Genomic DNA, 144,179 nt, shown 5'->3' on the forward strand with positions numbered 1-144,179 from the left:
TCACGAAGGGTAGGGGTCCCAGAACCGATCCCTGAGGCAGACCACTGGTCACCGACCTCCATGCAGAATATGACCAGTGTACAACCACTCTTTGTCTTCTGTGAGCAAGGCAGCTCTGGATGCACAAAGCAATGTGTCCTTGGATCCCATGCTTCCTTACTTTTTCAATCAGCCTTGCATGGGGTACCTTGTTGAAGATCATCTGAAAATCCAAGCAAACAACATACACTGCCTCTGCTTTATCTACCTTGCCTGTTATTTCCGCAAAGTATTCCAAGAGATTTGTCAGTCAAGATTTCCTTGAAGAAATCCGACTGACTTTGGCCTACTTCATCATGTTTCCCCAATTACAGTACCCAAAAAACACACTCTTAGTACACTCTAACATCTTCCTGACCACTAACTGTCCAATAATTTTCTTTCTTGTGCCCCCTCTCTTCTTAAAGAGTGGAGTGACATTTGCAAATTTCTGATCCACCAGAACCGTTCTAAAATCTAGTGATTTGTGATAGATCATTACTCATCACTTGAAGAGGAAACTACGAGGGAACTTCTTCATTCAGAGGCGGGGAGAGTGTGCCCCGAGCTGCCAGAGCAAGTGGCAGGGACGATTGTAATCTTTAAGAGAAGTTTGCTTAGGTCACTGGATGAGAAGCATATGGAGGGCGATAGTCCAGGTGGAATTTGTTGGAACTCGGAAGATTAATGCTTTAGCACGGACTAGACTGACCGAATGGCATTTTCCTGTATTGTAGTGTCTTATGACTCTAATGCCTTCACAATCTCTTCAGCTTCCTCTTTCTGAACTCTGCGTTGTCTTATCTACCTTCAGGCCTTTCAGCTTCAAAAACACCTTCTCTCCTTGGTAAAAGCATGTATCCTCACTTCTGCCCCAGGTGAATGTTTGGCATTTATGTAATAAATTTAATGACACAACTGTAGTGGGTGACTTCAATCTGCAGGAGGATTGGGAAAGTCAGATTGGCGTTAAATCGCAAAAGAAGGGATGTATTGAATGCAAACGAAATGGCTTTTTAGAGCAGCTGATGGTTGAGCCTACTCGGGGAACTGCGATCTTAGATTGGGTGTTGTGTAATAACCCAGATCTTATTAGGGAGTTTAATGTAAAGGAACCATTAGAAGGCAGTGATCATAATATGATTGAATTCCCACTGCAATTTGTGAGGGAGAAGCACAGGTCACATGTGTGGTATCTCAATGGAATGAAAGTGAATTACAGAGGCATGAGAAAGGTGATTCCCCAGGTGGATTGGAGGATGCTGGTGGAGATGACGTCAGAGCAGAAATGGCTGACGTTTCTGGGAATAGTTCATAATGTACAGGATAGATATGTCCCACAGACGTAGTTCTCAAACAGCGGGGCTAGGCTATCGTGGCTGACAAAGGAAGTTAAGGACTGTATAAAAGCATATAAGGTAGCAAAAATGAGTAGTAGGTTGGATAGCTGGGTAGCTTTTAATATCCAACAACAGGCAAATTTAAAATAAAAGCTATAAGGGGAAAGGTGAAATAAGACAGCAAACTATACAATAATATAAACCAGTTATAAAATATACGGAAGGGAGGTGAGAGTTGATATTGGACCACTGGAAAATGATGCTCATGGGGTACAAATGGGGAAGAGATGGCAGATGAACTTGATAGATACTTTGCATCCGTCTTGTCTGTGGAAGACACCACCAGTGTGCCAGAGATCCAGGAGTGTCAGGGAACAGGAGTGAGTGCCATTGCTTTTACAAAGGAAAACGTGCTCGGCAAACTCAGGTTCTGAAAGTGGATAAGTCACCTGGACCAGATGGACTACATCTCAGAGTCCTGAGAGAGGTTGCTGGAGAGATAACAGATGCATTGGTCATGACACGTCAAGAATCATTTGATTCTGGCATTGTCCCGGAGGACAGGAAGATCGCAAATGCCAATCCACTCTTTGAGAAGGGAGGAAGGCAAAGTAAAGCAAATTATAGTCGTTAGCCTAATCTCAGTGGCTGGGAAAGTGTGGAGTCATGATAACAGTTGAGGTTTTGGTGTACTAGGAGACTAATGATATAATGTCAAAGCCAGCTTGGTTCTATACAGGGAAATCTTGCCTGACAAGTCTGTTACAGATCTTCGAGGAAGTCATAAGCAGGATGGACAAACGAGAGACAGTGGATTTCATTTACTTGGATTTTCAGAAAGCTTCTGATAGGGTGTCACACATGAGACTGCTTAACAGGATAAATGTCAGAAGTAATACTGGCATGGATAGAGGAATGGCTGACAGCCAAGAGGCAGCGAGTGGGAATAAAAGGGGCCTTTTCTGGTTGGCCAGCAGTGATTAGTGGTCTTCAGGGGTCAGTATTCGGACCGCTACTTTTCACAGTTTGTCAATAATTTGGATAATGGAACTGATGGCTGTGACAAGGTTTGTGGATGATACAAAGGTAGGTGGAGGCGATGGTAGTGCTGACGAAGCAATGCGATTGCAGCAGGACACAGACAAATTTGAAGAACGATCAAGAAAGTGGCAGATGGAATACCCTATTGGGAAAAGTACGGTAGTGCATTTCGGCAAAAGGAACAATAGTGAACTGTTATGTGATTGGGGAGAATGTTCAAGCCACAGAAGTACAGAAGGAAACGTGATGATGATGATAATGTCCTCGACTCAGGACTGACTCAGGGCAGCGTCGGGCATTTTCATGCCTTACAAGGCGCGAATCGGAAGGTTGTGTAGGGCGCTTCTCCTCACATAGACATTTCACAGTATTTTTCTTTATTTTATGAGGTCGAATTGCGAGCTCAACACTCAACCCGGCACGGATGGAAAGCGTACTCGGGAGAGGCCCGACTGTATTCGAACCCGGGAACCTCCGTTACGGAGTCCGGCGCTGACGTCACTACGACACCAGGACCTTGGGCAAGACTCCCAGAAGATTAACTTCCGGGTTGAGTCTGTGGTAAAGAAGGCAAATACAATGCTGGCTTTATTTAAAGTGAAGTAGAATATATCAGCAAGGAGATAATGCTGATACTTTACAAGACACTCTTCAGGCCGCACGTCAGAACATAAGAAATGGGAGCAGGAGTCGGCCATTGGCCCATTGAGTATATCCCGCCATGCAATAAGATCATGGCTGATCCGTCAGGAAAATCAGCTCCATCTACCTGCCTTTTCCCTATAACCCTTCATTACCTTATTCTGCAAAAACCTATCTAACTATATCTTAAATATACTTCGTGAGGAAACCTCAACTGCTTCCCTGGACAGAGAAGTCCACAGATTCACCATTCTGTGGGAAAAGCAGTTTCCCCTCATCTCCGTCCTAACTCTTCTCTCCTGAATCTTGAGGCAATGTCCCCGAGTTTTACTCTCATCTACCAATGGAAACAACTTTCCTACTTCTATCTTATCTATCCCTTTCAAAATTCTGGGTATTTCTATAAGATTCCCTCTCATTCTTCTGAACCCCAGAGAGAAAAGTCCCAGGCGACTCAATCCCTCCTCATCCCTGGAATCAAACTGTTTCACCTTCTCTGCATTGCCTCCAAAGCCAGTACTACATATCCTTCCTCGAGTACGGAGACCAGAACTGGACACAGTACTCCAGGGGCGGCCTCACCTGTACCCTGTATAGTGGCAGCATTACCTCCCTGCTCTTGAATTCAATCCCTCTACCAATGAAGGCTAACATTCCGTTAGTTAGAGTATGCGGGACTTCTATCTTAGAAAATGTGTGTTATCATTGGAGAGAGTCCAGTGGATCTTCAAGAAGACGATTTCGGGAATGAAGGGGTTAAGCATGAGAAGCGTTTGCCAGCTTTGGGCCTGTACTCCTGCACTGACTTATGTTTAGTAAATGTGTGTGGGGGGTGTTCAGAAGCTGCAGAAGGCTGTAAATCTCGTCACCTCTTTGTAGTACGAGACTACAAAGTATCCAGGACATCTTCAGGAAGCGGTATCACAGAAGGGCAGAGTCCATTATAAAGGACCTCCAGCACCCAGGACAGGCCCTTTCCTCACTGTTACCATCAGGTAGGAGATACAGAAGCCTGAAGGCGCACACTCAGTGATTCAGGAAAAGCTTCTTCCCCTCTGCCATCTGATTCCTGAATGGACTTTGAAAGCTTTGGACACTCTTCAATATACAGTATTTCTGTTTTTACACATTTTAATAATCTATTCATCACACATAATTGATTTACTTGTTGATTATTGTTTTAATTAATTTATTATTATTATTATCTATGTCAGAATATGAATTGCATTGAACTGCTGTTTGATTATTGTTTTAATTCATTTATTATTATTATCTATGCCAGAATATGAATTGCATTGAACTGCTGCTGCTGTCAATAAATTTCACGCCAAATGCCGGTGGTAATAAACCTCATCCTGAATCTTGAATCTCACTGAAACCCACCGAATGTGGAAAGGTCCGGATAGGGTGGATGAGGAGAGGCCTTTTCCTATGGTGGGGGTAGCCATAACAGAGGGCACAGCCTGAAAGCGGAGGAGCAACCTTTTAGAGCAGTTGAGGAGGATTTTATTTAGTCAGAGAGCAGTGAATCTGTGGAATTCTCTGACACAGTTGGCGGTGGGGGCCAACTCTGTGTGTACATTTCAGGCAAAAGCTAATAGTTTATGGATCAGTCGAGGCATTACAGGATATGCCGAGGAGACAGGTGCATGGGGTTGAGTGAGAACCGGGATCAGCCATGATAGAACGGCGGAGCAGACTCAATAGGGCTGAATGGCCTAATTTTGCTCCTATGTCTTATAGTATTATTCTGCATGTGTCTTACACAGTGAAGATTGACACAAAATACTTGTTACATTCGGCAGCGATTTCTTTGCTCTATTACTAACACGCCAGCATCATCTTCCAGTGGTACAATATCAACTCTTCCCTCTCTTTTACTCTTTATATATCTGAACAACTTTTGATACCTGATATTATTGGATCACTTACCGTAATTTTTCATCATGTCTCTCCTGTGTGTGTGAGTGTGTGTGTGTGTTTTTTTTTGTTGTCTCCTGTTGGTTATGTAAAAGATTTCCAATCCTCTCACTTCCCACTGTTTTCTTGCTATATTACATGACCCTGCTTTTGCTTTTATCAAAAACAGGAGAAAATCTGTGGATGCTGGAAATCCAAGTAACACATACACAAAATGCTGGAGGAACCTGGGAGGCCAGGCAGCACATATGGGAAATAGCAAACAGTCGACGTTTCGGGCCGAGACCATTCATCAGGACTGGGAACAAAAAAGATGAGACGTCAGAGGAAGCAAGTGTGGGGGTTGGAGGGGTGGAAGATGTGGTAGGTGATGGGTGAAACTGGGAGAGGGGGAGCAGTGAAGGAAAAATCTTTGGATTTTATTTCCTTAACGATTCTCGAAAGATCAATGCTAATGCCTCCACATCACTTCAGCCACCTTTTTCAGATCTCAGGGGTGTACACCATCTGGTCCAGGTGACCTATTTACCTTCAGACCATCTCTGTATCCCAAAGAACCTTCTCCCGTGTAACGTAACTTTACACATTCTGACCACTGACATCTGGGACTTCCATATTCCTGCCAGTGTCTTCGAGAGATAAGAGTGACGTACAAGACTTATTCAGTTCATCTGCCATCATCTTGCAGCCCCACCCCATTTCTACCTCTACAGCATCATTTTTCAGTGGTCCGATATCCACTTCAGCCTCTCTTTTACAATATATGTACCTGAAGAAAAATTTCGTATCCTCTTTAATATTGCAGGCTAGCACATCTATGTATTCTATCTTTTCCTTCTTAATTATTTTAGTTGCATTCTGTTTGTTTTTAAAAGCTTCCCAATTCTCTAACTTCCTAATAATTTTTGCTCTGTGCCCTCTCCTTGGTTCTTACGTTGTCTTTGGTTTCTCTTTATCAGCCACGGTTTTGACACTTTACCTTTAGAATACTACTTGCTCTTTGTGATGTGCATATACCCTGTGCCTCCCGAATTGCTTCCAGAAATTCCAGCCATTGCTGTTCTGTTTTCATGCCTGCCCGTGTTCTTTTCAAATCAATTTTGACCAATTCTTCTCTCTTGTTCTCTTTTTAAATCTTGTTATTAATTTTAAACAAACATAAATGAAACGTGAATACAAATTGTTTGAGAGTACATAATTAACAGTTTAAATAGACATTCAGATATATAATAATAAAAATAGATAACCTCCCAAACTCATAACATTGATGAACAAAGAAATAAAAAGAAAAAAAAGACCCCAGAAAAAAAAACACTAACCAACATGGGCCATTCAATAATGTTAAGTACGTATACAGTAGTGCGAATAACTCTGAACCTCCATCCAAATAATTAAAGATAATATAAGTAAGGTTTAGGAAAAGACAATTCAACTCATATGAAAATGTTTCATCATTTCCATCGAAATACGTCTTTATGTCATCAGGGACGCACCTTCTGAATTCTTCAATTAAAACCAACACTATCAAGCTGTTAAAATCATCATTTACATGTTCAGATGTGCACCAGCAGTCAAAACACACAAATTTCTCATAAGCAAATTCCGTATGTCTGGTTCATAGATTTCTTCAAATTTCTAAACTTTTGCCTGTCTGCTTCTGGGACCAACTCGTAAGGTTTGAGCACAGCCTGTTTCACTATGTCATAATGTGTGGTCATAATACGTGGCCATGTGGTTAAGGTGTTGAACTTGCGATCTGAAGGTCATGAGTTCGAGCCTCAGCCGAAGCAGCGTGTGTGTCCTTGAGCAAAGCACTGAACCACACACAGCTCCTGCATATTTATAGCCCAGTGACGATGATTGGGGCAGCATAAATAAGTAAATAATCAGCTGCTTCAGCTACTGTCAAAGCAGAATAGGCTTCCCTTTAATTACACTTTGTAAGAGAATTTTCTGTCTGTTTTTCTGCCTTTCCAGCCTGAAACTGTCTCTGCCTTTCCGGAGCCTCCATCTTCAATTTTTCTAACTTCTACTGGAGCTCAAGCTCACGAGGTTTACTTTCAGGAAACTCCAACTCCTCCGCTTTAAACACACCCTCAGATACATAATGCTCAGCTGTTATCCTCTGCATCACTGCCCTCCTCATTGTCAATTTCACCTCAGCAAGTATTAACGTTCTAGCAATACTCAACAACTCAATCCTTCTGGTGTCCTCTAATGCCTGAGAGGTTCACACTTCCAGATATCTATCAACATCCATTGCTGCTGATTTTCCACACACAAATTAATCAAAAGGGATTTCCCCAATGAAATCCATATTAAATCAATCCTTAAATTTGTTCATATCCGAGGTGCAGGCCCCATTTTGTTACAAACCGTAATGCTTTAGAAATGAACCAGCAGCAACAGACTACTCCCAGTGGCCATACATTTTAATTCCATGTCCCATTCCCATTCTGATATGTCTATCCATGGCCTCCTTTACTGTCAAAATTAATCCAAACTCAGGTTGGAGGAACAACACTTTATATACCGGCTGGGTAGCCTCCAATCTGATGGCATGAACATTGACCTCTAACTTCGATTAATGTCCCTCTTCCCCTTCTTACCCCATCACTGACATATTTAATTGTTTGCCTGTTTTCCATGTCTCTCTGGTGCTTCCCCCGCACCTTTCTTTCTCCCGAGGCCTCCTGTCCGATGATCCTTTCCCACCTCTAGCTCTGTATCACTTTCGCCAATCACCTTTCCAGCTCTTAGCTTCATCCCACCCCCTCCGGTCTTCTCCTATCATTTCTCATTTCACCCTCCCCCCACCACTTTCAAATCTCTAAGTATCTTTCCTTTCAGTTAGTCCTGACGAAGGGTCTCAGCCTGAAACATTGAGAGTTCTTCTCCTTATAGATACTGCCTGGCCTGCTGTTTTCCACCAGCATTTTGTGTGTGTTGTTTGAATTTCCAGCATCTGCAATTTCCTCGTGAGTGTTATGTGTATAAATATAACTCGCAAACTATTGAGCTCGGGGGAGACAAGGGTTGGAGTCTTGAGATGGTAAAGTATGAAAGTTCAGTTCAACCGCAGAATAGGTGACGAGAGAGATATTTGTAATCCAGGGAAAATGTTGAGAGAAGGCAATTGTGTCGTATTCCACAGGTTCCATGGTGGTAAAATGAGACCAATAGTCGCTGTAGATTTTATCTGTCTTCCTTCTAAATCCACAAACTAATTATCACCCGAAGTGACTTATCATGAGGGGTATCATCTTCAAATGAATTACCAAACCACAGCCAGGCAAGGGTTAACACATAAGTGGTCTCTGCAGAATAAACCAAATCAGATCCACTCCTACGGATCAAATGAGGTGACAACCACACATTTGAGTACGGTGAATCGATAATTAGCCCACCCTTGTGGGCAAAGGAAAGTTCCAAACAGTGGCCCTTTGCCACTAGTTCCCTGGTTTCGATTCTTCCCTCTTTCCTCCTTCGTCTCCGCCTGACTCTGAGTGTCTGTGTCCTCAGTTAAAACTAAACAAGCTGCGAGCGATGTAAACAAGCTGCAAGTCAGACACATTTGCCTTCTTAATCTCTCTCTCTCTCTCCCTCTCTCTCTCTCTCTCCCTCTCTCTCTCTCTCACTTAAAATGACAGTCCACAGCAAACAAAACCTAGGGATTCATAACAATGGCCACTCCCCATTCTGAGCTGTCAGGTGTGCCAGTAGGTGGGATGACTGAGTGAATCCTTTCCCACATTCTCAGCAGGTGAATGGCCTCTCTCTCGTGTGAACTCGCTGGTGTGCCAGTAGGGTAGATGACTGAGTGAATCCCTTCCCACAGACTGATCAGGTGAACTGCTTCTCCGCAGTGTGAATTCGCTGATGACTCTTTAGGGTGAATGACCAAGTGAATCCCTTCCCACAGACTGAGCAGGTGAACGGCTTCTCCCCAGTGTGAACTCGCTGATGTACCAGTAGGGTAGATGACAGAGTGAATCCTTTCCCACAGACTGAGCAGGTGAACGGCTTCTCCCCAGTGTGAACTCGCTGATGTACCAGTAGGGTACATGACTGAGTGAATCCTTTCCCACAGAGTGAGCAGGTGAACGGCCTCTCCCCAGTATGAACTCGCTGATGTCTCTGTAGGTTGGATGACTGAGTGAATCCCTTTCCACAGACTGAGCAGGTGAAAGGCTTCTCCCCAGAGTGAACTCGCTGATGTACCAGTAGGGTAGATGACTGAGTGAATCCTTTCCCACAGACTGAGCAGGTGAATGGCTTCTCCCCAGTGTGAACCCGCTGGTGAGCCATTAGGTCAGATGACCGAGTGAATCCTTTCCTAGAAATTCAGCAGATGACCAGCCTCTGCCCGGTGTGGTATGAACTGATTGGTGTGTTCACAGGTGGGAAGACCGACTGAACCCCTTCTCACACACAGAACAGGTGAATGGCCTTGCCCAGTGTGTGAACCTGCTGACCTAACTTCAATTGTGATAACCGAGTGAATCCATTCCCACTGTCTGAGCAGGTGAAAGGCCTTTCTCCTGTGTAAATTACAGGTGTGACAGTTGGTCAAATGACCGAGTGAATCCCTTCCCACAGTCTGAGCAGGAAGGGTGGTCAATTGGATCCCTTGCTCCACTTTTTAAACATCTAGACAGAGACAACAAAACTGGCGTGCCGTGTTTGAGCTTCCTGGATACGAATTCCTTTTCAGTTTTAACCTGTAAAAAGATTTACAAAATCCATCAATGGGTGTAGGACAACATTTCAGATGAAATTACTTGAGTTGCCAAGGTTTCATCTGGTATCACACTGTTACAGTGAGGTTCTACCCAAGCTGGACAGAGAAATCAACTCCTGACTGGGCAGAGTGCTGGTATCTGGAATGACCATTAATTCTCTGATGCTCTTCCTGTCTCTATAAGAATGGGGCATTTCTGCCGTCTCCTGGCTCAGCTTGACTCTCTCCGTTGGTATTATTCCCTGTTCCTGCTGAGCAGCATGGGTTCTTCGCCCCACAGTAACTGAAACACTCTCACACAAATAGTCTTTCTTGACGTGTATTGGAGTGTTATATATTGGAGTATAAATTTTGCTGGACCAAAACTATGCAGGCAGCTTTGACTTGCTATTTGCTATGCATGTACCGAGAATGAAATCTTAGGAATGTTGAAGACAAAGGTGTGTTAATGAGAGGTAGCTAAGAGATGTAGATTAGTTTGGTCAAGTTTTGAAGCTTGCTATTTTGCTATGCATGTACCCAATTTAGTAGAATGAAATCTTAGGAATGTAGAAGACAAAGGTGTCATAATGAGGGGTAGCTGAGAGATGAAGATTAGAACATGATTAAATCAATTGGTAGAAACAATGGTGGCAAGATGTACATGTGGTACGTGTGATACACAACTATAGATCGATTACATATGCTAATACAACTGGACAAGTACTATAAAAAATGCTGTGTCCGAGGATGGGGGGGGGGGGGCAATCAGCGAATAGCTCAATGACTGTCTCAGCTTTGATTTGCAAATTAAAGTTTAACCCTTCTTGAAGAATCTTCTGCGTCTCCTGGTCATTTGTGAGGCACGAAAAACCACGACATAATTGGCGTCAGGAACAGGACCGGAAATAGACCCGCAGAAAGGAAACGGCAGATTGTGGATGCTTCCCAGCCCTCCGGGACCCCACAAGTCTAACAGAATTAAGAGTGCACCCAAACAAAAGGTAAGCGCTTTCTGCGACAATTTGGACTAAGAATTCGGTTGGCTTTGGGGAGGTCTTGGGGTCTCTGAAGTGTGGAACCACTGCCGAAGGGTCTCTCCGGTCCAAAGAATCTGGCAGAGTTGGGGGTTAACAGAGGAGACTCAGAGGATTGATCAAGAACACTGCAGTGAGGGATAAGTACAAATAATTTAATAAGACGTTAAGAAAAGGTCCATGTGGTGTTGGTAGATCACTGTAGGTACCGCTTCGTACGAAAAGAAGGGCTGAACGGGCAGGGAAAGGAAATTAGACTAGGCACAGAATTAGAGTAAATTTAGTTAAGGAAAAAGTCCACGTGGTGTTAGACTAGGAAGAAAAACTCCACATGGTGTTAGACTAGGCGTAGAATTAGAGTAAATTTAGTTAAGAAAAAGTGGTGTTAGACAAGGCGTAGAATTAAAGTAAATAATATTATCCAGTAAACAAACTGTGAATCTCTGAAATACCTTAAAAAGAGAGAATAACCTGACAGGTAAAGGAATGGCAGTAGAGATTCTGAGCAAAAAATTCCTGTTAATTAAATATGAGATCACAAAAACTTCAGAAAAATGGGGAAAAGAACCAAAAACCTGGCAACAAAGTGGCCAAGAGAAGGAAAGTTTGATGTAAGCTTGTGCAAAGATATGGAGGGACTAATTAAAAAATTACAAACCAAAAGATAAATCTAAGCAAAGAGGACAAAAAAGAGAACGAGAAATGGAAGTGCAAAAACTCTTCAGAATGGAGGGGGAAAGGCTGAGGGGGACAGGCAGAATATTGATTACAAGCGAGGAAGACACTAAGGTGCCGGAGAAACACCAGAGAGAGAGGAGGGTACGGTGAGAAGCTGGCTTCAGCTCCGTACCCGGATGCGAAAGAAACAGAAAAGCCCCCTCACTATAATGCGGAAGGAACCCCTAAGCAGTGCCCCCTGCTGATGAGAATGGTAAACATGCAGGGAGAAGTACAGTTTTTTGACAATGAGGAGGAAAAAAAAACAATACGAGAAGGAAAAAGCGGCGATATGGAAAGAGATACAGGCAGAAAGGATAAAGATAGAACAGGCAAAGAGAGAAATGGGAGAAGAGATTGAACGGATGAAATACTTGAGAGAGGAAAAGGAGAATGAGGAGTATCGGTTATACTATAGAAATAAACAGACTAGAAAAGAAAGTAGCTCATCAGAACAGGAAGAAAGAGAAGGTGACTCATTGGAGGAGCAAGAGTTAAGTAGAGAGAGAGAGGATGCGAGAATTTGGGGGAAGAGGGAGGAGGCATAAGCCTAGAAGGGCAGATGGAGGCGGTAGAGGAACAACTTGCAGAAGTAGAGACAGAGCTAGGTAAGTTAGAGGGGATTGTCAGGAGAGATGCGAAAAATACTCTAGGGGCCAACCAAGTATAGAATCAAGACAGAAAGGAAGGACTCCACAGGGAGACCGAAGAAGAGGAGCCCAGAGACATTTGTGTGGGAGGCAGTACAGACATACCCTGAGACAGATGGGGATTCAGGCGAGGAGGAGAGCCAGGTCAGGTGGGAAGAAGGAGGAAGAATGATGCCTTTGTTAGTTAAAGGATCTGGACAAGTGCAGTATATCCCTTTGGGATCCCAGGACCTAGAAGGGCTGAAAACCACTCTGCCCAATATACATGAAGGAGCAGGGAAATGGATTAGAGCCTTTGAAGAAGAAACAGCAGGACGATTATTGGCTATGGGAGATTTGAAGGCACTGTTGATAAGGTTGATGGGAACCTCCAAATTTAACGAACTAATGGAAATGGCTGGCATAGTAAACTCGAACGACCCAAGAACTGATGGAGATGGGTTTGAAAGAGTGAGGCAGAGGGTATGGCAGGCTTTACCCACCCAAACTGGACCCCAAATCCTTAAAAGGGGATCCACTGGGAGACACTGAAAACCCAGCAGCCTACGTCCAAAACCAGTTGAAAAGGTGAAGACTGGAGACTGAACAAGAGGTGGAGAATAGCTTATTTATGACCTCAATGTTCTGACATAACATTTTGGATGCAATGCCTTGACAAGTAAAATCCAAACTGGAGGAAGTGGTTGGGCTGACGTCAATGACCCCACAAGTATTTAGAGACCACATAGTCCATGCGGTTGAGAAATACCGGAAAGACAAACGAAGGTTGGCTGAGCAGCAGGAAGAGGTGCAAAGAATGTTAATACAAATGCAGCTTGAAGAACTCAAAAAGAAGGAAAAAAAGAAAAACAAAAAGTTGCTGCCAGCAACCACCGGTTCGAGGACAGCCATCGAACTGGACAAAGCACTGCTATATGGAGGGACCGATCATACTGTAAGACAAGGGCTGGAAAACCCCATGCCAATAATCATCTTCGGAGGAGCATTCCCACAAATGCCCTATCAGGAACAGACTAAATTCAAACAGCCCAGACAGGACTGGAAGTCCCAAGGAGGGGGGCAGAGGAGCTATGGGCAGAGGGGACCAGTGAAGAGACAGGGGGAAAGAGAGGTAGAGAGATTGTGCTGGGTATGCAATCAGCCAGGCCACATGAGAAGAGATTGCCTCTTTACACCATGGCCTGTCACACACCAGCAGGAACTGATAAGGGAACTAAAGTTTAGTCAAGGACAAGCCCCCACAGGCCCAAGTGGACCTGCGAACCCCTATGCGAGGTATTAGGGGTGCCCCGAGATCTTGAGTGGGAAGGGACATTACCCAATGATAAGGGAGGCAGATGAGGAACCCATTGTTCAGGTTATGTTAGAAGGACAACTGACACCAATGATGATAGATACCGGAGCCATGTACACTTGTGTACAGCCACAGTCTGCCCTTCACCTTCCCATGTCAGGAAAGTTTATTAAGATGGTAGGGTTCTCGGGGAAAACACAGTTGACACAGTGCACGGCTCCAGTGCGGTTGAGAATGGGAAATAAAGAAATTGTTTTGCCGGTGGCAGTATTTAAAGGAACTCCAATTAATTTGTTAGGCAGAGATGCCTTATTGAAATTGGAATTAAAATTAGATTGTACTAGAAATGGGCTGAGTGAGGAAAGAGCAGGGGCTCAATTGATAGTGCGAGAAGACAAGAAGGCTAATGTCTTTTGGATAGGAGACATCACAGATCAGATTCAGGAAACCTGGGAGAAATGGAAAAAGGGCGCCCAAATCTGAGCTACATTGTACAGTGATTTTTGACGAGACTCAGAACAGGGAGTTCGAGGAGAGATGGCAACTGGAGGCATCTACCCAACAGCACCTGGACGGGGAGGCTGTGATAATTGGAAAGCAAGGGGCAGCTTTACAAGTTAAGTGGAACACCTTATTAGAAAAATGGTACAGGATACCGGAGGCTGTGCCCCACATAACGTTGTTGGTAAACAAGGGTTATCAGTCTAAAGACTTAGGACCCTTAGTTAAGAGTGCTGAAACCGTAACAGTGTGGAGGAAAATCATGCCCGAGGTGTGGGTATCAGAAGATGACAATTGCATTAAAATAATGGTAAGTGTAGATATGGTAGGAACAGTGAGAGAGGTCGAAATAACTCCCCAACCAGACCTGCCCTTGCTGGGAAAGGATACAGGCCAGCAGAAAGATAAAAGGTTATATGAGTTGCGGTCTATTCTGTGGTCACAGCCTGACAAGGACGTAGGGAAAATAAAAACAGCTCGTCCGGTGGAAATAAGGCTGAAAAAAGGAGCAATTCCACCCAGGAGACCACAATACCCACTAAGACCAGAAGCAGAAGAAGGAATAGCATCGACAGTGCAGGGATTGCTTGAAATAGGGGTGCTTAAAAGAACAAACAGTCCATGTAATACCGCGTTGCTGCCGGTCTTAGAAGCAGATAAATCTAAGTGGAGATTGGTGCATGATTTGCGAGCGGTAAATGATGTGGTAGAGGACTGGCCAGCGGTAGTCCCCAACCCACACACGCTTTTGACTAATGTCCTACCAGAAGCAAGTTACTTTTCAGTGATTGATTTGTGTTCGGCTTTCTTCAGCATTCCTCTAGCCGACCAGTGTCAGTATCTGTTTGCATTTACTTACAGAGGTGCTCAGTATACCTATACCAGAATGCCGCAAGGATTTAAACATTCACCACACATTTTTAATCAGGTGTTGAAGGCAGACCTAGAGGGCATGCCATTGGAAAGTACATTGTTACGGTATGTGGATGACCTGTTGATTTGCTCCCACAGTAAGGAACAGTGTGAGCAGGACTGTTAGAGAAGCTGGCATACGGAGGACATAAAGTATCCAAAAAGAAACTGCAATTTTGCACGCAGCAAGTGGAGTACCTAGGCAGGGTAATATCCAAGGGAGTGAAGGCGAGAGCACCAGATCAGATTGAGGCAATAACTAAGGCCCCCAAACCCCAGACTTTAGGGCAGATGATGAAGTTTTTGGGAATGGCAGGTTACAGCTCAGATTGGATAGGAGAATATGCTGAGATTGTGGCACCTTTGGGAAAGATAATGAAAGAAGCAGGACATACAAATTTGAAGAATGGCTTACAGTGGAATGGAGAGGCGGAGATAGCTTTCAATACTATTCAGCAGGAATTGCAGTCAGCACCAGCATTAGCTTTGCCTGACTACGAGAAGGTTTTTCATTTGTATGTATCCAACCGACAGGAGGGTTATGTCACAGCGGTTTTAACACAAGAGACAGGCACAGGAAAAGCAAAACAGCCGATAGCAGACTACAGTACGAGACTAGATGAGGTGGCTAAGGGGTATCCACCCTGTTATCAGGGATTGGCGGCGCTGTACTATGCATATGAAAAGGCATCATCTGTAACCCTGGGCTATCCTGTGACTCTGTACACACACCACAAAGTAGCAGAATTGTTGGAAAGAGGGAAATTTGTGCTAACGCCAGCCAGGATAGCAGCGGATCAGATGCTATTGACATTTCCTGACATATCAATACAGAGATGCACTGCCAGTAATATAGCCGATTTTGTCCCTTTGGACTATGAAGGAGAACCCCATGATTGTGTAGGGAAGACGATGACATTTGCCAAATTGAGTGCAGATTTACGGTCAGAACCTCTAGAGGATGCAGATAAAAAGGTTCTGTTCGTAGATGGCTCTTGTTATAGGGATTATGATGGAAATCATGCAGGGTTCTCAGTAGTACAACAGGATCAGTCGAGGTATAAGATTATTAGGATGGAGTCCTGTCTCCAACCGTGTTCCGCCCAACTAGCGGAAATCAAAGCCCTGACAGCTGCGTGTGAAATGATGGAAGGTGAGAAAGTGGACATCTATACTGATTCAGCATATGCTCATGGAGTTTGCCATTTGTTCGAGGCAGTGCGGAAGTAGAGAGGTTTTAAAAAAAGTAGCGTAGATCCCATACAACATTGTCAGCAAATTCTAGACTTAATAAAAGCCATAATGAATCCTAAAGCATTGGCTATAGTAAAATGCCAGGCACATAAAAAGGGAAATGATGTAATTACAAAGGGAAATCAAGCTGCGGATGAGGCAGCCAGAAAAGTGTCTGGATGTACATCAGCTGTCATTGCTCCCCAGGTAAGCCTAACTCCAGAACCTGAGGTAGAGGACCTAATTGAAATACAAGGTAAGGCAACTTTGGCAGAACAGACAATGTGGAGACGGAAGGGGAGCCAAGCAGAACCCGGAAGGCTTGTGGAGCACAGAAGACGGTTTGTTGGCAGTGCCCACCCTCTACTGACGATTCTGATTTCAGAAGCGCATGGGATTGACCATTGTGCACGGGGGGATAAAGAAAATAAAGGATAGTTTTTGGTCACCTTATTTACAGGCTTCAGTGGACGTTGTCTTGTCACAGTGCGAGGTATGCGCACAGGATAATGTTCGGAAGGGAATTACAACCCCAATAGGTCACATTCCTGTACCTGAAGGACCATTTAAACATCTAGTGATTGATTACATAGATATGATAAAGACAGCGAGAGGGAAAAGATACATGCTGGTAGTAATCGATCGATTTAGCAGATGGGTGGATGCGGTACCTTCAAAAGATCAAGGGGCAAAGACAGTGGTAAAATTTCTGACAAATGAAGTGATCCCAAGGTTTGGAACACCTACAGAAGTTAGCTCAGACAGTGGTTCAGCTTTTATCCAGAAAGTGGTCAAATTGGTACTACAGGCGCTGAGGACAAAGCAAAGATTTGGATGTGTATTCCACCCTCAGTCACAGGGCATGGTAGAGAGAATTAATGGAACCCTGAAAGCCAAACTAAATAAAATTTGTGCAGACACTAAACTTAATTTGGTCGATGCTTTACCGTTAGCATTGATGGGTTACCACATGCAAACTAATTGAATGACATGCCTGACACCGCATGAGATTGCTGCAGGCTGGGAAGCTATCACACCTGTGAAAGGGGCAAGCAAAAATGTTGAATGGATAAACTATATATACTATAATCAACAGAGATTCATCAACTACACCGATGATGCACTGGAGGCCTTAGGGCAACAGCTAGATGCAACCAGCAGGATGGCGTGGCAAAACAGACAGGCACTGGATTGACTTTTGGCAGAAAAAGAGGGTGTGTGCGTAATGTTTGGAGAACAATGCTGCACTTTCATACCGAACAATACTAGCCCAGAAGGATCATTTACTAAAGCAATGAATAAATTAAAGAATCTGCGGACGGAGGTTAAACAGAATGCAGGATTTGAACATCATTTTTTTGATTGGTTAGAAAGTAGACTCGGAGGATGGGGAACATGGCTGTCTAAAATAGCAATAACTGTCAGTATTGTATTGTTGAGCTGTGCGTTTGTGCTGTGCTGTTTTCTTCCTTGTCTCAAATCTCTTGTAGTGCGTGCTGCAACCAAACAATTTCCGATGCTCGTGGCAATTACTGAAGCAAGCTTAGTGGAGAAAGAAACACCGAAGATGTATCGTTACAGCCTGCAATACCTGCAGGATGGACAAGAGCAAAAGGACAATGTGGGAGTAGATAGTAAGGGCTTCCGAGTCTTTTTCCCTGTCTCAGGTACAAGGGGATAGGTTTTTGGCTCAGCGGCCCAGGGTAACAGGAAAAGAATACTTTGAGGCCTTGGCACAGAAAGTTATAGTTTAACCCGAGATTTGGGAATAAATGCTTGAGTTTATTGAGCGTTTTTTGCGCAGACACTCTGTGTGAGACCCTCTGGGTCTCAAAGGGGGGATATGTTGGAGTATAAAAGAGTATAGAAGTATAAATTTTAACTATGAAGTCAGTTATTTGCTACTCATGTACTCAATTTAGTAGAATGAAATCTTAGGAATGTAGAAGACAATGGTTTGTAAATGAGAGAGCTAAAGAAATGTAGATTAGAACATTGCTCAGTTCCGAGTTTATTATTTGCTATGCATGTACCCAATTTGGTAGGAGACTGAAGTCTTAAAAATGTAGAAGACAATGGTATGTTAATGAGAGGTAGCTAAGAGATGTAGATTAGAACATGATTAAGCCAATTGATAGGAATAATAGGGACAGGATGTACGTGTAGTACGTGTAGTACGTGTAATACGCAACTATAGATAGATTACATATGCCAATACAACTGGACAAATACTGTAAAAAATGCTGTGTCCGGGGATCGGTGGGCAATCAGCGACTAGCTCAATGACTGTCTCAGGTTTGATTTGCAAATTAATGTTTAACCCTTCTTGAAGAATCCTCTGCGTCTCTTGGTCATTTGTGAGGCACGAAAAACCACAACATTACCCGTCTGGCTACCCGCGTAACCAGATCCAAGTTTGGACTTACAAGCCCGATTCATGGGCCTCCCAATTTGGTATCAGATCTCGAGACGAGAACCCCAAGTTGTTACGTAACCCGTAACTGGGTCACTTACCAGCAAAGTTAGAGAGGTCCGTTGAAATCTGATGGTAATATTTTTAACAGTATTTATTGATAAAAATATACAAAAATAATATCAATGCAATCATACAGATAATATACGTCGTCAATACTAAATCTAAAAACGCGGGTACAATAATAATCAATATGAAATAGCTCTATCGTTGTCAAGGGATGAATGTATTGACCGATGGAAATATAAAAGTCACTTTAGTTCATTCAGGCTGCAGCCTTTGGTTGGAGTCAAGAGAGAGGGATTTTTGGAATTTGCCAGAGTTTTTCCTTTTTATGATGTCGATCCTTCGAAATGTCGTCGGTGTTCTTTCCTTTTAGCTAAGCCGTTCTTCCTTTGTCTGTCCCGCCAATCCCAGGCAACGGGAAAGGACGCACGCAGACCCCAAGGCAAAAGTAGAAATAGAGGCGATGGAGGATATCAGAATCCTCATGAGGAGAATGAATGGATGTGGACCGTGTGTGTGCAGATGGGATTGGTTCAGCTAGGCATGAAATTACCGGTTCAATTGGTTCAGAACAGCACAATGCGCGAAAGGCTTGTTCCCGTTCTGACCCATTCGGGTTTGGTGAGATCTGTCATAGGGTGGCAAGACTCAGACTCTGAAATACCAGGCTAGGGTGTCAAGAAAGCAAGGGAAGTAGGAAATAAATGACGGTGGAGAAGGCACAGGCCCTGTACGAGACTAGGATACAGAGCCTGGTCTAGGACGAGACTACGAAAGCAGGACCTGGACGAGGAACTAGGAACTTGGAACCTAACAAGGACTCCGAGACAAAGACTGTACTGGGAATTGGAACCTGGGTCTTTCTTGGGGTCGGACTTCGGATCTAGGCGGGGACAAGGCAAGGCAACAGGATTGGACGTGGGACTCATGGGCTGGATGCGGACATGAAGCTCAGACTTGGACTTTGCAGACTGGAACACACAGCCTTTGTCTTGGGAGACAGGAACACAGAACACAGAGCCTTGGTCCTGGGAGACAGGAATGCAGAACACAGAGCTTTAGTCTTGGGAGACAGGAACACAGAACACAGAGCCAGGACCTCTCCTTGGGAACAGGACGTGGGACCGGTACTCATACACAGGCGGTGCATGACATAATGACGAAAGTGTAGAGTAACTGGTTTTGGTTTCTTTGGAATCAAAGTAAAGGTCTCCGACTTTTGTTATAAACTGAAAAGTCACGGACATGTTTTACTCGCAGAATCCTACGAGCCTGCGTTGACTGCGAACTCATCACATAATTCAGACCCACCACGACAACCACACAGTTCAGTATGCCCCGACTGCAAAACTACAAAAATGCTTGTGAATTGTCTCCAATCCCCATCTCCATCCCTGCATTGACGGTGGGTAGAACTTACAATCCAGGCAGGTCACTCATGAAGGAGAATAAGGACCCGGTCTTGTCAAACTCTATAACATAACTCCCCCACCCCACTTCCTGGTATCAGACTCGTAAATTGTTTCCGTCCACTTTCCACTTTGACCACATTTCGCTCCGTGTCCTACACACACACAAACGCTTCACCCTCCGTTTCTGGTCCACACCCCAGCTGCTCCTAATGTCTAGATACTGTCGGTCCATGGAACACTCCTCCCGGAAATTACACATGAGAGATCAGGCGGTAAATGTGTGTATCTGGAGCCCGGACTGGAGACACTACGGCCGCCTCCAGACTCCGCTCAGTGCGCGGCCTGAGTAATGAACTGAAGCACCGAGGTGACCGGATATTTCACCGCGCAGATCATCTGCTCCCTGAATTTCGACTGAGTGATCACGTAAATAAATGTGTTCGTGCAGCAGCTGAAATTCTTCAGCAAGGCTCCGACCTTGTGAAAGATCCATTCAGAATCATTGAAATTGAATCCTATTCCTGAGATCTCATAATACACGAAAATTACAACGTTCGTCATCCAAAGGAGGATGAAGCTGCCGGAGAGGGTGAAGAGTAAAACCACAGATCTCCTCCGGCTCTCCATCTCGGGGTCCCTGCTGTTCTCCCCCTTGCTCTGACCCCTCAGCCCCTTACGGACACGACTGGCCACAACAATGTGCCTGACCGTCAGAGCGTTGAGCAGCAGAATCACAGCGAAAGGGATGAACGGAGTTAAAACTATGTTGAGCCAATCGTATACTATCCACCCGGGGTCAGTGAAAGAATTGGCAAGTTTACAGAACCACGGTACATTGTTGACTATCGTTAACCTTTTTTCAAAAAGGACAGCGCGCCTGTTGTTGTGAGAACCACAGCCGCAGTTATCCCGGTGCAATATTTTGTTTTCAGATTCTGACAGCAGATGGCGACACACCGATCAAAAGTGAAGGTGACGGTGAACCAGACAGAACAGTAAGTGGCTGTGAGCCTCAGTACTTCGATAACCCTGCACACAGGGGTAGTTTTCAGAAAATGCCATCGAAAGTAATAATTTATAACTCGACGCACAAGGACCTCTATGACAATGGTCAGCAGATCCCCCGCTGCCATGGCCACCAGGTAGCGAGTGGTGCAGGTAGAGAGGCCGCACTTTCCCGGGATAGGAGCAGAGTTGTCGTTGAATTCACTGAGGGGAGAGAGAAGAGAACAGACACCGGGCATTATTAAAATCATTCTCAGGAAATGGACACAGATTCGGGCTTCCGCCAGAGGTCAGGAGTGCTAGATGCGGTGAACGGCTCCCCATCCAACACCAAACATGGGTTCCGCTCTCTCCGACCCTGCGTCTTCAATGTTGAGATAAGGCGATGTGTTGGTAATGGACTAAAGGTTCCCAATCACACCTTCCCGAAGGATTTCCGGATCCCAGCCCTGGGACAAGATGGGAAGGGTGTCATTAAAGGACCAATAATTCAATTGGGTCAATAACTCAAAGCATTCAGTGTCTCACATTCTCACAGGGCTGCCTGTCCCCAGCATTGGTACCACTCTGCACAAAATCCCATTGAATGCAAGATCAACGTCCGGGTCGATTTCATGAGTTAGAGGAGAGACAGGGATTTAGCTCCGTTTGTCATTAAACATTTTAGACCAGAATATTGAATGGACAGGATTGATATCTCTGAGGGATATTACTGCAACCAGCATCAAGCAGGAAGCTTGTAAAATGACCCCAAACAGGCTTAGTCCGGTTAACAGACCGAAGTGCCAAACACGAATATCTGTGCTCGCTCATCAGGAACTCCAATGGCGACGATGAACACGTTCAGTATGTTATCCACACGGAGGTACCTATCAAACAGTGCTGGCATTATCTCTGATCAGGGATCTGTCCCCGTGAACAACAGGCGATCTCCAGGAATGGAATGTCGATGCTGCACATACCTGGGGTTTTAATACCATTTACCGACTCAACAGGGACAGGTTTCAACAGATTTAAAAATAAACATTTTTAAAAATTTATTTTCCATCTGATTGCCTGAGCCAAGAGCATCCCCGGGTTGCGACATTGTGATTAACTTAGTGAATTAATTGCGAAACTGCAAACAATGGAAATTGTGATGTTACTAAGGGTTGCAAGCAGCGAATGGCATTGCTCCAGCAAAGGGGATCTTGTTTCAAACACTATCAGACCCAACTCTCCACCTCACCTTGTGTCAGTGCGACTCTTGTCCATCGGCTGAGCAGATAAACTGAGAGTTAAGCAGCGACTCCACTCTGATTCTGCACCAATTGTAATCACAGCTCATCTCACTGTAAACTTATCTCCCACTCCCGATACCAGAAACCATCCTCAGCTTTTTCTGGGTGAAATGTACCAAACTTTGACCTGGGACGAAAACATGTCTACGGTCATAACCACTGAGAGGAATGTTTGCTCTGAGAAATAAAACTTCTGTCTTTTGTTTGTTCTACATAGAACAGAGAAAGGTAAAGAACGGGAACAGACCACTCGGCCCACATTGACTGTGCCAACCAGTACGTCGTATTAAGGGGAACCTACCTACCAACACTCGATCAATCCTCCCTACGCTCCCTGACTGTCAACCCCCACAACAGTAATTGTGGAGTTCTGGGATCTCAGATCCCAGAAGCTTTTTGACCATCTGTGTGGATTAGTTGGAACCTACAAAAGTGACCGGACCTTCAAAGCTGTCTCATCAATAGGAAAATGCTTCCACTTTACTTCAGAGGAACAATTTGTCAGATACAAGTTCTTGAATGAATTCGGATATTGCAGCTTGTCTTATTGGATTCAGTCGCCTATTGTTTCCATTGTCCCCAGGAGTATAAATTCTTGACGCAGTTTGAGTTTGAGAGTCTCTGCCGAAAGTGCGTCCAATAAAATGTCTACTTGTGGTGATGAATAAACACTTCCATGTCCAAAAGACTTTTCAGTACCTTCAGTGACTTCCTCACAGTCACAACATTCAGGACGCTCACCTAATCCTAAGGCATGGTCATCCAATTTACCAGTCTAAGGGGAGGGGGTGAACTATGTGTCAAAGATCACGATTGAAGCGGCGGGGGGAACGGAGAACACGGTAAAGGGGGGCGATGGGTCAAAAAGCTGGAGAAATAGATAAGAAAGTCTCATTCTGTATGTGCGATCTCAACAGCCTGGTATCGGTCCCCAAAGTAGCCCACCCTTTCTCCACAACACTGTATCAGCCCCAAACTAGTCCTACTGACCCCGCTTTCTCCACAGCACGGTATCGGACCCGAAACCATTCCACACAGCCCCCTATTCCCCTGATCACTGTATCAGTCCCTAAACTACTCCTACTAACCCCTCTATCTCCACAGCACTATATCAGTCCCTGAAATAATCCAACTGCCCTGATCTCTGCCCGTCACTATATAAGTCCAGAAAATTATCTCTGTACCTCCTCGCGCTCCAGAGCACGGTATCGATCCACACACTGGGCTAACTGCACTGCGCTGTCTTCACGGCCCCGAGTCGATGGACAGAATAACAACACCGCTGCTCTCTCTACCGACAGCCCAGAGACAATCTCGAAAGTAATCCATCGCCACAGGTGGAGAGAGAAAGCGAAAGCTGCGGAGAGACTGGCAGAACTGCGACGAGCTTCGAGAAGAAACTGGATGCAGGAGGCGAGAGGAGGGGGCGAAGGGAGTACGGAGTGGGCAAGTTAGGAGGGAGAGGGAGAAAGAGAGAGAGAGAGAGAGTGAGAGAGAGAGAGAGAGAGAGAGAGAGAGAGAGAGAGAGAGAGAGAGAGAGAGAGAGAGAGAGAGAGAGAGAGAGAGAGAGAGAGAGAGAGAGGAGGCATAGAGACATAGACAGGCACAATAGAGCGATGTTGGAGGGAGCAGGGAACAGAGGAGTGGTGAGATAGCAGCGGGAGATAGAGGGAACCGGAGAGGGTGAATGGGACAGAAGGAGAGAGGCAGAGAGCGGCGCGAGAGAGAAAGAGGGAAAGATATGTGGGAGAGTGGGAGGAAAGGGATTGGGGAATGAGGAGCCAGAGAAATATTGATGCTGGGAAAGTGATGGCGGAGGGAGAGAAAGCGAAAGGGAGAGATGGTGGAGTGAGGGAGAGAGCAACGTTGACAGATGGAAAGAAGGGGAGTGGGACCAGCGGGATCGAGACAGGGGGAAGGAGATGGGAGATAGTGGCCGTAGGTGATATGGGAAGGAGGGCGAGGGCACGAAGAGTTGAAAGAGAATGGAAAAAGGATAGAATGGGAAGGAAGTGCCAGTGAACGAGTGTGGCATGGGTTAAAGAGTGGATGGAGGATGATGCGAGTAAGAGAGAGAGAAAGGGTGTGAAAACACAGCGAGAAGAGGAAGAAAGGAGAGCGGGAAATGGGGGAAGGAGGAGGGAGCGATATAGCGTGACATTTGCACACGTAGTATGGACTTGGGCTTGATTTGGACACGGAGCTTAGACTTAGACTTGAGTTGGACACATCCTTTTGAGCCGGGACTCGAACTTGCTCACGGAGCAGGAACTTGAACTTGGTCAGGGAGCCGGGACTTGCTCACGGAGCGTCCAAACCAAGCAACAACAGACAATTTGTATCGTGGCTCGGAGTAGCAGCAAACGGCCAGCACGACTCAGCTGAACACGAAAATGACAGACTTCCCAAAGCACCTTTAGCACGGAAGCCCCTCAGAGTCCGCTATTTTCGGCGGCCCGGAACGTGCATTGAAACGCTGGCCAAGCTGACGGTTCCACGCACTCCGACCCTGCTACTGTTCCACCGCGGATTAAAACAAGCCGGCAGTGGAGAGAAACTTCGATGCGAAACTGTCCTGCTGCCCCGCGGCAAATTTTCGTCAGTCGGAAGTGATTGGCTCCAGGTCGACTGATCAAGGCAATGTCTGAGCAAGCGCGCGTCACAAATTTGTGGGAGGTGCGGCCGAGGAAGGAATTGAAGGAGACGGTGAGTGATGTAGGTGAAGGACGTGTTGACGGATCACCGGAGGTGTGTTGGGGAGGTAGGAGTGACGATGACGTTGTGGGGTGCAGGAGAAGGAGGGGATGGGCAGAGAGGGAGTTACAACTTCGGGAAGAGACTGGGAGACGGCTGCGACATTGTGGAGGGAGGGGTAACAGGCTATAGACTGAAGGGGGAGTTAATGGTTACGTAGACGGAGGGGGCAGAGCGCTGTACGTAACTGAAGGAGTGATGAGCTGGAAAGCAGCAAAAGGAAACAGACCTCTGAAGTTCACGGGCTCCCAGAGTCACGAAGCAGTCCTCACCGAGAGTGTAACGGAGGCGAGATACGCTGTAGGGCGCGTTAAAGTTTTCAGAGAGGGGAGAGGAGATGGGAGGAGCGTATCTGGGACGGAGCGGTTGCCGGAGACGGTGTGAGGCACAGCGGAGCTGTGTAGGGGAGGGAGGGTGCGACCGACACGCGAAGGTGCGTAGCAGGTGGAGGGGCTGACGGAGGAGCGGATCTCTTTTCTGGAGAGAGGAGTACTCAGATTCGGAATGAGTCGTTGGAAAAGGAGGGGTATCGGAGATGGGGGTTTGGTGTAGAGGTGGATGGAGGACGTTGGTTGGGGCAATGAAATGACAACCTCTCAACGACTCTGCATCCCTCTCTCCTCCAGAGCTCGATTTTGGACAGGCTCTAAGCTATATCTACATTAAACCACATTCTCAGCGTTTGAAGGGTCACCCCTTTTCGAACTTCAGGGAAAATACGCGAGGAAAGACCTTCTGGTTCCCCTCCTCGGTGGGCGGCAGAGGGGTGAGAACTCACCATAATCTCACCAACCCTTCCGCCTCGCTCTGCTTCAGCCACCACATTCCAACCCCCACTCCCCGGATCTCCACCCAATAAAATCCTCAACGCCCCAGCACTATCGCCCAGTGCTCGCATACCCCAACCACACCACCCCGACAATCAGTCGGCTGTAACACGGGGGTGGGGGGAGGGAGACACGACGGGCTAATGAACAGACGCCCCACTCACACCGGTGATTCAATATCGTCATGATGTTTATCTTCTGGATCTTCCTGTGCATCCGCAAATACCCGCTTCCCAACCGGCTCCCCATCAGAGGTCTGAGAGAAGGGTTAGAATGCAGTAGCCTCTATGCCCACCTGCTCCCTCTCCCTCATTACCTGATGTGGAGAGTACGGTTTACTGCTGAGCGGTTTGGTGTCGTTAATCTGCAGAGTCTATCTGCTGTCCCGGGACCTGATCGGCTGATTCTCTTTCTCTTTTTCCTCTGTTCCGATCTCCTACGAAGCTCTCAGCCTCTCTTCCTATCTCTGTCCTCGCTCCCTGTCTATTACTCTGTTCCTCCCAGCCTCCCTCTTTCTCTCCCCTGATCGTGTGATGTCTCACTTTTCGTTGACGAAGGAAGATGTTTCCGTGTTTCCGCGTTACGTGTTGGACATAATGGCGTTTATGGAGTGTGGCGAGCTCACACTAATGATTTTTTTTGCGTGTTTTTCACCCATTTGCTTCCCTTTTGATTTGGGAGGAGTGTGCGTTTAAGTGTCCACATTTTTGCTCTGTTTCGCGCGGTACAGGGGGGTTTCTAAATTAACGACAACATTTATTATTCGCTTTCTGGAATCTTGCTTGTGGGTAGGGAGAACCCAACTGCATTGGTCAAATCGTAGTATGCCCATCTCCTCCCTCTCAATAATGTGCAGTAAATCCCGCCAGGCGCTAGAAACATATCGCACTTACTGCTCTTTAAGAGAGCCGATACGACCTCCTTAACGGCCACATGCTTATACAAACTTAAAAGATATTTTGTATCTCCTCATGGTTTTGTACGGTTGCAGGATAGTGAAGGTTTTGTCACACATACCGAAGGCGGGGAAAAAGACCCTTCAGCGCATGTGCAAAGCGACGGGAGTCTATTAGAGCCAATTCCTGTCCCAAGGGAGATGGGTCAAACGCAGGCACTTGCATTCGCACTATTTGTTTATTTATTTATTTATTTATTTATTTATTTTTAATTTACTGTCATTTTGTATCTTTTCCCGAGCCTGATGCGGGGGAAAAACAACAACCTGTATTACACAGTAATGTTAAACCTGACCCAGAATGTATTCAGGAGATTTGCGATGCAAGTCTTTATATATATATATATGTATATATATATACTCGTAGTGGTGAGTGTCTGGAATGAATTTCCGGGACAATGATAGAGGCAGAGCCGATGGAGGATATTAGAATCCACAGGAATATAAGGAAAATGGAGGGATGTGGACTTTGTGTGGGCAGACGGGATTGGTTCAGATCGGCATGAAATTACCAGGTCAATTGGTTCAGAAAACGCAGTGATCGGAAAGGCCTGTTCCCGTCCTGTCCCTTTCCGCTTTCGTGAGACCACAGCTGGAGAACCGAGTGAATCTCTGGTCGCCCGCCTCAGAAAGGACGTAATTAACCTAGACAGGCGCGGTAAGGATTCAGGTCTTCTGTTGCCGGGACGGGAGGACTCGAGTCAGAGGGAGACTGGATAGTGACTGTGCTCTGATCCCAACTAGGAGCGTGTTGTAACAATTATCGTCCCTTCCATCACAACAAGTCCCCCTGTCACGGAACATTTGTGGGGCAAAGTAAACTGAGGCAAATGACACAAGCTGTTCGTAACAGGAAATGCTCGACATCATTCACAAACTCCATCATAGAATTGTTGTTTTTACTTTACGAGGCGGTGCCTGACTTAATGACGAAAGTGTAGAGCGAATGGTTTTGTTTTTTTTTAATCAAAGGTCTCCGGCTTTTGTAACAAACTGAAAGGTCACAGACCTGTTTTACTCGCAAAATCCTACGAGCCGGCGTTGACTGCGCACTCATCTCAGAACTCAGGCCCACCACTACAACCACACGGTGCACCATGTCTCGGGTGCAATACTCGCACAGCCACTGTCTCACGGTTCCGCCTCAACAACCACATCCCTCTCTCCCTAATCACGATGCACGCTCATCCATCTGCTTCTGGACCAAAGCATCTGCTGCTCCTCATGTCCGGGAAATGCAGGTCCATGTGACACTCCTCCCGGAAATTTCACATGAGAGATCAGGCGGTGAATGCGAGGATCTGGAGCCCGGACTGGAGACACTGCTGCCGCCTCCAGACTCCGCTCAGTGCGCGGCCTGAGTAATGAACTGAATCACCGAGGTGACCGGATATTTCACCGCGCTGATCACCTGCTCCCTGAATTTCGACTCAGTGACCGCGTAAATAAATGTGTTCGTGCAGCAGCTGAAATTCTTCAGCAAGACTCCGACGCGATGAAAGATCCACTCAGAATCATTGAAATATACGTATCGTATTCCTCTTATCTCATAATACAGGAAATTTAAAACCCTCGTCATCCAGAGGAGGATGAAGCTGCCGGAGAGGGTGAAGAGTAAAACCACAGACCTCCTCCGGCTCTCCATCTCCGGGTCCCTGCTGTTCTCCCCCTTGCTGTGACCCCTCAGCCCCTTACGGACACGACTGGCCACAACAATGTGCCTGACCGTCAGAGCGTTGAGCAGCAGAATCACAGCGAAAGGGATGAACGGATTTAAAACGATGTCGACCCAGTCGTATACAACCCAACCGAGGTCAGTGAAAGTATTGTCCTTGAGTCTACAGAACCACGGTACATTGTTGACTATCTGTCTGGGCTCCCAGAGGAAGTAGCGGGGAACACTTCTCAGAAAGGACAGCACGCCGGTTGTTGTTAGAACCACAGCCGCAGTTTTCCCGGTGCAATATTTTGTCTTGAGCTTCTGACAGCAGATGGCGACAAATCGATCAAATGTGAAGGTGACGGTGAACCAGATAGAGCAGTATGTGGCTGTGTGCCTCAGTACCTCCGTAACCCTGCACACTGGTGTAATCCTCAGAAAATTCCGCAGAATGTAATGTTTTAAGACTTGCTGTAAAAGAACCTCTATGACAACGGTCAGCAGATCCCCCGCTGCCATGGCCACCAGGTAGCGAGTGGTGCAGGTAGAGAGGCCGCACTTTCCCCGGGACAGGATCACAATCGCCGCTAAATTCACTATAAGCAGAGAGTAAAGAACAGACACCGGGCATTATTAAACTCATTCTCCGGGAATGGACACAGGTTCGGGTTTCAGCCAGAGGTCAGGGGACTAGATGCGGTGACCGGCTGCTCAGCCATTACCAAGCAAGGGTCAAACTGTCTCCGACCTGCCCTCTTCAATGTACAGATAAAGCGACGTGTCGGTAATCGTCGGGGTTAAACACAAGCTGCACGAACAACAACGATCGGGACTTAACGCGATTCTAGTCGCTGGTGGGGCCGGTTTCACTGATTTCCAGGGACTGTCCGGGCATCTGGAAACTCAGCATCTGACGGGGCCGAAGCAGTCTCTACCGGGTGGACCGCGGCAGTTTTCCCGATATTGAACAGATACTCAAAATCTTGGGCCGAGATATTTCTTCAGGGCCGAAGGGTGCACGGAGAGAGTTAGGGACTCTGAGGGAAAGCCGGGACAACATAGTAACCAGATGCCGAGTAGCTCCGTTAATGGATTACTTCTACAGCGCAGCTCATTTCGACAACCCACGTCAGTGGACACGTGATCTCAAGTTCAGGAGATCAGGCCCATATATTGACAAACAAAGTTATTGAATTCGACCGTGACAGGATCCACAGGGAGAAGTGAAACACAGGAGCAAGGGTTCAATCTGATCAGAAACATACCGACTGAAATTCAGACTCTGGGAAACTCCTCCCGTCACGCCATCCCGGAGTGCTGCCCGTTCCCAAGACTGGGTCGACATGGACAGGGTTTCATTAAAGGACCAAGTATTCAACTCGGGGTCAATAACTCATAAACAGTCAACACCACAATGTATAACATTCCTAGTCTCACATTCCCGGAGACCTGCCTGTCCCCAGCATTGGCACCACTCTGAACAAAATTCCATCAAATGCAAGAACAACGTGCGTCGATCCCGTGAGTTAGAGGAGAGACAGAATCGATATCACTGACGGGTATGACGAGCATCAAGGGGGAAGCTTGTAAAATGAGCCCAGACTGCCTCACACCGGTTTACAGACAGTTGCCAAACGCGAACAGCTGTGCTCACTCACCAGGAACTCCAATGAGGACAATAAACACGTTCAATATTTTATAAGCAGGCTGAAACCTATCCAACAATGGAGGCATTTTCTCCGGCGAGTGATCTGGCCCCGTGTGATGCAGAATATCTCCAGTAATGAAATACCAAGGCTGCAAATACCTGGGGTTTTAATGCTATTTCACGACTCCACGGGGACAGGTTTCAACAGATTTAAAAATAAACATTTTTAAAATTTATTTACAATCTGATTACGTCAGCCAAGTTCAATCTCTGGTTGCAAAACTGTGATCATCTCAGTGAATTAATTGCGAAACTGCCAACAATGGAAACTGTGATGTGACTAAGGGTTTGTAAATACCGAATGGCATTTCTGCAGCAAAGGGGATACAATATTGTTTCAAACACCATCAGACCCAATTCTCCACCACACCTTGTGTCAGTGCGACCCTTGTCCATCGGCTGAGCAGCCTCTCCACTCTAATTACACTGTAATTGTTATCACAACTCATCTCACTGTAACTTTATTTCCACTCGCGATACATGAAACCCTCCTCAGCTTGTTCGAGTGAAGTGCACCAAACTTTGTCCTGGGTCGTAAACATGTCTACGTTCATCACCACTGAGAGAAATGTTTGCTCTGAGAAAAGATACTTCTGCCTTCTGTTTGTCCTGCATAGAAAAGAGAAAGTTAAAGAACAGGAACAGACCCTTCGGCCCACAGTGACTGTGCCAACCATAACGTCAGATAAAACGGAACCAAGCTAATAACACTTGATCAGCCCCCCGACACTCACTGACTGTCCACGTGTCAACCCTCACAACAGCAATTCTGGGCTTCTGGGTTCTCAGTTCTCAGAAGCTTTTTGACCATCAGTGTGGATTAGTTGCAACCACCAATAGCGACTGAAACTTCAAAGTTGTCTTACCGATTGCAAAGTTCTTCCACTGTAAATCTGTACTTCAAAGGAACCGTTTGCCAGTCACAACATCCTGAATTGTGGCATTGTAGCTTTTTTTAATGCATTGAATCAGCTGTTGTTACCATTGTGACCAGGATTAAAACCCCTTGAAGTAATTTGAGTTTGGGAGCTTCTGCCTAGACTGTGTCCAAGAAAACGACTATTTGCAGTGATGAATAAAGACTTACATATTCACCAAGCTGTCAAGTATCTTCAGTGACTCCCTCACGGTCAGAATATTTGGGGACTCCTTCAGGACCCACCCCTAAACCTGATGGCCAACATGGCCAACAGCAGTCTAAGGGAATGACTGTGTGTCAAAGACCACGTCGGAGAGCTGGAGGGGCGGATAAGAGATATGTGTGTTTCCACAGCACTGTATCGGTCCCTAAACTAATCACACTTCCCCCTCTTACTCCAGAGCACTATATCAGTCCTCTAAACCAATCACACTGCTCCCTCTTTCTCCGTAGGTGCTGTATCAGCTCCTGGACTAATCCCAGCGCCCCCTCTTATTCACAACACTGTACCAGTTCTGAACTACTCCCACTGCCCCGCTCACTCTGCCGACATCACTATATACGTCATAAACTCATCCCAATGTCACCTCGCCCTCCACAGCACTGTATCGATCCTTGGACTGGTCTCAATGCTTCTGCATTATCTTCACCGTTCCGAGTCGGTCGTCAAAATAATATACCGACCCTCTGTACCGACATCCTGGAGCCAAATCCCAAAGTAATCCATCGGCAACACTGTTTCGCCACAGGTGGAGAGACAAAGAGAGAACTGCAGAGCGATTGGCAGACGTGTGTCGTGGAGAAAGAGGGTGCAGGGAGTGAGAGGGTTGGTGAAGGGAGAAACAAGTGAGACACATAGGAGGAATGAGAGCGAAAGAGAGAGAGAGACAGAGAGAGAGAGAGAGAGACAGACAGAGACAGAGAGAGAGCGAGAGAGAGAGAGAGACAGACAGAGACAGAGACAGAGACAGAGAGAGAGAGAGAGAGAGAGAGAGAGAGGGGGGGGGTGAGAGAGAACTAGTGGGAGGAGAGAGGTGGGAGAGAGAGAGGGGAGAGACAGACGAGAGGGGAGTGGGAGTAACGCGAGGAGAGAGAGAAAGAGAGAGACGAGAGAGGGAGACAGCATGGGGAGGGAGAGCGCGAGATGTGGGGGGCAGTGGGGGAAATGGAAGGGAAATGAAGGGGCTGAAAAAGATAGGTCTAGGGAGAGATGCTGTGGTAAGAGAGAGAAAGGGTGATAGAGGGAAAGAAAGAAAGTGGAACCAGCGTGATCAAGAGAGGAGGGACGTGATGGGAGAGAGTGTGCGTAAAAAATAGGGAAGGGTAGGTGAGGGAGCGAAGAGATGATGGAGAATGAGAAAGGGATAAAATGGGAAGGAAGTGCCAGTGATAGAGTGCGGCTTTGGATAAATAGAGGAGAGTGGACGATGCGAGGGAGAGATTGAGGAAGGGAGAGAAAGTACGGGAAGAAGTGGGAGGACAGACTGGGGGGAAATGGGGAAGATAGAAAGAGGGAGTGAGGCAGCGTGAGATAAGGGTGTGATAAAGGTGGTATGTAGAGATGCTGGGAGTGGGGGGGGGGGACTTCAGTAAAGGAGGCGGGGCTGCTGGGCTCCTCTCTTGTTAAACAGCCTGATATGCAGTTTCTGACACATCCTCAAATTTCGGATCCCGTGTTGAATAATCATGGGTAACAACTTCCGTCTGCACATAAAGCTTTTTAGCCATAGCTCGACTTACAACACAGGAGGAATCTGTGTTAGAATCTATCCGTGGTTCCTCTGACTTTATTGTCAAATGCACTTCAGGAAAAATTTGTCCACCTGCCAAGTCATTGACTAACAATAAAGAAACATATTTCACAATAAAGAAACATATTTCACAGGTAAGCTAGGTTGTAGTCCTACTTTAACAAGTCCGATAACTAATCCTGACCTTAAATTTACCCTATAAAAATGTACAGGCATAAGGACACTCCCGACACCTCTTATATATGCACCTCACCAGTGTCAGACTCATCAATAAACTTTAACACACAGTCCAACTACAGCGATTGAGAAGCTCCAGTATCCCTAAGGATTTTTACTGGCACTGAAGTAGATCCCTCTTACAACGGTACAAATTCTTCAGTTATAAAATGATTATATCCCCTTTTAACCTGATCAGACTCTGACGAACCTTTATTTGTATTTATCGAACCCTGTGGATTTAAAGGTGTTTCTGTATGTTGCACAGAATCATCTGGGAGTGCTTCCTTCTTCTTCGTTTTTAATCGGAAACAGTTAGCTATTACGTGACCAGGTTTCATACAATAATGACAACTGGGACCAAAGTGTCTTTCCTTCATCCTTACCTTTCTTACTAAGTTCTCATTTATTTTCTGGTTTACCTTGACTCTGTGCTATTTTTCCTTTAAACTGTTCTACACTGAGGAAATTTATTCTTGTGGATTAAAGCATACTCATCAGCTAATTTATCAGATTCCTGCAATGTAGCAGCGCCCCCGCCATTTAAATATGTATTTACTTCAACAGGGGTGTTCCTTTTAATTTCTTCCATTACAATCAACTGTTTCAATTTATTATAGTCCCCATTTACAATTTTAGAGGAAGCCCATCTCTCAAAACACGCAGTTTTATTGTAGGCAAATTCCGCATGTTTTTTTTTCACAGATTTATTCAAATTTCTGCATGGTCCTCTATATGCTTCCGGACCCAGTTCATACGCCTTCAGTATTGCTGCTCGATAATATCATAATCAATTGCTTGCTCAGCAGTATACTTGCTCAGTATAAACTTGTTGTGCTTTACCTTTGTTATACTTTGTAACGTCACTAGCAATTTCTCCTTCGGCCACTCTGAAAGCAGAGCAACAGTTTCAAAATGTTTAAAATATTTGTCTAGTTCTGTTTCACTAAATGGAGGAACCAAATTAATTTCCTGACCAGCAACAAGCGTCTTCCTAGAACCAGAGGACTATTCACCGAACCTTAATTCCGCCATCACAAGTTCAAATTCCCTCTTTTTATTTTCAGCTTCTAACCTACATCGCTCCAAGTCCCCTTTACTTTGATCTACCATTATTTGTTTGATGAGCAACTGCAACTCTAGATTACTGATTGGAAACATATCTAAAACCGCTACATCAAAATCACCCAACCTTCTATAGTGTCAGGCGATTGTTCTTTGTCTTGCAGGCTTTGTTGTTCTCTTCAAAATACCTTCAAGTTCCAACGTGCTAGCAATCTCAGATATATCACTCATTTTTCCATTCTCTTATAACTCCGGGTACTGGCAAAGCCAGAAAGTCGTCAATATTCATTGTTGCCGAACACCATCCACAGAGGAGGAGCCCTCAATTGTTACAATACGGCAACAATAAAAAATAGACAGTTTTTAATCAACCAATAAAACATTTATTAAAAACTGCTCTATAAAAAGGAGAAGTAAACAAACGACTAACTTAACAGGAAGTTAACTGTTACACGGCAACTCGAACAGTTCTTAAAGCAATAAATTCGAAAACAGTTCTTCAAGCGATAAATGCGAACTCAATCTAAAAGTGGTAAAAGGGAATGTCCAAATGATTTACACAGTCAGTTAAGAGAGACGTCCCTGAAGTAACAAATTCCTCGACGACGTGACGTTACTGCTGATCCTAGCCGAAATATGCCTTGCCCAAAGGATTTACGACGAAGCAAATAAAAACGGCTTAATGGAACTGAACGTTTCCCTTGGCGAAACGCTGCGTACAGCCCTTTCTGCTTTGACAATGTTGGGACTAATCTTCCGAACGAGGATTAAATTAGGTCGATCCTATATTAGCGCCGACGACAGCAACTTTACTTGCTCATTCGTGTTTCCGTTCCTCGATAAATCTTCACTCTCCAATACTCAGACTTCAAAATTAAATCGAAGAGGCTTCAAACATAACTGGCAGTGATTTTCATTACTGCCGGCACAACGACAATGTACCTTACAGTCAGAATCAAAACTCCACTTTAAATCAAAACTCCGCCATGAATCCAAATATGCAGCATAATGGAGTAACAGACGACTTAAACGTCGTCCCAACAAAAACTTCTGTGTCACTGCAGGCTTTCCCCGTTTTATACCTTTTGAAAACAGGCCATAACATGACATCTCAATGGCGAGAAAATTACATTATGCTATCTCACACTGGCGGGAATATACATCACTGCTCCATCACAAGACCATTACATCACGTCAGAAGACATTCAATTACGTCATGGTAATATTACAGTCACAAGATACCACAGAGTATGTAACACATTAAATTGAAAAGTTGATTCAATGATTGATATGTATAGTCTGCACATTGATATGTCTAGATTTAGAGAGAGGACAAATGCAATTTTCAGCTGGATTACAACGTTGGGATTGCGAGTTTCCCAACTCTGGAAAGGAAATTCAATAGGTTATTTAAACAGTGAGGGATTCCAGCGCGATTTTGGTCAGAGGGAAGAGTGAGTATATTATGAGTTGCAGAAGGTGCACCTGCTTATGGGAAGGCAAATGGAAGGTCGGCTTTCGTAGCTGGAGTGATTGAATTTCAGAACAGAGGGATTATGCGGCATATTTTCAGGGTAGTGCCGAGGCAGCTGCCGGAGTACCGTTTGCGGTTTTGCCCTCCCTATTTAAGGAAAGATCGAACACAGGACAGGCCTTTACAACTATCTGTGCCTCTGATCATCTTGTACATACCTGTTCATTCACCACCCATTCTCCTTCGCTCTTAAGGGAAGAGTCCTAACTCGCTCAAACTATCCTCACAAGATATGCTCTCTAACCGAGGCAGCATCCCCGTAAATCTCCTCTGCACCCTCTCTAAAGCTTCCACTTCCTTCCTATAAAGAGGCGATCAGGACCCAGGACTAGGAACGGTGCAATCACACTGATGGGATTGTTCTGCAGACCCACCAATAGCCCCAGGGACTGTGAGGAGCAGACATGTAATGCGATTCAGGAAATATCGGGTGTTGTCATGAGGCGTTTCACCCACCCGATTATAAACTGGGACTTTCTTAGTACAGGGACTTCAGATGGGGCTGAACTTGTTAAGTGCAGACGTGACAGTTTAGTGAATGAATACGTGGGCGGTCCAACGAGAGAAGGGGCCGTACTGGACTTGGTGTTGAGTAATGAGCCTGGACAGGTGAGTGACCTCTCAGTCGGGGAGCAGTTAGGGAACAGTGATCACATCTCAGTAACTTTCGCACTAGCTGTAGACAAAGACTGGTTTGGTCCTTGCGGGAGAATTTTCAATTCGAGTGGGACACATTTGCATGAACTTCGAAGAGTTCTTTGGGAAATCCTTTTCTCAGGTATCTCCATCTCAGACATGGGGAGAGTGTTTGAAGATGAATAGTATATGTTCAGGAATGGTGTGTCCCCGTGAGAAGGAAGGACGTGAATGGAAATATAAGAAAACCTTGGATGTCCAGAGAGGTGCTGAATGCAGTCAAGATGAAAAAGCAGAAGTAGGTAAAGCTTCCGAAGTCAGGATCAAAGGAAGTCGGTGAGGAGAATAAAGACGCCTGGAAAGAAGAAAGGGAGGGAATGAGGAAAGCCAAGGGGGGGGGGCAGGAAATGTCCTTGACAAGTAGGATTCTGGAGAATCCAAAGGCTTTTCATTCGTACATCAAGAACGATAACTCTGGAGAGGGTGGGATCACTCAGAGATAATTGGGGAACATTTGTTTGTCTGCGGAGAATGTGCGTGAGACACTTCATGAGTACTTTGCCTCAGTATTTACCAAGGAAAACGACTTGGAGGCCCAGGAGATCAGTGCTGAGAGTATAAACACGTTACGGTGTTTAGAGATCAAGCAGGACGAAGTGCTGGGCCTCCTAATGAGTATTAATGTGGATGACTCCAGGACCTGATGGGATGTTCCCCAGGTTATTGAAGGAGGCGAGGGAAAAGATTGCTGCGGTTTTGACCAGCATGTTCGTGTCCTCTAGGCACAGGCGAGGTCCCGAATGACTGGCTACATGAGAAAGGAAAAGGGGAATATTCTGGGAACGTCAGACCGGAGAGTTTTACATCAGTTGTAGGAAAATTGCTGGCGAAAATTCTGAGGGACAGTATACATGATCGTTTGGAAACCCATGGAGTAATTGGCTTTGTGCTGGGCTTGCCTTGGATAACAAACTCGAATGATTCTTTAGACAATGTGACGAGAGCGATCCTCTTCCCAGGGAAGCAGTAGGGAATCCGTCGGTAAATATATCATCATTGGCCACTTCATTGGGTACGGGTGTGGTCCTCTGCTACTGTCGCCCATCTATCACAAGTTTCGACAGGGTGAAGTTCAGATGGCGCTAAACGGCGACTCCTTTACTTTGTATATTTCGGAAGCAGCTTTATTTCTATCGCTGATATCTCTTTTTATACATTTGCGGGAGTAGGGGTTCCTTTGAAGACCCTGTCCCGGATTTACACTCCGACTTCGGTTCTTTGCGAGAATGGGACCCGCTCTAAGGGCGTCACTGACGGCCGCTTTCGATTAAGGTTGCAGCCTGGAGGAGGAGAGCGCCTTCAGGGTTCCGGGTTTCCTGACTCTAGGGTCGTCCTGATTCTGGGCCGTTGCCCCTGAGTGCAGCGGCGCTGGAGAACACGAAACATCGGGAGCATCGGGTTGGCTGCTGGGGGTTGTGTGCACGGAGAGATGTGCCTTTTTGGTGCAGACACTCCGTGCGCAGAGCTCGGAAAAAAAGTGACGCAGCAGACTTTTATCATCGTCAAGCTGCCAGTTGTTTGTTATGTCTCCCCGCTCGCTGTGACACGGAGACATCTCTTATTAGGGAGAGAGAGCCTGTGGTATGTCGAATACCGTGTGAACGAGCAGTCTTCGGGATACTGCAAGTCCGTGTCTTTACTGATGCTTTGCTGCGGGCCTGAGCCCTCGGTGGAGGGGGGGGGTGCTGATGCTTTCATTTGCAGGGGGGATGGTGTTCGTTGTTTTGCTGTTGCTTGTGCGTGGGACAGGGGAGCTGGAGATGGGCGGGGGCTTTGGGGTTTTAACGTTATTAGTAATTCATTCTTTTGTGCATCTCTCTGTTTTTTCGTGTGTTCTCGAAGAAAGAGAATTTCAGGATGTATATTGTATCCATTTCTCCGACATTAAATGCGCCTTTTGAACTTGCCTACCGTCTGTGAGTTCAGAGATGGTCTTCTGCGCACCGCCGTTACACATTTGTCAGTTTGAGTTACTGTCAGGCGTCACAATCACATGAGATTATTCGTTTCGCAGATTCTCAAACCACCCTTTCTGTCAGCAGTAATTATTCCACTGTCAAACTCAGTGAAATTACATTTCTTTCCTTTCCTGAAGTTTGGTCTCAACAAGAACTGATCCTCCTGACCTTGTCTGCACACTTTTATGCATTCAGGTGCTGCCACATGATTGGCTGATTCGATATTTGGATTAGTGCGCAGGTGTACAGGCGGAGGCTGCGTATATTTTCGATATGGCCGTACTTCTGCCCAGCATGGGAATGAAGGGTGATGGGTGAAATTCAGGTTGTGTCACGGTGATCGCTGGTAGGATTTGAGCCTGGTGCTGAGGGACAGCAGAGTCGGTCACGGTGAGCGGTGGCAACGACTGAACACAGCAGAGATGTGAAAGTCAGATCACTGCATAGAGACAGAAACAGGTTTTCTATCATAAGGTGCCTGCATCTTTCTGGGCTGTGGGGAGAGCGGGGTGTGGTTAGAATTAGGCTATTTTTTCCCCAGTGATTGGTTCCGGAACATGAGGGTTTTCTACGCGGTTGTATTCTTCATCACCACATTTTTGATCTTCCCTTATTTGTATGTTCTCTGCGCATTGTAAAGTAGGATAAAATTATAGTATGGTATTTGAACGGATTGACGTAATAGGCTGAGATGTACGTGGTTGGAATCATCCCATCAAACGAAAAAAGACTTTTAAAATCATTAATGGATTCCAGCTTGATACAATTTTTGCCTAAGAAACGCATTTCAGGGAGGAAGATCAGGAAAGATTTTTCAGATTATGGAACAGTTTGCATTTCACTCCACTTCTCAATGTTAACTAAAAGAGTGTCTATATTTATTAAATCCAGTATTTTATTCCTTCAAGAAAATATCGTCAGATTTTAATGGTAGATTTTTATTTGGTAAAGGAGTAATTTGTAATAGTCAAGATGATTTGGTCAAAATGTACAGTCCTAACTTAGATTATCCTTCCTCTTTTAAAACGGCTTTATTGCCTGATTTAAATGAATGCATATTGATAATGGGCGGAGATTTAAACTGCTGTTTAAATCCTTTGATTGACAAGAGCTCAACCAACCAGCGACTTCCAAATCGCTTGCGTCACTTATTAATTCCTTTTTAACCGATTTTGAATTAATTAAACTGTGAAGATATTTACAGCCTGATGAGAGAGTATATTTTTTCCACATGTTTATAGAAAAGTTTCGAGGATCGATTATATTATAGTTAGCCACGGTTCTTGCCGATTGTTAAGAATTGTGAAAATGACTCAATTGTTGTATCTGATCATTCGCCTTTGAGTTTGTCTTTCGAATTCGATTACGTCATACTTGCCCGCCCAACTTGGCGCTTGTCTCAGAGATTATTGCAGAATTCTGACTTTGTTAGCTTTATTGAAACCCACATAAAAGATACTTTTTTCTTTTGAATGATATAGGGAGTATGTTTAAATTAATCATATGGGATACATTTAAATCATTTTTACGCGGTCAGATCATTTCTTATTCAGCTAAGCTTAAAACAAACATACTAAAGTAGAATTTGATAAGATTTCAAAACAAATTAAAGTCTTAGATAATATTTATGGGCTTTCCCTTAATATTGGCTTATTTAAACAAAGGGTGGAACTTCAATCACAATGTTATTTATTATTATCTCACCCAATTGGGCTACTTGCTTATGCTAAAAATTCAATATTATATGTTTGTAGATAAAAATGACAAACTGCTTGCATCTCAATTAAAAACTGCCAGAACCAAAGGGTAAATATTTGAAAATCCGTAGGAAAGATGGAACCCTGGCTTGGGAATATGAAGAAATTAATAATATTTTTCAAGATTTTTATACAGATCTTTACAAATCTTCTAAAATGAATGGTTTCTTTTTACGAAAGATTGCTTTTCTTCAAATTTCTGTTGAGGATCAAAAAAATCTTGATGCACAAATTACTGAAGCCAAAATTCATAATGTTACTTTTTTTTCCCAATGCAATCCGGTAAGGCCCCTGGACTTGATAGCTGCCCTATAGAATTTTATTAAAAAATTTAGAAAATTGCTCCCTCCGTATATGTTGGAAATATTTAAGGACTCTTTTGTGAAATGTGATTTACCCTCTACTTTTTAATGAGGCTTCTATTTCTTTAATTCTTAAAAAAGGATAAAGATCCTACTGATTGTGCCTCAGTTGGAGAAGGAAGTCTGTGAATCGGTAAGGGAGTGCTGCTGGAAACATTTTGATTTTTTTGCTTCACATCGGGCTTAAGAGAGGCGGTACTGCGCAGGTGTCTGGCGTTGGGTAGTGAAACGCGGAAGATTTTAAAGGAACACAGTCTTAAACAGCGGGCTGCGGAGAGAGCCGGGAGCAGAGTGAAGGCTTAAGGGCTTTGGCGCAATGGACTTGGGCGAAAATGGGCGAGGCAACTTAGGTTACATTTTTTTCCTGTTACAAGAGGAAAGGGGGATTTATGAGTGAGGGGAACTTATTGTTCTCGGTGTGGGATATGGAGGTCCTGGAGTCTCCTCGCCTCCCGGACGTCCATATCGGCGCCAGTTGCGCCGAGCTGCAGCTCCTAGGGCACTTTATTAGGGAACTGGAGCTGCAGCCCGATGACCTTCGTCTGGTCAGGGAGAATGAGGAGTTGATTGAGAGGAGCTACAGGCACATGCTCAGCAGGACCACGGGAGGCCGACAAGTAGTTCACGGTTAGGAGAGGGAAGGGGATGAATCAGGTATTAGAGAGTACCCCAGTGGTTGTGCCCCTTGACAATAAGTATTCCTGTCTGAGTACTTTTGGGGTGGGGGTAGACGGCCTACCTGGGGGAAGCGGCAGTGGCCATGTCTCCAGCACAGAGTCTGGCCCCGTGGTTCAGAAGGGTAGGGAAAGGAGGAGGAAGGCAGTAGTAATAGGGGACTCGACAGTTAGTGGGTCAGATAGACGATTCTGTGGACGCAGTCACAGGTGACCCGGATGGTACTTTGAGTCCCTGCTGCCAGGGTCCTGGATGTTTCTGATCGCGTCTAAGATATCCTGAAGTGGGAGGGTCAGGAGCCAGAGGTCGTGGTACATATAGGTACCAATGACATAGGTCGGAAAAGGGAAGATGTCCTGAAAGGAGAATATAGGAAGGGAGTTGTGAAGAAGGACCGCAAAGGTAGTAATCTCGGGATTACTGCCTGTGCAACGCGTCAGTGAGAGTAGGAATGGAATGAGGTGGAAATAAATGCGTGGCTGAGGGATTGCAGAAACGGGCAGGGAGTCAGGTTTCTCGATTATTGGAACCTCTTTTGGGCCAGGTGTGACCTGTGCAAAAAGGACGGGTTGCACTTGAATCCTAGGAGGACCAATATCCTGGCGGGGAGTTTTACTGAGGCTACTGAGGAAACTATAAACTACAATAGTTGGGAGAGGGGTGGGAATCAAATTGAAGCGTCAAGGAAAGAAGAGGTTAGTTCACAAATACAGAAAACTTGTAGACAGTGTGTGAGGGAGGATAGGCAAGTGATAGAGAAGGGGAGCGCTCAGACCGAAGGTGTAGGGGAGAAAGCAGAAAAAGAAGATTGTAAAGTTGTTTCCACCGTTAGGGATAAACAAAGCGTAAGACGTGGAGAGTTTCTTAAATACATTTATTTTAATGCTGGGAGAATTATAAGAAAGGTGGATGAGCTTAGAGCATGGATTGATACCTGGAAATATGAAGTTCTAGGTATTAGTGAAGCATGATTGTAGGAGGGTGTGATTGCCAACTATTTATTCCTGGATTTCGTTGCTTCAGGTATGATAGAATCGGAGGGACAAGAGGGGGAGGTATTGCATTGCTTGCCAGAGAAAATATTACAGCGGTACTTTGGCAGGATAGATTAGAGGGCTCGTCAAGGGAGACTAATTGGGTGGAATTGAGGAATGAGAAAGATGTAGTAACACTTTTACATTATAGACCTCCTAACGGGGAACGAGAATTGGTGGAGAAAATGTGTAAGGAGATAGCAGATATTTACAGTAACCATATTTATAGCCATATAGCAATTACAGCACGGAAACAGGCCATCTCGGCATTTCTAGTCCGCGCCGAACGCTTACTCTCACCCCGTCCCACTGGCCCGAACTGAGCCCATTACCCTCCATTCCATTCCTGTCCATATACCTATCCAATTTTACTTTAAATGATAATACAGAACTTGCCTCTACCACTTCTACTGGAAGCTCATTCCACACAGCTACCACTCCCTGAGTAATGAAATGCCCCTCGTGTTACACTCAAACTTTTCACCCTAGCTCTCAACTCATGTCTTCCTGTTTGAATCTCCCCTACTCTCAATGGTAAAAAGCCTATCCACGTTAACTCTATCACCCTCATAATTTTAAATATCTCTATCAAGTCGCACCTCAACCTTCTAGGCTCTGAAAGAATAAAGACCTAACTTGTTCTACCTCTCTCTGTAACTTAGTTGCTGAAACCCAGGTAAAATTCTAGTAATTCTCCTGTGTACTCTCTCTATTTTGTTGACATCTTTCCTATAATTCGGTGACCAGCACTGCACACAATACTCCAAATTTGGGCTCACCAATGCCTTGTACAATTTTAACATCACATCCCAACTCCTATACTCAATGCTCTGACTTATAAAGGCCAGCATACCAAAAGCTTTCTTCACCACCCTATCCACATAAGATTCAACCTTCAGGGAACTATGCACCATTATTCCTAGATCACTCTGTTCTTCCGCATTCTCCAATGTCCTACCATTTACCACGTATATCCTATTTGGATTATTCCTACCAAAATGTCGGACAAGTATGCACAAGTTTGTGATTCTCGGAGATTTTAATTTTTCATCATCAACTAGGAAGCCCATTCTGTAAAAGGCTGGATGGTTTGGAGTTTCAAAATGTGTGCAGGATAGCATTTTACAGCAATACATAGAGGTACCAACTACAGAAGGGGCAGTGATGAATCTCATGTTAGGGAATGAGATAGGTCAGGTGATGGAGGTATGTGTTGGGAGCACGTCGGGTCCAGTGATCACAATGCCATTAGTTTCAATATAATTATGGAGAAGGATAGGACTGGAACCAGGGTTGAGATTTTTGATTGGAGAAAGGCTAACATTGAGGAGATGCGAAAGGATTTAGAAGGAGTGGATTGGGACAATTTGCTTTATGGGAAGGATGTAATAAATAAATGGAGGTCACTTGAAGGTGAAATGTTGAGGTACAGGATCTTTATGTTCCTGTTAGGAAAGGTTAAAAAAATTGAGAGAGCCATGGTTTGCAAGGGATATAGGAAACTTGTTTCGGAAAAAGAGAAAGGGCTACAATAAATATAGGCAGCTCGGGATAAATGAGGTGCTCGAGGAATATAAAGACGGTCAAAAGAAAAAAATAGAAAGAAATTAGAAAAGCGAAAAGAAGATACGAGGTTGCTTTGGCAAGTAAGGTGTAAATAAATCCAAAGGGTTTCTACAGTTATATTGATAGCAAAAGGATAGTGAGGGATAAAATTCTTCCCTTAGAGAATCAGAGTACACAGCTATGTGTCTAGCCAAAAAAGATGGGGGAGGTTTTGAACAATTTCTTTTCTTTGGTATTCACTATGGAGAAGGGTATTTAATTGTGTCAGGTAAGGGAAACAAAAAAGGTAGTTATGGAAACTGTGATGATCAAAGAAGAGGAAGTAGTGGCGCTTATAATGAATATAAAATTGGATATGTCTCTGGGTGCTGACAGGCTATTCCCTAGGACCTTGAGGGAAGTTAGTCTAGAAATAGCAAGGACTCTGACAGAAATATTTGAAATGTAATTAGAAACGGGGATGGTGCCGGAGGATTGGCGTATTGATCATTTGGTTCGATTGGTTAAAAAGGGTTCTAAGAGAAAAACTAGCAATTATCGGCCTGTAAGTTTGATGTCAGTGCTGGGTAAATTAATGGAAATTATTCTTGGAGATGGTATATATAATTATCCGGATAGACAGGGTCTGATTAGGAACAGTCAACATGGTGTTGTGCGTGGAAGGTCATGATTGACAAATTTTATTGAATTTTTTGAAGTGGTTACGAGGAAAGTTGACGCGGGTAAAGCAGTGGATGCTATCTGTTTGGACTTCTGCAAGGCCTTTGACGAGGTTCCATATGGAAGCTTAGATAGGATGGTTCAATCGTTAGGTATTAATATTGGAGTAGTAAAATGGATTCAACAGTGGCTGGAAGGGAGATGCCAGAGAGTAGTGGTGGATAACTGTTTGTCAGGTAGGAGCCGGTGACTAGTGTTGTGCCTCAGGGATATATACTGGTTCCAATGTTGTTTGTCATATACATTAATGATCTGGATGATGGGGTGGTAAATTGGATTAGTAAGTACACAGATGATAGGTGGAATTGTGAATAATGAAGTGGGGTTTCAAAGCTTGCAGAGAGATTTAGGCCATTAGAAGAGTGGGCTGAAAGATGGTAGATGGAGTTTAATGCCATTAAGTGTGAGGTGCTGCATTCTGGTAGGACTATTCAAAATAGGACATCCATGGTAAATGGTAGGGCACTGAAGAATGCAGCAGAACAGAGTGATCTAGGAATAATGGTACATAGTTCCCTGAAGGTGGAATTTCATGAGGATAGGGTGGTGAATAAAGCTTTTGGTATGCAGGTCTTTATAAATCAGAGCATTGAATATAAGAGTTGGGATAGAATGTTTAAATTGTACAGGGCATTGGTGAGGCCAAATTTGGAGTATTGTGTACAGTTCTGGTCACCGAATTGTAGGAAAGTTGACAACAACGCAGAGAGAGAGTACAGAGGAGATTTGCTAGAATGTTACTTGGGTTTCAGCACCCAAGTTACAGAGAATGGTTGAACACATTAGGATTTAGGTAAAGTGTATGTTGGTTGCCCTAGATAGATCGAAATGTCAGCCGCGTATAAGCCAATTTGCACTCTGTCCCTTTAATAGTAATTCCCCTGGTATCTTCATTTTGTGTGATGTATTGAGCTCATGGTTCCAGATATAATGTGAAGAGCAGCGGTGACCATGAACAACCCTGTCTAGGGTAAGACTATTTGATAAATATGCATTGATTTTAATCCTAGCAGTAGGGTTGGCATATAATGTCTGTATTGTTTTAATAATTGCGGCTTGGAAACCAAATCTATATAGAATTCTGTAAAGAAAATTCCAATTAACCGAATCAAATGCCTTTTCAACGTATTTTTAAGCCTTCTTTGCGTGATCCAATTTATCTGCTTTGGAAAAATAAAGGTAATAATTATTTTTCTTTGGATCTATTTAAAGCAGATAGACGTATGTCTTCTGAACAATTAATTGATAAATATTCTCTTTCATACACTTTTCACAATACCTTCAAGTTAGACATTTCTTACAAAAATATTTAAGTAATTTTCCTTACATATTGGATCACGCCCTGTTAGACACTATTATGAGCATGAACTGTTTGGTGAAGGGTTCCATTGGAAAAATGTATAATTTACTATTACAGTGGGACATTAAGGTGTCAGTCCAGACTCTGGGTATTGAGGAGTCTGATAGCTTGGAGGAAGAAACCGTTACATAGTCTGGTCGTGAGAGCCGGAATGCTTCGGAGCCTTTTCCCAGATGGCAGGAGGGAGAAGACTTTGTATGAGGGGTGCGTGGGGTCTTTCATAATGCTGTTTACTTTGCGGATGCAGCGTGTGGTGTAAATGTCCGTGATGGCGGGAAGAAAGACCCTGATGATCTTCTCAGCTGACCTCACTATCCGCTGCAGGGTCTGACCAACATGTTATTGCGTTTATTACATTGATAGCTAGGAGGATATCCAGGAAGTGGAAAGATACGTCGGCTGCCACTCTGTCACAATGGTTCTCTCAAGTGATGGTTTGTCTTAGGTTGGAGAAAATTAGAAGACGAACCTGCGAACCTATGTTTGATTTTGAGAAAAGATTGGGTACATTTGCTCGTCATAATTTCCATTGTGTCAGTTTCACAATGAATTCACTGAGCTAATCACAGTGTTGCAACCAGGGACTGCACCTGGCTGACGTAATCAAATTATAAATAAATTTTTAAAAATGCTTATTTTTAAATCTGTTGAAACCTGTCCCCGTGGATTCGCGAAACAGCATTAAAACCCCAGGTACGTGCAGCCTCGACATTGCATTCGGAGAGATCTTCTGTAGCCCACGGCGCCAGATCACTTGCCGTAGGAAATGCCTGCATTGTTGGAGAGGTTCTGGCCTGTGTATGAAATACTGAACGTGTTCATTCTCGCTATTGGAGTTCCTGGTGAGTGAGCACAGTTATTCTTGTTCGGCACTTCTGTCTGTAAACCGGTGTGAGATGTTTGGGGTCATTGTACAAGCTTCTCCCTTGATGCTCGTGGCAGTAATACCCTTCAGTGATATCTATCCTGACTCTCCAATATTCTGATTTATCAGATTTACTGACAAACTGAACTAAACCCTTGTCCCTCCTTTAACTCACGGGATCGACTCGAACGTTGTTCTTGTATTTGATGGAATTTTGTTCAGAGTGGTACCAATGCTGGGAACAGGCAGCTCTCTGGGAATGTAAGACTAGCATTGATATACATTCTGATGCTCACTGTTTATGAGTTATTGACCGGAGTGAATACTTGGTCCTTTAATGAAACACTGTCCATGTTGTGCCACTGTTGGGAGCCGGGAATCCTCCGGGAAGGTGTGACTGGGAAGGTTAAATGGCACCTTGTCCATGGTGTCCCAATGCTGGGGAAACACAGCTCTCCAGGAAGGAGAGACTAGGAGAATTACAGTGGCACCGCCTCCAGAATTGTCCCAGTTTTGGGGATGGGCAGCACTCTGGGATGGTGTGACTGGGAGCGATTTCTCTGTTCAAATTGAACCCTTGCTACTGTCTTTCACGTCTCCCTGTGGAGCCTGACACAGACGGATTCAATTGCCTGTTTAGCAATAATTGGGCCCGTTCTCCTGAACTCAAGTTCACTGATCTACTGACTTAGGTTTTCGAAATGAGCTGCGCTGTCGAAGTAATCCATTAACGGAGCCACTCGGCATCTGGTTACTATGTTGTCCCGGCTTTCCCTTGGAGACCCGACCTCGCTCGGTGCACCATTCGGCCCTGAAGAAAGGTCTCGGACGGTTATTTTGAGTGTCTGTTCAATATCCCGAAAACTGCAGTACCGATCGCTGCTGTTCAAACCGCTCGTGTTTAACCCGGACAATTACCGTCACGTCGCTTATCTACACATTGAAGAAGGCGGGTCAGAGACAGTGAGACACATGTTTGGTGTTGGATGAACAGCCGTTCACTACGTCTAGTCTTCTGACCTCTGGCTGAAACCTGAACCTGTGTCCATTCCCGGAGAATGAGTTTAATAATTCCCGGTGTCTGTTTTCTTCTCTCTCTTTGCAGTGAATTTAGCGGCGATTGTGATTCTGTCCCGGGGAAAGTGCGGCCTCTCTACATGCACCACTCGCTACCTGGTGGCCATGGCAGCGGGGGATCTGCTCACTGTAGTCATAGAGGTCCTTATGCGTCAAGTTTTAAATTCTTATTTTCCGTGGAATTTACTGAGGATTTACCCTTTGTGCAAGGTTATGGAGGTACTGAGAATCGCAGCCGCAGACTGCTCTGTCTGGTTCACCGTCACATTCACTTTTGATCGGTTTGTCGCCATCTGCTGTCAGAAGCTGAAAACAAAATATTGCACCGGGAAAACTGCCGCTGTGGTTGCCACAACAACCGGCGTGCTGTCCTTTCTGAAAAACGTTCCCCGCTATTTCCTCTGGGAACCTGGACAGATAATTAACAATGTACCCTGGCTCTGTGAACTCAAGGCCAATACTTTCACTGAACTCGGGTGGGTGGTATACGATTGGCTCTGCACAGTTTTAAATCCGTTCATTCCTTTCGTTGTGATTCTGCTGCTCAACGCTCTGACGGTCAGGCATATTGTCGTGGCCAGTCGGGTCCGTAAGGGTCTGAGGGGACAGAGCAAGGGGGAGAACAGCAGAGACCCGGAGATGGAGAGCCGGAGGAGGTCTGTGGTTTTACTCTTCACCCTCTCCGGCAGCTTCATCCTCCTGTGGATGACGTGGGTGTTAAATTTCATGTATTATGAGATCACAGGAATACGATTCATGTATTTCAATGATTCTGAATGGATCTTTCACATGGTCGGAGTCTTACTGAAGAATTTCAGCTGTTGCACGAACACATTTATTTACGCAGTGACTCAGTCGAAATTCAGGGAGCAGGTGATCAGCGCGGTGAAATATCCGGTCACCTCGGTGATTCAGTTCATTAATCAAGCTGCGCACTGAGCGGAGTCTGGAGGCGGCAGAATGTGTCTCCAGTCCGGGCCCAGATCCTCACATTCACCGCCTCGGGAAATAGTGCACCGTGTGGTTGTAATGGTGGGTCTGAATTCTGGGATGAGTGCGCAGTCAACGCAGGTTCGTAGGATTTTGCGATTAGCACAGGTCCGTGACTTTCCAGTTTATAACAAAAGTCGGAGACCTTTACTTTGATTCCAAAAAAAAACAAACCCAGTCGCTCAACACTTCCGTCAAGATTCCAGATAGCTAATTATAAATGTTATTGTTAATTTAGAAGCGGGATGGGTACTCCTGAAAAACTTAGAGCAACCTCACTTCAGGGGTTGGTAAGTTACTCGGCAGGATTCTTAGGGAGAAGCTGTAGGGTTATCGAAGAACAGGCACACAAACTGACCCCGGGAAACTATAGGCCGGTATGTTTGACGCCGGTAGTAGGCAAATTATTGGAAGGAGCACTAACAGATGAGATCTGCAAGTATTTAAATAGACAGGGACTTATTAGGGAGAGTCAACACGGCTTTGTGCCTGGTAGGTCATGCTTAACAAATTTATTAGAATTTGTCGAGAAGGTTATAAGGAAATTGCATGAAGGTAAGGCAGTGTATGTTGTGTACATGGACTTCAGTAAGGCCTTTGACAAGGTCCCGCATGGGAGGTTAGTTAGGAAGATCCAGTCGCTAGGTATACATGGTGAGGTATTAAATTGGATTAGACATTGGCTCAAAGGGTGAAGTCAGAGAGTGGTAGTGGAGTATTGCTTCTCTGAGTGGAGGCCACAGTGATCAGCGCTGTGTCCATTGTTATTTGTCATTTTTTATCAATGATCTGGATGATAAATTAGTAAATTGGATCAGCAAATTTGCTGATGACACAAAGATTGGAGGTGTACTGGACAGTGAGGAAGGTTTTCAAAGCTTGCAGAGGGATCTGGACCAGCTGGAAATGTGGGCTGACAAAAGGCAGATGGAGTTTTATGCAGACAAGTGTGAGGTATTGCACCTTGGAAGGGAAAACCAAGTTACAACATACAAGGAGAAAGGTAGGAGACTGAGGAGTGCAGTAGAACAGAGGGATTTAGGAATACAGATATATAATTCCCTAAAAGTGGCGTCACAGGTAGATAAGGTAGTAAAGAGAGCTTTTAGTACATTGAACATTGTAAATCGAAGTGTTGAGTATGATAGTTGGAGTACATTGTGAGGTTGTTTAAGGCATTGGTGAGGCCGAATTTGGAGTATTCTGTGCAGATTTGGTCACCGTATTACAGGAAGGATATTAGTAAGGTTGAAAGAGTGCAGCGCAGGTTTGCAGCTATGTTGCCGAGACTTGAGAAACTGAGTTACAGAGAAAGGTTTAATAAGTTAGGATTTTATTCCATGGAGTGTAGAAGAATGAGGGGAGACTTGATAGAGGTATATAAAATTATGATGGGTATAGATGGACTGAATGCAAGCGGGCTTTTACCACTGGGCGAAGGGATAAATATATCCACATAACATGGTTTATGGGTGAAGGGGGAAAAATTTAAAGGGAACCCTGGGGGAGGGGCTTCTTCACTAAGAGAGTGGTGGGAGTGTGGAATGAGCTGCCAAATGAAGTTGTAAAAGAGGGCTCATTTCTAACATTTAAGAAAAACATGGTACAGGGGTGAGTGGTGGGATATGGGTCAGATGCAGGTCTGTGGGACTAGGCAGAACAATAGTTCGGCTCAGCTAGGAAGGGCCAAAAGGCCTGTTTCTGTGCTGTAATGTTCTATGGTTCTATGGTCCTTGTTCCTTCCAATTTGTGCCGACCTGCTTTCCAGGCTCTTCCTCCCGGCGTGCACCGGAACATTAGCCTTCCACACCCCTTCCCATCTGTGCACCTACCGAGATAGGAACGAGACGAGGAGGGAATAGAAAAGCATTTTTGAGAGAAACATCAACCTCACACCGCACGGAAAGGAAAAGCATCCCGATCACCAACCCCCATCCCTACTGCCCCGCGCAAAACTGAGCAAAATATCGACTCCAAACACCACTCCCCTCTCAAATCAAAAGGGAAAAAAATGGGTGAAAAACACGGAGCATAGAAACCATCAGTGTGAGATGCATCTTTGAGAGTTAATTGACCCTTTGATTTTTCTTCGTTTCCTCTTGATAACTGTTCGCTGAAGCTGGAATTCGTAAACATACTTACGTTATAATTCTATGCGGTGTATAATCTGCTATACCTTACCGATGCACACCTGCATATGAGTAATATTTACACCGCCATTGCTCAAGTCGGCATTCCATTATTGGGAAACTCCCAACTTTCTGGTTTGCTGAGACCGAAATCACACCGCCCCTAGACCAACATTGTTTGAGAAAGGTGACAGTCCGGTGGCTATCAGCAGAGCAGAATGACGGCGAAGTTACCATACAGGTGGCAGAGAAGCGAGAATAGATGAGAGATGAATACACTATAGATTTTGTAATGGGCCACCGTTCCCCCTCCTACCACTGAGCATCCCTGCTCCCTCTGACGCCGCCCCCTCCTCTCTCTGACTCCATCTCTCATCCTACAAACCCCATTGTCTCAGCGATACTCGTCCCACTGATGTTCCTCTGGTTGACCTTCAATGGTGAGCGGAATACTAAGCGGGTTAGATCAAGGTCCACAACAGTTCACCCTCTATACCACCGGGTTGGACGAGGGGACACAGCGATGCGAAGTTCATTTTAATGATCGCACTAATCTGAAAAGTAGATTAATTTTGGATATGGATAGTCTGCACATTGATATGATCAGGTTCCGAGAGAAGCCAAAAGTAGTTCGGATGTATTAAACGTTGGGAATGCGTGGTTCTTCACTTTCGAGGGGGAAACACAATTGATTAGTTTGTAAAATCATAATTTTAACTGCATGAATTCGGCAGTTTAAGTTTAAGTGGATTCCATCTACAAAATAATTGCTTCATAAATTGCAGTAAAGGACCCAAATTAGCTTTTCAGAGATCTTGATAATTTTTAGTAATAATAATACCTAAATATTTAAACGAGTCATATATAGAGGTAGAATCATTTAGGGGAAATAATTTACTCTTATGAAGGTTTAGGTTATATCACGACAACTTTACAAATTTGCTTAATAGTTTCGATATTAAAAGGAATGGATACTTCGGGATTCGAAATATATACTAAGAGATCGTCAGCATAAAGAGAGATCTTATGAACAGTCTCATTTATGAAAATTCAATGACTATCTTTAGCTTCACGAAGTGCAGTAGTCAATGGTTCCAACATCAAAGTAAATAGCAAGGGCTTAACGGACATTGTTGTCTTGCACACCGCGAAAAGAAGAAAAAAACGAGATGTGCAATTATTAGTAATAAGAATAGCAATAGACCTTTTTTATATATCATTCTGATCCACTTATTAAAATTAATACCTCAGCCGAATTTCACTAAAACGTTAAATAGGTATTTCCATTCAACTCTGTCAAATGCATTTTCACCATCGAGAGGGATAACACATTGAGGCGTCTTAGAGAAGGATAAATATATTACATTTAACAGTTTCCAAACATTAGAGAAGGAATAACGGCCATTTACAAAACCTGTTTGGTCTTGAGAGACAATATTAGCTGGAAATTCTCCAGCTGATTAGCCATTATATTTGAAAGAATTTTAGCATCCACATTTAATAATTTAAAAGGACTATATGAAGCATAGTCAGTAGGGTCTTTATCTTTCTTAAGAAGTAAAGCAAAATAGAAGCTATATTAAATGTGTGACGTAACTCTCCTATCAAAGATGTAGGTTTATGCATTTCCAAAATATATGGAGAAAGCAATTTTTCAAATTCTTTGTAAAATCCTACAGAATAACCATCCAGTCCAGGAGCTTTACCAGATTGAATAGGAAAACAATAGCTTTATGAATTTCGTTTTCCGTAATAGGAGCTCAACAGTTTCTTGGTCTTCAACAGAAATTCCAGGATCTTTTGTAAAAAGGCATTCATTTTAGAAGAATCAACTGGAAAGTGAGATTTATAAAGTTCATTGTAAAAGTCTTCACAAGTTTTAATGATATCTTCATAATTACATGGTGAAGTACCGTTTCCCTTACGAATTTTTAAAATGTCTTTTAGTTCTATCTGTTTTAATTGAGATGCTAATAGCTTATTTCTTTTATCCACGAACACATAAAATTGAATTTTCAGTTTAAGCAACCTTCTTTCAGTAGGATAACTTAGCAATAAATTACATTGTGATTGGAGTTCAACTCTTTGTTTGAATAAATTAATGTTTCGAGAAATTGCATAAATATTATCCAGGTCTTCAATTTGTTTTGCAATCTTATTTAAATCCGTTTTTTTTTACTGTTTCTTCAGCTTATCTAAATAGGAGATTATCTGACCGCCGAAAAGTGCTTTAAATGTATCCCATATAATCAATTTCGACACATCTCCGGTCTTGTTAAAAATAAAAAAAAATATTCTTTTATCTGAGTCTCAATAAATTTGATAAAGTCCGAAATTTGTAATCATTTTCAGGAAAACGCCAAGGCAAATTAGCAATAACAATGTCATTCAATTCCCAAGTTAAGCTTAAAGGTGCATGATCTGAGTGAACGATAACATCATATTCACATTTCTGAACTTTGGACAAAAATCGGGGATCAGCTATAAAATAATCGATTCTCGAATATTTTTGTGAACATGTGAAAAAAAAGAATAACCTCTATCATTGGGATTTAAATGTCTCCAAATTGCACCCAGGCTAAAATCAATTAAAAATGAGTTAACAAGTGATGCTGAACAACTCGGAAGCCGCTGATTTGTTGAACTGTCGTCAATCAACGGATCTAAACAGCAGTTGAATTCACTCCCCATTAACAACATATATTCATTCAAATCCTGTAATAAAGCATTTTTTTAAAGAAGTATCATCTACATTAGGTCCATAGAGATTAACCAGGGCAATTTTTCTATTACAAATTGTTCCTTTAGCAATTAAAAATCTACCATTAATATCTGACACAGTCTTCTTGGATAAATAAAATATTAGATTTTTTAAAAAGTTTTTATTAGTTTTTCAAAACATTTTACAAGTTAAAAACCCCAAATCCCAATGAGGAACATTAAAACAGTGCAAAATCAAGCATGCAACAACAATATGCTACAAAGGAAGAGAGTTTAGCAAAAAAAAAACACCTGAATTAAAGACAAGTAAGCTTAGTGTCCTCCCCAAGCCCCACAACACAAGAAAAAACAACAGCAACTCCAGTCCAACCACAACACAATATAGAGAGTATAAGTCAGGATAGCCAAACTCCCAGACTGTGAATATACTCAGCAACAGAGGGTAATAATGCCTTCTACCAGAAAAAAATGAGCTGAAAGCAAAGGACCGAAGAGAAAAAATAACCCTAGTCAAGAGGAAGGTTATGAAAGTACTCGATAAAAGTTCCCCAGACCTTATTGAACTTTAGATCCGAATTGAGAACTGAATAATGAATTTTTCGAGGTCCAAACAGGCCATGATGTCGTTAAGCCATTGAGCATGAGTGGGCAGGGCAAAATCTCGCCATCTGAGGAGGATCAAGCGTCTAGCCAGGAGAGAGGCAAAGGATAATATTCGGCATTTGGTCGGACCCAGACATAAATCTGTCTTGCCCCAAAAACCGAACATAGCAATTAAGGGGTTTGGTTCTAGGTGCCGATTCAGAATGCACGATAACGTAGTGAAGATATCTTTCCAGAATTTCTCCAAGCTAGGACAGAACCAGTACATATGGATGAGAGAGGCCACGCCCCTCTTGCATTTATCACAGAGCGGACTAACGCTAGGGTAAGATCGAGATAGTTTAGATTTAGACATATGGGCTCGATGAACAATCTTAAACTGTAAAAGGTAGTGGCGAGCACAAAGAGAGGTTGAGTTAACCGATTTGAGAACTGAATCCCAGCTCTCCTCAGATAAGGAGATATTTAAATCCTGCTCCCAGGCCATTTTGATTTATCCATGGGGGCCCGTCGTAAGGCCGCTAGTTTACCTCGGATGATTGATATTAAGCCTTTACCTAGTGGATTCATGGAAATAAATAGGCCCATAGCATTTTTCGCAGACATTTCAGGGAAGTTAGGAATTAAAGGAGCAATAAAGTGTCGGATTTGGAGATATCTGAAAAAATGAGCATTGGGCAGATTGAACTTAACAGAGAGCTGCTGAAAAGAAGTGAAGCGATTATCAATGAAAAGATCTTCAAAATGTCTAATGCCCTTCCTATACCAAACCTGGAATGCTGAATCGTATGTAGTAGGTAAAAAAAGGTGATTATGAGCATTAGGGCTGGAAACGGAAAACCCCTGGAAACCATAGCATTTCCTGATCTGAGCCCATATACGCAAAGTGTGTCTAACAAGAGGATTAGCTACTGATCTGGGCAGACTGCTAGGGAGTGCAGAGCCAAGAAGTGCAGAGATAGATAATTCTTTGGTGGAGCTCAGCTCCATCACCACCCAGTTAGGGCACTCGGGTTGGCCATGGAAGAAAGACCAGAAGGTAGCACAACCTATATTAGCTGCCCAATAATATAAACGAAAGTTAGGTAAAGCCATGCCACCCTCTTTTTTAGATTTTTGGAGATGGATTTTATTAATTCTGGAGCGCTTATTCTGCCACAGATATGTCAAAATAATAGAGTCTAAGGAATCAAAAAAAGATTTAGGAATAAAAATTGGGATAGATTGAAATAGGTATAAAAAATTGGGGAGAACATACATTTTAACAACATTAATACGACCTACCAAAGACATAGATAGGGGTGACCATTGTACCAGACTCTGTTTTATAGCATATGAAAGGTTGGCAAAGTTTTCACGAAAGAGATCTTTAAACTTCCTTGTGACTGTAATTCCAAGATAAGTAAATTGATTATGGACTACTTTAAAAGGGAGATCATGAAATGTTAGTTCTTGTGTTTCTTTATTAATTGGGGGAATTTCACTCTTATGTAAATTAAGTTTATAGCCAGAGATCTGACTAAACTGGTCAAGAAGTGAAAACATTAGAGGTAGACGGATTTGAGAGAAAGAGTAATAAGTCATCAGCATAGAGAGAAACGTTATGCTCAACACCCCCCCTCAAAATCCCAGTCAATTCAGGGCTGTTTCGAAATGCTATCGCCAGAGGTTCCATAGCCTAATCAAAGAGAAAGGGACTTAAGGGGCATCCCTTAATCTCAAACCCACGTTTGAGATTAGATACTTGGGATTTCTAACAATTGGTTAAAACAGAGGCAGTAGGACACAGGTACAGCAATTGGATCCAAGAGATGAAACTTTGGCCAAGGTCAAATTTTTCTAAAACTGCAAAAAGGTAGTTCCACTCTTTACGATCAAATGCTTTCTCCGCATCGAGGGAAATAACACATTCAGGAATCCCAGTTGGAGGTGAGTATAAGATACTAAATAAACGCCGAATGTTAAAAAAAGGGAAACGGTTTTTAATGAAGCCTGTTTGGTCATCAGAGATAATGGAGGGAATGACGGTTTCTAATCTATGAGCCAAAACTTTAGCTAAGATCTTTACATCAACATTGAGCAGAGAGATCGGCTCTCAGAGGAACACTCTGTTGGGTCTTTGCCCTTTTTAAAAAGAAGAATAATAGATGCCTCACTGGAAGAGGGTGGCAGTTTGCCGTTATTAAACGAGTCAGATAATACTGAAAGTAACTGAGGAGAAAGAAGAGAAGAGAATGATTTGTAAAATTCTGCAGGGAACCCATCAGGTCCAGGAGATGTCCGTGAGGACAATGCAGAAATTGCAGTAGATATTTCTTCTAATGACATAGGCACATTGAGTTTGGCTTTGAAGTCAGATGAAAGTGAGGAATATTCAGATTCTTTAAAAATTGATCAACAGAGATATTGTCATTCAGAGATTCAGAGGAATAAAGCCGAGAATAAAAATTTTGAAATACGTCATTAATTTCTCAATGATCCGATGTAAAGTCTCCGTTCTCCTTCCGGATCTTTGTAATATGTTGTTTGGCTTTGGAACGCCTCAGCTGATTGGCTAAAAATTTACCAGACTTATCCCCATGAATGTAAAAGCGTCTCTTGCTTTCGAGAAGTTGGCGTTCGGCAGGTTGAGTGGACAGAAGGTTAAATTTAGTTTGGAGTTCAACACGCTTCTTGTATAATTCAGGGTTCTTAGTGTGGGCATATATTTGATCCAATTCTTTAATTTGGTTCATGAGGTCTAATCGATCTGCACGGGATCTTCTGTTCAGATTTGATGTGTAAGAGATTATTTGCCCCCTCAGATATGCTTTCATGGCATCCCAGACAATCTGGGATGGCACTTCAGGTGATGTATTAGTGTTTAACTAAAAGGTTATCTGATCCTTAATAAATTTTTAAAAATCGTCATCCGATAGTAAAGTTGAATCAAACCGCCAGTGTTTATTCCTCTGAGGGAGACCAGGCAAATTCAGAGAGAGAGTAATTGGGGCATGGTCAGAGATCAGTATACTCTGATAGTCACAAGAGTGGGCAAATGGGATAAGTTGGTTATCGAGTAGGAAAGAATCAATTCTAGTGAAGTTATGGTGAACATGTGAGGAAAAAGAATAATCTCTCTCCGTAGGATGGAGGAAACGCCATATATCAGAGATACCATGATTAGAGAGAAACAATTGGATAGCTAAGGCAGATTTAGTAGGTGGTCTAGTAACAGAGGACGATCGATCCAAATTGGGATCTAACCAACAATTATAGTCACCACCCAGTATAAGAGAGTATGAGTTTAAGTCTGGTAGTGAGGAAAAAAACCGTTCGAAAAATTAACATCATCAAAGTTGGGGGCATACAGGTTTGCTAGTGCAACTTTAGTGTTATATGGTTTGCCAGAAACTATAATAAAACGGCTATTTATATCAGATATATTATTATGGAGTTCAAAAGGAATATTTGAGTTAATAAGAATGGAGACACCCCTAGCTTTAGCGGTAAAGGATGAATGAAAATGCTGATCCGCCCACCTTGACAAAAGCCGGGAGGTATCAGAACAACGAATATGAGTTTCTTGAAGGAAAGCAATGTCAGTTTTGAGTTGTTTGATATGTGAGAATACCTTCCTCCTTTTAACAGGGTGATTCAATCCCTTTACGTTCCAGCTCACGAATTTAAGTGCACTAGCCATTATCGATTACTAATGCATAAAAGGCAGAAGGCATATAAAAAAGTCAAGCGGTACAATAACAGTCTGGGAGCAGAGATGTAAATATAGATTCGTAAAATCAAAACAAGTACATGTCCTGAGCAATAAAGAGATATAGTATATACAGTGAGTGATGTTGGAACTAGAAAACCCACTCCATCCAAACAACCCAAAACTAGACGGCGACCAAAACAAGTAGCTAGCTCTACCAAAAAAAATTAACCCAAAACAACTTCCAGATCTGTGTCATTAACAGCAGTTCCGTGTAAATGCTATAATAAATAGTAACTAGTTTATGCACTAAAAAAAAACATAACTACAGATTAGAACAACATCTGCAGGAATATAAATCTTAATACAGAGAAAATCGGAAGAGGACCAAACCTAAACTGCCAGCGAAAAAAATTATAGAAGAATAAAGTAAGAGAAAGGAAAAAAAAGGATAAAAATGGAGAGGAAGGGCAAAATTATAAATTCAAGACGAGTATTTATCAACCACTTACAGAGAAGAGAGAAAAAAATTCAGAAATTAGAAAAAAGGGGTGAAGAAAAGAAAAAAGTGTAATAAAATAAATAAATATAAAAATAAGGAAAAATAGATCGGCAATTAAACTATGAACCAACAAACAGGAAGGCCTTCACTGAAGACTTCAAACCTCCAAAACAAGTTAAAGTCAGTGGAACTCTGTAGATAAAGTTGTCCAACAATAAATGATAGATTAGACACACACCAAATCCAGGGAGAGATTGTCAACAGCCCTTAGAGTTTCGATGAATAATGTATGAATGATTCAAGTAAAGTCTGAGTCCAGAAAAAGTAATTTTACTACGAGAGGTACTTATCCACCATTTTAGGAGGTCTGATCGGGTTCCGAAGATGGCTGGATAGCCGAAAGACTTGCCACAAATGCTTCAGCTTCCTTGGCTGACTTAAACCATTTGTATTTCCCAGTGTTAAGTTTGATTCGTAGATCAGCAGGGGACCGAAGCGAAGGTTTAAAACCACGATCAAAAAGCATTTTCATTGCACCTTTAAACTCAGCGCGCATCTTTAAGGTCTGGGGTGCAAAATCTTCCACAAAGCGAATGGTTGTATCCTGGAAAATAAAAGAACCTCTGCGACGTGCCTCTACGATCAGACGGTGTTTTACCTGGTATTGATGGAAGCACAAGATTACTGGTCGCGGGCGGTTGCCCAGAATTCCGGGGGGAACGTAGACCCGGCGTGCCCATTCGAGCTCAGGCGGGTTCGGGAGCAAATCTTTCCCGAATATCTCACAGCGAAACTCGGCGAAAAACTTCACTGTTGATCCCTGTTCGGTGGCCTCTGGCAATCCAAGAATTCTAAGATTGCAGCGTCTGCTGCGATTTTCGAGATCCACCGTTTTCAAAAGGAGTTTGTTACACTTTTCCTCCAACCTGGAACAGAGAGTCTCCAAGTATCGAACACGGCTTTCTAAATCTTCAGAAGTCGAATCGATGCGAAATAAGTGTTGGGCATGTTTGCCCACCTTGTTGTTGATTTGATCAACCTGGACCTCCAACTGCTTGAAAGCGGTTTTGAATTCCTTTAAAATTTCGTCTCGGAGCTGACCGAGCGCAGCCAGGGTCTCGTCTGAGAGAGCCGGAGCTTCCTTTCTCCCAGATTTAGAACTCTTGCTAGACATTGTAAGTTAGATGTGTTCACAGGCAAGTAAGAGGTACCGAAAAAGTTCCCGACTAAGGTTTAAAAAATGGAGACATTTAGTGCAAAGATAGCGACAGTAACGGAACAAAAGTTCGGAGCAGCTAAGCAATCGCCATCTTACCGGAAGGGGGGGGGGTGTTTTTTAACGGGTGTCGATATTTTTCTTCCCTTTTGTTCGGGAGGGGTGGGTTTTGGGGGTTGATGATCAGGATGCCGTCCTTTTTGATGCGGCGGGTGGGGAGGGAGTTTCATTTTTTTTTCTCTCTGAGCGACTTTCATGTTTTCTTCGTTTCGTGGTTCTCTGGAGAAGAAAAACATCTCAGCGTTATTTATGAATAACTGCTTTGATAATAAATTAACGTTTGAACAATCCACTCCGAGCGGGACTGGCTTAGTTCGTCACTCAGACAGGAACAGTCTGTGAATGCTCCCATCCTATTCACCAATTCCCCTCATACCTCAGGTATATCTGTCCAGATACTCCCCACACAAGACAAGCTGGAGCCAAAAATATTTACTACATGGCAGACACTAAAGACAAATTACAAATTAGTCGTAATGGCTTGCACACACAGAACAGATTGACGCTGTCCTATCTCTACACATGAGTGCACAAGGAGATAAGCATCCTGAAACCCTAGCTAGCTACCTTCCAGAAGAAATATGGCTCAGCACGGCTTAGAACTTTGGTTGATCATCAGCAGTTTCTTTCAGTAAAACAGGCTGCTATTTTTTGATGTAGTGTTAACCCTTTTCCATACGTTATCATTCCTTCCTTTAGATCATTACATGATCAACAAAGCAGTAACGTTTTACAGTGAAAGCAACCAAGTACAGCATTGACTTCTCAGCGGGTAAAAACGGCATACATCAGTAATTATAACAATGATATGTACAACCATTTGTACATAACGGAATATCATGCCCCATATATTACCGACAGGTCTTCCAAGATCACCATTTCGACCCTTCGGTGAACCCGTGTAAATCCTGCACTACTCTCTTGATGCTGTCAGTCTCCTTGGCAGTGTGCTTGGAGAGGGCTGTAACATTAGTAGACTCATCAGCGATATAGGTGCAGCATTCTGTGTCAATAATAGCGCAGGTTCTCCCTTTCTCAGCTGGGGTAAAATCTAAAGCAGTACGATTCTGTACGACTGTTTGCCGGATTGCAATCATTTCAGTGGCTATTTCTGTTACTTGGGCCTGTGTTTCTGTCAGGGCCCCTGCAGTATTCTGGCCAGCTCCTCAAGTGCTTGTAGGCAAATTGATTATCTCTCGTGAATCCCCGGCTACTCTATAGGAGAGAAAAGCGATCATGCAAAATCGCTCAGTCTCAGTTATTCCTCTCGGCTACTGGGCAACTGCAGTTATGGCCCGGATGCATGTTTCCCAGTATAGGAAGTTCTGTTTGGTGGGGGCCTGAGATTCCATTCCTCAAAACACCGACAGCCATAGAGATCTGTGACTGGACCACAGGTCCGCACACTCTTCCCCGGGTGTTATTTGAGGAAGCCCAGGCTGAGAGTTCCTCACTCTGGTTGAGCAGGATTACAGACATTGGAATCATAGTTTTACCATGCTGCAGAATTCCGGCACAAGCCCAGCTGGTCCCTGGTTCTACCTGTTGGGTATAGGTGTGACAGAGAGACAGAAAGATGTTAATATGGGGGCTCCTGGAAAATCATAAACACGAACACCTCTGTTACGTTCCCGTAACGGTTTAAATGAACCAGCAGCAATAGACCACACCTGGAGTGTGGTTTTGATGTTAAAACCACTGTGTTTATTTGTCTCTACTTATAATATTATAAATTAAGCAAAATAATCAACAGCTAAACGTGATATGAGTACACATATGTGTAAATATAACTCCCAAACCACTGAGCTCAGGGAACACCAAGCTTAAAGTCTCGAGATGTTGAAGTATGAAATTCAGTTCATCCACGGAATCAATGACGAGAGAGAGATATTTGTAATCCAAGGTGAATGTCGAGAGAAGACAATTACGTTGAATTCCACAAATTCCACAGTGATAAATCAGGGTAACAGTCGCTATAGGTCTTATCCGTCGTTGTTCTAAATCCACATACGAATTATCACCAAAAGTAGTTTATCACAGGAGTACTGTCTTCAGAAGGAACTGCCACCCAAGCAAGGGTTAACACACAGGTAGATTCCGCAAGGTACTCCCAATCCAGATCCAACACACAAAGTATTACTGACAGTGATTTCCACAGAATATCCCTTCTCACAAGTGTTTACCACATAACACACCCGAATCCAGCTAAGGGTTAACAAAAGTGGTAGCCAAGTGGTCCTCACAGAATGCTCCCAAACCAACAGATCAACTCCAATGGGTCAATCAAAGTGACAATCACGCATTCGGTATAGGCTGGATCAATAATCAACCCACCTTGTGGGCAAAGGAGAGTCCAAACAGTGGCCTTTGTTTCGAGCTATCCATCTTCTTTCTTTCTCTTTGGCTGACTGTGTTTGTGACTGTCCTTGCTTAAAGAAAACAAACTGCGAGCAATGTAAACACAAGCAGCAAGTAAGTGTAAACACGCTGCACAGTCAAATAGTTCGGCCCCTCTCTCTCTCTCTCAGTAAGAATCAAACAGAAGCCGGGAAAGCCAGGCTTGTATATACAGGAATTTAGAAGGAGAATTTAGAATGTAGTGTTTCCTCCCAGTATTGTCTTTTTAGTTATCCTCTGTTGCTCTTTAAAAGTATCCCAATCCTCTCGCTTCCCTCTCATCTTTGCTATGTTATACACCTTCTCTTTAATTTTTATACTGTCCTTGACTTTCCTTGTCATCCACGGTCGCCCCCTACTCCCCTTAGCTGGCTTTCAGCACTGAGATATGGTGGGACTACAACCAGAGGCCATGGGTTAAAGGTGAAAGGTGAAACGTTAAGGGGAACATGAGGGGAAGCTTCTTCACACAGATGGTCATCCGGCTGTGGAATGAGCAGCCAGCACAAGTGGTGCATGCGAGCTCGATTTCGACATTTAAGAGGTTCGTGTAGGTATCTGAATGGCACGGATGTGGGAGTGGGCAATTTAATTAGTTCAGCACAAACCAGAGGGCCCAAATGGTCTGTTACTGTATTGTAATTTTCCACAAGAACCTGAAGTAATACTAATATTCACTCAGTCCTTTTAACAACTGTGCAGACCAAACATTCATCTCATTTTTTATATGGCGTTAAAATTGCGGAACTTTAAGTTAAAAATACGTGAAAGAAAATCCAAGATGCACGTCAAGAAAGACAATTTGCATGAGAGTGTTTCAGTTACTGAGGGGCCAGGCGCCCAGGCAGCTCAGCAGGAAGAGGGAATAATACCAATGGAGAGAGTCAAACTGAGCCAGGGTACAAATTGCAGATGGCAGAAATGCCCCATTGTTATAGAAAGAGGAAGAACATCGGGGAATTGATGGTCATTCCCTATACCAGCTCTCTGCCCAGTCAGGAGATGATTTATCTGTCCAACTTGGGTTCAACCACATTGTAACTGTGAGGAACAGCCAGAGCAAAACTTGGAGACTCAAGCAATCTCATCTGAAATGTTGTCCAACAGCATCTGATGGACTTTGTAAATCATTTCACAGGTTAAAACGAGAAAAAAATTGTCTCCAGGAATCTCAAACACAGCACACCACTTTTGTTGTCTCTGTCCAGATATTTAAGTAGTGGGGCGAGGGATTCAATCGACCATCCTTCCTGCTCAGACTGTGGGGAGGGATTTATTCGGTCATCTGACCAACTGGCACGCCCGTCATTTTACAAATGAGAAAGGCCGTTCTCCTGCTCAGACAGTGGCAATATTTTCACTCGGTCATCTCAACTGAAGGTATATCAGCAAGTTCACACTGGGCAAGGCCAGTCACCGGTTCGGTGTGTGATAAAGAATTCAATTGGTCTTCCCACTTGCGGAAACACCAGTCAGTTCACAAAGGGCAGAGACTGGTGATCTGCTAAATTTGTGAGAAAGGATTCACTAAATCATCTGACGTAATGGCACACCAACGGGTTCTCATTGGGGAGAAGCCCTTCATTTGTTCAGAATGTGGGAAGCGATTCACCCGATCTTTCACCCTACAGATACATCAGCGAGTTCACACTGGGGAGAAGCCATTCACCTGCTCAGTCTGTGGGAAAGGATTCAGTCAGTCATCCAACCTGCAGAGTCACTTGCGAGTTCACACTGGGGAGAAGCCGTTCAACTGCTCAGTCTGTGGGAAAGGATTCAGTAAGTCATTCAACCTGCAGAGTCACTTGCGAGTTCACACTGGGGAGAGGCCGTTCACCTGCTCAGTCTGTGGGAAGGGATTCACTCAGTCATCCAACCTACGGAGTCACTTGCGGGTTCACACAGGGGAGAAGCCATTCACCTGCTCAGTCTATGGGAGGGGCTTCAGTACGTCATCCACCCTACAGAGCCACTTGCGAGTTCACACTGGGGAGAAGCCGTTCACCTGCTCAGTCTGTGGGAAGGGATTCACTCAGCCATCCCACCTACAGAGTCATCAGCGAGTTCACATTTGGGACAAGCCGTTCACCTGCTCAGTCTGTGGGGAGAGATTCACTCAGTCATCCAACCTACAGAGACACCAACGATTTCACACTGGGGCGAAGCCGTTCCGTTGCTCAGAATGAGGGAAGGGATTCACTCGTTCAGCCAAGCTACAGAGTCACTTGCGAGTTCACACTGGGGTGAGGCCATTCACCTGCTCAGAATGTGGGAAAGGATTCACTCATTAATCCCAAGTCCTGGCACATCAGTCAGTTCACGATGGGGAGTTGCCGTTGTTATGAATCCTTGGATTTCGTTTGCTGTGGACTGTCATTTTAAGAGAGAGAAATTAAAAAGTTAAATCAGTCTGACTTGCAGCTTGTTTACATCGCTCGCAGCTTGCTTAGTTTTAACCGAGGACACAGACACTCAGTCAGACGGAGACGAAGGAGGAAAAGGAGTATCGAAACCAGGGAACTAGTGGCCAAGCGTCACTGATTGCAAATTCCCTATGGCCGCAAGGGTGGGTTAATTATCGATTCAGCATACATCGAATGTATGGTTGTCACCTCGTTTGATCCGTAGGAGTGGATCTGATTTGGGGTATCCTGTGAAGACCATTGATGTGTCAACCCTTGCCTGGCTGTGGTGAGGTAATTCACTTGAAGACGATACCCCTTGTGACAAGTGACTTTCGGTGATAATTTGTATGTGGATTTGGAATGATGACGGATAAAATCTACAGCGACTGTTGTCTCGATTACCACCATGAAACCGGTGGAATTCGACATAATTGCCTTCTCTCAGCATTTACCCTGGATTACAAATATCTCTCTCGTCACCTGTTCTGTGGTTGAACTGAACTTTCATACTTCGCCATCTCAAGACGCCAAGCCTTGTTTCTCCCGAAATCAATAGTCTGGGAGTTATATTTGCATACATATATACACATAACACATTTGTTTATCTCGTTTAAGTTAATATATTATAAGTAGATTCTAATAAAGTTGGTTTTAACATTAAAAACAGACTCCATGTGTAGCCTATTGCTTGTGTTCGTTACTAAAGCGTTACAATTCATAACAAAAGTTGGGCCTGCGTCTGGAATATGAACAGATTTGGGGGTGTAGTCATGAATTATCGATTTCATAGGGGAAATTCCTTTCGATTTATTTGTGTGTGGAAAATCAATAGCAATGGATGTTGATAGATGTCTCGAAGTGCCAGGCATTGGAGGACGCCAGAAGGATTGAGTTGTTATGTATTGCTAAAAGGTTAAAACTTGCTAAGGTGAAATCGACAATGAGGAGGGCACAGATGCAGAGTGTAATAGCTGAACATAATGTATCTGAGGGTGTGTTTAAATTGGAGGAGTTGGAGGTGTTTCTTGAACGTAAACATAGTCAGTTTGAGCTCCAGTGCAAGTGAAAAAAATTAAATGCAGAGGATGCGGAAAGGCAAGAGGCAGAAAAAACAGAGAGGAGGAAGCAGAAAGGCAGAGGCTGTTCGAGATGGAAAAGATAGAGAGATTGCAGCAAAGGGGTCGAGTGTTAGACTCTGGTGATAAGTTTGAGTGCAGTCGGGAAGTTAAATTGGTACCTCCATTTGACGACGCAGAGGTTGATAAATACTTTCAGCATTTTGAGAAGTTTGCTCAGATGTTAATGTGGCCAAAAGAGGGTTGGCCTATTTTCTTACAAAGTGTAATTAAGGGGAAGGCTCAGCAAGCCTATTCTGCTTTGACAGTTGACGAAGCAGCTGATTATGACATTGTGAATCAGGCTGTGCTCAAAGCCTACCAGTTTTTCCCAGAATCATACAGGCAACATTTTAGAAATTTGAGGAAGTCTGTGAACCAAACTTATATGGAACTTGCTTATGAGAAGTTTGTGTGTTTTGACCGCTGGTGCACATATAAAAATATAAATGATGATTGTAACAGCTTGCAAGAGTTGGTTTTAATTGGAGAATTCAGAGGGTGCATGCCTGATGACATAAAAAGTTATTTAGATGAAAAGGATGCTGCCACTTTGCAGGAGTCTGCTGGATTAGCAGATGTTTGCTTTAACTCTTAAGGTTACGTTTATCCAGAATAAGAGCTTCCAAAAGAGTAGCGGAGCTCAACAGTGTAATTCAGAAATTAAAGCTGTGAGTAGTGACAAGATTAAGCACGAAGGGAAGCAGTTGAAGGAGACATATTCTCATGTTGCTTGTTAGTATTGTAAGAAAGCTGGTCATGTGATGGCTAATTGTTGCCTCCTGGGGAAGAAAAATGAAAAGGAGTCAGTCCCGAATGCCTGTGATCAGTCTGTTGAAGCGCCTATAAACCCACAGGGTTCTGAACATTCTGTTGAGGCTCAGATAGGACAAAGGAAAAGGAGGCAGTCCCGAATGCCTGTGTTCAGTCTGTTGAAGCACCTATAAACCCACAGGGTTCTGAACATTCTGTTGAGGCTCAGATAGGAAAAAGGAAAAGGAGTCAGTCCCGAATGCCTGTGTTCAGTCTGTTGAAGCACCTATAAACCCAGAGGGTTCTGAACATTCTGTTGAGGCTCAGTTAAGGATTTGAGAGGTCTGAACCAGTTAAGAAGAAATTTGATCATTTTATGTCAGATGGGATTGTATTATTAAAGGAGCGGTCAACACCGGTACCACTGAAAATTGTTTCAAATACAGGGGCTTCTCAGTCACTTATATTAGACAGCGTTCGAATGTTTTGGGATGAGACTGAATCCGGTGAGGTAAATCTCATTGAAGGCATTGGGGCGGCATGGTTTCTGTTCCATTGTACAAGGTAACTTTACAGTCAGAGTTGGTTTCGGGACCTGTTGAGATCGGAGTATGCTCCAATTTACCGGTGGAAGATGTTACTTTGCTGTCAGGGACTGACCTGGCAGATGGTAAAGTTGTTCCTGCGGTGCTGCTGACAACTAAGCCAACCGCTGACGACACACAGATGGATTTTAACAGTTATACTTCCTGCCCAGGAACTCGAAGTATGGCTAAAATGTCTGCCGAGCAGACGGTCGGTACAGCATGATTCTGATACCCATGATAGCCAAAATAGGGATTCCATTTACGAAGTCTTGTCAGGGACTTTTCTGCCTTCATTGTTTCAACAGGATTCAGGTAGTAAGTCTGATGAGAAATATTTATCCCTGTCTAGGAAGGAGTTTATAGCAGAAGAGAACCGAGACCCTGCAAATGAAGCTTTAAAAGAAACGTTTTCTCAGATAATGAGATTAAGAAAGTGCCAGTAGGGTATTATCTCAAGGATGGAGTGTCAATGAGGAAGTGAGGGCCTCCTGCTATACCAGCGAGTGAGGACTGGGAAATTGTTCACCAGGTTATAGTTCCTCAAGTTTATAGCACTGCAATTTTAACTTTGGCCCATAGTATGCCCTTAGGTGGCCATATTGGAGTGAATATAACTGTGAACAGGTTTATGAAATAATTTTACTTGCCGAATTTGAGGAAAGATGTGACCTTTTGCAAACCTGTCACACTTGTCCAGTTGTGGGTAAACCCTATCAGGTCACCCCAGTGGCCCCACTGTGGTCTATACCTGCATTCGGTGAACCCTTATCTAATGTTATAGTGGATTGTGTTGGCCCATTGCCAAAGCCTAAAGCTGGCCATCAGTATCTGCTAACTATTATGTGTACTGCATTCAGATTCCCAGAGGCAATATCTCTTAGAAATATTAAAGCTAAAACTGTGGCGAAGGCTCTTACCGAGTTGTTTTTGAACTTTTTCTGGATTGCCTAAAGAAATCCAGTCTGATCAAGAAAGTAGTTTAACACCTGGATTATTTCAGTAGGTAGTTTATGAACTAGGAACTAAATAAATAACATCAGCTGCGTACCATCTGGAATCACAAGGGCTGTAGAAATGTTTCAATCTACACTCAAAACAATGATTAAGGCATACTGTGTTGAAAAAAAAACTGGGATGAAGGAATATATTTGCTTTTGTTCTCAGTAAGACAGTCAGTACAGGATCACTGGGCTTTAGGCCATTTGAACTTGTATTTGGTTGTAGACTGAGGGGACCTTTGACCTTGTTAAAGGAACAGTGGATTGATGGGGATGTACATGTTAACTTGTTAGACTATGTTTTGAAGTTCAGAAATAAACTACACCAAGCGTGTAGTCTAGTGAGACCAAACTTAAAGATTTCTCAAAACGAAATTAAGTGTTGGTTTGATAAGCGGGCTTGAGAAAGAAAATACCAGGTGGGGGATATCTGATCTTATCTTATTTTATCTCCAATGTTGACGAATCCACTCCAGGTGAAACTCAAAGGACCGTATGAAATAGGCTCTCAAATTAATGTTGTGAATTATGTTATTAAACCGCCCGACTGACGTAAACTAACACAGGTTGTAGACATAAATATGATAAAGCCTTATTTTGACAAACAGGCACCATCTATGAGCGTTGTCAAAAGATATGAATCTGGTAACCCTGAGAATGAAACAATTGACTCGTCTGAGACTTTTCACAAGCCAGTTAGGCTAATGAACTCGGTTGCTCTAGAAAACATTGATAACAAGTTGGATCATCTGCAGCCAAAGCAACAACAATAGCTGAAGGAATTAATTCTGAAGTTTAAAGATTTATTTTCTGATGTTCCCAAGGAAACCACGGTCGTAGACCATGACGTAGATATTGGTCAAGCCAAACCGATTAAACAACACCCATATCGCATGAACGTAGAAAAGTGTAAATTGGCAGAGCAAAAAATTAAAAATAAGCTGGAAAATGTTATTATTAGACGTTCAGCATCAGATTAGAGCTCACCCTGCGTTACTGTGCCCAAACCTGAAGATAGTGTTAGATTTTTCACTGGTTATAGGAAGGTAAATGCTGTAACAAAAACAGATGCCTATCCTGTCCCTAGGGTGGATGATTACATCGATAAAGTTGGAAAAGCTCCATTTCCAACAAAGATTGATCTGATGAAAGGGTATTGGTGTGTTCCATTGATGGACAGAGGTAGAGAAGTTTCTGCTTTACTGACACCTTCTGGGTTGTATTAATACAAAGTTTTCTGTTTGGAATGACAAATGATCTAGGATCATTCCAGAGAACGTTTGATTCTGTAATTCGAGGGATAGAACACACTGATGCCTATATTGATGACTTAGTCACAGGGAGTGACACTTGGGAAGAGCATATCTCTGCAGCAGATAAGCTGCTTGACAGGCTTTCCCAGGCCAGCCTTACATTTAGCTAAGAGTGAATTTTACCATGCCAATATGACCTAACTTGGTGTTGTTGTAGCTCAAGGCAAGGGGGCTCCTGTTCAGGCAAAAGTCCAGACAATCTCTCAAGTTCCTATTCTGACCGCTAAGAAGGCTTTCTGAAGGTTTCTGGGAATGGATGGATATTATCGTAAGTTCTGTAAGAACTTTGCTGATATCGCTCTTCCTCTCACTAATCTCCTGGTGAAAAGTTTTGTTTGGACCGAGACTTGTCAGGAGGTATTTGATCGATTGAAAGCCATTTTTATGTTGTTCACCTCTGCTCTGACTTTACAAAGCCGTTTTCTATAGCTGTGGATGCCAGTGATGAAGCTGCCGGGGCAGTGTTATTACAGAAAGATGATGATGATGTTGAACATCGTGTAGCTTACTTTTCGAGAAAATTCAATGAGCATCAAAGAAATTATTCCAGCTAAGCGGGCTCACTTTTGACATTTAAGAAAAACCTCGACAGATATATGGATGAGAGGGGCTTGGAGGGATAAGGCGCAGGGGCAGGTCAGTGGGACTAGGCAGAAAAATGGTTCGGCACAGCCAAGAAGGGGCAAAAAGGCCTGTTTCTATGCTGTAATGTTCAATGGTTCTTAGAGAAAGACTTGTTGTCACTCATCTTTGCTTTGCGGCATTTTGATGTCAATGTTTGTCCTGTGAAGAAACCACTTGTAGTTTATACTGATCACAACCTGTTGGTGTTTTTGATTCAGGTAAAGGGCAAAACCAGATGATTGTTAAACTAGAGTCTGATTTTGCAAGAATATGGTATTGTGATAATGTATATGAAAAGCACGGACGATATCATTGCCGATTGTCTTTCCAGATGCTGAGGTTACAGTTTAAATGGTGAAGCAGAATCTGGTATTTGCATACGATTCTGCAATGTGTTACATGATAACTATACGTGCATTATTTTACATACTGTAGCTTGCAGTGAAAAATTTTCACGTTTAGAGCAAAAATATATTTTTTGGGTGAGGGGAAGTGTTAAGAATTCCTAAGTTTCCTTTGCTGTGGACTGTCACTTTAAGAGAGTGCCTGAGTGAGGTGGGGACTAACAATGACGTCAGCCGCTGACTTTCTCAGCTCACTTTTGATTTTTACAGAGTGAGAGAGCTCAAGGAGGCGGGACTGTCTGACTTGCAGCTTGTTTACATTACTCACAATTTGTTTCGTTTTAAGCGACGACGCAGACACTCACAGTCAGAAGGACGCAAAAAAGGAGAACAAAAGGATTTAGTCAAGGAAGCTAGCGGCCAGGGTCACTGTTTGGAACTCTCCTGTGCCCATAAGGGTGGTTTGATTTTCGATCCAGTGCTCATCGAATGAGTGCCTGTCACAACGAATAATCCATATTAGTGAATTTTGTTTGGGGAATCCTGTGGAGACCACTTACGTGTTAACCCTTGACTGGGTATGTGGTGTGGCGATTCACTTGAAGGCGATATCCCTGTAACAACCACGAGGAAATCTGAAATTCAAACAACAACACACACAAAATGCTAGTGGAACACAGCAGGCCAGGCAGCATCTATAGGGAGAAGCGTTGTCGACGTTTCGGGCCGAGACCCTTCGTCAGGACTAACCGAAAGGTATGATAGTAAGAGATTTGAAAGTAGTGGGGGAGGGGGAAATGCGAAATGATAGGAGAAGACCAGAGGGGATGGGATGAAGCTAAGAGCTGGAAAGGTGATTGGCGAAAGGTGATACAGAGCTGGAGAAGGGAAAGGATCATGGGATGGGAGGATTCGGGAGAAAGAAGTGGGGTGGGTAGATGGAGAACAGGTAAACAACTAAACATGACACATATGGGGTAAGAAGGGGAGAAGGGACACTAACAGAAGTTAGATATTTTAATTTACACGTCCCATTCCCATTCTGTTATGTCTATCCATGGCCTCCTCTATTGTCAAAATCAATCCAAACTCAGGTTGGAGGAATAATACCTTATAATCGGCTGGGTAGCCTCCATGATGGCATGAACATTGACCTCTAACTTCCGTTAATGCCCCGCTTTCCCTTCTTACCACATCCCTGACATTTTTAGTTTTTTGCCTCTTCTCCATCTCCCTCTGGTGTACCCCCCCCCCCGCCTCATTTCTTACTCCTGACGCCTCCCGTCCCATGGTCCTTTCCCTTCTCCAGCTCTGTATCACTTTTGCCAATCACCTTTCCAGCTCTTAGCTTCATCCCACCCCCTCCGGTCTTCACCCATCATTTCGCATTTCCCACTCCCCCCACGACTTTCAAATCTCTTACTATTATCCCTTTCGGTTAGTCCTGACGAAGGGTCTCGGCCCGAAACGTCGACAGCGCTTCTCCCTATAGAAGCTGCCTGGCCTACTGTGTTCCACTAGCATTTTGTGTGTGTCTTTGATCCCTGTGACAAGTCACTTTCGGTGATAATTCGAATGTGGATTTGGAACGGTGACGGATAAAATCTACGGCGACTGTTATCTCATTTTACCACCGTGGAACCTATGGACTTCAACGTAATTGCCTTCTCTCTGTATTTGCCCTGGATTACAAATATCTCTCTCCCATCCCTTATTCCGTGAATTATATTTCCCTTATTTCATACTTCACTATCTCAAGACCCTAAGCCTTGTTCCGCCCCCCCCCCCCACCACGACCGAGCTCAATAGTCTGGGAGTTATATTTATACATACATATACACACATATCTTGCTTAAGTTACTATATTGTATGTAGATACTAATGAAGATAGTGATTTTAACATCAAAAACGTGCTAGTCAGAGCAGAAATAGGAGGATATTTCCGATGAACACTTGGCTTGAAAAATGGTGCAAGGGGGAGGGATTCAAATTTCTGGGGCATTGTATAAACGGGATGTTTTGCACCTGGGCTGGACTGGAACCAATGTCCTAGGGGGAGCGTTTGCTACTGATGTTCAGGAGGATTTAAACTAATGTGGCAGGGGGATGGGAACAAGTGCAGAGAGACAGAGGGGGTAAAATGAGGGTAGTAGCAAAAAGTAGTAAGGTGTATAGTAAACCTGGCAGGCAGGCAAATCCAGGGCAAAAACCAAAAAGAGCCACTTTTCAACATAATTGTACAAGGGATAAGCTTGTTGTGAAAACAAGCCTGAAGGCTTTGTGTGTCAATGAGAGGAGCATTCGTAACAAGGTGGATGAATTGAATGTGCAGATAGTTATTAATAAATATGATATATCTGGGATCCCAGAGACATGGCTCCAGGGTGAGCAAGGATGGGAGCTCACATCCAAGGATACTCAATATTCAGGAGGGATAGACAGGAAAGAAAAGGAGATGGGATAGCATTGCTGATGAGAGAGGAGATTAACGCAATAGAAAGGAAGGACATTCGCCAGGAGGATGTGGAATCGATATGGGTAGAGCTGCATAACACTAAGGGGCAGAAAACGGTCGTGGGAGTTGTGTACAGGCCACATAACAGTAGTAGTGAGGTTGGGGATGGCATTAAACAGGAAATTAGAAATGAGTGCAATAAAGGAACAGTAGTTATAATGGGTGACTTCCATCTACATATAGATTGTGTGAACCAAACTGGTAAGGGTGCTGAGGTAGTGGATTTCTTAGAATGTATGCGGGATGGATTTCTGAACTAACATGTCGAGGAACTAACCAGAGAGCAGGCCATTCTAGATTGGGTATTGAGCAATGAGGAAGGGTTAGTTAGCAATTATGTCGTGTGAGGCCCCTTGGGTAAGAGTAACCATAATATGGTGGAATTCTTCATTAAGATGGAGATTGACATAGCTAATTCAGAAACAAAAATTCTGAACTTAAAGAAGGGTAACTTTGAAGGTATGAGAAGTGAATTAGCTAAGAATGACTGGCAAATTATACTTAAAGGGTTGACGATGGTTATGCAATGGCAAGCATTTAAAGATCGCATGGATGAAATACAACAAGTGTTCATCACAGTTTGGCAAAAGAATTAACCAGGGAAGGTAGTACACCCGTGGCTGACAAGGGAAATTAGGGATAGTATCAAGTCCAAAGCAGAAACATATAAATTAGCAAAAAAAAAGCGGCGCACCCGAAGACTGGGAGAAATTCAGAGACCAGCAGAGGAGGACAAAGGGCTTAATTATGAAAGGGACAAAAGATTATGGGAGAAATCTGGCAGGGAACAAAAAAACTGACTGTGAAAGCTTTTATAGATATGTGAAAAGAAGAAGTTTGGACAAGACAGATGTAGGACCTTTACAGTCAGAAACGTGAATTGATCATAGGGAACAAAGACATGGCAGACAAATTGAAAAAACTACTTTGGTTCTGTCTTCACTAAGGAGAACATGAATAATTTTCCGGAAATAGTAAGGGACCGAGGGTCCAGTGAGATGGAGGGAAATACATGTTAGTAAGTCAGTGGTGTTAGATAAATTGAAGGGATTAAAGGCAGAGAAATCCCCAGGGCCAGCTGGTCTGCATCCCAGAGTGCTTAAGGAAATAGCGAAAGAAATAGTGAATGTAGTAGTGATAATTTTTCAAAACTCCTTAGATTCTGCATTAGTTCCTGAGGATTGGAGGGTGGCTAATGTAACCCCACTTTTTAAAAAAAAGGAGGGAGAGAAAAACCAGGGAATTATAGACAGGTTAGTCTGACGTCGGTGGTGGGGAAAATGCTAGAGTCACTTTTCAAAGATGTGATAACAGCACATTTGGAAAGAGGTGAAATAATCGGACAAAGTCAGCATGGATTTGTGAAAGGAAAATCATATCTGACGAAACTTGTAGAATTTTTTGAAGATGTAACTTGTAGACTGAATAGGAGAGAGCCAGTGGATGTGGTATATTTAGATTTTCAAAGGCTTTTGGCAAGGTCCCACAAGGAGATTAGTGTACAACCTTAAAGCACACGGTATTGGGGGTATGATATTGATGAGGATAGAGAATTGGTTGGCAGACAGGAAGCAGAGAGTGGGAGTAAATGGGACCTTTTTAGAATGGCAGGCAGGGACCAGTGCGGTACCGCAATGCTCAGTGCTGGGACCCCAGTTGTTTACAATATATATTAATTATTTAGACGAGGAAATTAAATGCAGCAACTCCAAGTTTACAGATGACACAAAGCTGGGCGGCGGTGTTAGCTGTGAGGAGGATGCTAAGAGGATGCAGGGCGACTTGGATAGGTTAGGTGAGTGGGAAATTTCATGGCAGATGCAATTGAATGTGGATAAATGTGAGGTTATCAACTTTGGTTGCAAGAATAGGAAAACAGATTATTATCTGAACGGTGGCCGAGTAGTAAAAGGGGAGGTGAATGAGACCTGGGTGTCATTGTACACCAGCATTTGAAGGTGGGCATGCAGGTACAGCAGGCAGTGAAAAAGGCAAATGGTATGTTGGCATTCATAGCAAAAGGATTTGAGTACAGGAGCAGGGAGGTTCTACTGCAGTTGTACAAGGCCTTGGTGAGACCGCACCTAGAATATTGTGTGCAGTTTTGGTCCCCTAATCTGAGAAAAGACCTTCTTGCCATAGAAGGAGTTCAGAGAAGGTTCACCAGATTGATTCCTGGGATGGCAGGACTTTCATATGAAGAAAGACTGGATCTACTAGGCTTATAATCACTGGAATTTAGAAGACTGAGGGGGAATCTCATTGAAACATCTAAAATTCTAAAGGGAATGTACAGGCTAAATGCAAGAAGATTGTTTCCAATGTTGGGGAAGTCCAGAATGAGGAGTCACAGTTTAAGGATAAAGGGGAAGCCTTTTAGGACCGAGATGAAGAAAAACTTATTCACACAGAGAGTGGTGAATCTGTGGAATTCCCTGCCACAGGAAACAGTTGAGACCGGTTCATTGGCTATATTTAAGAGGAAGTTAGATATGGCTCTTGTGTCTAAAGGGATCTGGGGTATGGAGAGAAAGCAGGTACAGGGTTCTGAGCTGGATGATTAGCCATGATCATACTGAATGGCGGTGCAGGCTCGAAGGGCCGAATGGTCTACTCCTACACCTATTTTCTATTCTATGTTTCTAAAACCAGACTCCAGGTGCAGGCTGTTCCAGCTGGTTCGTTTCTAAAGTGTTACTGTTCGTAACAAAATGCTAGAATCTGTCCTGCCATACCCTGTGATCGTAGCTTATAACTCTTACCCAACAGGTGCTGCATTCAATCAAACCTCTTGTCATTCTAGCGAACAGAAACTGATTCTTGGAAAACTCATTGGGATAGAAGGTGCAAGATAATACTTCACAATGAAGTCAAATGTTACAGGAAACTTTACTGATACACGGTACATCTTTGACTCGGTCAAAGTAAGAATGATAAAGCTCAATTGTTTAATCACATATTGTGTACCGTTTGTTATTTCGGGGTACAGTACTGATTTGTAACAGGGAACACATCACGGAGCATCCACCCAAATGAGATTTCGTATGTTTGGCCGGGTGGGGAGGAGAGGGGGCCTCCTATATATATTTATATATATATATATATATATATTTCACCTCCTATATTGAGCTGCTAGCCGAAGCGAGAGTTACATAAGGTTAGATGAATAAGTGAATCGCTTCCCAAATTCACAGTCGGTGAACAGCCTCTGCCCAGTGTAAAGACAGTGTTGCACACTTGGTTGAGTTGGCTGAGAGAATCTCTTCCCAAAGTCCGAGCAGGTGATCAGTCTCTACCCAGTGTGAACTCGCTGGTGTCCCCGTAGTTGAGATAATCTCATGTTTGCTTTTAGGGATATCGTCTTCAAGTGAATCGCCACACCACATACCCAGGTAAGTGTTAGCACGTAAGTGGTCTCCACAGGATAGCCCAAACAAAATCCACTCCTGCCTATTATTCGAATCGCTTCCCACAGTCGGAGCAGGTGAACGGCCGCTCCCCGGTGTGATCTCGTTAGTGTACCAGTAGGTCGGATGACCGTGAATCCATTCCCACAGTCGAACAGGTGAACGGCTTCTCCCCAGTGTGAACTCTCTGATGTACCTTCAGTTGAGATGACCAAGTGAATCCCATCCCACAGTATGAGCAGTTGAATGGCTTCTCCCCAGTGTGAACTCTCTGATGTAATTTCAGTTGAGATGACCAAGTGAATCCCTTCCCGCACACGGAGCAGGAGAACGGCCTCTCCCTCGAGTGAACTGACTTGCGTACCAGAGGGAGATGGAGAACATGCAAACAGCTAAATATGTCAGGGATGGGGTAAGAAGGGGAGGAGGGGCATTAACGGAAGTTAGAGAAGTCAATGTTCATGGCATCAGGTTGGAGGCTACCCAGCCGGTAGATAAAGTGTTATTCCTTCAACCTGAGTTTGGATTCATTTTGACAATATAGGAAGCCATGGATAGCCATATCAGAATGGGAATGGGACGTGTAATTAAAATGTCTAACTTCCGTTAATGCTCCTCCTCCCCTTCTTACACTATCCCTGACGTATTTAGTTGATTACCTCTTCTCCATCTGCCACCCACCCCCCTTTCTTTCTCCCGAGGCCTCCCGTCCCATGCTCCTTTCCCTTCTCCAGCTCTCTATCGCTTTCACCAATCACCTTTCCAGCTTTTAGCTTCATCCCACCACCTCCAGTCTTCTCTTTTATTTTCGCACTTCACCCTCCCCCCACTACTTTCAAATCTCTTACCATCTTTCCTTCTGGTTAGTCCTGACGAAGGGTCTCGGCCCGAAACGTCGACAGCGCTTCTCCCTATAGATGCTGCCTGGCCTGCTGTGTTCCTCCAGCATTTTGTTTGTGTTTTTGTTGAATTTCAGATTTCCTAGGGGATATCGTCTTCATGTGAATCGCCACACCACATACCCAGGTAAGTGTTAGCACGTAAGTGGTCTCCACAGGATTCCAAAAAAAATCCACTCCTGTGGATTATTCGAGGTGACAGGCACACATTCGATGTGCACTGGATCGATAATCAAACCACCCTTGTGGGCACAGGAGAGTTCCAAACAGTGACACTTGGCCACTAGTTTCCTTGTCTAAAACCTCTTGTTCTCTTTCTTTGCGTCCTTCTGACTGTGAGTGTCTGTGTCCTCGCTGAAAACTAAACAAACTGCAATAATGTAAACAAGCTGCAAGTCAGACAGTCCCGCCTCCTTGAGCTCTCTCACTCTGTAAAAATCAAAAATGAGCTGAGAAAGTCAGCGGCTGACGTCATTGTTAATCCCCACCTCACTCAGGCACTCTCTTAAAGTGACAGTCCACAGCAAACGAAACTTAGGAATTCATAACACTTCCCCTCCCCCCCCCCCCGAAATTAGTTTTGTTCTAAAAGAAAAAAATATTAACTGCAAGCTACAGTATATAAAATAATGCATGTATGGTTATCATGTAACACATTGCAGAATCGTATACAAATACCAGATTCTGCTTCACTATTAAAACTGTAAGCTCAGCATGTGGAAAGACAATCGGCAACGATATTGTCCGTGCTTTTCATATGTATTATCAGAATATCATATTCTTGCAAAATCAGACTTTAGTTTAACAATCATCTGGTTTTGCCCTTTACCTGAATCAAAAACACCAACAGATTATGATCTGTATAAACTACAAGAGGTTTCTTCACAGGACAACATCGACATCAAAATGCCGCAAAGCCAAGATGAGTGACAACAAGCCTTTCTCTAAGAACCATAGAACATTACAGATCAGAAACAGGCCTTTTGCCCCTTCTTGGCTTTGCCGAAACATTTTTCTTCCTATTTCCACTGATCTGCACTTCAGCCATATCCCTCCAAGCCACTCTCATCCATATATCTGTACAAGTTTTTCTTAAATGTCAAAAGTGAGCCCGATAAGGAGGAATAATTTATTTGATGCTCATTGAATTTTCTCGAAAAGTAAGCTACACGATGTTCAACATCATCATCATCTTTCTGTAATAACACTGCCCCGGCAGCTTCATCACTGGCATCCACAGCTATAGAAAACGGCTTTGTAAAGTCAGGTTCCCTGAGCACAGGTTAATGACATAAAAATGGCTTTCAATCGATCAAATGCCTCCTGACAAGGCTCGTTCCAAACAAACTTTTTATCATTCTTCGGGAGATTAGTCAGAGGAAGAGCGGTATCAGTAAAGTTCTTGCTGAATTTTCATCCAACTAGTTCCAGAAACTTCTAAGATCCTTCTTAGCAGTCAGAATAGGAACTTGAGAAATTGCCTGGACTTTTGCCTGTACAGGAGCCAACTTGCTTTGACCTACAACATCGCCAAGACAGGTCACAGTGTCATGGCCAAATTCACTCTTAGCCAAGTAAACTGTAAGGCTGGCCTGGGAAAGCCTGTCAAACAGCCTCTCCACTGGAGCGATATGATCTTCCCAAGTGTCACTCCCTGTGACTGAGTCATCAATATAGGCATCTGCGTGTTCTAACCCTCGAATTACAGGATCAATCGTTCTCTGGAATGTTCCTGGACCATTTGTACAGTCCAAACGGCAAAACATTGTATTCATACAACTCAGAAGGTGTCACAGACGCAGAAATTCATCTACCTCTGTCCGTCAAGGGAATAAACCAATATCCTTTCAACAGACAATCTTTATTGGAAAATTAGCTTTTCCAACTTTATCGATGCAATCATCCACCCTAGGGATAGGATAGGCATCTCTTTTTGTTGCTGCATTTACCTTCTTATAATCCGTGCAAAATCTAACACTACCATCAGGTTTGGGCACAATAATGCAGGGTGAGCTCCAATCAGATGCTGAAGTACTAATACTACCATTTTCCAGTATATTTTCAATTTCTTGCTCGGCCAATTTACACTTTTCTACGTTCATGCGCTATGGGTGTTGTTTAATCGGTTTGGCTTGACCAATATCTACATCTTGTACAGCGACCGTGGTTGGCTTGGGAACATCAGGAAATAAATCTTTAAACTTCAGAATTAATTCCTTCAGCTGTTGTTGTTGCATTGGCTGCAGATGAGCCAACCTGTTATCAATGTTTTCTGGAACAACCGAGTTCATTAGCCTAACTGGAATAATGTTTGGCTTGTGAAAAGTCTCAGACGAGTCAATTCTTTCATTCTCAGGGTTACCAGATTCATATGTTTTGACAACAACACTCACAGATGGTGCCTGTTTGTCAAAATAAGGCTTTATCATATTTATGTGTAAAGCTTGTGTTAGTTACGTCAGTCGGGTGTTTTAATAACATAATTCACATCATTAATTAGTAAGCCTATTTCATACGGTGCAATGAATTTCACCTGGAGTGGATCCGTCGGCATTGGAGATAAGGTTAGATATCCCCCACCTGGTATTTTCTTTTGCAAGCCCGCTTATCAAACCAACACTTCATTTTGTTTTGAGAAATCATTATGTTTTGTCTCACTGGACTTCACGCTTGGTGTAGTTTATTTCTGAACTTCAAAACATAGTCTAACAAGTTAACATGTACATCCCCATCAATCCACTGTTCCTTTAACAAGGTCAAAGGTCCCGTCAGTCTACAATCAAATAGTTCAAGTGAGCTAAAGCCCAGTGATCCTGTACTGACTCTCTTACTGAGAACAAAAGCAAAAATATTCCTTCATCCCAGTCTTTCCATTTTCAACACAGTTTGCCTTAATCATTGTTTTGAGTGTAGAATGAAAACTTTCTACAGCCCTTGTGTTTGCAGATGGTACACAGGTGATGTTATTTGTTCAGCTCCTAGTTCATAAACTACCTACGGAAATAATCCAGGTGTAAAATTACTTTCTTGAACAGACTGGATTTCTTTCGGCAATCCAGAAAAAGTGAATTAAAAAAAAAAAACAACTTGGTAAGAACTTTCGCCCCAGTATTAGCTTTAATATTTCTGAGAGGTATTGCCTCCGGGAATCTGGATGCAGTACACAAAATACTTTGTATTTACTGATGGCCAGCTTTAGGCGTCGGCAATGGGCCAACACGATCCACTATAACTTTAGAAAAGGGATCACCGAATGCAGATATGGACCCCGGTGGGCCACTGTGGTGACCTGGTGGGGTTTACCCACAACTGGACAAGTGTGACAGGTTTGTAAAATATTACATATTTCCTCAAATTAGGCCAGTAAAATTATTTCATAAGACTGCATACAGTTATATTCACTCCAAAATGGCCACCTAAGGATATACTGTGGGCCAAAGTTCAAATTTCAGCCCTTTAAACTTTAGGAAATTCAACTTGGTGAACAATTACCTATTGCTCACTCGCTGGTATAGCAGGAGGTCTCCTCCTCCTCATGAACACTCCATCCTTGGGATAATACACAACTGGCACTTTCTTAATCATATCATCTGAGAGAGCTGTTGCTTTTAAAGCTTCAATCTCAGGGTCTCGGTTCTGTTCTGCTATCAGCCCCTTCCACGACGGGGATAAATCTTTCTCATCAGACTTACTACCTAAATCCTGTTGAAACAATGAAGGCGGAAAAGTCCCTGACAAGTCATCGTAACCTGAATGCCGATTTTGGCCATCATGGGTATCAGAATCATGCTGCACAGAACCGGCTGCGTCGGCAGACATTTTAGCCATATTTCGAGCTACTGCGCAGGAAGGATAAATGTTAAAATCCATCTGTGGGTCGTCAGTGGTCGGCTTAGTTGTCAACAGCACTGCAGGAACAAATTTACCATCTGCCAGGTCATTCACTAACAACAAAGTAACATCTTCCACCGGTAAACTGGAGAACAATCCGATCTCAACAGGTCCTGAAACTGCCCTGTCTGTAAAGTTACCTTTTACAACAGAAACCATGCTGCCCCCAATGCCGTTAATAAGATGTACCTCACCAGTGTTAGTCTCATCACCAAACTTTTGAGTGCTCTCTGATATCAGTGAGTGAGAAGCCCCTGTATCTCGAAGAATTTTCAGTGGTACAGGGGTTGTCCCTGCCTTTAATAATACAATCCCATCTGACATAAAATGATCAAATCGCTTCTTCACTAGGTTAGACTTTTCAAATCCTTATCTGAGCCTCAAGAGAATGTTCAGAACCCAGTGGGTTTACTGGTGCTTCAACAGACTGAACACAGGCATTCGGGACTGCCTCCTTTTCCTTTTTCCTAACTGAGCCTCAACAGAATGTTCTGAACCCTGTGGGTTTACTGGTGCTTCAACATACTGAACACAGGCATTCGGGACTGCCTCCTTTCCCTTTTCCTCATCTGAGCCTCAACAGAATGTTCTGAACCCTGTGGGTTTACTGGTGCTTCAACATACTGAACACAGGCATTCGGGACTGCCTCCTTTCCCTTCTTCTTCCCCAGGAGGTAACATTTAGCCATCATATGACCAGCTTTCTTACAATAGTAACAAGTAACATGAAAATATTTCTCGTTCAACTGCTTCACTTCTTCCTTACTCTTGTCACTAGTCCCAGCGTTAATTTCTGGATTACACTGGTGAACCCTGATACTCTTTTGGAAGCTCTTATTCGGGGTAAACTTAACCTTATGAGTTAAAGCAAACTCATCTGCTAATCCAGCAGACTCCTGCAAAGTGGCAGCATTCTTTTCATCTAGATATGTCTTTCTGTCATCAGACACGCACCCTCTGAATTCTCCAATTAAAACCAACTCTTGCAAGCTGTCAAAATCATCATTTATATTTTTATATGTGCAACAGCGGTCAGAACACACAAACGCATCATAAGCAAGTTCCATATAAGTTTGGTTCACAGACTTACTCAAATTTCTAATATTTTGCCTGTATGATTCTGGGAAAAACTCGTAAGCTTTGAGCACAGCCTGTCATAATCAGCTGCTTCATCAACTGTCAGAGCAGAATAGGCTTGCTGAGCCTTTCCATTATTTACAATTTGTAAGAGAATAGGCCAACCCTCTTTTGGCCACTTTAAACTCTGAGCAACCTTCTCAAAATGCTGAAAGTATTTATCAACCTCTGCTTCGTCAAATGGAGGTATCAATTTAACTTCCCGACTAGCCTTAAACTTATCACTAGAGTCTAACTCTCGACCCCTTCGCTGCAATCTCTCTATCTTTTCCAGCTCGAACAGCCTCTGCCTTTCTGCTTCCTCCCTCTGTTTTTCTTCCTCCACTCTGTTTTTCTGCCTTCTCTCTGTTTTCCTGCCTCCCTAACCTCAAACTGCCTCTGACAATCCCCAGCCTCCGCATATAATTTTTTTCAATTGTACTGGAGTTCAAGTTCACTGGGTTTACGTTCAGGAAACACCTCCAACTCCTCCACTTTAAACACACCCTCAGATGCATAATGTTCAGCTATTACACTCTGCATCTGTGCCCTCCTCATTGTCGATTTCCCCTTAGCAAGTTTTAACATTCTAGCAATACATAACAAATCAATCCTTCTGGTGTCCTCCAATGCCTGGCACTTCGAGACATCTATCAACATCCATTGCTACTGATGTTTCCACACACAAATATATCAAAAAGGATTTCCCCAATGAAATCGATAATTAATGACTACGCCCCCAAATCTGTTCATATCCCAGACGCAGGACCAAATTTTGTTATGAATTGTAACGCTTTAGAAACGAACACCAGCAATAGGCTACACCTGGACTCTGTTTTTAATGTTAAAAACATCTTTATTAGAATTTACTTATAATATAGTAACTTAAACAAGATAAACAAATGTGTAATGTGTATATATGTGTGTAAGGATAACTCCCAGACTATTGATTTCCGGGGAAACAAGGTTTGGCGTCTTGAGGTGGCAAAGTGTGAAAGTTCAGTTCAACCATAGAATAGGTGATGAGAGAGGTATTTGTAATCCAGGGTAAATGTTGAGAGAAGGAAATTATGTCCAATTCCACAGGTTTCATGCTGGTAAAACGAGACAACAGTTGCTGTAGATTTTATCCGTCATCGTTTCAAATCCACATACGAATTATCTCCGAAAGTGACTTGTCACAAGGGGTATTGTCTTCAAGTGAATAACCACACCACACCCAGGCAAGGGTTAATACATCAGTGGTCTTCACAGGATACCGCAAATCAGATACACTGCTACGGATCAAACGAGTTTGCAACCACACATTTGATGTACGCTGAATCGATAATTAACATACCCTTGTGGGCATAAGAAAGTTGCAATCAGTGACCCTTGGCCAAGAGTACCCTGGCTTCAATCCTTCCAATTTTCCTCCTTCGTCTCCGTCTGACTCTGAGTGTCTGTGTCCTCGGTTAAAACGAAACAAGCCGAGAGCGATGTAAACAAGCTGCAAGTCAGACTGATTCACTTTCCTAATCTCTCTCTCTCTCTCTCTCTCTCTCTCTCTCTCTCTTAAAATGTCAGCCCACAGCAAACAAAACCTAGGGATTCATAACAACGGCAACTCCCCATTGTGAACTGACTGATGTGCCAGTAGTTGGGATGACTGAGTGAATCCCTTCCCACAGACTGAGCAGATGAATGGCTTCTCCCCGGTGTGAACTCGCTGGTGTCTCTGTAGGGTGGATGAGTGAGTGAATCTCTTCTCACAGACTGAGCAGGTGAATGGCTTCTCCCCAGTGTGAACTCGCTGATGTCTCTGTAGGCTGGATGAGTGAGCGAATCTCTTCTCACAGACTGAGCAGGTGAATGGTTTCTCCCCAGTGTGAACTCGCAGATGAATATGTAGGTTGGATGACTGAGTGAATCTCTTCCCACACAATGAGCAGGTGAATGGCTTCTCCCCGGTGTGAACTCGCTGATGTATCTGTAGGGTGGAAGAGTGAGTGAATCTCTTCCCACATTCTGAGCAGGCGAATGGCCTCTCCCCAGTGTGAACCCGCTGGTGTGCCATTACGTCAGATGATTGAGTAAATCCTTTCACACAAATTCAGCAGATCACCAGCCTCTGCCCGGTGCAAACAGACTGGTGTGTCCGCATGTGGGAAGACCAATTGAATCCTTTCTCACACACAGAACAGGTGAATGGCCTTGTCCAGTGTGAAATTGCTGATGTACCTTCAGTTGAGATGACCGAGTGAATACACTCCCACTGTCTGAGCAGGTGAACGGCCTTTCTCCTTTGTAAAATTACGGGCGTGCCAGTTGGTCAGATGACCGAATAAATCCCTCCCCACAGTCTGAGTAGGAAGGATGACCGATTGAATCCCTCGCTCCACTTCTTAAATATCTGGACAGAGACAACAAAACTGGCGTGCTGTGTTTGAGATTCCTGGAGACAAATTTCTTCTCGTTTTAACCTCCGAAATAATTTATAAAGTCCATCAATGGCTGCTGGACAACATTGCAGATGAGATTGCTTGAGTCGCCAAGTTTTGATCTGGCTGTTCTTCACTGCTACAATGAGGTTGAACCCAGGTTGGACAGAGAAATCATCTCCTGACTGCGCAGAGTTCTGGTATCTGGAATGACCATTTATTCCCCGATGCTCTTCCTATTTCTATCAGAATGGGGCATTTCTGCCATCTGCAATTTGTACCCTGGCTCAGTTTGACTCTCTCCATTGGTATTATTTCCTCTTCTTGCTGAGCTGCATGGGTGCCTGGCCCCACAGTAACTGAAACACTCTCACGCAAATTCTCTTTCTTGACGTGCATCTGTGATTTTCTTTTACGTATTATTAATTTAAAGTTCCACAATTTTAACGCCATATAAAAAATCCCTGCTGAGGTGAATGGGTGGTCTGCACAGCTGTTAAAATGACTTAGAGTGAATATTAGTGTTACTTCAGGTTCTTGTGGAAAATTACAATACAGAAACAGGCCATTTGGGCCATCTGCTTTGTGCTGAACTAATTAAACTGCCCACTCCCACATCCCTACCATCCAGATACCTGGATTCCACACCCGGATGACCATCTGTGTGAAGAGGTTTCCCCTCATGTTCCCCTTAACATTTCACCTTTCACCCTTAACCCATGTACTCTTGTTGTAGTCCCACACTATTACAGTGGTAAAAGCCAGCTACGGGGAGTAGGGGGCGGCCATGGCTGACAAGGGAAGTTAAGGACAGTATAAAAATAAAAGAGAAGATATATAACATAGCAAAGATGAGAGGGAAGCCAGAGGATTAGAAAACATTGAAAGTGCAACAGAGGATAACTAAAAAAGCAATACGGGGAGAAAATGTTAAATTCTAAATTCTCCTTCTAAATTCCTGTGTCTATAAGCCTGGCTTTCCCAGCTCCTGTTTGATTCTGAGAGAGAGAGAGAGAACTTGTTGACTATGCAGCGTGTTTACACTTGCTCGCAGCTTGTGTTTACATAGCACGCAGTTTGTTTTAGTTAAGCAAGGACAGTCACAAACACAGTCAGCCAGAGAGAAAGAAAGAAGATGGAAAGTTCGAAACAAAGGGCCTAGTGGCCAAAGGTCACTGTTTGGACTCTCCTTTGCCCACAAGGTGGGTTGACTATTGATCCAGCCTATACCGAATATGTGATTGTCACTTTGTTAGATCCTTTGGAGTGGATCTGTTGGTTTGGGAGTTTCCTGTGAGGACCACTTGTGCTAACCCTTGCCTGGGTGTGGTAATTCACTTGAAGAGGATACCTCTGTGATTAATCACTGTTGGTGATAATTCGTATAATCCATCTGGGATTTGTTGGAGTATCCGTGGCTACCACTTTTGTTAAACCTCAGCTGGATTCGGGAGTGTTATGTGGTAAACACTTGTGAGAAGGGATATTCTGTGGAAATCACTGTCGGTATTACTTTGTGTGTTGGATCTGAATTGGGAGTACCTTGCGGAATCTACCTGTGTGTTAACCCTTGCCTGGGTGGTGGTTGCTTCTGAAGACAGTACTCCTGTGATAAGCTACTTTTGGTGATAATTCGTATGTGGATTTAGAACAACGACGAATAACACCAACAGCGACTGTTATCCTGTTTTACCACTGTGGAATTTGTAGAATTCGACGTAATTGCCTTCTCTTGACATTCACCTTGGATTACAAATATCTCTCTCTCGTCATTGATTTCGTGGATGAACTGAATTTCATACTTTACCATCTCAAGACTTTAAGCTGGATATTCCCTGAGCTCAGTGGTTTGGGAGTTATATTTACACATATGTGTACTCATAACAATTTTACCTTTTGATTATTTTGCTTCATTTGTTATATTATAAGTAGGTACGAATACAAACAGTGATTTTAACATCAAAACCACACTCCAGGTGTGGTCTATTGCTGCCGGTTCATTTAAACCGTTACGGGAATGTAACAGAGGTGTTCGTGTTTATATCTTTCTGGGGGCCCCCATGTTACCACCTTTCTGTCTCTCTTGCCAAACAGGTAGAACGAGGGTCCTGCTGGTTAAAACTATGATTCCAATGTCTGTAATCCTGCTCAACCAGAGTGAGAAACTCTCAGCCTGGGCTTCCTCAAATAACACCTGTGGAAGAGAGTGAGGAACTGTGGTCCAGTCAGAGATGACTGTGGCTGTCGGTGTTTTGAGGGGTGGTTTCGCAGGCCCCCACCAAACTGAACTTCCTATAATGGGAAACCTGCATCCTGGCCGTACTTGCAGGTGCCCAGCAGCCGAGAGGAATAACTGAGACTGAGTGATTTTGGATGAACGCTTTTCTCTCCTATGGAGTAGCCAGGAATTCACGAGAGATAATCAATTTGGCTAACAAGCACTTGAGGAGCTGGCCACAATACTGCAGGGGCCCTGACAGAAACACAGGCCCAAGTAACAGAAATATCCACTGAAATTATTGCAATCCGGCAAACAGTCGTACAGAATTGTACGGCCTCAGATTTTATCCCAGCTGAGAAAGGGGGAACCTGTGCTATTATTGACACAGAATGCTGCACCTGCATCCCTGATGAGTCTACTAACGTTACATCCCTCTCCAAGCACACTGCCAAGGAGACTGACAGCATTAAGGGAGTAGGGCAGGATTTACACGGGTTTACCGAAGGGTCGAAATGGTGATCTTCGAAGACCTGTCGGTAAAATGTGGGGTATGATAGCGCATTATGTCCAAATGGTTGTACATATCATTGTAATAATTACTGATGCATTCCGTTTTTACCCACTGAGAAGTCAAAGCTGTACTTGGTTGCTTTCTCTGTAAAAAGTTACTGCTTTGTTGATCATGTAATGATGTAAAGGAGGGAATGATAAAGTATGAAAAAGGGTTAACACTACATTAAAAATAGCCGCCTGTTTTTCTGAAAGAAACTTCTGATGATCAACCATTGTGCTAAGCCATGCTGAGCCATATTTCTTCTTGTGGGTAGCAAGCTTGGGTTTTAGGATGCTTATCTCCTTGTGCACTCATGTGTAGAGATAGGACAGCTTCTGTCTGTTCTCCCTGTGTAAGTCATTAACACTATTTTGTAATTTGTCTTTAGGGTCTATCATGTAGTAAATATTTTTGGCTCCAGCCTGTCTTGTGTGAGGAGTATCTGGACAGATGTATCTGTGGTGTAAGGGGAATTGCTGAATTGGCTGGGAACATTCACAGACTGTTCCTGTCTGAGTGACTAACTAAGTAAGTCCCGCTCGGAGTGGATAGTTCAAAGGTTAATTTATTATCGAAGCAGGTATTCATAAATAACGCTGAGTTCTTTTTCTTCTTCTCCAGAGAAACAAACAAAGAAAACATGAAAGTCGTTCAGAGAGAAAAAAAATGAAACTCCCTCCCCAGCCCCTGAATCAAAAAGGACGGCATCCCGATCATCAACCCCCAAAACCCACCCCTCCCGCACAAAAGGGTAGAAAAATATCGACACCCGTTAAAAACATTCCTACCCGACTCAACTGTGGAGGAGCCGGTGTCACCAGTGTGGAGGCGGCCGCATCGGGAGCAGCGAACACAACGGGCGACCCCGGAAGATTCACAGGTGAAGTGTCGCCTCACCTGGAAGGATGATTGGACAACGGAGAGAGTTCGGCAGTCCGGCCGTTTCACTGTGACACCCCGAACTCCACATCAAATCCGTCCAAACGAATTTGGGTGATCTTTAATGGCCAATAAATATAATTCCTCTCAGCGATCAGCTGTCTGAGTGATTCCCTGACTCTGAGAGGAAGGGGTATCTATGGTCCACACTGTCAGTGTGTTGAGTTTACCAGGAGACAAAGACCGCAGGGACGAGAGGTTTTCTGTTGACCAATACACTGTGTGTGGACCCCGCTGGCAATTCTGGTGTTGTGACCCGAATCGAGACAAACACCACGCTGCCCACTCCAGCAACAACAAGGCAGCGCCGGACACATAACAGGGGAGGGATTCACGGTGAGCCCTCGGTGGTTTCGAGCACAGGGATTCACCACATTGGGGGGCAAAAACCGGCAGACTGGCCAAACGGGGCCAATGGTCCGGGAAAGTGACAATTATTTGTGCTTTGTTGAGATTTTACCTGGAATATGGTGTAAAATCCCGCTCCCCATACTAACATGGGTTACACAGACCAAAGAACAAACTGCCGGAAGAACTCAGTGGGTCGGGCAGCATCTGTGGAGGGAAATGGACCGTCAACATTTCGGGCCGAGACCATCCCTCTGGCCTGTGAGTGGATGGAAAATAGTCACGGAAAAGGGTTGAGGGGTGGGGATGGAGCAAGAGCTGGGGAGTGAGAGGTGTATCAATGTGAGGGGGGAGGTGGAAGCTGAAAATAGTGACAAGGCTGGGAGGTGAGTAGTTGGGGCAACACGGGGCTGCAGAAGATGGAAATTAATTCCATAGAGGATGAACAAAGAGGTTAGAGAGTATTTATTATAGACAGTGCAATGAAGATTCAACTGACTGATCCCTGGAATGGTGGGTTCATAGCCTGAAGAAAGATCAAATGTGAAAACTCTAAATGTCATTTAGAGAGTCGAGGACTGAGAGGTGAACACATTGAAATGCACAACATCATTACCGGTTCAACCAGGGATCCCAGTCTCTGAAAAAGGGGGTGGACTGTCTGGGACTGTGATGAGGGGAAATGTCTCCATTCCGAGGGTAGTGAATGTCTGTAAATACCTTTCGCAGAGCGCGGTGAAGACACAGTGATCGTTCTCGCGTAGAAAAGAGGCCTAGAGATGTGTGGAGACCGAAGGGATCGAGGAAATGAAGATTGCACAGAAACGTGGCTGAGATGCGAGAACTGCCGCCATTTATTGATGGTTAGAGGGGTTGAATGGCCACCTCCTGCTGTTTCTCACTTGATGTTTCAGTGTTCCTGTCCACTGAAGCCGGAGGAATGTGAATAGAAATTAGTTTTTATAAACACAGAACTGATTTAAATGAAACGTGAACATTTCCTGTTTGGTCTTGAATTATGTTTACGAACGGGATGGGAAACGAGCCCGTGACTCTGTGACCTGGGTGTGGAGGGAAAGGGATTGGTGTAGATATGGTGTGGAAAAGTGGACATGTCCCTGGTGTAAATATGGAATAATGTGGGGAATGCGGCGGGTGGGTCGGGCAGTGTGTGAGGTGAGAGGAGCAGAGTCACCGTTTCAGGTGGGAGTCCCTCCCCCCGTGACCTGATCCCTTTTCCTGTTCTCGTGTGTCTGCAGATCTGCAGCATCTGCGGGTCACTGCTCTACGTGTACGTGTAGCTTCACCTTTTGCCCCTTCAGACAAGGCAGTGAGATCCGGATCTGTCACGTCCTCTCATTGAGGGTGGACAATATTTTTTTTCTGTAATATTTTCTGCATGTTTCATTCACTCTTTCGATGTGCTGAAGTGCTGCCAATGTTTCTGGGTGTCTGACCCATTTATGTGAGAATTTAGCCATTTGTAGTTCTCTGAGCTTCTTATAAATGTGTAAAGTTTAATTCAGCTTCACTTCAGAATTTACAAAGCAACAACCCAGTCAGTCAAATAGTTCCACACAATTATAATAGTTTACGACATTTTTATTTTTTCTACTTTTGTACTACATATATTCTCATTTTAAATCACAATTGTTAAAATCTTTTGTAAAGATTTAACAATTAACAACGAATTTCATGGCATATGCCGGTGCTATTAAACCTGATTCTGATATTGATATGGGAGACCCACCACCGGTCACCTGATCCCAGTTACCGCAGATCGTAATGTGAGATTGAAGCCTTTTCCAGATATTTGCTTTCCACAGAAATGACAACAGTTCAGTTTCCTTTTGAGGTTCCAGAGCAGAGGTTCAGTCTGTCTAATATTTCCACACAGTTAAAATGGGAATTTGTTTATTATCATCACGTACTGAGCTACAGTGAAAATCTTGCCTGATGTACCATCCACACAGATCGTTACATTACGACGGTACATCGAGCTGATATACAACAAAACAATAGCTGTAACAAAGTATTGTGGCTGCAGAGAAAGTGCAGTGCAGATAGACATATGGCGTAGGGTCACGTCGAGTTACATTGTGAGGTCCAGTCCATTTTATCATTCATTTGGCTTATAACTGCAGACAGGAAGCCGTCCAGCCTGGTGTTACGCACTTTAAGGCTTTTGTATCTCTCTGCCAATGTGGGTGCGGGTTTTCAGCAAGAGGTTTTTTTGTGTAGATGGCCTGCTTTTACGAGGGAGGGGAATGTAGGAAGAGTCCATGGATGGAGGCTTGTTTCTCTGATGTTCTCTGCTCTCCAAAGTTCTCTGCAGCTCCTTGCAGTCATGGGCAGAGCAGTAGCCATACAAAGGCGTGAAGTATCGACAAGGAGCTCAGAGACCTCGGCCTTCACCCTGCCTTGTGTAGCTGGATCCTGGACTTCCTGTCAGATCGCCGGCAGGTGGTAAGAGTGGGCTCCATCTCCTCTGTCTCCTCTGACCCTCAGCACACATAAGCTACAGGGTTGTCTCTTTGGCCCTCTCCTTTACTTTCTGTGCACCCATGACTTGTGTTGGCACCCACAGCTCCAATCTGCTAATTAAATTTGATGACAACACTACATTGATTGGCCTAATCTCAAATAATAACTTTCAATCAATCAAATGCCTCCTGACAAGGCTCGGTCCAAGCAAACTTTTCACCCTTCTTCAGGTTAGTCAGAGGAAGAGCAATATCAGTAAAGTTCTTACAGAACTTACGGTAATAACCATCCATTCCCAGAAACCTTCTGAGAGCCTTCTCAGCAGTCAGAATAGGAACTTGAGAAATTGCCTGGACTTTTGTCTGAACAGGGGACAAATTGCATTGACCAACAACATAACCAAGACAGGTCAGAATGGCATGGCCAAATTCACTCTTAGCTAAGTTAACTGTGAGGCTGGCCTGGGAAAACCTGTCAAACAGCTTCTCCACTGCAGAGATATGCTCTTCCCAAGTGTCACTCCCTGTGACTAAGTTATCAATATAGGCATCTGTGTGTTCTCACCCTCGAATTACAGAATCATTCATTCTCCGGAATGTTCCTGGACCAGTTTTCATTCCAAACAGCAAAACATTATATTCATACAACCCAGATGGTATCACAAATGCAGAATTTTTTCTACCTCTGTCCGTCAAAGGAACACACCAATACCCTGTCAACAGATCAATCTTTGTAAGAAATTCAGCTTTTACAACCTTATTGATGCAAACATCCATCCTAGGGATGGAATAGGCATCTGTTTTTGTTACTGCATTTGCCTTCCTATAATCAGTGTAAAATCTAACACTACTATCAGGTTTGGGCACAATAATGCAGGGTGAGCTCCAATCTGATGCTGAAGGATTAATAATACCATTTTCTAGAATATATTCAATTTCTTGCTCAGCCTATTTACACTTTCTACGTTCATGCGATATGGGTGTTGTTTAATCGGTTTAACCAATATCTACATCATGTATTGCGACCGTGGTTTGCTTGGGAACATCGGGAAATAAATCTTTAAACTGCAGAATTAATTCCTTCAGCTGTTGTTGTTGCTTTGGCTGCAGGTGAGCCAACCTGTTATCAATGTTTTCTGGAACAACTGAGTTCATTAGCCTAACTAGGACAATGTTTGGCTTGTGAAAAGTCTCAGATGAGTCAATTGCTTCATTCTCAGGGTTGCCAGATTCATATTATTTGACAACAACACTCACAGATGGTGCCTGCTTGTTAAAATAAGGCTATATTATATTTATCTGTACCACCTGTGTTAGTTTACATCGGTCGGGTGTTTAGATAACATAATTCACATTATTAATTTGAGAGACTACGTCATAAGGTCCATTGAGTTTTGACTGAAGTGGATTTGTCAACATTGGAGATAAGTTCAGCAGCTTATCCCCCACCTGGTATTTTCTTTCACAAGCCAACTTATCAAACCAACACTTCATTTTGTTTTGAGAAATCTTTAAGTTTTGTCTCGCTAGACTTCAGGCCTGGAGTAGTTCATTGTTGAACTTCAAAACTTAGTCTAACAAGCTAACATGCACATCCCCATCAAATCACTGTACCTTTAACAAGGTCAAAGGTCCCCTCACTCTATGACCAAATACAAATTCAAATGGACTAAAGTCCAATGATTCCTGTACCAACTTTCTTACTGCGAACAAAAGCAAATATATTCATTCATCTCAGTCTTTTCCATTTTCAACACAGTATGTCTTTTTTTGGCATGTGCGTGCATGCGTCCGATAATGTATTTTTCAAGCTTTTACAAGTCATGGAGTGAGAGACAGTGACAGTGTGGAACACATTATGTCTTAATCATTGTTTTGAGGGTAGAATGAAATCTTTCTAGAACCCATCGTATTTCTGGATGGTACGCAGACGATGTAATTTGTTTATCTCCCAGTTCATAAAATACCTGCTGGAATAATCCTGATGTAAAATTGCTTCCTTGATCAGGCTGGATTTCTTTAGGCAAATCAAATAAAGTAAAAAAAAAACTTGGTAAGAGCCTTCGCCACAGTTTTAGCTTAAATATTTCTGAGAGGTATTGCCTCTGGGAATCTGAATGCAGTACGCATAATAGTTAGCAGATACTGATGGCCAGCTTTAGACTTTGGCAATGGGCTAACACAATCCACTATATATTTTGAAAAGGATTCACCAAATGCAGTTATATAAAGACTGCAGTGGGGCACTGAGGAGACCTGATTAGGTTTACCCACAACTTGACCAATGTGACAGTTTCTGCAAAAGGTCACAACATCTTTCCTCAGATTAGGCCAGTAGAATTATTTCATAACCCTGTTTACTGTTTTATTCACTCCAAAATGGCCACCTGAGGGCAGACTGTGGGCCAAAGTTAAAATTTCAGTCCTATAAACTTTAGGAACTACACCTTGGTGAACAATTGCCCATTCCTCACTCCCTGGTATAGCAGGTGGCCTCCATGTCCTCATTATCACTCCATGCTTGTGATAATACCCTACTGGCACTTTGTTAATTTCATCATCTGAGAAAGCTGTTTCTTTTAAAGCTTCAAACTTCGGGTCTTGGTTCTGTTCTGCTATAAACTCGACTGCGTCAGCAGACATTTTAGCCATACTTCGAGATCCTGCGCAGGAAGGATAAATGTTAAAATCCATCTGTGGGTCATCAGTAGTTGGGTTAACTGTTAACTGCACTGCAGGAAAAACTTTTCCACCTGACAGGTCATTCACTAACAGCAAAGTAACATCTTCCTCTGGTAGCATACTCTGATCTTAACAGGTCCTGAAACCAACCCTGACAGTAAAATTACCGTGTGCAGTGGCAGGGAAACCATGTCGGCCCCAATGACATTAATAAGATTTACCTCATCAGTGTTAGTCTCATCACCAAACATTAGAACGCTGTCTGATATAAGTGACTGAGAAGCCCCAGTAACTCAAAGAATTTTCACTGCTACCGGGGTTGACCCTTCCTTTACTAATACAAACCAATCTGACATAATGTGATCGAATCCCTTCTTAACTCGGTCAGACCTCTCAGACCTTAACTGAGCCTGAAACAGAATGTTCAGAACCCTGTGGGTTGATAGCTGCTTCAACATACTGAACACAGGCATTTGGGACTGACTCCTTTTCCTTTTTCTTCTTCAGGATGGAACAATTAGCCATCATACAACCAGCTTTCATACAATAGTAACAGGTGAGGCCAGAATATTTCTCCTTCATCCTTACTCTTGTCACTAGTCCCATCTTTAATTTCTGGTTTACCCTGGTGATCCCTGCTACTCTTTTGGAAGCTCTTATTCGGGATAATCTTAACCTTATGAGTAAAATCAAACTCATCTGCTACTCTATCAGACTCCTGCAAAGTGGCAGCATCCTTTTCATCTAAATATCTCTTTATGTCATCAGGAATGTATCTTTTAAATTCTTCAATTAAAAGCAAAACTTACATGCTGTTACAATCATCATTTATATTCTTACATGTGCACTGGCGGTCAAAACACACAAACCTCTCATAAGCAAGTTCCATATGTCTGTTTCACAGATTTCCTCAAATTTCCAAACTTTTCCCTGTATGATTCTGGGACCAACTCGTAAGCTTTGAACACAGCCTGTGTCACTTTGTCATAATCAGCTGCTTCATCAGCTGTCAAAGCAGAATAGTCTTGCTGAGCCTTCCCCTTAATTACACTTTGTAAGAGAAAAGGCCAACGCACTTTTGGCCACTTTAAACTTTCAGAAACCTTCTCAAAATGCTGAAAGTATTTATCAACCTCTGCCTCGTCAAATGGAGGTACCAATTTAACTTCCCGACTGATCTTTAGCTTATCACTACAGTCTAACTCTAGATCCTTTTGCTGCAATCTCTTTATCTTTTCCAGCTCAAACAGCCTCTGTCTTTCTGCTTCGTCCCTCTGTTTTTCTGCCTCCGTAGCCTCAAACTGCCTCTGCCTTCTTCAGCCATTATCTTTAATTTTTCTCACTTGTACTGGAGCAAAAGCTCACGAGGATTACTTTCAGTAAACACCTCCAACTCCTCCATTTTAAACACTCCTTCAGATACATAATGTTCAGCTATTATCCTTTGCATCTGTGCCCTCCTTATTGTCGATTTCACCTTAGCACGTTTTAACCTTTTAGCAAGACTCAACAACTCAATCCTTCTGATGTCCTCTAATACCTCAGAGGTTGGCGCTTCCTGACATCTATCAACATCTATTGCTGCTGATTTTCAACACACAAATAAATCAAAGGGACCTCCTCAATGAAGTCGATAATTAATGAAAATGCTCCGAAAAATGTTAATATTCGGACACAGGCCCAATTTTGTTATGAATCATGATGCTTTAGAAATGAACCAGCAGCAATAGACTACACCTGGAATTTTTAATCTTTTTGAAGTTAAAACTACCTTTATTAGAATCTACTTATAATATAGTAACAAGCAAGATAAACAAAAGTGAACATTGTTATGTGTATATATATATATGTGTGTGTGTGTGTGTGTGTGTGTGTGTGTAAATATAACTCCAAAACTATTGAGCTCGGGAGAAACAAGGCTTGGAGTCTTGAGATGGCAAAGTATGAAAGTTCATTTCAAACATGGAATAGGTGATGAGAGAGATATTTGTAATCCAGCGTAAATGTTGAGAGAAGGCAATTATGTCGTATTCCACAGGTTCCATGGTGGTAAAACGAGACATCAGTTGCTGTAGATTTTATCCGTCTTCGTTCCAAATCCACATACAAATTATCACCGAAAGTGACTTGTCACAAAGGGTATCGTCTAAAAGTGAATTACCACACCACACCCAGGCAAGGGTTAACACATCAGTGGTCTTCACCAGATACCCCAAATCAGAAGCACTCCTATGGATCAAACGAGATGACATCCAAACATTCGATGTATGCTGAATCGTTAATTAACCCACCCTTATGGGCACAGGAAAGTTCCAATCAGTGACCCTTGGCCACTAGTTCCCTGGTTTCGAACTTATTTTTCTTCCGTCTTCTCCGTCTGACTCTGTGTCTGTGTCCTCATTTAAAACTAACCAAGCTGCGAGCGATGCAAACAAGATGCAATCAAGACTGATTTGCCTTCTTAATTTCTCTCTCTTAAAATGAAAGTCCACAGCAAACAAAACCTAGGGATTCATAACAATGGCCACTCCCCATTGTGAACTGACTGGTGTGCCAGTAGTTGGGATGACTGAGTGAATCCTTTCCCACATTCTGAGCAGGTGAATGGCCTCTCTCCATTGTGAAATTGCTGATGTCTCAGTAGATGGGATGACTGAGTGAATCCCTTCCCACAGTCTGAGCAGGTGAACGGCCTGTCTCCAGCATGAACTTGCTGATGTACCTTCAGATGTGATGATTTAGTGAATCCCTTCCCACAGTCTGAGCAGAGGAATGACCTCTTCCCAGTGTGAACTGACTGGTGTCTTTGTAGGTGAGATGCCAGTGACAATCCCTTCCCACATTCTGAGCAGGTGAATGGCTTCTCCCCTGTGTGAACTTGCTGACGACTCTGTAGTGTGGATGACTGTGTGAATCCCTTCCAACAGACTGAGCATGTGAATGGCTTCTCCCCAGTGTGAACTCACTGGTGACTCTGTAGTTGAGATGAATGAGTGAATAGCTTCCTGCAGACTGAGCAGCTGAATGGCCTCTCTCCAGTGTGAATTCGCTGATGACTGCAGATTGGATAACTGTGTGAATCCCTTCCCACAGACTGAGCAAGTGAACGGCTTTTCCCCAGTGTGAACTCACTGGTGTGCCATTAGTTCAGATGACTGAGGGCATTCTTTCCCAGAAATTGAGCAGACGACAGCCTCTGCCCGGTGTGAACTGACTGGTGTGTCCACAGGTAGGAAGACTGATTGAATCCTTTCTCACACACAGAACAGGTGAATGGCCGTGCCCAGTGTGAACTTACCTTCAGTTGAGATGACCGTGTGAATCCACTCCCACTGTCTGAGCAGGTGAACGGCCTTTCTCCTGTGTAAAATGACTTGCGTGCCAGTTGGTCAAATGCACGAGTGAATCCCTCCCCACAGTCTGAGCAGGAAGGATGGTCGATCCTCGCTCCACTTCTTAAACATCAAGACAGAGACAGCAAAACTGGTGTGCTGTGTTTGAGATTCCTGGAGGCAAATTCCTTCTTATTCTTAACCTGTAAAAAGATTGATAAAATACATCATTGGGTGTAGGACAACATTTCAGGTGAGATCACTTGAGTTACCAAGGTTTGATCATCCAATTTACTATCTCATCTTGAATGCAGAATGATGGAACCTTCTTGGCCAACCTCCCTTCTGAGACTTTGTCAAGTGCCTTGCTAGGGTCCATGTGGACAACATCTACTGCGTTGCCTTCATCCATTTCCCTGATAACTTCCTCGAGAGACTCTGTAAGACTGGTTAGACATGACCTACCATGCACAAAGCCATGCTGTCTATCCTTAATGAGTCCACAACTATCCAAATACTTATATGTCCGATTCCTGCAGATATGTTCTAATAACTTTCCCACTACTGATTCTCCTTCACTTTGTCTGCTGGGGCAACCTCATGCCTTCTTTTATTTCATTTATAATTGTTCACTTGAATTTCCTGTATTTCATATTTCATATTTGTTCCTGTCTGCCTGTACCTGGTATGCGTCTCCTTTTTTTTTGATCTGGGAGAGGAAAGCCAAAGGGGTGATAGAGCTGCATGCTGGGAGGTGGAGGTAATGGGTGGCTGGGGGGGGGGGTGGTTAAACTAAAGTTGCAGGGGGAATGGGTGCCTGAGTAACAGAACAGAGAGTGGAGTGCTTGTGGAGATAGTTGTTGTTCAGTCCTCAGACAAAGTCAGGAATGAAAAAGTTGAGCATAGTGCAGTGAATATGCTGAGCCCAGTATATTTCAATACAAGGAGCAGCGTTCGAAAGGGGGATGTGTTCAGGGCATGGATCAACACCTGGAATTAAAGTACTAGGATCTGGCAACTGTGGATTGGGACAGTCTGCTTTATGGCAAGGTATAGGCAGGCAGAATCTTATGGAGTATAAGAAATGCAAGAGAACACCTAAGAAATAAACCAGTATGGCTAAAAGAAGGCACTAGTTTACCGTCGCAGAAATGATGAAGGATAATTCTCTGAGATTCTAGAGAGAGTTTAAGATCAAAAGGATTGCAAGGCACAAAGTTGGTCCTCTGGAAGACCTGAATGGCAATCCACGTGTGGAACCAAAGCAGATGGTGGATATCTTAAATCTTAAATACTTTTCCATCTCTATTTACTCAGGAGATGGACAAAGAGTCTATGGGAGTGTGAAAAAGTGGCATTAAAATCATGGACTCTGTACAGATTAAAGAATAGTAGTTACTTCACAGTTCAAAATAAAAGATAGAAATCTACAGATTTTTCCAGGCCATTCAGCCTAAAATGTTGTGCCAACCATGTAACCTACTCTAGAATCTGCCTAGAATTCCCCTTGTTTTTCACGCATGTTTTTCACAGCTCCATGTACCTATCTAAGAGGCTGTTAAAAGACCCCATTGTATCTGCCTGGAAAACCGCTGCTGACAGTGCATTCCACGCACGCACCACTCTCTGTGTAAAAATCTTACCCCTGACATCCCTCAGTATCTATTTCCAAGCACATTAAAACTATGCCCCCTCGAGTTAGCCATTTCAACCCTGGGGGGAAAAAACCTCTGGCTGCTCACACGCTCAATGCCCCTCACCATTTTATACACCTAAAAAGTCTCTAAACATAAAGAAGGAAATTATACATTGAATTTTGGATTTGTTAGAAGTATAGAAAATTATGAGGGTATAGATAGGTTAAATGCAAGCAGCTTTTTCCACGGAGGTTCGGTGGCACTACGACCAGAGGTCATGGGTAAGTGGGGAAGGTGAATATTTAATGGGAACCTGTGGAAAAGCTCTTTACTGAAATGGTTGTGAGAGTGTGGAATGAGATGCCAGCACAGGTAGTGAATATGAGCTTGGTTTTACCATTTAAAAGAATTTTGGATGGGAGCCTGGATGGTAGGGGTATGAAGGGCGAGGGTCCCAGTGCAGGTAGTTGCATTAAACAGCTTAAATGTTTTTTTCAGCATTGACTAGATGGGCCAAATAGCCCATTTCCATACTGAATTCTCCATGTTTCTATGAGAAGCTGGCCAAACTTGTTTGGAAGGGAAAGATAGGAGTGACAATGGAGCAACAATGGCTCGAGTTTCTGGGAGCAATTCGGGAGCAGCGTGATTCCACAGAAGTGGAAATATTAGAAAGACAGGAGGTCACAACCGTGGCTAAAATGAGAAGCCAATATAAAGCCAGAGAGAGGGCACACAATAGAGTAAAAACTTTTAGACACCAACAGCAGACAACTAAAAAAACTCAGATGAGCTCAGTGCGTGGAATCCTGATATTGTTGTCATTAATGGGTCTTGGTAGCTCCCAACCGTCTGAGGGATTTAGAGGAACAAAATATCTGGGATCTCACTATCTCTTGAAAACCAAGGCTCCCTGCACCAGCTATCTCTCAACTTTTATCTTGGCAGGCACATAGGGACACCACACCCTCAAAATTTCACTTCTGTAGGCCTCCCACTTACAAATATTCCATTGCCAGGAAACAGCCTGTCCCAAACCACACTTGTTAGATCCTTTCTGATACCATCCTGAGCTCATCTGGCTTTCCTACGTTGCTTCTTGCATTGTGATATACACAGCTCAGCACATTCATCGCACCATTCTCAACCATTTGATTGCTGACTCTTATCTGTGATCTGAACAACATCTGACTGGTGTCAAGAAAACAAACTCTCCTTCATTGTCACAAAAACAAAGGAGCTGATTGTGGACGACAGAAGGAATGGAGACAGGCAAACTCCTATTAATGAATCTGTGGTTAAGAAGGTGAAGAGCTTTAAGTTCCTTGGCATAAACACCGAGGATATCACATGGTACCCCGATGAAAGGTCTCGGCCAGAAACGCCGACAGTGCTTCTTCCTATAGATGCTACCAGGTCTGCTGTGTTCCACCAGCATTTTGTGTGTGTTGCTTGAATTTCCAGCATCTGCAGATTTCCTCGTGTTTACCTACCAGCTGTGTTGTGAAAAAAGCCTAACGGCACCTCTTTCACCTCAGATGGCTTAAGAAGTTTGGGTTGGGGCCTCAAATACTAAGAATTTTCTACAGGAACACAATTGAGAGCATCCTGACTGGCTGCATCACTGCCTGGTATGGGAACTGTACTTCCCTCAATTGCAGGAACCTGCAGAGAGTGGTGCGGACAGCCCAGCACATCTGCAGATGTGAACGTCTCGCTATTCAATCAATTTACAGAGACAGGTGTGCAAAAATGCCCAAAAGATATTGGGGACACAGTTTACCATAACCACAAACTGTTCCTGCTGCTACCATCCAGGAAACGGCATCTCAGCGAAAGGACCAACAGCTCTGGCACATTTGTGATGTGGAAGCTTCTAGCTGCGCAGGACAAAGGTTTTTGATGTCATTATGTACCCAGAGGGAATGGGTCAAGTCATGTCGTCACGGGTAGAAAAGTCCAGGAGAAAAGGACGTAGAACAAGTAACACACACAAAATGCTGGAGGAACTCAGCAGGCCCGGCAGCATCGATGGAAAAGAGTCCTCATGCTGAGTTCCTCCAGCATTTTGTCTGTGTTGCTTGGATTTTCAGCATCTGCAGATTTTCTCGTTTGTGATTGGAACTGGAACAAAAGTGATTTTCTCAACTGGTGATGTAAGAGATTTTGCTCCCTTTCTCTGAGTTCCTAATCCTTGCATTTAGATAGCTGGAGCTCAGCTCTGTCTGAGAGATCCATCGGTTCCCATTCCCTCATCAGCCAGAAGCTCCCCGGGGTCCGTGTAAGGATCGTGGGGCTGAGAGACAGGGAAGAGAGCAGGACTGTACCGGGTTTGAGGGCCATGATGCCAGCAGTTGACAGCAATTGCCCCTCACTCGGTTTTTAAGACAGTCGCCCCGAGATGATCGCTGTCCTGCGCCCGAGTCCAGGGCCGTGCTTCCGAGACCGTTTGTGAACGGCGCGCATGCGTGATATTCGGGAACGTCATCAACCTTGACGCCTACGCATATGATCGATGCTTCAGCGCCGGCGAAATTGTTAATGCACGGCATTAAGGGTAATCACAGTGCCATTAACAGTTTATGCAAGCACTGGTTCCAAGTCCATACCTCAGTATTTTTTTGTATATAGAAAACTCAGCAGCTGTTTTAACGCACAAAGCGGCTCACAGAAACAATATACTGTGTCTGCCGGGTGAAATTCTCCATAGATCAGACGTTGAAATTCCACCGCGTCTGGATGTTTCCGTCCTGAGTGGTGTCGAAGCACGGAATGACATTCTTTTCTAGAATAATCTGGTATCAATAATGGCAACAACCTGTACAGTGACTGGCATCAATTACCACTAATCCTAACAATTTTTTCTCTGCTGTAGCGAACCGCAATGCCAATGGGGAAATAACTCAATTTAGTTCGTAGATGCAAACGCAGCATCTGTCATGAAGTCTCTAAGGACGGCCGATGCTGGGACCGCAACACCAAGTACGATGTTGTCAAACTACTCGGTGTAATGACAGAACGTTATCTGAGCAGGTAGTAGTGTGTAATCCTGTGGGTGAGTCCTCAGCGCTGGTTCCACTCTAACCTTGCGAGTGGAGACTCTGCTCCGGTGCAAATGATCGAAACTTTAATTGAACAATAAAGTCAGCACTCCCTTGTTGTTTCTCTGTGATCACGCATCCTTAATATGATTCACTGTTACATTGTGCCGGTGATAAATTTGTCACGATATGACACATCAACATTAACGTTATTGGCGCAAACCGTCGCTGTCTGCGCTGTTCCCGGAGTCAGACGAAAACACAGATGCCGGCAAGTATGCGGCCCGAGGTAGAAAACACATACCCTGTATTACAGACCCGATCCTCCACCGGTGCTGTCGCGTTTACTCCCAGAGACAGGGAAAAAAATAACAGAAAACATTCTACAACTTTGGTTTTAATGCATAACAATGCTAGTAACGATATTTAATGTTATTGAGTTAGCAGAACTTTTGGAAAGTTGGACTTGAGAAAGTAACCGAGGGAAGAAGATAACGTGCGTATTAAGTTGCTAAACAGAGATGAACCTCGTAATGGGACACAATTCACGTGCACAGTAAAGTATCAGGATATATAAATGAGCTATTCCTGGAGCATACTCTTCTCGTGTTCAGACAGAGAAACAAGGAGAAGCTGGGGGCGGGGGTTCTTTGACATTTCATGAAACATCAGAATACCACAGGAATTCTGCCTCCATTCAGCCACCGGACATTAGGAACAGAGAGGAGGTGCAAGGAGAGAAGCTTCGCAACAACGCAGCATTCTGAAACCGGTATCAATAACTTCAGCTTTTTGGCTCTGCAGTGGCCTGAAATTATAGCTGTTCAAATATCTGCGTGTCGAAGAAAGGGGGCTCATGGTATATCAGGGAGCAGTCTGGCGCTAGCTGTCGAGCCCCTTTGTGTGGGCATGAGAATAAAATGATTAATTGTCTGCAGCGATCCCCTCCGCGAGGATCTGTATATAATGGATTGTGTGACTAATCAAGATAAAGTGTCTCCACCCGAAAGGCCGATATTCCCCCACAGATGCTGCCCGGCATGTTAGTTTCCTTCAGTAGGTAATTCCTACTTCGTATTTGGAAAGACGCATGTAGTTTTTGCCAATTTAGATTATCTTTATCGCTCTGGAGATCATTTCGCAGATGCGTTTGGTCACAGAGTCACAGAGCACAGAATCATAGAACAGTACGGCACTGAAACAGGCTCTTCTGATCATCCGAGAGCGTCGAATTAACACCCTCCCTAATCTCATGGAGATTGCACCTGGACCATGCCGTCCATAAGCCCCCCACCCCCACCCCCCGCCCCCCCGCATCAATGTTGTTTCAAATTTCCTATTAAATGTTGAAATCGGACCTCATCCACCACTTCCTCCGGAAGCTCGTTCAACACTCTTATCGCCGTATGAGGATGTTCCGCCGCGTATCTCCCCGAAATATTTCACCTTTCACTCTTATGTGCCTTCGTTTTTCTCTAATCATACCCCATGGAAAATGTCCGCTCATATTTACCCTACCGATATGCCGTGTAGGTAGCATCCAAACTGATGGAATCAACATCGTTTTCTCTAACTTCCGGTAATGCCCCATACCACCCATTTCACCACTTAACACCCCGCTTTCCCTCTCTCACCTTATCGCCTTGTCCGCCCATCATATCCCTTCCCCTTCATGTTTCACCTACCACCTTGAGTTTCTCTTTGCCCTCTCTCTATCTTTTAACCCGACTGCTCAGCTGCTTTTATTTCTCCAGTCCTACAGAAGGCTTTCAGCCCGAAACGTCGAATGTACTCTTTTCCATAGATGTTGCCTGGCCTGCTGAGTTCCTCCAGCATTTTGTCTATAAAAGCCTTGGATACAGCCCATTCCATCACAGGAAACACCCAAGCCAACAGTCCGAAAAATCCCTTGCCACCGTTGAACACCTAAGACCAGACGACACAGGAGCAGAACAGGCCACTCAAACCATCGAGTCTGCTTTGCCTTTCCATCATGGCTGATCCCGGATCTCACTCAAACCTATAAACATTCCTTCTCACCATATCGTTTGATGCTGTGTCCAATCAGGAAAAATATCAAGTACTGCCTCAAATATACCGCTGAGCTCCTGCTGCTCTCGGTTTTCGGACTACCCTGGTCATGGGGCATGAAGAGAAATATCTGGACAAACAGGAACATTAGCGATAGTCAGTCTGGGCCAGTGTTTAGTAGGTCATACCTGACCAATCTCACAGATCTTTACCAGGTAGTTACCTGCAATGCTGTTGAAGAAATTTGTCAGGTTTCCGTGTGGGAAGCTGCTCGGGAAGGTTCAGTCGCTTGGTTCTCACAATGAGGAAGTAAATGGGATTGTCCATCGGGTACGTTGGGGAAGCTGGAGTGCGGTAATGGATGGTTGTCTCTCTGACAGGGGACCTGTGATGAGCGGAGTGCCCAAGGGATCGTTGCTGCGTCCGTTGTTGTTTGTCATCTATAGCAATGATCTGGATAATGATGTAGTTAGCTAGGTCAGCAAATTTGCCTATGACAGCAACATCACGGGTGTAGTCCACAGCGAGGAACAATAGCAGAGCATGAAGCGGGACCTGGACCAGCTGGAAAAATGGGTTGAAATGTAAGATCGGATTTAACACACACAACTGTTAGATATTGCCCTTTGGGCGGACAAGCCAGGGTGGGTCTGACACAATGAGAAATAGGGCACTGAGGAGTACGATAGAACAAACGAATCTGGGAATGCAGGACCATAATTCAATGAAAGTTGTGGCGCAGTTACACAGGGTCATAAAGCTTTCCGCACATTAGCCTTCAGAGACCAAAGTACGGAGTACAGGAGTTGGGACGTTACGTTGCTGTGGTTTAAGGACTTATTGGGGCCCAATTTGGAAAATTCTGTCCGGTTGGGCTCAACCACCTGCAGCAAAGATGCAAATAAGATTGAAAGAATGCAGAAAAAAAATTACACGGCTATTGCCGGGACTGAATGTTTTTAATTAAAAGGAAAGATCACGTATGTCAGCACTTTATTTCCGAGCGGGTAGAAGACTGAGGGGAGATTTGATAGAGGTATACCATATTATGAGACGTATAGAGAGTGTAAATGCAAGCGGGCTTTCTCCCCTGATGTTGGGTGAGAATACAACTAGAGATCATGGACGAATGGTGAAATGTGAAATGTTTAAGGGAAACATGAGGGGGAACTTCTTCACCCGAAGGGTCGACAGAGTTTAGAGAGTGCTGTCAACGCAAATGGTAGTTGAGATTCCGATGTCAAAGTTTAAGAGATGATTGCCGAATTACACGGATGAGAGGGATATGGATGGCCACGGTCCGGATGAGGTCGATGTTCAGTAGGCAGTGTAAACAATTCCTCATTGCCCTGACGGGCTGAAGACCCTGTTTCTGTGCAGTGGTTTCCCATGGCTGTGTGACTGGATGTCTGTGTTAGAACTTCAGTGTCTCACAGCACCGACCAATCGCAGATACTGTTCGATCCCTCTGTCCTTGCACGCAAGGAGACTGAGTTAATGGATGGTTATAGCATGAAAATATGGAAGCTTTGGAAATTGTTTATTCTGCATTCTCCAACAGTCTGCGATGGTTTTCAAGGAAGACAAGTGTGAGACCGGGTATTTGCTTTGCTTTCGCTGCGTTGTTAGTTTGTGTAGTTTTGTATGTTTCATTTAAAATTGATTTCAGAGGGAGACACGGAATCCACACCGGCCGTGTGAATTCAGGGTTACATGGATCGAAATATGAGCGTATCCTCACCCGATACGCTAAAACCACGATTCAGAGGTAAATTGATATTAGGATAAAATGGTGTGTTCTTGACGTGGGAAATTGGAATTGGCATTTTGGAAGGCTGGTTCTTTTAATGAGCACAAGAAGCTGCTGCTGAACACTTCAAAGATGCTTTGAAGTCATTACAGCATTTGCCCTGTAATATGTAAATGACAGGTCAGTTTAGAAAACGTGCTGGTGCAGTCAGTCGCTCAGCGATTTGCTTACGTCATCAGCACTAATTCCATTAATTATCCAGGTGCTGCTGGATGATCAGATTAAATCGATTATTTCCTCAGCCTTATTTCTTGTAGCACTGTAACTGCAGACTCGCAATAGAGTTGTAAAGTGTACCGAAGTTTCGACTCTCCATGCCCTTTGTCTTCCGGCCAGAATTCACTCTGTCTCCGACATCCATCTGCCTTCTGCCAGGAAGCCAATTCTGAATCAACGCAACCAGGTTTCCCTGTATCCCAGGCCTCCTGACTTTCTGAATGAGTCCACATGGGGAACTGATCAAACACCTGACCATAATTAATGCACCCACATCGACCGTCCTGATTCTTCAGTTTGTTTAATTTTCACTTTTTAAATAATTCAATCTGACACATTAAGGACAACATGTTGTCACTCCGTAGACAGACTACGTTTCTCCAAATACTCATAAGTTCCTTCTTCATTCATCCTCTCCAGTAGTTTACCCACTACTGATGTAAGACTCCCTGGTCTAGAATTCGAAAAAAAACATCCCCATTATCTTTCGTCAACTAATGAATAACATTTTCCACCCTCCAATAATCTAGTTCTACTTCCTTGGCCAGCGAAGACACAGATATCCTGTCCAAGAGCGCACCAATGTCTTCAATCGCCTTGCAAGTTACCTGGACTATATCCTTTTCGGTATGGGGAATCATCTATTACAATGACTATATCCCTTCCGGTATCGGGAAATCATCTATCATAAAGATTTCCAAGTTTCCAGCGCATCCTTTTTCCCAGCGTCGGCTTGATCGAGCATATCTGCCTTTTGCCGCTCTGTTCACATTGATCAACGTATTCAGTGAGGAGCCTCACCGCCTCCTTGGACTCCAGATAAAGGTTTTCCTCTTTTACCTCTGATCTGCCCACAAACTCTTTAGTCATCCTTCCGTTCTTCTCTTATCTTAGTGCATCTCTAATCTCCTTCTGACTTTGAAGTCCACTGTAAAATTCCTTTTCTGTCTACATGGTGACTCGCCAAAATCCTAACTGATCCGTTCTTCCTAAACCTTAAGTCTCTTCCTTTCTTCCTCTCGACGAGCTGTTCCATATTTCATGTCAGCAAGGGTTACTTTACGCTATCATCATTTGCCTGCCTCAATGAGACAAGCTTATACTGAAAACCATGTAAGTGTTTTCTGAACAATCTCCACACATCGCATTTCCTTGAGTACATCATTTCCTTATTTAACTTCCCAAGTTTTGGCCAGAAAGCACAACACATCGCAGATCTCCAGATAAATACATCCCATGCTCCTCGGTCATATCCACGTGTAAGGTAAATGGAGAGGAGTTCTGTCCTATCGTTCTGAACTGCTTACCCGCGGAGAGATCTGTCACCTGATCCGTTCTCTTTTCTAATATTAGATCCGGTCTGGACTGTTCGCTAGACTGCCTTTCTTTTTATATTGAAATGAATCCTTCCGGCACACAACTGAGAGATTATGCCAGAACCTTTACCCTGGGAAGGTGCCAAAGAATATTGTGGAAGTTTCACTTACCTGTGACAATAACATTGCTAGTGTCCAAGATCCGCTTCCCGACCGGTTCCTCACCGTTCCCGTTGCAGATATTGATTTTTTTGGGGGGGGGGGGGTAAACAGGTCGGCGGCTATACAGAATACTCTAAATGGGGTCATGGGCGCCCTTCACGTCTCTGTGCTCGTCACCCACTGTATGAACAAACGAACGCTCCACGTTTTCCTCCCTTTCTGCAGCTGCGAAACTGTCCCTGCTTTCCCATCGCACCCTGTCGATTTTAAACGTCTAAAACCCGTTAAGTCCTGAAACCATCCCTGCCCTTTGTGACAGTCGAGTGTCTGTGATAGCTCGGAACAATCTTCAAGTAAAGTGACAATCACGCCAGCAGCGATGAGCGTTTGTATTGCTACATGCCTGAACTGTATGAAGTCAGCAGTCTTCCGCAAATTCTGCAATTTCCGGGCGACCAGGCATATGATTGTTTGGATTTATGACATATTTGCCAAAACAGTTCATTGTAAAACGGCTTTATTTGAAAAATCCGCTGAATTGTCATTAGACGCGGGCGTTATCTACACAGATGGCCATTTAATGTAAACATATATTTGGTTCCATTCCTCAGCTCTTCTCTGAATTTCTTCTGTGTCAGTGTATAGATACAAGTGTTGGTGCACATGCTGAGAAATTGTAACATGTACCCAAATTGTTGCAGGATGTATACCGGGGAACTCAAATATCTGTCCTCATAAAAATAGTTTTGCACTTGCCATTTTAAAGAACGAGCTACATAGGGCATCCACAATAATATGAAATTAGCTGAAATAGAAAACAGCAAAATCATCGATTTTCTGCGTTTTTCCACCTCGGCATCCTTCTGATTGTCGCTGCTGTGCCGAAGCCTTCTGCGGACTCTATTTGACACAACGATATGTCTTACGGTTAACACGTTAAACACAAGGATTAAGCCGATTGGTATCAATGGTGTTAAAATGCTCTGCAGTAATGCGTATCCTCTCCACACGGGTGAAGTAGCGTATTCATGTGTGAGGGTGCAACGCCACGGCGTGTTGTCAATGATGACGTAAGGTTCAATGGCAAAGAATAACGGGACACATTTCCCGCAGCTCACTATAACCATGGTCACCATAATCACCGTTGCTGATCTCTCGGTGCAGTATCGTTCCCGCAGCTTTCGGCAGCATATTGCGATGAAGCGATCGAAGGTAAAACTGACCGTGAACCAAACAGAACAGTCCTGCGTCATAGCCGCAAATACAAGTGTCAGAGCGCATACAGGAGTGATGAGCAGGGATCTGGAATAAATGTAGATACTGTTGGTCTGATCCACTAAAGCAACAACGATAACCACCATCAGATCCGCTGCTGCCATTCCAACCAAGTAACGGGTGATGCATTTGGAGAGGCCGCATTTTCCCCGAGATAGGATCACAATCGCCGTTAAATTAACTGCAAGAAATTTGGAAACAAAATAGAAATATGGTCAGCTCCCTGATTGCCCCCCATTCTACCGATGCTACGCAGGGTATGGTCTGTTTGGAAGTGGAAAGCGGGAATCCAGTGTGTGCGGTCTCGGTCGCTGCACTCCGGCTGGAGGACAATGACGGATGTGAGTGTCAGTGGATTGGCGACCTTCCCACAGTTCAGAGCGAGGCATCCGAGTTGCACGACTCACGTACCGGTGAGCAGTCGATCGCTCCTGTAAGCACAATTTCCATTGTTAGAGGCGAAATAACTGAACGGATTGTTTGTAGCGGCGACAAAGTGCAGTCAAGGAGATATAAAGCACGAGTTCTCATTTACTGACTTACAGAAGAACAGACCTACGTGTCGAAAATAGACTGGAAAGTAATTTAAATAAGCTGCCACGTTGACCTAAGGTCGAAGTGTCTGCACAGATAGAGACTCGGACCTAGAAAAGCAGAGACCAGCGTCACTTCAGAAAGCCCAGCGAGGTGAAATTATGAAACAGTGATGATATCGGTACCAACATAATTGACAAAAGCGGAAAACACTTCCATCAAAATATGAAAAATGGAAATAAAAACATGAGATGCCTGAATTCTACATTCCGGGTACACGTTTCAGTTGACGGTAGCCTCTGTGCTTAGAAACAGTGCGGATACCGCAGCAGAGAAACGACTGCGCTATACATAAAGTAACCAGCTCCGGCATCTTACCGAGGACACCAACCGCCACAAGTGTGGGATAGAAAATTCCCGCGATGTAATAAATTGCCGGATATTCCATACTCCGTCAGAAGCAGCGTTCAGTTGTACGGAGAGTTTCAGCTGCTCAGATGGACTGGTGATCGGTTTAGCAGACTTTTATTGAGGAGAGAGCAATTCCACTGAGGCAATTAGCGTGGCGATCACGTCAGGGATATTAGTGACAACCAACTGCACAAACACTTACGTTAAACTATTTATATTCACTCTATCCACTTGTCATGAATTTGACTCCTCAAGGGAGTCTATTAATTTAAAGCAAAATATAATGTGCTTTTTTTTCCCTGTTATTTCCCATGATACCTGTCTTCAGCTATTTAATTCGCATATTTTATACCATTGTTGCTTTGAAACAGGCATTCAAATTGAAGTCGAGTTATTTTGTAATATTTGACCGTGCACCTTCGCTTCTGAAATTGAGGGAAGGAGTTTGTTCTGGCGGGTGAAATGGAGAACACTTCTTTATTAAAGGGGAGCATTCGTTCATTCTTTTGTTTCGTACGTTCCAGTCATTCCGGGGGATCACAGTGACATCTGACATGGGTTACAGTAAAATACACTGCACATATTCATCCAAACACTTTGAAAGTACCACAGCGATATTCCAGAGACCTTTGATCAAAAAGGGAGCGTTTCTTCAGGAAATTAGCGAGGGCTGTCGATAGTTTGAAGAACAGGTTTTCCAGCACACACATGGGGCTTTTGGGAACATGACCTCTGTCAGTGAATGACTTGACACCCCACACCCGTGACTTGACACCCCACACCCGTGACTTGCCATGCAGTATATTTCAATTTAAAGTTAATCTCAAACCAGCAATAATTCTGCCACTGTTTCTCCATCCATTCGGTCTTTGAACAAAAGTAGCAAGTGAAATCAGTAAACTATCCGCAGGTTCCTAAGCTGTTTTATTACTTGTAACGAAGTTGTATTTATTTACTCCTGATTTACTGTCAGGTCTATTGCCTTTCGAGCGTCACTATCAGTATGTGCAGAACAGCGGAAGTGTTCAAGCTCACCTGTCAATCACACTTCCTTCTGCTCCTGTAGTGAACCGCTCTGTGCTGATTGTGGTTCTCGTACTGATGAGCGGCCCTCGGCTTATTGGAGAGAGTCCCATCACTCTGATTCCATTGTGGAACTCGTACTAATGTGAGGCCCTCGGTTGGCTCGAGAAAGTATCACAACTGCCCAGGTGTCCCGCGTCTTGCCCAGGTCTAGTTCATGCCTGGGACGCGACCCTGCCAAGCAATTATGCGGTCCGCTCAGCGGGTTGTCTGCCCTGCATTCCTTGTCCCAAAGACCCATCCTCTAGCCTAGCAAAGACCCTGCCTTCCCATGATCTCCAAGACCCTGCCTTGCCATGAACTCCCTCTAAACCCCAGGATCACCTTTGAATGCCAAGTCCTTCACTCCACGGTCACCTCACCATGTTCTATCCTTTAGTCGTCCCCGTCATGCCCCTAATACGTCAGTGCCTGCGTCATGCATTTGGGTCCATTCCAGGTCCCTTTATGACATCCGGGTTGAGCACCATCTGTAACATCTTAGCGCTGCTCTGTGTCCTGTCACTGTCCTGTTATAAACTCTCACTCTCTTCTATACTATCCATAATTCCACCAACTGCAACATCATTAAAAGTACAATAACTCACCATTCCACCTCCTTATTCACATCATTTTAAATCCGGGGATCACAGAACAGATCGCACAGGACACCACTGGCAACAGCATCCAAGGGGAAAACACTCAATCCACATTTATTCTCTGCCTTCTTGGGCGTCAGTCCTGAATCCACAAGCCAACTTTTCCAGGATACCAAGCCTTCTGAAAGGTCGTAGCATGGGTAACCGAAGGGTGATCGTCAGATCCTCACAGAATTGAACCTGGGCCGTGAGAGATGATCTGCCCCTCAAAAAGCCACACTGATACTCACAAATCTAACTGAAAACTGCTTCAGGAAATTCCCTTAAATCCTGTTTCTAAGAATGTTCTCCAATAATTAGCCCGTCACTGAAAACTACACTTTCACACTGTATCAGAGACTGACAGATGCAGAATTAACCCCACACTCTCACACTGTAACAGAGACAAACAGATACAGAATGAAAAGCACACTCTCGCATTGTTAGAGACTGACTGATACAGAATGAAACGCACACTCTCGCATTGTAACAGAGACTGACTGATACAGAATGAAACCCACACTCTCACATTGTAACAGAGACTGACTGATACAGAATGAAACCCACACTCTCACACTGTAACAGAGACTGACTGATACAGAATGAAACCCACACTCTCACACTGTAACAGAGACTGACAGATACAGAATTGAACCCATTCTCTCACACTGTAGCAGGGACTGACAGATCCAGAATGAAACCCATACTCTCACACAGTAACAGAGACGGACAGATACAGAATGAAACCCACACTCAGACACTGTAACACAAACTGACAGATACAGAATGAACGCCACACTCTCACACTGTAACAGAGACTAACAGATACAGAATGAAACCCAGACTCTCACGCTGTGATAGAGACACAGATACAGAATGAAACCCACACTCTCACGCTGTACAGAGACTGACAGATACAGAATGAAACCCACACTCTCACGCTGTACAGAGACTGACAGATACAGAATGAAACCCACACTCTCACACTGTAACAAAGACTGACAGATACAAAATGAAACCCACACTCTCACACTGTAGCAGAGACAGACAGATACAGAATGAAACCCACACTCTCACGCTGTACAGAGACTGACGGATACAGAATGAAACCCACATTCTCACACTGTAACAGACACTGACAGATACAAAATTAAACCCACACTCTTACACTGTAACAGAGACTGACAGATATAGAATGAAACCCACAATCTCACACTGTAGCAGAGACTGACAGATACAGAATGAATCCCACACTCTCGCACTGGAGCAGCGACTGACAGACACAGAATGAAACCCACACTCTCACACTGTAACAAAGACTGACAGATACAAAATGAAACCCACACTCTCACACTGTAGCAGAGACAGACAGATACAGAATGAAACCCACACTCTCACGCTGTACAGAGACTGACGGATACAGAATGAAACCCACATTCTCACACTGTAACAGACACTGACAGATACAAAATTAAACCCACACTCTTACACTGTAACAGAGACTGACAGATATAGAATGAAACCCACAATCTCACACTGTAGCAGAGACTGACAGATACAGAATGAATCCCACACTCTCGCACTGGAGCAGCGACTGACAGACACAGAATGAAACCCACACTCTCACACTGTAACAAAGACTGACAGATACAGTATGAAACCCATACTCTCACACTGTAACAGAGACTGACAGATACACAATGAACGCCACACACTCACACTGTAACAGACTGACAGATACAGAATGAATCCCACACTCTCACGCTGTAATAGAGACTGACAGATACAGAATGAAACCCACACTCTCACGCTGTAACAGAGACTGATAGATACAGAATGATACCCACACTCTCACAATGTAACAGAGACTGGCATTTACAGAATGAAACCCACACTCTCACACTGTAACAGAGACTGACAGATACAGACTGAAACCCACACTCTTACACTGTAACAAAGACTGACAGATACAGAATGAAACCCACACTCTCACGCTGAGATAGAGAACGTGTGTGTTTGTGTGTGTGTTGTGTCTGTGTGTGTGTACTGTGTGCGTGTGTGTGTGTGTGTGTGTGTGTGTGTGTGTGTGTGTGTGTGTGTGTGTGTGTGTGTCTGTGGATGTGTGTCTTTCTGTCTGCTAATAATGGCTTTTAATATGTCTTTATGTGATCGTGTGTCCCTATTTGTCAGTCCTGCATTTATTTCCGCACGGCACTGCGAAGGTAATGCCCAGAATACGGGCATTTTTACGTTCAACCATGAGAAGAATCGGGTTGGAATCTATAGATGGCTGAACGTAGTTTGTTAAATTATGCCCGTATTCACACCAGGGATGGATGGTTGTGCTCGTACCCCACAGGGCAGTGAATGGCAGCCTTGTCAGCTCATTGTATTCCTACAGCGAATTGCGCGCCGCAGAAGTTCAGCATCTCACTGTTCCTCGTGTGGATTCATCATCGGCTTTGTCCGTTACTTCACCGTTTCGAAATCCAGAGAACGAGTGGGAAATTTTATACAGATACGTTTTAAGATATATTGGAGGTACACACTTATATACGTAACTTTAGCCGCTTAATACGCACTTTTCCCCTCAAACAATCTCCTTCTGAAATCCAACCTGGTGACTCTGTAATATCGTTATTGGTGCTTACTTGCATTAAAACCGGTGTTGACACAATATGTTCTGTTTTTCTCTCTCTCTGGTACAGCAGCGGATAATGTCTGTAATGCTGGTGTCATTGGTTTACATTTTGCGCCGCATACTTGCCAACATCTGTGTTTGTGACTGACTCGGTAACAATGAAAACACTGAGGGTTTGCGGCAAAAAACAAAACATTAATGTCAATGTGTCATATCCGGGAAAAAGTCACCGGAGCAAAGTAAGTGAATCATAGGCTACGTCCACATTATACTGGATAATTTTGAAAACGCATTTTTCGCGTAAAAACGATAGGCGTCCACACCAGGCGTATTTGAAAGTACCTCGGTCTTCACTCAAATGGTTATTTGGGCGAATCCCCTCCTACTGGGCATGCGCAGGCCACATTTACCGAAATCCAGCGACATGTTTGGTGTCGAACCTCGCCGTGAAGGATTTGTTGCGCGTTGGTGCGACTAGAAAAACCTAAAAGGAAATTGCCAAACGACGGACAGTTGTTGGCTCCGCGCAGGAGGACTTAAAAAAAAGCAAACACTGGAGCGTATGGAGGCAACCGACAGGGAGTTCACGGATAGTCTGACCCGACTGATGACGAACATTGCAAAACTGACTAACTCTGTTGCAGAGGGATCTGCAATGATGAGTAATATGATGGCTCACCCCGAGTACTTTTCGTCGCCACAATACCAGCTTCACAGCCACTCCAATAGCAACACATACGGACACACAGACCACCGGGTGGCCCCAATGCACCACTGCACAACACCTTCCCCACTCCCACAGAGAGGTGACGCTGGAAACAGTTCCTACATCCACTGTGTCTTCACCGATGAAAGGGACGACAGCTACAACGAAATGCAATAAGGCTTGTTACTGGGCAAAAGTGAAATTTACTGTTACCTCATTTTGTTTGCCTTTACTTTTGCCACGTCTTTCTGTATTATTTTGCTGTATTTAACATGTGCAATAAAACGAGTTACTGGGCAAAGGTGATGTGGTCCCAGCGTTAGCCGTCCCTTGAGACTACAAGACTGGTGTTGTTTTCAGTTCAATGAAATAAGGCGTATTATTTCCCCATTGGCATTACGGTTCGCTAAAACAGAGAAATAATGGCTAATTAGTAGCAATTATTAGTAGTAAATAGTAGTAATGTACAAGTTGTTTTCATCATTAGTAACCTATTATTCTATAAAAGAATGTCATTCTGTGCTTCAGCTACATTGAGGACGGAAACATCCAGACGCGGTGGACTCTCAACAACGTGTGATCGGTGAAGAGTTTTACTCTGCAGGCGTAAAAGAAATTTCCTCTCTGGGCGTTGTTATAGCTGTTTGAGTTTACTTAATGGCTATTTACAACTATTATGATATTTAGAAATTGGAAATATTCCGAAAAGAATTGCAAATACTAACACCCTTGGATTAACAATGCTTGAAGAGAGGGCTATTTGTTACACAGTGATTATAATTGTCGGTATCCCGGGTAAGTGCCTTTCGTTACTTATACAGAAACAGAGACGTCCCGCCGCTCTCAGCTACTGCTGGTTTGATTTTAATCGGTGTTTATTAAAAATTCCTAAAACGCTGTCTCGTTCCTCTCAATCTCCTGTCCTGTTAATATTTTAACCTGGTTCATGCAGTCTTGTCACTGGAACTGCCTGTAATCTTCTCATTTGTGACGTGAGACTCGAACTGTACAGACACCACACAAACAACCCATGTCCAGCAAAGCCTCCCGTCATTAGCGGACCTCATTCCTTCCAACCCTGTCACGTGAGCAGTAGATTGGCGTTTAAACTCACAGTAAATAGCTTTGATTTCAACTTGTGAAATTCTGTTCCCTTTTCTAATTCAGGTTCACGGGAAGTGAGCATCGCAGACAATACTGATATTATTACGGTCTCTCTAATTTTCCCGATCAAATGATGATTAATGGAACAATCCACAGCATTCTTGGGTCTACAGTCACATAAAATCCACATAAAGGCGAATGTTCTCCATCACTATAGGACATTTATGAAACAAATGAGGATTTACAGCAACTCAGTAGTGCCGTGTGCTTCGTTACCGAGGCCGGCTTGTTAGGGAAGGCTGAAAGAGACTCGTCTAAAGACAGGGATTCCAATGGCGGGGCCGTGCGGTGTGATTCCATTTCACCATAAACGATGCGCCGCCACGGCTGTGATCCATAGACTCTTGTCGCTCCACAAACACTCGCGCACGCATCTTCCAGCGGCTGAGCGCCCAAGTGCAAATTTACCAATTTCCACCAAAAATTTCTCTTCCATCTTTCTGAAAGGTAAACTCATTTCCCCCTTCTATTTTCCCCTCCCAGTGCTGCAATTGAAGGACGATCCATTTTCTACTCTTTGACAATTCCCAAGTTTTTCCAGTCTCAAATTTTGATCTATGTTTTTTTGGTATCAGCACTGTTCCCTCGCAGATGCGCGGGTACGCAGCTGCGCCAGAACTGAAATGGGTCACTCTGTAAATATTTTTTTGAAATCATTGTTAATATAATTATGAATTACCGTGAAATTTACTGTATTACTGAATATAATCCATAAATGTGCTAAATACTAAACGTACCACATTTACATTGGAACATTTTAGATCTTCAACCTATTTGTGTTGTCATTATTTCAGGTTGCAACACTGTCAAAAATGGTCACAATAAAGACAGAAACCACCAACGCCGTTCAGTCAGAACATTTCACTTTGGCATACTCCCTGTCAGGGGTGACTGCCTGACAGCCTTTACCTGTGTGATGTTGTGTTTTATCATTGTTTGACATGGATATTCCAAATATAAGAAAAACATTACAAGTGCCGAGCACTTTTAAGACCGGGTAACAATGTTCTGCTCAGAGCAATGGTTTGTCCCCGAAGGTTGCTGGGGTGCGAGATCTTGGTTTCAGAATCTGACCTTGCAATCGAATAATAACCAAAGCCTCTAGAAAGAAGCGTAGACGCGCACTTCAATTACACTACCTCTCTCCATGGAGATACCTCGCTTGTAGTTCTGTGAACAGTCTTGGTCGCCCTGTTATAGGAAAGGCAGATGTACGCTGAACGGAATGTAAAGAATATTTACAAAGATGCTGCCGGAACTCCAGGGCTTGAGTTACAGGGAGAGGTTCGGCCGAGTGGCATTGTATTCTTTGAGGCAGGCAATTCGCGGATGGCTTAATAGAGGTGCATAAAGCCACGATAATGTATTGATACAGTCATTCATCTCCGTGTGGTTGGGTAATCGTGAACAAGAGGGGATAGACTTAAGATCAGAGGGCAGAAATGTAGCTGGATTCCAAGCGACGTTTTCTTACACAGAAGTTGCTCTGTGTATTGAACAGCCTGACAAAGGAAATGAGCGATACAGAGTCATTAACAATATTTAAAATACACGTGGACAGTTTGAGAAATGCGAAAGCCTCAGAGAGATATGATCCAAAAGCGAACGAACGCGCTCAGCTCAGATGGCCGTGCCGGTCGGCATGGAGATATAGGCCGAAGGGCGCGTTTCTGTGATCTATCATTCTTGGACTCTACTCATCGCTGCTGCATCGGTGAACGTGAGGAGACAAAGCAGCAGGTGCTCCTGTAAAGCGCTTTGTGCTGCGGTCAGGCTTTCAAACAAACCGCAAGAACACAGGTATTCTTTACTTCCACTGATAATGTCCAGCAGAGATGAATAACGGATTTTATTTCCAGCGAACAGATCTTGGCTGTATCTCCACTTAAAATGTTGTTGATTTTTTGATAAATTCTTATTTTTGGTCTTTTTTGTCTCACTGCAGTTAACCTTGTGGCGATCATCATTCTCAGCCGAGGAAACTGCGGTCTCTCCAGATGTGTGACGCGGTACCTGGTGGCGATGGCTGCGGCGGATCTAATGGTGGTGATTATCGAAGTCCTGTTCTACCAGATGGGTCGAGCATACCGATTTAATTACGGATCCTGGACAACGCTCCGTTCTGCCTTGTCCACTACGTCATGTGTCACGTGGCCGTTGACTGTTCCGTGTGGTTTACTGTCGCTTTCACTTTCGATCGCTTTGTGGTCATTTGCTCGCCTACTTTTAAAGCAAAATACTCACCCCAAGAATTGCGGGTATGGTGATGGGCGCACTATAACTCGGCTTCTTTTTTAAAAACATACCATTTTATTTCATGTATATGGAAAGAATAGCGTTGTTGGTGAGGGGTAATTGGATTTGTTTCAGTAGACCTGTAGTGCCTTTCTCGCCATCGTTTGAGGGGTTTTATTGGGTCGACCGTCTATTGAATCCGCTACTTCCTTTCTTCCTCATTTTGACCCTCAATGCTCTGACCGTCAGACAGATACTAGCGGCGAGCAGGGTCCGCAAGGGGCTGAAGGGACGTGGAAATTGCGGGAAAAAGCGAGATCCGGAGATGGAGAGTCGGAGACAATCCATCATTCTGCTCTTCAACCTGTCGGCGAGTTTCATTCTCTGTTGGGCGACAACCACTCTGGTCTTCATTCTCATGCGATGCCTCTACACAGACCTGGAAACGTCAATCCGGCTTTATCAGGCACAGTTTTGGGGTTCTGTGATTCAGAATTTCAGCAGCTGCACGAATACATTTATCTACGGTGTGACCCAGACAAAATTCAGAGAGCAGGTGAAAGTTCTTATGCTTTCCCCAGTTGTGTTAATTTTGAAATATTTTAGAAACCTGTACCGCTCAGTTGAAAGGGTCAAATAATTAATCAATTCCGAAATATAATCAGACCTGCTCTACAAGCATATTGATGAATTGAACTCCCTGAAAACGTTACTTCTCCCAGCAGTTCTGTCTTTCCGTTATTGCAGAAGAAAAACTGTTTTTTTTCTATTATAGATTAGATTGCTCAGGTAATTTCTCTTCTGTAAAATGTATTTTACCTTGCACATTAAATCACCCTAATATCCGGTATTACAAACACACAGATCCATTGTGGAAGTGCCCATTATCTAAACCTTTGGAGTGACCTGGCCGAGTATACCAATCCCTACATCCATTCTCTTTCTCTCATGTTTGGAGATTTTCCTTCAGTTAATTTTCTGCTTTGCCGACTATATCAGCACGTTGCTGGTAGACTTATTGTCACTATTTTTCGGTCTGGCTGAAACGACCAAGTTTCAGCAAACACCGAAGCCCCAGTCTACCCATCAGATATGATTTTGCTCGGCTCTACCTGTCTAAAATTTGACACAGTTTTGGGGTTCTGTGATTCAGAATTTCAGCAGCTGCACGAATACATTTATCTACGGAGTGACCCAGACCAGATTCAGAGAGCAGGTGAAAGCTCTTCTGCTCTCCCCCGCTATTTCAGTTTTGAAACATTTTAGATGTCTATGCCGCTCATTTGAAAGGGTCAAATTGTTTTCCCATTCCGAAAATGAATTCAAACCTGCTCTACAAGCGCATGAATAAATTGAACTTCCTGAAAATGTTGTTGTTCCCAGCAGTTCTGCCTTTCAAATATATTCAGTTCAATTCAGTTAACTTTTCTTAAGGCTATCTACCCAGTAGTAACTCAAAATTAAAGTGACGCGCTGACAGTGAACAGTGCCCACTTAATCGGACAATTTAATGTCATTCCAAATCACTTTGCACACACATCCCAATCAGTAGAGCAGCATATTATGAATCGAGCCCCAACGGTAAAATTGCCCCTTGGTTTAATTCGGCGTTTCTGGAAACATACTGTACAATACAGAGTTGCTATCTCACTAGTAAAAAACATTGAACGAGTAACGAGTCGTTCGCAATTTCCTGAATTGGAAACTTATCTCGAAATTCCTCAATATGCCGTGCCACTTTGCTTCACGTTGCCCTCTCCAAAAACAAAGCTGCAGAAAGTTCAGATTAGCTGGAATTTCAGTTCAGTTATCGCTAGTATGCTTTTAACTTGAAGTGTAGTGAAATCAGGAATTCACCTCTAATATTCGACGCGATCAGATCTTGATAATTGCTTTAAAATTCAGGCATATTAATTTTCGTTCAGACAAATCTACCTGACGGAAGCCCAGCGACAGCGCTCAGACATCTTGTCCAGCTTACCCCTCCACAGGACCCCACCGCGGAGCACCAGGCCATTGTCCGCCACACCAGCACTGACCTTATTCACTCTGGGGATCAACTTCCACTGCAACGTCTTCATAGTTCCCGCACCCGGCGTCTCCGGTTTCTAACTCGTACTCAAGACCCACAATCCTGCCTGTTCAGGTAGACCCATTGTTACAGCTAGTTCCGCCCCACTGATCTCATATCTGTATACACTGACTCAGTTTCATCCCCGTAGTTCATTCCCTTCCTATACACATCCATGACAGCTCACACGCTTTGGTTCATCTCAATGTTGTCTGGTGCCCTGACCCATATCATATTATATACACCATCGATGCCCAGTCCCTATACACCCCCATCCCTCACAAGGAAGTTCCCAAAGCTCCCCATTTCTATTTGGACACCAGACCAACGAGTTGCATTCCACCATCACTCTCCTCCGACTGGCGGAGCTTGTCCTCACTCTCAATAATTTCTCCTTTAGATCCTCCCACTTCCTTACAACAAAAGGAGTACCCATTAGCACTCGCAAGGCGGCCCAGCTATGTCTGCCTTCTTGTCGGCTCCGTGGCGGTGCGGGTAAATAAATTCGGACAGATATACCAAACACCAGAAAGTGTGCAGATTCTGGAATTCCAAAGCAACGCACGCAAAATGCTAGAGTAACTAAGCAGGTCAGGCAGCATCTACGGAAAAGAGTGAACAATCTTTGTTTTTCGGGCTGAGACCCTTCATCGGTACCGGAAAGGAAGGGGAGGAGTCAGATTAAAACACTGCGGCAGGGGAGGAAAAAGTTAAAGTGGCACTTGATAGATGCAACAGGAAGAGAGGGAGTGGTGAAACAAAGAGCTGGGAAGTTGATTGGTGAAAGAAATAAATGTCTGGAGATGGTTGAATCAGAATCAAGTCCATCGAAAAAAGGGAAGAGTGTGGGGGGAGGGAGGTGGGATTGTTTAGGGGACAGCACCAGAGGGTGGGGATGATCAGGTGAGAAGAGAAGCTGTGAAAGGGAGACATGAATGCGGAATGGGGAAGAAGTTGTGGGGTTGAGTGTGGGCAATGACCAGCCATTAGAGAAATCGATGTTCATACCCTGACGGAATACAAGGTGTCAGTACTCGAACCTGTGTGTCGCCGCCTTGGCAGTAGAGGAGACCACGGACTGACATGTCAGAATGGGAACCGGAAGTAGATTCGAAAGGGGATGCCACCGCTTTTCGCGGCAGGTGCTCGACGAGGGGGAGTGGCCTTCCGATCTTCGTTGTGTCTCACTGATATATAGGAGCTCTCAACGACCGGAAACAGTAGATGACCCCAACAGACCCGCAGGTGAGGTGACGCCACACCTGGAAGAACTGTTTGGGCCCTGAGGGAGGGGGAGTAAGGGCAGATGTTGCGCTTGTTCTAGTTGCAATGATAATTGTCAGGAGTAAGATTAGTAAGGCGGGACAAGGAAGTCACATTGGGAGTAATCCCTGCAGAAAGGTTAACCACTGCATATCCAAGGAGTCTTAAGTTCTTTCACACCGAAGTACATATATCAAGTGGGCAGTGAATGAATGGAGATGGGTCATGTACAGTCAACAGAGTTTAGTCTCATTCGGAATCTTGTTCAGCGCAGGAGCAGTGAGTCACAGGGATTGTTCCTGTTCTCCGCTGTTCCATGATCCCAACATGTCCAGGTGATGTGTACACATTGTGACATCAGTCTGTTCATCATCTTAGATCCATTCATCCCCATTCGTCTCGGTCTTCTGCACTGATGGGTGTAACATAGGACACTGTATCCTGCAACAAAGGAGCAATTCTTCTGCCCATCATGTCCCTGACGAGGGGAACATTCCCGTCTGCGCAGTGACATAATCAGTGACGCAATGAATTTCTCAGGGTTCCTCCATCAACCGCGTGCTGCAGTGTGTAGCTTTGGATGATTCCAAATGTGAAACTGAGCTTCCCTCGCATTCCCACTCACAAACTCCCTCAGTGCAGCACAGAACAAGGCTGTCACAATTTTATCAATGAAAAATGCATGGCATATTGCAGAGCAGTCTGAGGCTGTCATAAGAAAATCGAAATGAATATTATATTATTTGTGAGTGGGAAATAACTCTAGTTAATTCACGGTCCGGTTCACATTGAGGAATATGTGACTGAATCGGCGAATATAAGAGTACAGAATACACGGTGAAGGGTGCATTTAGAACTGTGAGAGAAATGTCTACACCGGGGGTGATTGGCCAGAGGAAGACGGAGTCAACATTGGACAACTAGTGCATTTACTTTGCAATGAGTTATGATGAGTTATTAACTTCAAGCTTTCTAAATAATCACAGAAAATGCTGAAATGCACGTGCATGTAACGTGCTGTATAATTCATCTCCTTCCAACTTATCAATCACCCCTGCTGTGGACCACTTCTGTCGGTCCAGGACGGCGAATCCTACAAAGAAGGAATCCGTACGCTTCACGACCGCTGGACTAAGTGTGTAAATGTAAGAGGGGACCGTGTCAAAAAAAAAAATGGTCCTTTACAAAATGGGTTCTACATTAACCCACAAACTTATCAATCGCCCCTAGTAAATCCTGCTCAAACATGAAACTCGGTGCCTCTATGGGTTTTATTTCGATCAGCTTATTTATTTAGTTATGCAACTAACTGAATAAATTAATTAAAATATTTATTTTCCTTATTTTCATTCAACATTTCAGAGATTGTTTTGTCAAACCACAGAAAGTTTACAGATTGAGTGCTGTTCTATTGGCTCTATGTGTTATCAAGAGACGCAAGCAGAATAATGCCGGGCCGAACGGTCGGTTTGCCGCATGACTCTATTAAACAGGATGTACTGCTTCATACAGCCGTCATTATTCATCAGGGCACTATCTCTCTCACAATTTTAACATAAATCGACTGCAGGAGGCTCTTGTTCTAAAAAAGCTCAGGGAATAAAGAATCTATTTTCAGAGTATTTTCTGAATTTGAGGAACAGCGGGAAAGAATGAGGAAGATAGACCCGCTCACAATGAATCAGAGGCTCACAGGTACAGGACTGAGACGACACACATAATGCTCGAGAGGAGACGAACAGATAAAGAATGACACCCAAAATCCCCACTTTCACACTGTAGTAGAGACGGACAGATGCAGAATGAAATGTACTATCTCATACTGAACCAGAGAGTGATACATACAGAAGCCCAAACTCTCAATCTAGAAAATGAACCCCATGCTCTCACATTGCACTATAGCCAGGTGGATATAACATGAGCCACACTTCACCGGTGACAATCAAGTATATATTTAAACCAACATTTTCATATTATTCGACTGAATGTCTCCGGTTGGTTGATTGTCTCTGCACTGCTGTCGTTCTCTCTCACTAGTTATTCATTTCATGTGAAATGCACAGAAACTCTCTCTTCATTTTCAGCTTGAAGCCGACTGCATAATAAACACTTTGCTCTCCGGCAGGCTGAGTAGTTACGCTGTATTCTCCCAACTCACTATTCTTTGTTTCTCTCTCTCGTTTCTGCAACATGGTACTGCGGCTGTTTAAATGCCTCTTCTGTCCCTTTACCGATTATATGAGCGGTCGTACAGTACCCTCTTTAACGGGTTCAGTGGGGGAAGATAAATGAACGGGCAGGGCAATAATTCAATACATGCACTGGTGTGTGTGTGTGTGTGTGTGTGTGTGTGTGTGTGTGTGTGTGTGTGTGTGTGTGTGTGTGTGTGTGTGTGTGTGTGTGTGTGTATGTGTGTGTGTGTGTGTGTGTGTGTGTGTGTGTGTCTGTGTGTGTGTCTGTGTGTGTGTGTGTGTGTGTATGTTTATGATGGTTTCTAATATGACCTTATCTGATGATGTGACCTTACCTGGATATCATGCATTTATTTCTGCAAGGGCACCTCGGAGAGAATGACAAGGACACGTATGTTTTTTTATGTTAAAGCAGCAGATGAAGACCTCTGTGTACCGAGTGGAATCTATACTTAACAGAGAATATTATGTTCAATGATGCCAGTATTTACACCAGAGACGAACCTGTTGATGGTTGCGCTCGTAACCCACAGGACCGTGAATGGTCTTATCCGTCCATTATATTCCGACAGCTGACTGAACGCCACACTATTTCAGCCTCTCACTGTTCCTCAGGTAGATTCAACAGAGATGGGGGGAGGGGTGTACATGGACATATCTGGACTTCAAGATAACGGAAGTAATCATAATCATGGAGAAGCTGATCACAATGATGAAAACACGGACGTACTCCAGGTTTGATGGCGAACTGGACAGAGTGTCTGTGTACACAGCGGGTATGTTTTATATCTGATGACACATAGTGGAACGGGGTGGGGAGGGTTTGGTGTCTGATGGGGAAATGGGCAGGGTGTCTCTGTACACAACGCGTATGTTTTATATCTGATGACACATAGTGGGACGGGGTGGGGAGGGTTTGGTGTCTGATGGGGAACTGGACAGGGTGTCTCTGTACACAGCAGGTATGTTTTATATCTGATGACACTGAGCGGGACGGGGTGCGGCGGGTTTGGTGTCTGATGGGGAACTGGACAGGGTGTCTCTGTACACAGCGGGTATGTTTTATATCTGATGACACATAGTGGGACGGGGTGGGGAGGGTTTGGTGTCTGATGGGGAACTGGACAGGGTGTCTCTGTACACAGCAGGTATGTTTTATATCTGATGACACTGAGCGGGACGGGGTGCGGTGGGTTTGGTGTCTGATGGGGAACTGGACAGAGTGTCTCTGTACACAGCAGGTATGTTTTATATCTGATGACACTGAGCGGGACGGGGTGCGGTGGGTTTGGTGTCTGATGGGGAACTGGACAGGGTGTCTCTGTACACAGCGGGTATGTTTTATATCTGATGACACTGAGCGGGACGGGGTGCGGTGGGTTTGGTGTCTGATGGGGAACTGGACAGGGTGTCTCTGTACACAGCGGGTATGTTTTATATCTGATGACACATAGTGGGACGGGGTGGGGAGGGTTTGGTGTCTGATGGGGAACTGGACAGGGTGTCTCTGTACACAGCGGGTATGTTTTATATCTGATGACACATAGTGGGACGGGGTGGGGAGGGTTTGGTGTCTGATGGGGAACTGGACAGAGTGTCTCTGTACACAGCGGGTATGTTTTATATCTGATGACACATAGTGGGACGGGGTGAGGAGGGTTTGGTGTCTGATAGGGAACTGGACAGGGTGTCTCTGTACACACCGGGTATGTTTTATATCTGATGGTACATTGTGGGACGGGGTGGGGAGGGTTTGGTGTCTGATGGGAAACTGGACAGGGTGTCTCTGTACACACCGGGTATGTTTTATATCTGATGGTACATAGTGGGACGGGGTGGGGAGGGTTTGGTGTCTGATGGGAAACTGGACAGGGTGTCTCTGTACACAGCAGGTATGTTTTATATCTGATGGTACATAGTGGGACGGGGTGGGGAGGGTTTGGTGTCTGATGGGAAACTGGACAGGGTGTCTCTGTACACAGCAGGTATGTTTTATATCTGATAGGACATTGTGGGACGGGGTGGAATGGTTTGGTGTCTGAGCGGACAAAGTGGGGCTACTGTGTAAAAATAATGTTAACGTCTGCAGGCGGAGACTGGGAGGGTGTTCATGTGTGCCTGGATCCAGTCAACACCGTAGGGAAACGGGATCCATTTGTAGATGAACCATTGGCGTGACAGTGAAAATTGCCGAAAATACTGGAAACATCAATTCCGGATTGCTTGTAGAAAGAGAATCATAATTAAAGTTTCAGTTTGGAAAATGTGAGCCGTCGTGATCGCTGTCATTACAACTGTGGAATGTTGTAAATGAAGCTGCTCATTGCTCATTTACTAGTTTCATTGGTCGAATTACAGAGTAATGTGCCTGAGGCACTGCCAGTGATACTGACGTGTTCGTGCTCCATGCCAACAGTATTCACACCTGAGACACCGCCGGTGATGTAATTTGTTTGTTCACTAACAATGGTGGGAGGTGGGACCTTGTCACTGGAGATCGATCCCCTGTATAAATCAGAGCCTGTTGCAGTACGTCAGCCCAGAGTGTCTTGTTGAGCTGTGGAATTCGAGCAATAGCGTTCACTGCGTCACTCAAATGGGATATCCAGTAATCTGGCGGATTGAAGACATTTACTACCCTGTTGTTTCAGCCGTTGGGATTCCAGGTAAGCCGCTGTCAAACCTGTAACCGGCGGAACCTGAGAGTTAATTCTGGTGTTCTGGAGTGTTTCTCTCGCTACTTGTTTCCACACCCACCCGCCCAGTCCCCGTATTTCAGTCATGGGCGGAAGGCGCAGACAATATTAATCCCATTGCTTTCGCAGCAGGAAGCGTTGCATATTGGATCCGAGATGCTGCCTTCGACTGAAATCCTCTCCGCTGCCTGGATGCCATGTAATAATTGTGAATTTAAATGTCTGCACAGGAGTACACGGGCTACACTGCATCCGTGGGAACACGGTTCCGCGGTTCTGTCCGTATAAATCGACTGTGAATTGCGTGACTTGGTGACGGAACAACGCGAATGGGACACTGCAGATGTGGATTCCATTTCATTCCTCTGCCGATCAGAGCCAGTGATATTTATTTTCCATCCCTCACTGCGAACGAGGGGGCATTAGGACAGCTGTCAATTTAAGCCATTTACAGAACTCGCCGAAAGTTCTCCGTCATGCCGATATTGCACACTCTCAGTGGCTTCATATGTCCTTGAACCGGTTTCCAACATTTGTAGCAGGAAAACAAAAATACAAGATCAAATCTAATACTATTATAATTTTGCTGTATTGCCTGACAAGTCAGTAATTTCTCTGCTTCTTTCCTATCCTCTTGCAGTGAACATGGTGGCGATTGTTATCCTGTCCCGAGGAAAGTGCGGTCTCTCCAAATGCATCACTCGCTACCTGCTGGGAATGGCAGTGGCCGATCTCCTAGTCGTTATTTCTGACCCTCTGCTGAACTGGATTGTTTTCATATACTTTCCGTCTTCCTTCCTCTATTGGACTCCCGTTTGTAGGGTTGTTCGTTGCCTGCTCATAGCAACCACCGGGGTTTCTGTCTAGCTGACAGTCGCGTTCACCTGTGACAGATTTGTGGCCATTTGTTGTGAAAAGCTGAAAACAAAATATTGCACCGAAAGAACGGCGGCTGTGGTTATCGGGACAGTGAGTGTTCTGGGCTGTTTAGAAAGTATCCCTTTCTACTTTACATTGGAGCCTTGGAAAATAATTAATGGCGTTTTCTATGGCTGTGTGACCAAAGAGACTTTCTATACGTCCCCCTCGTGGGCCGCACTTCAGATGATTCATCGTATTTTCATGCCTTGTCTCCCGTTTGTTCTGATTTTATTGTTCAATGCTCTGACAGTCAGACGGATTTTGTCCGCTAATAAAGTCCGGATGGGGCTCCGGGGCCGCAGCAACGGAAAGAATGACAAGGACCCGGAGATGGAGAACCGAAGGAAATCGGTGGTTTTACTATTCAGTATAACCGGTAGTTTTATATTTCTGTGGTTAACACGGGTCGTATTTGATATTTACATGCGGATTGCAAACATCCCTCGTTACTCGGCCACGGATCCGATTTATATCGCCGAATCCACGGCGACGATGCTGCAGATCCTCAGCTCCTGCACCAACACATGTATTTACGCCGTGACTCAGAGCAAGTTCAGAGAGGAGCTGAAGAACGCGGTGAAATATCCGCTGAAACTGTTAACCAAATTCCTTAAATCATAGAGCGACTTGTTTCTTTCTGCCGGAGATTTCAGTCAAACACCATGTTTCCTCCATAATCTATCCACTTGCCGATATGCAGAACCACGGGTAACAACGGAGCGTTCTGAAATACGCATGCGTTTTGTGATGATATATTTCACTCGCTGTTTACCCCGTACAGGTGAAATGTGTCCTTCATCGAATATGGAATATGTAGCGGTCACCTCAGCTGTAATTCACCCCGATGGAGGGTCTATAGTCAGATCCTGCCTGTTTTATTGTAATAAACTCCATCACATCCGACAGCGTTTTACTCTGGGCTGATCCAGTTAGGAAGAATCCTCTCCCTTTTCTCCATTCTCTCCATTGTTTCTGATTCATCATTTTCAGTGACGCTCACGGTGTTTTACTCCCAATATCTCTCACGTTGTCCTCGCTCACTCCTTCCCCCACGCCGGTGAGGGGAACGGGATCAGACTGAAACATAGCGGAGTTGTGTGTGTGTGTGTGTGTGTGCGTGTGTGTGTGTCTGTGCGTGTTTCTGTTCTTATCCAACTGCTTTTCCATCTCCGGACTGCTCCACTTTCTCCTTTCATATCTGCCTCTTTATCTCCGTTCACATCCTGAGGTCCCGTGAAAATCTGTTTCCTCTGTTCCCTGTTTCTCTCTGTCCACACGTCCGGTCCCGATTTGAACAAAATCTAATATCATCGTGGACTAGAGAGTTTCACGGCGAGGGAAACATGATCGGACTGGAGCAGAGTGAGTGTGCGTTATTTTCCTTCTTTGTCAACCCCATCTCCATCTCCGACCTGCTCCCTCATTGTCCCCGCATCTCTCCGGCTTTATGTCTGTTCACATCCCGAGGCCCCGTCACAGATTCTTTCTTTCCCTCTGTTCTCTGTTTCTGTCTGACCACACCTTCCGTCCGGTCGCGTATTGAGCAAAGGAAATCTCAGTGCAGGAACATACATTTATATTGATCATCAATGTACGCTGAAATTTAATCAACTTCCACATCTACGGGAAAAAGTTATTTGTTTATTTTTTGCTCTCTCCAACTAATTACGCTCTACCTGAAAGTTGTATCGATGTATGAAAAATTAAATGAATGATACGGAAATCCGAATTAAAATTACTTTGAATGATTTTGTACCGCTTTCTGACGGAACGATACCGACTCTTTCGCATTTCCAGTTCCGTCTCGCTGATGTCTGTCCTGCGACCGATCAGCGTTATACAACACCGGTGATTCTCCTCGCCCGGTGCTGCCGGAAGTAAGAGTCGACACGACAGATATCTTTTCGAGCGAAGTATAGATTTATGCACCTCGCGCCAGTTAATACTAACTCAATGCTTTATCATAAATAATGTTTCCAGTGATACGTAAGGATTGTGTCCAATCTCCGGCCACCGTCAACGCCAAAGCAGCGTGAATCCCAAGCGACGTCATTCTGGTCTTGGCCAATTTAACTCCCAATCAGATTGAGTGTCTTAAAGACTACGACATAATTGCCTGGCAAGATTAAATGACAAGACCATCGCATTCCGGAGTTGGTAATGACCCGGGGTTAATTTTGCCTCGTGAAGGCAGCGCAGTTTCCAATGTTGTTGACTGATGTCCAAGTCTAATCGCAAACTGGAGAACATCTGCAGACTCTGTAAATCAAAGTAATACCCACACAATCCTAAGGAGCCCAACAAGTCTGGCAGAATCTATGCAAAAGTTTAATCAGTCAATGTTCCGGGCAGAGACACTTCATCAGGGAGATACAATAGTATTTAATAGTATTGGACGTTTCTAGCATAATTATATGTATAAGATGACGCGCGGCATTGATCGTGTGGATAACCCGTGGCCTTCTTTTCCTTGGGACAAAAACGGTGCTTGGAAATAGGTACCGAGGGAATGTCAGAGTTCAGTTTTGACACAGTGCGTGGAATACACTACCGGAGGTGGTGATGGAAGCTAATAAAATACTTTAAAAGCCTCTTAGATAGGTACATGGAACTTTGAAAGGTAGAGGTTTATACCCTAGGGAAATACAAGCAGTTCCGAGATCAGGTCACACAGTGGGCACAACATTGCTGGCCTAAGGGCCTGTAATGTGCTGTAGGTTTCTGTGTTCTATGTTTTTTAATTGCAGAGTCGGCGACAGATGTTAGACACCCAGACATGCCTCTTACAACTGCTGGTAATTGTGCAGAGCACTGTGCACTGGCTTGTCTGCTGCCCCGTTGTCGTTCTGATAAATTACCATCAGTAAATCCCTGACATGCTATCTTGCTAATCTCCCTTTAGCATTGCAAAAACAAAAGTCACTCATTATAACGACCTGTTTTTGGAACTGGTAAAATAAGGGAATTACAAGGACTGCAGCCTGGTACAAGCCCTTCCTGATCGAAAAGTGCCTTTCTGACAGGATTCATGCCTTGCATTGCCTCCAGCGACAAATCATGTAGCCGTATAGAGGGTAGGGTCGTGTGGTGGGACGGAGGACCCTCGTGATGTTTGTTTATCTCCCACCGAGAGGGAGGTGCCTTGGAAAACAACAAGACTACGACATACTCAGGCAAAGCAGGGGGAGCAAACAGCAAAGAATCTTTGTTTTAAGGATGAAGAAGGAAACATTACACAACGAGCCTGAGCAGAATGAAGCTGTAGAGTAGCGTTAGTATTAGGCGGAATTATACACTGTGTGCGGTTTAACTCCTGTAAAGTCTGAAGCACGGGTCCGAGGAGTTCAGGAGTTGCAGGGGGCTTGATGGCTGTGGTGACATGAGGGGTTAAGTTTGGCGGTTTAAATCGCTCATTCTGATGTTCACTCAAAAATCCTTCTGTTGCTTCGTCCTTTGGACCATAATAGATGCGTGCAGTTTCAGAAAGAGTCTCTGTTCGTCACGGAAAGGAGCTTCTGGTGATTGCTCGGCTGAGATGTTTCAGTGTATCGGACTGTGCAATGTAAATGCATCAGAGTTCGGAATGTCAGGATAAGCTGTCGTTGGTTAACATCTTAGGCCCGATGTATTTCCAATTCTGTGTACGGCAGAGTAGAGTTGCTCTGCAAGTCTATTCTATCATGTGTCAGGGAAACGGGAAATGAAGTCAGTTATATTGTCTCCTGATATTTGCCTGCAGCTGGTCCCCTCTCCAAAATCACTATGCTGACGGATTGCCCCACACGGGCAGACGAACACGGTCCCCTTTAACCACGTCCCCATGGTAACGGAATATCCATCATTATCGTTTCCCCCTCTGTTTCTCTGGGGAATTCAAACGCGCTTTGTACTTCAGGCCAAGTGGGTTCCGCACACCACTTTTCAGATCATTCTGAACATTTCCAGTCACGGAGTTATACATTTCACAAATTTGTCACATTGCTTGAACTTCAGACAGGGTCTATAGCCCAGTTACCGAGGTGGTGCCAATCATAAATTTCTTTTTTGGATATTATGTAACAGGATCGAGTTCTGAATTCACGTCTTTTAATTTCTCGCCCGTTTCCTGTTGTAATACGCAAATTATAGTCGTGATCTCTTTTTTAAGACCCCTCAACGGTTCAGAAGCGGACCTAAAAATGGGCTCATCTTTCCTTGTATAGTTCTTTGTCTTGCCGTTTGTCCCCCTCTTGCCCCTCTGCTTCGGTTGCCTGAGCGTTATCAGGCGGGTTCGGGGTGTTTGATTGTGTCGTGTAACATCTGCTGACATGAAAACTTTGTCCAGACCTGATTCCGGCCTGGTCACAGGCTGTCCAGGTGAGGATAGAGACGCCTCCCCTTTCTTTTGTTTGGACATCGTTTGGTCAGTCAGTCTTTTTTTCTCTGTTGTTGTTTCGTAGGATGGTGTCGATTAGCTACCTCCCAGCACTTATTCAACTCAAGTCAAGTTTACTGTCATTTAACCACACACACGCACACCGACAAAAGAGACAACGTTTCTCCGACCCAGGGTGTGAAACACAGCAGCGCACACAACACACACAACACAACCACTTATCAAAGCGAGGACATCACCCTCCGATGAGCCAGGCACAAACAAACAAATTAAAATGCATAAATAATAACACCACGTTATATAATCATAATCCCAAGTAGGAACTCTGTCAGCGCTACCAGTTTCTTGTTTAAAACGTTTGATTTTCTTTAACTAAAAAGACTCCCAGAGGGTCACCGTCCTTTTGTCCAACCACACAAGCCGCTAGTAAAAAGATTACATATCCATGATATCCACTTTCCAAACAGACCGCATCAGCAGGGTGACACCAGCGGATCTCACAGGGATTCCGTTATCGTTCAATCTTCGGGTGCTTCGTTCACATTTTCTTTTTAATCATCACAGAGAAAACTCTCCCCGAATTTCTCTCATCAACTTTACAATCATTATTTACGATCTTCCTTCAATCTACAGATCTGGTTTTGATCCTCATCCTTACAGGGAACTCTCTCCCCGGCATTTCTGATCAGCTTCACTGTCACTACTTCCCATCCGCCTTCAATCTACGTACCTGGTCCTGCAAAGGAAAATCTGTCCCTCGCAGGCAGAAGCGCAAACGAAGTTCCGTTACTTTAGTCTCTTCAAGTCATATTTATATCCTTTGGATTTATTTACTAATCGGAGAACATCTTGGGTGGAACTAGGATCCGGATCCGAGCGGCGAACTCGAAGTTGCCTCTGCGACTCTCAGTTACTCCATCGTTCCACCCCTTTTCTTGGGATCCTTCTGGACTACAGCAATTTGTCAGAGATATTTCAAAATGAAGTTCGGTACCAGATCTCAAATAGCGAATCTTTTATTTTAGCCAGATATCACGGAGAGTCCACATGTGTGGAACTCTGAGGTACAAGTAAAAGGCTTGCCTTTAGATCTAGTAGCAGGGAAGTGTGCGAAACCGTAGAACAATAAAATCCGGTCATAATACTGTTTTGTTGTTCATCCGTTTCCGAGGAGTATTGGTGAGAAGAGGATATTCTTAAGTGGAAAACGCAGAAGTCTGCAATTTCACAAACGAAAACAACATAAATTAAAACAATTGGATAATGAACGATACAATGCCCTACACGTCTTGATTCAAAGAAAATGTAAGGAAGCTAAAGGGAATTGGATGAGTGAACAGTGTTAAGAAATTGAGCGGTATGAACGATGTAATGATTACAGAGGCCTTCACAAAAAGGCAAAGGATATGAGAAAATTCAGGAGGACAATGCCATCCCCTGGAGGTATCGAAGACGGTAGTGGTAATCCATACCATGAAAAAGAAAAGATCATGGACAGATGAGTTGAGTACATCTGTCAGGAGGGGCCAGATGGATCCAAACGCAGGACGCAGACACTGAACTACTAGGGGAAGGACAGGATGGGGTTGCCATGACACTTAAGGTTAGCTGGGGTTCAGGCAGATAGAGTTCAGGCAGTCGGAGCTGGGCGGCTCCCGAAGTTCCGGCCGGCGGAGCGGAGCGGCTCCCGAAGTTCAGACAGGCGAGCGGAGCGGCTCCCGAAGTTCGATGTCAGGTAGGCAGGTTCCCGGGATTCAGGCAGGCAGGGAGACAGATCCCTGGGTTCAGGCAGAGAGACAGGTCCCCGAGGTTCAGGCAGGAAGGTCCAAGGGGTTGAGGCAGGCAGGTCCACGGGGTTCAGGCAGGCAGAGCGGAGCGGCTCCCGAAGTTCATGCAGGCAGAGGGGAGCGGGCTTCCGAAGTTCGAGTTCAGGTAGGCAGGCTCCCGGGGTTCAGACGGGCAGGTCCCCGAGTTCCAGCAGGCAGAGCGGAGCGGCTTCCCGAACTTCCAGTCAGGTAGGCAGGCTCCCGGGGTTCAGGCAGGCAGGCAGACGGAAAGGTCTAGGTGGCGGCACGACGCGGACCCCTAGGATGATGCGGGGCACAATCTCAGGGTTTGGGCGGAAGAGAAGTAGGGGGTAGAACCCGTACCAGGCCACGGCGTGTCGGCCGGATACGCCCGACGGAGGCAAGGGATAGGAGCAGGCAGAACCACTGCCGGGCCGAGGTAGGTCGGCCAGACGTGACCGACAGGGGCAAGGGGTAGGAACGTGCATAGGTCCAGGTTGACCAACTCAACAGCCATGACAACGGGAAATTCAGAAACGGCGGGCAGACAGCGCGACCGCGCGAAAAACAAAACCAAGCGTAGAAGCGGGACCAGCGCATGGGAAGAAAGGTGGGGGAGCGGTCCAACCTGGCAGTACTGGCACGGGGCAGAGAAGTATGATGAAGAGAAGATCTGACCCCGGGCGGGATCCCAAAATGCAGGGAAGAGTTAGCAGCTGGCGGAGAAACGGGAAACAGAACAAAACGAGCACCCGCCTGGTCCCAGTCCCAAGACCCCTTATAAGCACCTGCAACTCAATGAGTTACAGGTGTGTCTCCTGAGGCCAGGAGGGTCCTAACTAGATCACGGTGACGGGAGGGACAAGTGCAGGACCCGGAGTCCGGACCCCTCGGACTGGATCAAACCCTGTAACGCTGTTCCGGAACGGACCCTGACAACATTCGGAAATATTTGAAGATAACTTGTTTGAGGATTTAACACAATTAAATGAAATGACTAATCAGCACAAAAAAACTTTTGATGGAGTCTAAAAGTCAGAAAGGCGGCCGTTGAAGATAATATTTCTGCTGAAATTCTGAAATCGCTTAGCCCGCAGGGAAAAATGAACCTTGAAATGCTAAAATTTTAAAAATGAATAATGCTAAAATTACTAAACAACAGTTAGATGACAGGAAATCTTCCGGAGGACTTACTCAAATCGATATTTATCGCCTTACCAAAACAAGCCAAGGACGATCAAATATAACCAACACGGAATGATAAGCGTACTGTCTCACTGCGTAAAGTTACTGTTGAAAACTAGTGTTCGGCAGAATGAAAAATACCATCAGCGGTGAAACTGGAGAAACACAGTTTGGTTTTCGTAAAGGCTCAGGAGCAAGGAAAGGAATATTTGCGATGAGGAACATGGGCAGATGCGCTGAGGCACAAAAGACCATCTATTTATGCTTTATTGTCTGTGCAAAGGCTTTCGATAACAGAGACGCTGCACAAGTACGATCTGGGATGGGAGAAGGTGCAAATAAGTGCAAATAGTAAGGAAATTGTATCGGAAACGGAAAGCGGCGGTCAGGGTAGAAAATGAGTTATCACCATGGGCATGTATTAAATCAGGCGTAAGATGCGACCGAACGACGAGGACGAAAGCATCATCAGGACTGTAAACGTTATATTCGGATATGCCGTCCACAAGGAGTGAGGGGTTGGAGATCAGAGAGAGAGGGAGGTGGCGAAGAAGGTTACGAGGGAGGGAAAACGCCGATGCGGGTTGGAAGGAGTCGGGTCAAGGAAAGGAGTCACCGAGACGGATTGGATAATTCGGCAGCACTTAGCAATGGTGGCATTGCAGTCCCAGAATGCCATGCGTGAAGGAAACCCCTATGGACCATCACAGTACATTTTTCTGGGTTTTGACTCACTCTTCTCCACACACCCTCATCCAAGACTTATCACGTTCACACAGTCTCTCCCGTCTCTCTGCCCAGGCTCGGTCTCTTTCTCGCTCCAGTGTCTCTCCGTACACCACCCCATCGGTCCCGGTCTCCCAAAAGGTTCCAATCTCTCAAGCTATTCGAAATCTCTCTCATCACTCTGCCCTTCTCTCCACACATGGTCCCTCTCCTGTCCCTGTTCTCCACTGTCCCCGCCAGTCTCAGAGTCTCAGAGTCTCTCTCTCTCTCTCTCTCACTCTCTCTCTCTCTCTCTCTCTCTCTCTCTCTCTCCTCTCTCTCTCTCTCTCTCTCTCTCTCTCTCTCTCTCTCTCTCTCTCTCTCTCTCTCTCTCTCTCTCTCTCTCTCTCTCTCTCTCTCTCTCTCTCGCTGTATCTCTCACTGCCATGTCTGAACAGATTTGGCAATTTCAATCCTATCCAGTCCTTTACAGTATCGGAGTCCCAGTCAAGATGTAGAAAGTTGAAATTAACCAGGAACACAATCTTAATATTTTTGTAATAATTTGAGGATACTGCATATTGCCTCCTCTCAGTTTCGCACTTCTTCAATGTGACGTCAGTAAGGTGATCATTACTTCGTTTTGATCCTGTTCTCCTCATACAGACTCATTGGAGGAGTCCTCCAGTCCGTCCTGTCTGAGCTCTGTTGTGACGTCAGTGAGGTGATCATTACTTCGTATTGATCCTGTTCTCCTCATACAGTCTCATTGGAGGAGTCCTCCAGTCCGTCCTGTCTGAGCTCTGTTGTGACGTCAGTGAGGTGATCATTACTTCGTATTGATCCTGTTCTCCTCATACAGTCTCATTGGAGGAGTCCTCCAGTCCGTCCTGTCTGAGCTCTGTTGTGACGTCAGTAAGGTGATCATTACTTCGTTTTGATCCTGTTCTCCTCATACAGACTCATTGGAGGAGTCCTCCAGTCCGTCCTGTCTGAGCTCTGTTGTGACGTCAGTAAGGTGATCATTACTTCGTTTTGATCCTGTTCTCCTCATACAGACTCATTGGAGGAGTCCTCCAGTCCGTCCTGTCTGAGCTCTGTTGGGACGAATTCCATGCCTAGTAATGCCACCTTTTCCCATTTAATAACCACCTCTCCTTTTTACCGCTTTCAAAACAATGGAAACCGGGACCATCGGTCTGCCAACGCCGTTCAGCCCGCATGCGATTGTTACCAATGACTGCAATATCTCAACTCCACATGCTGATCCATTTTCTAAGACATTCTGCCTTACCTAAAATACGCACTGCATTGAAATAGACCGAATCAGGTTATTAGTCCCATCCTGCCCAACCTTTCGGCCGTGCCTTTGAATGTAGGCTTAGTATCATCTTTCCCCACAACACTGGCTGACCTGTCACACCAATTACCATTTCACCACAACTTTATTTTAAGCGTCTCGGAGCAGAAATACAAAACACAATGATTTTGCTGCCCAAACAGTTGATGTGCAATCCGTCCCTATTATAACCGTCCGACCTTCCGTAGCAGAGAGTCCAATGATCCAAATTCTGAAGTCCTCTCTCCTGCAGCATCTCCTTCGCCACCTGCTGAACTGCGTCATGTTCATACTTCAAGCGTCGGTAGTACGTAGGGCGAGTAGCAATTGCGATATAAGACCATACAACCATAAGATATAGAAGCAGAAGCAGGCCATTCGGCCATCGAGCCAGCTCCGCCAGTCAACCATGGGCTGATCGAATTCTTCCTGTCATTCCCACACCCCTGCTTTCGCCCCTTACCCTTTGATGCTCTGGCAAATAAAGAACCTGTCTATCTCTGCCTTAAATGCACCCAATGACTTGGCCTCCACAGATGTTCGTGATAACGAATTCCACAGATTTACCACCCTCTGCCTAAAGTAATTTTCTCTGCATCTCAGTTCTAAAAGGACGTCGTTCAATCTTAAAGTCGCGCCCTCTTGTCCTGGAATCCCCTAGCATGGGAAATAACTTTGCCTTAGCTCATCTGTTCGGGCCTTTTAAGATTTGCAGTGTTACTATCAGATCCGCCCTCATTCTCCTGAACTCCAGGAAATGCAGCCCAAGAGCTGCCGGACATTCCTCATACGGTAACCCTTTCATTCCTGGACTGATTCTTGTGAATCTTCTCTGAACCCTCTCCAATGTCAGTGAGTCCTCTCTGAAATAAGGAGCCCAAAGTGCAGACAATACTCCGTGTGGCCTCACGAGTGCCTTGTAGAGCCTGAAAATCACATCCCTGCTGTTATGTTCTATCCCTCCAGAAATAAACGCCAACATTGCATTCGCCTTCTTCACAATCGACTCAACCTGGAGGTTAAACTTTAGGGCATCTTGCTCAAGGACTCCCAAGCCCCTTTGCATCTCTGCATTTTGAATTCTTTCCCCATCTAAGTAACAGTCTGCCCGTTTATTTCTTCCACCAAAGTGCATGACCATACATTTTCCCACACTGTATTTCATTTGCCACTTCTTTGCCATTCCCCTAAACTATCTAAGTCTCTCTACAGGCTCTCTTTTGCTCAACACTACCCGCTCCTCCACCTGTCATGGGCAAATGTAACCACAAATCCATAAATACCGCAGTCCGAATCACTGACGTACATCGTAAAAAGCAGCGGTCCACGCACCGACTCCTGTGGAACTCCACTGGTAATCGGGAGCCAGACAGAAAAGAATCCCTGTATTCCCGCTCTCTATTTTCTGCTGGCTAGCCAATGCTCCTCATACTCCAGTAACTTCCCTGTAATTCCATGCTATCGGCGACCCTTATGTTCAGGTCCTTTAATTTATCACCTAAGTACCGGAACTCATTTTGCAGGACATCATTACTCGTCCTGTCCATATAATTGATAAGCCCGAAGGTCACAATCTTGGCTGCTTGTCCCCCTCCTTTCTCCAATCCCCATAATTAATAATGCTGTGACCATTATCCGACATTTCACCCATCCTGCTACCTACTATCTTCCAATCTCGTTCCCGTCCACAGAAACTTCTGTCTATTCCTAAAACCAATGAATGTCCTATTATTACTATCTGTTTGTGTTCCATTCCCAGCCCAGTAGTGAGGACCGGGAAGATACGGACAAGGGAGGCACTGTAGTGCTTACGGGACTCTGTAGTTAATTGGACTGCATTCAGCGATTCACCTTCGAGTCTGGAGTCCGCTGTCTGCGCTGATTGGAAATGACATCCCCACTCGCTGACAATCAGTTGTCACCGACTTGTCACCTGCGTGGATGAATGTTTGCCTGTGAAGTCTCCCTGTGCGCTCCCCAATCAATACCCGTGGATGTACCGGGAGGTTCATGGACTTCTGAGGGCCGGATCTGCGGCATTGAAGTCTGGTGATCCAGCTCTGTGCAGGAAAACCTGGCATGACCTGGGAGGTCACTTTCAAGAGCTGAGAATCAGTTTCGAGGGATTGTAGAGGCAATGTCGGATGTACATCAACACTGGCGGGGTTTGCAGCTATTACTTCCTAAACAACAAAACCACACATCATGAACGACATGGATGCTTCACTTCCTTTCGAGCTGAACCGCTTTTATGCTCGCTTAGAAATGAAGAACAAATCTTTATCTATGTGGGCAACAACACAGACAAAATGCTGGTGGAACACAGCAGGCCAGGCAGCGTCTATAGGGGGAAGCGCTGTCGACGTTTCGGGCCGAGACCCTTCGTCAGGACAAACCGAAAGGATCATGAGAGTGTGTGATGGGACAGTGTGGAGGGAGCTTCACTCTGTAACTTATCCGGGGAATGATGGTACGGTGTGGAGGGAGCTTCACTCTGTAACTGATCCGGAGAATGATGGGACAGTATGGAGGGAGCTTCACTCTGTAAGTGATCCGGAGAATGCTGGTACGGTGTAGAGGGAGCTTCACTCTGTAACTGATCCGGAGAATGATGGTACGGTGTGGAGGGAGCTTCACTCTGTAACTGATCCGGAGAATGATGGTACGGTATGGAGGGAGCTTCACTCTGTAACTGATCCGGAGAATGATGGTACGGTGTGGAGGGAGCTTCACTCTGTAACTGATCCGGAGAATGATGGTACGGTGTGGAGGGAGCTTCACTCTGTAACTGATACGGAGAATGATGGTACGGTGTGGAGGGAGCTTCACTCTGTAACTGATCCGGAGAATGATGGTACGGTGTGGAGGGAGCTTCACTCTGTAACTGATCCGGAGAATGATGGTACGGTGTGGAGGGAGTTTCACTCTGTAACTGATCCGGAGAATGATGGAACGGTGTGGAGGGAGCTTCACTCTGTAACTGATCCGGAGAATGATGTTACGGTGTGGAGGGAGCTTCACTCTGTAACTGATCCGGAGAATGATGGTACGGTGTGGAGGGAGCTTCACTCTGTAACTGATCCGGAGAATGATGGTGCAGTGTGGAGGGAGCTTCACTCTGTAACTGATCCGGGGAATGATGGTACGGTGTGGAGGGAGCTTCACTCTGTAACTGATACGGAGAATGATGGTACGGTGTGAAGGGAGCTTCACTCTGTAATTGAACCGGAGAATGATGGTGCGGTGTGGAGGGAGCTTCACTCTGTAACTGATCCGGAGAATGATGGTACGGTGTGGAGTGAGCTTCACTCTGTAACTGATCCGGAGAATGAAGGTACGGTGTGGAGGGAGCTTCACTCTGTAACTGATCCGGAGAATGATGGTACAGTGTGGAGGGAGCTTCACTCTGTAACTGATCCGGAGAATGATGGTACAGTGTGGAGGGAGCTTCACTCTGTAACTGATCCGGAGAATGATGGTACGGTGTGGAGGGAGCTTCACTCTGTAACTGATCCGGAGAATGATGGTACGGTGTGGAGGGAGCTTACGTGTGGATACGGCACAATATTGGGAGGCCGAATGGCCTTTTCCTGTGTTGTGCTGTCCGATGTTCTTTGGTGGTGACCCCCAGGGTAACCCAGAATCCCAGCCTCGCCCCAGCCGGGCCACAGAAACACAAATAGCCTGCGGCACGATACAGGCCATTCGGCCCACAATGCTGTGCCGAATATGTCCTTACTTTATAGATTGTCTGGGGTTCCCCATCGCCCTCTGATTTTCTAAGCTCCATGTACCTATCCAGGAGTCTCTTAAAAGGCCATCTTTGTCACTGCTTCGGCGTGCCGGGCCCAGGATAGATCTTCGGAACTTGGAAACTACTCACTGGTGATCGATTGATGGATCAGCATCGATCACCATTCAGCCCATCGAGCCCCGGATCCCACTCAACCCCACGACCCTGCCTTCTCGCCACATCCTTTGATGCCCTGACCGATCAGGAAGTGGTCAACACCCGTTGTAAATATACCCACGGATTTGGGTAGCTCCACAGTCTGCGGCAGAGCATTTCGCAGATCTGCTTCCCTACTTCTTGCCTCTGCTCCCCTTCTTGAAGCGAGATGGGCAGATTAGGGATTAGGGCAGATGCCGACAGAGTGAGGAATTGTCTGGTCTTGCACCTCGGTAGACGGATGAAAGGCAGAGACCGATTTCCAAGCGCCCCGCCCCGTCCGGTAAAATACACGGCGCAGCGGCCGCCCTCTACTGGCCACGGCCGGGACTGCCGTCCGTGTTCACACGCTCCCCCTGTCAGAATCAGATTCAGGTTTATTATCACCGGCATGTTAACTTAGCAGCAGCAGTTCAATATAGAATTAAAAATTAATAATTATAATAGCAATAATAATCAATTCAATTACAGTATAATGTTAACTTAGCAGCAGCAGTTCAATATAGAAGAAAAATTAATAATAATAAATAATTAATTCAATTACAGTACACATATGTCGAATAGATTAAAATCCTGCAAAAAAAAACAGAAATACGATATGTATTTTTAAAAACTGAGGCAGTGTCCAAGGGCTCAATGTCCATTTGGGAATCTGATGGCGGAGGGGAAGAAACTGTTGCTGAATCGCTGAGTGTGTGCCTTCAGGCTTATTTATCTCCTCCCTGATAGTAACAGTAAGAATAAGGCATGCCCTGGGTGCTGGAGGGTACTTAATAATGGACGCTCCCATAGTGGGGGAGTTCAGGACCAGAGGACATAGATAGAGTGGATATGGAGAGGATGTTTCCTATAGTGGGGGAGTCTAGGACCAGAGGACACAGATAGAGTGCATGTGGAGAGGATGTTTCCTATAGTGGGGGAGTCTCGGACCAGAGGACACAGATAGAGTCGATGTGGAGAGGATGTTTCCTGTAGTGGGGGAGTCTAGGACCAGAGGATACAGATAGAGTGGATGTGGAGAGGATGTTTCCTGTAGTGGTGGAGTCTAGGACCAGTGGACACAGATAGAGTGGATGGGGAGAGGATGTTTCCTGCAGTGGGGGAGTCTAGGACGAGAGGACACAGATAGACTGGATGTGGAGAGGATGTTTCCTATAGTGGGGGAGTCTAGGACCAGAGGACACAGATAGAGTGGATGGGGAGAGGATGTTTCCTGTAGTGGGGGAGTCTAGGACGAGAGGACACAGATAGACTGGATGTGGAGAGGATGTTTCCTACAGTGGAAAGTACTCTGTTCATGACAAGATCTTTAACAGTGTCGCTGAGCAGAGAGATCTTGCGATCCAAGTTCACAGCTCCATGAAAGCGGCCATGTAGTTCGATAAGGCAGCCAGGGGACGCTCGCTTTTGTTAGTCGAGGCTTTGAGTTCAAGAGTCAGCGGGTGATGTTGCAACTTTATCAAACTCTGGTCAGGCTACATCTGGAGAATTGTGGGCAATTCTGTCCGTCCCAGTACGGGAAGGATGTCGAGGCTTTGGAGAGGGGGCAGAAGAGATTCACCAGGACGCTGCCTGGTTTAGAGGGCACGTGCTGTCACAAGTGGGTGGATAAACGTGGGTTCCTTACGCCGGAGGCCGAGGGGAAATCCGAGAGCAGTTTAGAGGATTAGGAGAGGCATAGAAAGAGTGGACAGGGTGGTATCTGTATCCCAGGGTTGAGATGTCTAGTACCGGAGTGCAGGCAATGAAAGTGTCGGGGGTGCGGATGTGAGGGGTAAGTTTTTTTTTATTCGGAGAGTGGTGGTTGCCTGATCTGCCGCTAGAGGCAAATACATTAGGGGCTTTTAAAAGACGTTTGGGGAGGCACGTGGAGATGAGGAAGGTGGAGGTTTTGGTGTCGTTTTTGATCTGAGTTTCAGCATGGACGGTACGACATTGTGGGCCGAATGGCCTGTTATTGATCTACGTTCTATGGTCTATGACACGGGGAGGGGAGTACAAGATGGACTGAGGGAGGGTTTAACGGACAGTACAACGGTTAAAGACCCTCTTCTCCCTTCCTCCCCCCCCCCCCCCCCTCAGCCTCTCTCCATGATGCCGATCCCGGCGAAGGCGGACACAACGTTCCTGGTGACGGAGCCGCTGTGCCAGATCCCGGGATTCCCGCCGTCCTCCGCCAGCGCGCAGCTCCCGCCGGGGACCTACGTGATCCCCGGCCAAGAGGAGGAGGCGGCCGAGGCCGAGAGGGAGGCGACCAGGAGGAGACTGAGAAACGTGGCGGTGGGTGGCCGAGGGATCCGCCGCGGGGCCGTGCCGATATCGGGAGTTGGGGGGTGCGTCTAGGGAAGGGACACTCCCTACCGATCACTGTCTGTGTCCTACCCTCATACGCAGAGGTACCTCCGTCCCTTGCCACTCCCAACCGTTCACTGTCCGTGTCCGACCCTCGATCGCCAAGGTCCCTCCGTCCCTCGACACTCCCCACCGTTCACTGTCCGTGTCCGACCTTCGTTCGCCAAGGTCCCCCCATCCCTCGACACTCCCGACAGTTCACGGTGTGTGTCCCACCCTCGTACGCCGAGGTCCCCCCATCCCTCGACACTCCCCACAGTTCACGGTGTGTGTCCCACCCTCGTACCCCGAGGTCCCCCCGTCCCTCGACACTCCCCACCGTTCACGGTGCGTGTCCCAACCTCGTACACCGAGGTCTCCCCGTCCCTCGACACTCCCCACCGTTCACGGTGCGTGTCCGACCCTCGTACCCCGAGGTTCCCCTGTCCCTCGACACTCCCCACCGTTCACGGTGCGTGTCCCAACCTCGTACGCCGAGGTCCCCCTATACCGAATATATGGAAAATAGATGAATATGGGCAATTTGTGGACATAAGTTGTGTTATCCATTTGAAAACTATGTTAGTTTATTCGGCACTACTTTGTAGCTGAACGACCTGTTTACTGCCTGAGCTCTTTGTTGCTATCCGTCCCCCGCTCTCACCCCCTCACACCCGCACCCTGCCCCCTCTAACTCCCTGTCTCTCTCTGCCCCTTCACATTCCCCATCCCTGCACCTCCCTGCCCTCCCTTCCATCTTCTCCCTCTCACCCACATCCACCTCTTTCCCGTTTCACATCTCTCTCTCCACACCTCACTACCGCTCTCCCCCGTCCCTCACACTCCTCTCCCCCTCCCCCATATCCGCCCGCTTCTCCTTCCGCCACTCCCTTCCCCGTCCAGCTCCCTCCTCCTATCTCCCCCCTCCCCCATCTCCGCCCGCTTCTCCTTCCGCCACTCCCTTCCCCGTCCAGCTCCCTCCTCCTATCTCCCCCCTCCCCTTCAAACCCCCGCCACTCCTCTCTCCTCCCCTCCCTCCCCTTCCTCTCACCCCCCCCCCCTCTCTTTCAGTACAGGAGCAGGGAGGTTCTACTGCAGGTGCACAAGGCCTTGGTGAGACCGCACCTGGAATATTCTGTGCAGTTTTGGTCCCCTAATCTGAGGAAAGACATTCTTGCCATAGAGGGAGTACAGAGAAGGTTCACCAGATTGATTTCTGGGATGGCAGGACTTTCATATGAATAAAAACTGGATCGACTAGGCTTATACTCACTGGAATTTAGAAGATTGAGGGAGGATCTTATTGAAACGTATAAAATTCTGAAGGGATCGGACAGGCTAGATGCAGGAAGATTGTTTCCGATGTTGGGGGAGTCCAGAACGAGGGGTCACAGTTCAAGGATAAAGGGGAAGCCTTTTAGGACTGAGATGAGGAGAAACTTCTTCACAGAGAGAGTGGTGAATCTGTGGAATTCTCTGCCACAGGAAACAGCTGAGACCGGTTCATTGGCTATATTTAAGAGGTAGTTAGATATGGCCCTTGTGGCTAAAGGGATCAGGGGTATGGAGAGA

The sequence above is a fragment of the Hypanus sabinus genome, unplaced genomic scaffold, assembly GCF_030144855.1.
Source record: "Hypanus sabinus isolate sHypSab1 unplaced genomic scaffold, sHypSab1.hap1 scaffold_1042, whole genome shotgun sequence".
NCBI classification, from domain to species: domain Eukaryota; kingdom Metazoa; phylum Chordata; class Chondrichthyes; order Myliobatiformes; family Dasyatidae; genus Hypanus; species Hypanus sabinus.